The following is a 132,895-nucleotide window of genomic DNA, read 5'->3' on the forward strand; positions in this document are numbered from 1 at the left end:
TATGTGAGCTGAGTGGGAAACTCTTCCCTCGCCCCTTGGGGCTGGGATGGTTGAGCAAGAGGGTGGACATTGGACACACAGAGATGAAAGTGGAAGTTGGGCTTGCAGACTTGGGAGTCTAGGCTTGGAAATCAACACAGGGATCTGACAGGAGGGAGAGTAAGTACCCCGTGGGCTAAGGAAAAGCACGACGTGGTGGAGGATTAGCCTGAAGGAGTTGGGGTGGGGGGGCAGAACGGGGATGGTAGATAGTGATGATGAGCAACAAGCTGATGAGAATGTGAATGCTTGAGTAAGGACAGGTGAGAACCAACAGTGTGGGGAGGCTCAGTGCCACCAAGGGCAAGGTAAGAAGCAGCATCAAAGGGCCCAGGATAAAAGTAACTGCTAATACGTAAAGCAGAACTGTGAATTGTGCTTGAGGTCAAATATCATATCACTGAGCAGGTTCTTGGGGAGTATCATATACCCTGTGTGTGAAATGAGGCCACCTCTGTTTTGGGACAGAAAAAGTGCAGTCACCAAAAGGAGACTTAGCATCAGTGAACACATGTCATTCAGACCTTCCCACTGACGTTTGGTTCTGCAAGCCGCGTAGCCTTGTGCTCATGAATACTCTCACTGAAAAGATCCCTGGCAGGCTCAAACATGTCCAGGCATCATGGACATGGCGGTGGCAGGAGCAGCTCTTCCCATTAAGAAAAGAAGTGGCATGCTGAGAAGAGTGTGCAAGATGAAGGACAGTGCTGAGTGAGCAGCAGTTTTGCTGGCATGAGACATTTGGCCATCTGGTTGTTGGGACAAGGAGGCAGGGAGCTGGGTCTGCCTGTGAGGAGGCTTCACTTCAAGCTCACAGCCCTGAAGCGGCTATGGGGATGTTCCTGCCTGCAAGTCAACAGCAGCAGCAGGAACTGGGCTGTGTCTCCTTAGGTGAAGGTAGAATCATTTGGAGAAGACGGAAGCTGGAAGACCTTGTTAACAAAACTCGCCCAGCTGGTCATTTGTAGGGAAGCTAGGAAGGGGAGCTAGGAACAGCTTGGAAAGGCAATACAATGTGAGCACACACACAATGAAAGTTGTTTAAAAAAAAATTAAACAGGTTCAGGCATGTATTTTTCCAAGTAGGCAGGCATTCTTTAAAGGGAACAACTGGAGTGTGATTTAGCAAGTAATTTTCAACAGCAGCATTTTGTTTGAGGCAATAAAAGGGCTCTGATCTCTCTATCACGTTGCTTGCCTCCAGTGCTGCGTGTTCACCTCTTGCTGTTACCACCTCCCACACACTCCTATTTATCATCGCATCCAGCAAAGGTCTCATTTGTAATTGCTGGTCAGAGATCCTCTGCCCATTTGTGTGGATCTTCCAGTTTCATTTAACCACAGGGAAGGCTAAGATTTCAGATGTCATGCTGGTGGTAAACCACTCATAGCAAAGCCCAGGCTTTGCTCTCAGGCTGGAACAAAAGCACATGTGCAGTACTGAAAATGATGGGCGTGCCAGAACAAAGTTTCTTAGAACAGAGAAACAACCCAGGCTATGAAAAATTCAACACTTCATACAGAGAGGCAGATATATGGCCTATTCAACTTTAAAAGCAGCATCTGTGAAGCCTGACCAAAAACTCAAACCATTTTATAGTATGAGGATTACTCATGCAGTGTTGAACACACCAGAGATGCTCAGAAAACATCCCTGTTTACTTTCCAACTTGCACTTCCAGTAAAAAGCTAAATTTAATGTTAGCTACTCCAGTAAAATTATTGTTGAATGTGGAGGCATTTACAAATTTCTGTTTCCAAAAGTCATTATATCTGTCTGGCTACAGACACCGATAGAACTGTGTAAGCTTCTGCGCCTGTTACTGTCTGTATCACACTGTCTCTGCAGACATCACTGTCCCTTGTTCCCCATTCACCCATTCTTGTACACTTTATCTCCACCACTAGGGAATAAAAAATCAGCAGGATTAATATCAGCAGGATAGCTGAATATTAAGTAAGAGTGTCAGAAGCTACCAGGGGAAGGAGCAGAAAAAGAGTCAAGATGTAAAAACACAAAATCACTGTTTACAATTACAAAAGGGCAGGTACTTTCTAACAGCATCACTAGGCAGTCATAGGACAGCTGGCTAAGAAATGATGGAAGCCTATGGCACTTCAGAGCTCAGCTCTGGATAATCTGCATGCAATTCCATCAGACCTTGGGGACAGACAGCTCTGTTGTACCTAAGTACTAATTCAAGCTTCTCAAAGCTTTCTCCATGCAAATGTTATTGCAGACAAGGTACAAAGAGAACGCTACCAATGTGCATTAGCGGCTGTATATCAAATGGATAATTTTGAAAGTCATACATGCTTTTCATAATCACATTCTTCCATCATGACCAATTAATTAGGTGTACTTCTAAAAGCAGGGAAAAAATGGAGGTTTATGTTGATGCTGGTGAGCAGTTCTGAAGCATTTATGTGTGTTCTAGATTTGGCTTGACATAGACATAGAGTTGGATGGATTTTAGGACTACTAGAGTGTAGAGATTAGTGTCAAGCATTTGAACAAGTGCCTCTACTGAATCAGAGACATGAAAATGGACATCTGGCTTTAAGTGGATGTTTTAAGGCTGTGCAGAAAAGCATTGGGCTTTTGTAAGTGCCTTGTTAAATTGCCTTAATTTATAAACCACAGTTAAAAAAAAATAATATACCATCAATGGCTTTCTGAATCAAGACATTTCTTTGGCTGAAACCTCGAACAGCGAGGAAAATCTAAGATAAATCAGAGTTCTGCCACATCTGAAGTAATAAGTCCAGAGGCATACTTGAAAGATAACATCTATTTCAGGAGGAGATAGCAATTCATCTTAATGAGTAATAGTTTGGAAAAAAGCCATTTAAATAAAAGATGGATTCTCAGAACAACAGTCCATATACCAATGCCCACACAAACACTAAGGCTACAAACTCCCCGTTAAACTAACCCCATATGGGTGGAAAAGTGGTGGAAACAGGTCCCCAGTGGCTTCTCCATTTCTGCAGGCAGAGTTATCACAGAGGCTGTGCACTACCCACATCTCATTTCAGCCCTGGAAGCAGACTCATAATGATTGTGTTCCAGAGGCTCTACCTTGACGTTTGTTAAACAAACTGCCACCAATTTGATTGAAGACCAAGTTGTAGCTCCCAGGTTCCCAGCACCTTCCTAGCTGCCAGGAAAATAAAAGGAAAATGGCTATGGGTACAGTTTTACGATCCATCCTGAATTCACCGTCTCAGCCCAGGTAATTTGAGAAGGAAACCCTTAGTTACTGAGAAGCTTAGCCCACCTCATTCACAGCTTCCCATTTCCTTCGATAAAGGTGTTTGAAAACACCCTCAAGGTCACAGTATCGACTCTTTTAAACTCATTGTAGTCAAACATTAACCTCTTAAATAGACCATGTCTAACTACCACTAAGAAACAGAACTAGGTAACCTCTTGGCCTTCCCTCTTCTCAGGGGCAGGAGGGAGGCACACAGCTCAGAACAGCCATGCCCAAAGCAAGACTAGATAGGAGCAAAGGTCCCCAGGAAGTCTAGAGCACCATGTGTGATGTCCTGGTCCACCTGTCCTGTGTGCTTGATACGGCACAGCCTGATTCCTTAACTTCCATCTGAAAAATCAGTGCCATCCCAAGTACCACCGTTTCCAGTACAGAAACAGATTAGTGTTTATGAACTGCTTCAGTACTACACTGAAGAAGTTATGTGTACCAGAGAAGGAGAAGTCTTGAAATACTCACCCACCGCTTTTACATTGGCCTTGCCATCAGGAGTATTACACCCTTACAGTGGCAACTCCCTTTAATTTAGGTTTATTTAAAATTTTCTTTCATTCCAAAAGGGATCCCACTGGTAGCACAATGCCAATGAAAACTGTAAATTACTGTTTTAAGGGCATCCATGTTAAACCTAAAAGGTAGCTGCTACTGCAAAAGCATGAGACTCCTGGTGGCAGACACAATGCAAGAGCTCTGGGTGATTATTTTGAGACAGCATGAATAGATCTACCAACATCATCAAATGAGGTACAAGCACGGGGTCCAACTCCTCACTCCTGCTGGCTCCACAGAAAACAATGTTTTTCAGCAAACCTCTGGGCAGCAAGAGACCCTTTCAGTGATGAGAACACCATCACACACAAGGGGCACTGCATACAGTCAGTCAGTGCCCCACACAGAATGCATCACGGTAATATGCAAAAGCTTTTCCCAAATAGCTGTGCAGTGGAGGAGTGATAACCACTAGTGACTCTCTGAACTGCTGTTCTGCACTGAAGATCCTGCTCAGTAGCAACCACTAACCAGATCATGCTGATAAGATGCTAAGCCTGTGATGATTAAGTTCATTTGCTTAACATGTTTCCAAAGCTAAATATTATTAAGGCAGAACGCTCCTATTTAATCAGATATGTGTTTTGACTTTGCTTGCACACATATTCAGAGGAAAAAATTTTGACAAATGTAAAGAACTGTATTTTCAGATGTAACAAGCAACAGAGTTACCCATCTCAGAAGCATCTTTCCAAACATACCTGCTTCTATCATCTGTATCCCAGGATTACCTGTTACTGTCTCCAACGTGGCATGATTTAGTTACCAGTGTAATTGAAAGAATACATTCAAAATAAAAATATTATTCAGAAGAGATCAGACTTCTCAGCAGAAATAGGCAGTAGTCCTTATGGCTTTGGGAGTCACAAACAGGTGAAAGTGACCCCCATAATTAAGAAGAGAAGGACAAGTGCCTGAACTGATTATTCAACTGGAGTAGGAGAAAATACAGGGTGCTGCTTCTTACTGGAAGCCACTAACAGCATTTCAGGGTCCAGGACTCTTTTCCTCCTTGCTTATATTTTATATATATACTTATATATTTTATAAATCTGTATTTAAAAGTAGGGTATTTTTAAAAGCATTTCAGAAGCCTACTAACCATAAATAACTTCAATTTACTTTCAGGATCAAGAAATCTTGGGTCTATGCTAGACATGTTCACAAACGTGGGTAGTGAGACAAGAATAAGTGGCACAAAAGCACAGCTCCGTGCCTAGTTTGCAGTATTTTAAACTATTATTCTCTGCTAAATATTTAATATACTAAGAACATGCATGTAAGCACAAGAGTGCAGACTTACAGAAGTAATCTCTCTAGTGGTGCAGAAAACACCAGGCTTTGGATACATTTCATCTCCATAAAAAGAGAGGGAAAACTGATACAGAAGTGTGCCAGAGACATACACCTCAACATATACTAGGCTGTCTGTTTTCTACATTGAAGATCCACATTCCAAAGAATTACTTCATTTTCTCTTTTGCATCTGAGACACAATTGGGAAGGCTGGTAGATAGCAGACTTTCCATCCTCCTCCTGGATCCAAAGGGAATTCCTCTCCACACAAGCCTAGGAAGATCGCAGCTAGCATCTTAACAAGGATGATCACTCCTGTTAGGAGTCTTTCCCCACAGGCCAGCACAGGATAGGACCTCTGTTCATATACACTGGCTCTTCTTGGATTTGACTCTCAGTTAAGAATATTTCTGGCAATGGCTATCTGGGCTGGGCACCTGTAGAACAAAGCTAGATAACATAAAATCACCCTTCTATTCCCAGCTAGAACAGTATTTAGTTTCTACAAGGTGCAATGTTTCTGAAGAGAACAAATTAAATGACAGACACTGAATTCTTGAAAAGCTTTACACTCGAACAAGCCACCCTAAATAAACCAGAATAACCAAAGCACTCCAGCATCTCAAAACTCTTTAAGTCAGTGGATTTCAGGCTTCTGAGTGAAGCATTGATCCTTGTGGAGAGAACACTCTGTCTTTGTGAAACCAAGATTACTGGAAGGACCACACGCCAAGATGTTTAAATACCTTTGCAGCCAATCCCTGTCCTCACACATGCTCTCAGCAACCTGCTGATTTCACAGATACCAGCATACACTTTCATCTCTTCCAGAAAACATTATGCATCCATCAGGTTCAATAGTTGTTTTGATTTCAGGGAACCACACAGAAGAGCAATATTTTTTAGATGAAATCCAGAGACAGAACAAGATGACAGCAACTGCATGAAATCTGTAATTTCATGCTGTGTTGAAGTCCCTGCCTGCTCTTACAGCACTTAACTTTCACAGAAATTATTTACTAGCAAATGTGGGTTTTTCTTTGTTGGACTTCAATAATATTTTGCATTTATAGGAGACATACAAAGAGGAATTAGAAGAAACAAAGGAACTGATAAGCACCAAATATATAGCTTACTTTGCACATTTATTTACATAAGATAGTATCAACAGTTTCTTGTCAAACATGAAGTATAATTCTAGAACCTGCAATTTATTCATGCAATGCAGTTATATAAGCACTTAAGTGACTAATCTCAAATCACTATCAAAAAACTGAAGTACCATGTGACAATTACAGTCAGTGAAAATAATGATGAAAGTTTCATTAAAAATAGCATCTTACAAATCTTTATTTTTAATCACTGCAATATTGTAGTTAGTATGCTGCCCAGCCCCAAGTAAAATATACAGAGGTAATTCTGATGATCACACGTTTAAGTTTACATTCTGAAAACTCCAAATTCTGTCTTCTTCGTGGGTGCATTTAGTGCTGCGCTGAGACTGAGGCCCAAAACCAGTCTTGTGTCAGCTGGATCAATAATTCCATCATCCCATAATCTAGAGAAAAACCAAAAACATAACAAACCAGAACTTTTAATAATTAAAAGAAATCAACATACATAGCTGGTATACTTTCAAATCCATGAAACTGGAAATGGTTTATATTAAAGAAAGAGGAGTAAAATAGCTAAATTATACTTAAAACAATGGAGTCAATTCATGCTGTTCATCAGTGCAATAGACTGGTGTGCATTACTCCATGGAATTGTCTTCTAGAACAAAGTATACATTTTAGATAAGTGAAGAACGTCAGATCTACATATTTTGAATAGATTCTTCATAATTAATCATCTCCTTAAAGAAAAAAGCCCTCTTTGCTTGTCAATGTTCACATGGAGAATGACCATCTGTCAATGACCTATTGACATTTAAGAATGCTTGCACTTTAAGGATTATGTCACATCATTATTTACACTATTCAGGTTAATTCAACTGCCAGGTGAGGATGATACAAGTGTTTACTCTTTCATCATTAAAAAGTCAGAATAAATTTCAAATATTTTCAGAATTTCTGTTGTGGGTTGACCTTTGTTGGATTCCAGGTGCCCTCTGGGCTGCTCTATCACTCGCCCTTCCCAGCTGGACAGAGGAGAGAAAATAAGATGGAAAACAACTCATAGGTTGAGATAAGGCAGTTTACTAAAGCATAAGTGAAAGTTTGCACGGGCACAAAGAGAAAAAAAACCTAACAACTTTATTCTCTACTTGCCATCAGCAGGGGATGTCCAGCTACTTCCCAGGAAAAAGGGCTTCAGCATGTGTGGCATTTGCTTGGGAAAGCAAACACTGTAAATAACCAATGCTCTCCTCCTTTCCTTAGCTTTTGGAACTGAGCTGAAGTCATATGCTACGGGATATCCCTTTGGTTAATTTGTGTCAGCAGGCCTAGTTGTGTCCACTCCTAGGATCCTGCCCACCCTAGAATACTGCTGGGGGAAAATGTTGGAGAGAGAGGCTTTCTAGCTACTAATGCAAAGCACAGGACTGTGAAGACTGCTGTGGGAAAATGAACTCCACCTCAACAAGACCCAATACAGTTTCTTTCATTTATTTTACCATTAAGTCCATTTCTGAATGACTGGAAGATACTACCCTCCTTAACCCAGGCTTGAAGGCAATTAAATTATAAATAAGCAACTGTCAAATTCCCAGGTCCCACACATAGCCAACACTTGTAAATGGTCTCTTTGATATTATCCAAAAATTAAGGTCTTTGTGGCATCAGTTCTCAATGATAGCTTCATCCCACCTAAATTAAAATCTGTGTTGAAATTCCCAGAAGGCCATGAAACTGTAAATATTGTTATTTCCCCAGCAAGATATTTAAGCAAGATACCACACTGCTCATTGAAACCCAATCTCACTTAAACGCATACTTTAATCACCATCTGCAGAACATATGCACACTATCTTTGGTTAAGACAGGGATGCTCCTCCTCCATCCCATCTTTCCCTAGAGAGACTTATTTTGAATTCTTTGTGAACTTAGTTCAGTGTTGGCTAATGCTTAGCTCTTTGTGGAAAACTTAAAAATACAAGAAACAGTCATTAATAGGGAGCCAAGACTGACTCTACCAAGAAAAGGCACAGCCTTTCCTTTCTAACTGAAGTTCCATCTGCAAATTTTATATTGTTTGGAGATTACTTAGCAAAATCTGTTAGACAGGAAACAATATATTTTGCACTCTTCTTTCAGTCCTAAATGTGCCAACCTCATCCCCAAGAAGACTGCAAACTTTACATAAATACATACTTATAAGCTCGAGGCAGCAGCAGACACTTCTGACTGTTTTCCGTATTTGCTTTATTTTGTCATTTGCTGAGAAAGTAATATTCATCAAATCAGATAAAAATATGAAGAGACTGACAATGTATGCTTTTTATTTTACAACATGTATCTATCCTAAGAAGCACAAAATGGAATTGCAGTAGAAGACACCTTTAACAACCTCAGGCACAAGGGCTCAGGCTCAGCTCTAGGAGCACGTTTTCCAACTATTAAAGAACTGTATTTCCAATTAGATAGAGAAAAAAAAGGATACCCAGCTCAGAAAGAATGCTCTACTATAAACAGATCTTATAATGGTGCAGCTTCCCAAGCAGGAAACCGTTAAACTAAATGGGGCACAAGAGCAAAACTGAAGAAAAGGAGAAGAAAGGGTTTGGAGAAGGGAAGACTTTGCTGCTAACTGGACAAAATCAGGCTTGCTTTCTTGGGAGTGAAAAATCAAATTTTGATTTAAGAAATCTTGCACCACAGTAGTTGTGGCCACAACTCACTGGCCAAGATGCTAGGTCCCACCCAGCAGAGAAAGAAGCCTGGAAAAATGATAGAATTCTAGAATGGTTTGAGTTGGAAGGGACCTTAAAGATCATCTAGTTCTAATCCCCCTCCCCATGGGCAGGGACACCTTCCACTAGACCAGAGGTTTCTAGAGCTCTGAGTTGCACAGAGCTCCAATCAAGCTGGCCTTGGAACACTTCCAGGGATGGGCCATCCACAGCTTCTCTGGGCAACCTGTTCCAGTGCCTCATCACGCTTGCAGTAAAGAATTTCCTCAAATGTAAAAAGGAGAAAAACTTCTGGCATGGCAAAAATACCCCCTGCTATAAACCCAAAATACAAATATAAGAAAACTGTAGCTCTATCTAATTTCTTCTCATTTTAGGATTCTCAGTCAGTACATCCCTTCTAGTGGGCTACTAACCCAAGCATTGGAATACTCTTAACAGCCACACCGTACCTGCAGGGAAGCGGTACTAACAGCAAATTCTGTTTCAGATGACACAAGAGCTGTCTGTATCATAACTTGGATAAAGTGCATGTTTTAAGCTCCTGCTGTCTGACTCCTGTGAGTAACTTCTTTCCTAACTGTATCTTTAAATTTTAAGTAGTAACTCAATTTTAAGTAGTAACTCATTAAAATATTTGGGCTTATTTGGGCTTATTTGGGCAATACTCTATTGAAAAGAGTAAGAGGAACTGCTTCTTACCATACAAAAGCAAAAGCAATTGCAGGCTTTTTTTTTGTTCAAAATAGCTGAAGAAAAGTGGTTTTACAGAGACTTACATAAGAGATGTTTGAATTTGCTTGATTTTTTTCCCAAGACAGTGGTTGTAGCTGTTGATATAATCTAGCATAACAAAATGGCCAAGACAGTACTTACTAAGCTTTCAACTTCATAGAGTGTGCATTACCAAAGTTTAATGCATATGCTTTTTTTTCTTCCCCTTGTACTTATATTTTGGTTTATTTATGATGAATATAGTCAGATTAATGTGCCAAAAGAAAGGAGAAGATCCTCCTTAATAGCAAAAATAAAAGTAGTTTTGTGAGGTCAAATAAATCTCAACTCTTCTGTTTTCTTAAGACTGTGAAAGAAATCCCAACTTTATGAACAATTTCAAATATAGTAATTTCTATTTTTAAGCAAATTTTGGATTTCTGAGTGATACAGGTTTGCTCTGCATATAAATTTTTTTTCCAATAAATACCGGCAATTAACTTTTTTATTTATGAAACACATTGAAACAGAATGAGGGAATTCATAATACTTAAAATGTTCAACACATCTGCTAAGGGCCTGGAAGGGCAAGGATGAACTGACTCCAAAAGAATCACCAACTTAGTGCAGTACCTTCCAAGCTGCAACTTCATAGTGATTACTGCTGTAATAACCACTTCCAAACATAAAGCACATTTTAATGGCAGATTTGTTTAGTTTTTTTCTTTTTTTGGTAACAACACAATTGACTTATATTGACAACCGTAGAGATTTGATGTTGCATGGAAGTCAAGCTGCTTTCGTATGGTCACCCCTGGCTTCTGCTTCTCTTTGTTTGAAGAAAACTGCATTCTCTGTTGGGATGTAACATTAATAATTAAACTATCTATTAAAACCCCATTGCTGGAACATGAGTCACACTACACTCATAAAATATCTGTAACTGAGATAGTGTGAGTAAAAGAAATGAAGTTGCCTGAAGTAAAATGCTTGTGTAATTTGTTAAGATGCAAATCACTGAAATCTTTTAAGAAACCTCTGAGCAGATTAATATAACTCATTAAAAAGGGTGCTGCCTAATGACCGCCATTAATTAAGACTGCTCATTGTGAAAGGTTCTAATCAAAAAATTGGTTAAAGTCTGATTAGAAAATACAGCTGGAGGGAACAGTATTGACATCCTGTACATATAGCAAGTTATCACTTAAAAGCAAAATGATTAAAGAATAAATAGGGATATTTGCTTGTCTTTTAAGATCACTAGGGCATTTTCCTTCTCCTTCCTTATTACTTCAAAAAGCTTGATTCAAAGCCTAATGAAGTCAAGTGGAAGGGTCACATCAATCTCAATGGCCATTAAGGGTGAGGCAGACATTAGGCAGGAGAACAACAGCATGAGCGAGCCTCCAAACCAGCTGCACATGAGCAGCAATCACACAACAGTCTTTGTGTTCATCTATCATTTTTGTTCTCTCAGAAATGCTAAGATGTTTGCTGGAGTTTCCTTGTTGACCTTTTTGGTGGAGGGATCTTACAAAACAAAGGCTGTCCAGATTCAGTTTCAATTACAGCACCCTGACATCTGGTTGACAATCAGCTGTGTTTCTACCATGCTTGAAGCCCAACAGGAAGCACCCTTTAGAGCAAAGGAGACTGGTTACTTCTCCCTGGATTATAGCAAATGCTTGCTAATAAGCAGCTGCTGATGTTGACTGAGGAAAGGGCTGTCTCCAAGGTGCAAGGTGAGTGGTACATCCTTCCCCTTAAGAACACTTGCTGCAAAGACTGTAATCCACTTCATCTCATTGTTTCTGCTTGGACAGCCTACTCCACAATAATGAAAACTTCTGAACTATTGATCTGAGATCTTGCTTAGGAATTAGATAATGCAAAGCATGAAAGGGCAGGAAACATGAGTATATCCACTGAAATACCCAATTAACTCTATGAGAGAGCAATTTAAAAGCTCCCAGACAATGCAGACTGCACCTACTTGAACTGAAAAGCAAGAGAAACCAGCCAGGACTGCTTGACCTGAGCCAGTCACACACTGTTGTCAAAAGCACTCCTTTGTGAAAAGAGGCATTTAACTTTCGTTGCTTATAGCCAGATAAGCCTCAGTGGGATTTCAGCTCTGACATTTGACTTCATGTCTCAGCTGGGCTTATTATCTTTAGTGCAGTGTCACATGAACCCAACCTCATGCAATCCAGACCCACGCTAGTTTTCAGCCAACTCACGTCTGTGCACGTCACACCGCCTTTCCAAGCACAAACAGTAAGAAATGCATAACTACCCTGCTTTTTCAAATAAATGACAGGTCACCTAGCACTAAAAGCACTTTCTAACACCTAGGCTGGGCAGATTTAAGCTATTTACTGGGGTGACTAGTAGATTTGCAACCTAACTTCACAAAATGGCCAGATATTCTGGAAACAAACTGGTAGAAGTTGTTCATTAGAGAGCACAAAGCTAGTACTAAACACTCAATTTTCACGTCTAAAGATCACTGGACATTATTAAAAATTTAAAATGCGGTATTTTTTAATGCTAGTCTTAACCCTACAGGTAAAACTGCTTTCTTACACATTAGTAACTTACTATTGCGAATACTGAGAAATACTGTAAATCATCTGTTGGTTTTTGGGAGATGGTAAGTTTTTATATTGCTATTATACCTAATATATTGAATGTTAAATAAATCATGAGTACAAAGAGTCTGAGTGTTTCCAGTGAATGTATAAAAAAAAAAAGTAAAAAAAAAAATCACATTATTCATCTTCTCTGGGGTAGGGATTAATTTTAAATACAGACAGTTTGACTCATTTTTTAAATGTTATTATATGAGTGGAAAATTCTTCTTCTTAAAATACAACTATAACAAATGGTAACTCATATTTTTTTCGTTTTTCCTTCTTGACTTAGAGCACAACGTCAGCTGTTAAAAACTTCTGTGACATTTCTTTTACAACCCATTAAAGATCAATCCTGATGCAGGTATTCATTTGATTAAACACTAAGATTAATGTAGATTTCCCAGGTATAAATATCTCAGTTAAGTTAAGATATAACTCAGTCATAAGTCAGTTATACATCAGATATTCCACTATCCCTACAGAAAAGAGTAAAAGTTAACAGTAATTTCATATCTTACTTCTGATCATGAAGAAGGAGCTCTTCCCGGGTTACCTGTCCCTGCTTCCAGTGGGTGTACATTTCCTTCTTACTCCACAGTTTGAGGAGCAAATCCTTGCTCAGCCATGCCAGTTTCCAGCCTGCCATGCTCTATTTCCTACACACTGGAATGAAGAGCTCTTGTGCTCTAAGAAAAGTGTCTTTAAAGAACTGCCAGCTCTAATCAGCTCCTCTGTCCTTAAGGAGTTTCCAAGGCCATCTCATCCACTAACCCTTTAAGTATCTGGAACTTTCACTCTTCCAAATTTTAGGGTCCAGAGTTTCTCTTTGCTGGCTTGCAATCCTTGAGATCCTGAACTCAGCCAGGGTGTGACCACTACATCCCCAGCTGCTTCCAACCACAATCCCTTTAATGAGCTCCTCTGCACTGGAACAGTGCACAGGACCAGGAACGCCTTACCTCTGGCTGGCTTGTCTGATACCTGGACCAGGAAGTTCTCTTCCATGTACTCCAGGAGTCTCCTGGGTGTTAACTGCCAGCTGTGCTGCTTTCACAGCTGACATCTGGGTCACTGAAATATGCTATCATCAGCAGCTGAGAGCCTGTGGAAAACAAGCTCTTGGATACCACAAGCAGAAATACGTGGAGGAACTTTAGCACTGACAGGATGAAACTAATGCAGAATAACAATCAAAGGCCAAGAAACCCTCCAAGCCACTTTCCACAAGTATCACTTCAGGGTGCCACCTTGGCTTCATTAGCCTAAATAGTTCCTGGGCATTTACTAATATTCCATTAGTCTGAGCATGAAATGCTACTGTAAAGGACTTCTCAGCAAACATGAATATGCTGCACCCATCAGCTAAAGCCCTACAAAAATTGCTATCATCCAATACAATCACCTACCATGACCATGGCTTCAGGTCTTCTCGAAACTGCTAGCTCCTTTTCCACTGGCCTCTTCTACTTGCAGGATCCCACTAAAATGAATTCCTCCCAACACACATGCAGCCACTCATTACATTGTTCAATAGGCTTTAGAAAGGTGACCAGATACTACACCGGGGAGAATGATATAAAACCTATGCAGAATAAAACACATAACATAGAAACTCCATGCTACCACATCATTACTTCTAGAACCAGCAAAGTAATTCCTGCAAGTGCATGCTGTCTTCTGAAACAGTTCATGGTACCAGGTCCCAGAGATAAGACAGACAAGACATTGGTTTCAATGCACATCAAACACAATCTTTGTTTTCGATTGTTCTGTTCTGCTGTTCTTTAATACCAAGAGCTAGATGTCAAGTCCCGTGATTACAATTAAGTTTTAGAATAGTTATTTATATGTTACCTTGCACTGGAATAATAAGGGTTTCCTTCCTCCTCGAACCTCCTAATGATTGGCTCCTTCAAAGCTGCTTCATCTGCCTCAGACAACTAAAAACCAGATAAAATATTCTTTAATATTTTCTTCTACAATGATAGCAGAGCTTTATATGCAGCATCAACCTGAAGATCATACCTACATGATTTCCCCAAAGTTTTTTTACTCTTCTAGCACACAATTATAAATTTTGCATGTTTGATAATAAAATTAAAATACCACTTTTCAAAACAAGTGAGTGGAAAAAGGAGAATAAACATACACTTAAGTGCAAGAGCAATTGGTGATTAGCACTTGAAAAATTACTGAAGCTATTGTACTGAGAAAAAAATTTGGGTTGCCTTTGGCAAGATTTTTTAATAAAGTAAGTCTGTGCTGTTTTAACACTGGGTTTCTCTATGATCCAGACCAGTCACTGTGTAATTGAGGAAACTTTCAAGTTTCTAACACATTTTACTGACATTTAACTACTACTAAGTATTTTTCTTGAACTTCTTTCTGGGTATCATGGATTTGGGAAAGTAAGACAGACAGACAGGGGGTGAATATGTTCTACCCACAGAAAGAACAAGTGAAGTGTTGAAAAGGAGTAACACTGAGATAACATGTTCATACTGCTTCACTGTTCTGATTAACTATTCATGATAAATATGAACAATTTTAAGACATCACAATAAAACCGCTTCTTATGGCATCAAGGCACTAATATAACCATAAACCTCATAATTAAAAAAACCCAACTCAGCAGAAAAGAGTGTGCAGAGAAACTGTAAAATATTACTAAACAATATACCTCTAATTTTCAATTAAAATGCTGAAATGAGCTAAAACCTTTCCAAACCTCTCCAGACTTCTGCTGTTACAAGCTTCATAATTCTCAATCACTGAATCATTCAAAGATCAACTTTCTCTAAAACTGCCACCTTCATAGTAATTGGAAAGACACTTTATCCTGACATATTCCTCTTCATACTCCTGAACCAAGGAGATTTCCTGGTTGCTCATCTGGGGCAGAACTAATAACTTGGTGCACAAAGTACAAAAATATGATGGCATATGAAATACTCCTCTTTTTAAGCAAGTTAAGAAATGTTATGAATGATCTTCACATTTCAAAGAGGTAAGCAGTAACATTTCACAAATGCTTCATGTTTGTTAGTGCACTAGGTGGCATTGGGGTAGTTCACTGATGTCTCACTCTTTGTACCCTCTCCTAGCTCACAAAATGACCAACTCCAGTGAAAGAATAAGTGAAAATGACTTTACTACAAACGAAGGAAGAAAGATGTACCTGTTTTCCCTCCCTTGCTTTTTGGTCCTTAGCTATTGTAGCTAGAACAGTTGCAGCTTGTTCCCCTCCCATCACTGATATGCGAGCATTTGGCCACATATATAGAAATCTTGGACTGAAAAAATGCATATTGAACATTAAGGTAAGACATTGCCATATTTCCTAATGCAGAACTAATTCTCACTCAACTACAAATTCATTTTTATGCATGACAGTATTACAACATATTAGGTTTTAAAAAAGGTACATTAACATACTTCAGTGCTTGCAGCATTGCATTCAAAAATTTAAAAATTCTGTTCATTTCCATTATTCAAACACCTTTTTTTAAATATTTCTCTTTCTTGAGCCTCTTCAGCTCACATCCCCAACCCACAGGAATTTTTCTCCTAAACATCCCAAATAACTTCAATAGTAACAGGAACCTTGAAAAATGAAATTAAAAAATCACATAAGCCATGTCCAAAGCATCAACAAAAAAATCTTCAGGGGTTCTAAAAACCTTACTCATAATAACAGGCTCATTGAAGTGAATAAGGAGTTTTTACACAAGCTGATATACTCTTCCTATGAATGCAGAATAAAGGACCAGCCTATACTGCCCAGTGATTGTTTAGGACTTCACAATTTTTTCACCAATAACTGAAATGGGAGCAAAAGATGTGAACAGGTTTACATGTTAGAAGGTCTCCTCTGTCACCTAACTCAAGGTGAATCATGAGCCTTATCAGTGTCTACAAATGTCAGGCTGCTATATTTACTTATGAACATACTCACTGAGAACTGTTTTATTTTCCAAACAGCATAATTTCTTCAAGAGTTCAGATGGTTTTTCAGAATGGTACTTCAAGGTTATGCTCTCTTAAATTATTTTTATCTGCTGTCATAATTCGAAGCAACACCTACCTATATGCTCTTCCACACATCCCATAGTTTCCAGCTCCATAAGAGCCACCAATAATGACGGTTATTTTAGGTACATTGGCACAAGCTACAGCAGTTACCATCTTGGCACCATCTTTTGCTATCCCTCCAGCCTCATATTCTCTGCCAACCATGAAACCTAATGAAATACATGAACAAAGGCTCATCAGCTTTATATTACAATACTGTGTCATATGTCATACTACGTGCTTCACAGCACATGCAGAAAGAACTGAGGAGCAAATCATAAGGCAAGGCCTTCACCAGCTGCTGACAGGCTGATTTCCAAACAGGCTGGAGATGTAGGTACTACAAAGCACACAAGAGACTGTGTAGAATGCAGCCTCAACAGCTAACAGTGAAGTTTACAACACAGTGAAACCTCAAAATACTGATCTTACTCACCTGTAATATTCTGCAAAAACACAATGGGAATATTTCTCTGACAACACAACTGGATAAAATGTGTACCCTGTGGAGAGGAAAAAAAGAAAAGAGTAAGCCATTAAAAGTTAGACAAGTGAAGCTATCACTACCAGCACTTTGAAGTCTGTGCTAAATCCTTCCACTAAAGTCCAGCAGAGTACTTCCATCAGGAAGTGCTATACTACTTCTCCTTCACCCAAAGCTAACTGCAAAACATGCACTCATGGTAGCAGAATTAAGAGATCTCCGAAAATGTGTGAGCCCATGGTAAAACAGAAATAATATCCTTAAAAAGCGTAACTACTAATACCAAAAAGCTCAACTGCTGTGACTCAGCCTAAATATGCAGTTAAACCACAGACAGCTTCAGTGTGGCATCTGACATCAAGTTTGGTAAGACTCTGTCAGAGAAATTAAGACAGTCAGAGAAACATATCTCCACATTTACTGTACAAAATAGAAGCAGTCTTTGAAAATGGGAAAGGCCACACACATTATTTACTCATGGCCCTGCCAACTGCTGTAATGTTTTCTCCTTTTCCTGACCGCAGATGCCCTCTCTCTATTTACTAGCAGAAGACCAATTTCCTAGCACAGTTACAAATAGTAGATTCCAAGCCTCTGTTTCAACTAATCTAAATCAATAAAGCTCCTCAGGTTATTTATCTGCTTGCTAGTGAACAAAACAAAACAAGGTTATGTAGCACAACTGAGAAAACATCTAACCTCTTCGTATATAAAACCTGCAAAGATTATAAAAAGAAAAAAGAGAGAACAATAATAAAGTATAATCAGAGAAGCACGTGAATAGCATAGTGATGATCACAGGAAAATGTACAACAATTCATTACAAAAATGCAAAGAAAGAAAAGGAGTATTGCTAGAGCATGTTCCTTATAGAAGCAACAGCATGGACAAAGGTTTCTCTAGAAGTGAATTTCCTTTTACAGTACTGATATGCCAGTAACAGTCAGAAAATGAAGAATCCTTACATTTCTTTTCATCGTTAGGAAAAGAAGTTGTAACACTAAATTGTTAGAAAAATACTGGAAGTATTAGAAATACTGCAAGAGTTATTTTCTACTCAGAAATAACTGTTAAAACAAATGTCAGATGAAAAAAAAGTCATTTACCACAGTGCTCCAAGTGGGAACTATTCCTTCAGCACATGAAACTCAATTTTGTGTATTCTTTTGTAACAGCAATAAATCCAGTAAAATTACTTCCTTTCTCCACTTTTCTCATCAATGCTTCCTTTTTCTGTATATTCAGACCCCCATTTCAAACAGCGATTTCCTCACCATTAGCTCAAGAAGCATGTTGGAACAAAACTAGCATATATAATTGCTATTACAAAAAATTCAACTGACAGTTGTTTCTTGAAAAAATAAAGAACTGAAGCAAACAACAGAGACCAAAGTAAGCACTTTGCCATACCCAGATACTCTTTATCACCATCATTCCCTGAAGTCCAAACTGTAAAGCACTGTTAACTGTAATAAAATCACAATATTCCTTCATAGATGGCCTTTCATTCACCAAACAGGTATTTTAGCTCACAGATTTTGAGAGAGTGCACAGGTTTTCACTCATTATTCTAAGACAGGAGACACTGCAGCAAAGTATAAAAATTAAAAGTCTGGTAAGCCGATGAACTGAGTGCTGGAATCCCGGCTTTAAATTTTCCAGTTATTACAAAAACAACAATGTAATTTTCTGTAGTAGTTCATGGTTTAGAGGTTAGGAATACTCAACAGGGTATTTGATGCAATCAGCATGGACTTGTAGCAGCTCTAAGTTTCAGGATATACTATTTCAACTATGCTGTATTCACACGAATCCAAATGCTGTTCTGCTATTGGTCTATCTTCTTCACATCAGAAAAATCTACCACTGTTTCTAAAATATGGTCCATTGTTTTTTACAGCTTATTAACAGCTTATAACTGTTTCCCATTTACAAGAAAAATGCGGTGCAGGTTCTCTTTCTCTATTTAAAAAGGTTCCTCATTTCAAGAGCAAGGTGTCCACCAGAAGTTTTGTTTCTCAGTGGCAAAGAAGCTAATAATCTATCTATTTACCTTTTTTGCTGACTCTGAGAAAAGAACTCCATTGTTTCCAATAATTCCTACTGGGTAACCAAAAATTCTTGCAAATCCTAAAGGAGAAAGATTAATTTGTAAATTTCCACACATATTTATTTTTCCATAGCATATAAACGTGACACTTTCTCCTGGTAACAGAAACTGCCATACTTCCGAAGATAAAGATAAACGTCATTAAAAATATCAGAGGGTGAGTCAGAATAAATCCAACTATAAAACTAGTGGGAACACACACAGAATAATTATAGTTCTACTTACCTGTAACTAAAGTATCCCCATACAAGGCTTTGAATTCATCAAATCTACTTCCGTCTACAATTCTAGCAATGACCTTAAGAAAAAAAAGGAAAAATAACATTAAATTCCTAATCCTTCAAGGTTTTTAATTTGTTCAGAGGAAAGACCATGGTAACATATAACTTGAAATCTTTACATTTACAGAACATCAAGCATCCCACCATATAAACAGTTTGGATGGCAGGCAAAGCCCATTTAGTTTTTTAAGTGTGATTCATTTACATGTTTGTAAAAAATGGAATTTCAAGATTAAGAATGGTCTAACCAAATAGTGAAATTATACACAGAACAACATTTTCCTGATTAGTTGAATTTCAAAGAAAAACCTCTGCTTATATTAAACATTAATCAATAGCCTCTCATTTGTAAAGAAAAAACCATATACACTCACGAGTCACTTTCTTAGAGATATGATTATTTTTAGGCTTGTTTGAGTTTGCAACACACAAAAATAATGAAGATCTGATTTGAGGTTTCTCTGTGATGCAGAGGAGCCATTTTTAATAAATACAGATCCACTGCTAGCAAGACATTTGTCAGAAGATATTTATTTCCACTTTAAAAGAACATAAATTGGAACTATTGCAACTTGTGAGAGTGAATATGAAACTCAACAAAACTGTTCATCTCTTTTTCCCCTTAATGCCAAGCAAATCCTAGTAATTTCTGCCAAACTTTTTAAGAGAGGTACATACTAAGACACTTCCTAAAATACATACTTGGTTAGTAGTGAAAAAGGCTCTGAATGTGGGATTTATGCAAAATATGAGGAAGGATGTTGGCTCAGACGAAGGTTCCAAGGCAGATAATTACACTAGACCAGCAGTACAGTACAATAGTATTTGTATGCAGATGGGAGAAGGCTCAATTGTTTGGTGTGCTTATACTCCATGAATCTTGAAACAATTCATCTTTCAAAGGGTCAACAGAAAAAGAAAACCATCATATCACTGGGCAAGTCTATAGAATGCTTTCCCAATGAGGAGTTCCCATTTCTGTCAGCTTTTTCAGAATGTTACCGAACTCTCATCCTTGCTCAACCTTCTTAAAAGTATAACCAAAAAGTACTATATTCTCAACAGTCACTGTTATCACAATAGATCTGCTGGACAAAGCTACAAAGAAATAACTACCCAGATCAGGTATTATCAATTATTAACAATTATAAAGAGTGATTTCCCGCAATAAAATGGGTGCATGTACGTATGGACATACGGATCTCGCATTAAGACTCATACCTCTTTGACATCAAAATTTCTCTTTAGCTGGTCACCGACTATTCCATATATTTCATCAGCTGGAAATAAAGGCTCTTCTGATGGTTCTACAGTCACCTATAGTAATTTAACAAAACAATTTACACAACAAAGGAACCATCAGCCCACATTATGAGTTAAAAATTCAAATAACAATTAATTTGTCACCTTCTTTGAGCACAGACTTCTCTTCACCAACCATATCAAAATGCCTGTACTGGCTTATCATTTTGTATAAAGACCAAGTTCCCCAAACTGAAGGTTGATAACAGCTTCTCACTTACTGTTACCTTTTTTCTACTCCTGCATATATCTCCACATATGCTCCACCTCTTCCATGTTATAAAAAAATTAGGCATGTCCTCCTATTTGCTTACTTTCCCCCTGCACCCTATAAGGCAGGCAGCATTCTGAAAAACTGGTAAAGATTTTTGTCACACAACTGAATACAACTTCTTGCCTTCCTTGAGCTTCCATTTACCCTCTCAGATCTCCTACTAAAATAAAATAAGGCAATTCCACCCCCATATGCTATCCATCCCATTTATTACAAGGAATTCTTAAATCAATACAATTCATTGACAAGATTCACATCTACACCCTCACAGTTTTCAACTTCTCATTAATAATCCCAGAAAATGTCTATTCAAAAAGATCCTTTAGCAGGTATCTAATTTTAAGTCCATGGAAATGATCATGTCAGTTTAAAATTAAATTAAATGTCTTGCAAGACTAGATTAATCTAAAAGTGTAATTCTACGACTCTGAAGCACTCTTCTAGTCACTCCACTCTTGCATTTGATCCCAGTAGTTTTATTCGGAATAATAAAGCGGGAATGTAATTGCAACATCAGAGAAATCTTTACGGATGAGAACCATCCATAACTTCCATTTTCAAACATGTAAAATCATAGACAAAATATGTATTATATAAAATAAGTGTTACAACAATCAGGCTAAGAAAAGCATTCCTAATTTCAGCAATGCAGTGTTTTCAGACTCCATAGACTTACATCTACTTTCTTCTGGAGATTCAAACTTCTTACAGCTTTCCTTGCCAGATGAAGTGCATGATTGTCGTCCAAAGCATAATGATCTGTTACACCAGATTTTCTGTATATAAATAACAATAGCAATATGACTAACTTAGGGGAAAAAACAATAAATCAGGCAATGAAAACTTAAAATTTTAAAGCTGCTAAGACCTTGAAAATACAGATGCAACAATTCAGCTCTCTGTGTTTTATTATTAAATTACCTAAAAAAACCCCTATGCCTGACCTTTTCTTCAAAATAGTATATTCAAGTTATCAGACATGAAATAAAATAGCAACTGCAGGAAATAAAAAAATCTAAATGATGATATAAAATATAACAAGCATTGTTCAAATGCACCAAAAATTCATTTCAATTATAAAGAAAAACATGTTTACAAAAACGGCATGAACTGCCCTTCAAAACAATTTTTTATTCACTTCAGCAAACTGAAGTAACAAATAAGCATTTATTATACAGCAATACGTAACTTACTGTGCAGTAATACCTAATTTTTTGTTTATTATTAATTGCAGAGCTTGAAAGTGCATTGATTTTTCTGGTTTGATAACAAGTATTCTTTTACAAAAAGCACAAGCTATTTTGATCTTGCTTGTAGTGAATTCTATGTGGCAGTAAGAAAGATAAAATCTGCAAAATGCATTATCTTTCTCAATAGATATTATTCTATTAACACTCAGTATTAAAACCCTCCACATTATGCATGATGCTGCAGTATACTAGACATGTATTTTAAAGCAGTAAATGAAGGAAGCAATCCTAACTAGAGTAACACAATGTAACTGTGACATTCTAACAATGAAATGATCTGTCAGCACCAGATAATAACACACAAATAATTTTAAAAATGTAAATACAGCTTAAGAAAGATCTAAAACAAAATACAATAAAATAAGGGAAAGGCAGGGGAAGGGGAAGGGCAAAGGGAAGTCCAAAATATGGAAGAAATTAACTCTGTGAAAATATTTCTTTAAACCTGCAGTGAAGATCTGCCCCTCCAAGATCCTCTGCTGATACCTGTTCACCTGTTGCTGCTTTAACCTACCACAAGAAAAGGAAAATGAGCTTCATAGTTGACACCTGTCTTGCATTAATATTTATACTATCTTAGGTACAGCAATAACGGAGATCTTTGCAAATGCTTCTTCATTAATCATATTTCCCTGTTTACTCTCCCTCAGAGCATCAAAATGTGACAACACGGAATCTTGTCAAAATTACTTTTTTTGTTTGACTTTGCATCCTTACTCTAATGTTAATATGTAGTTTTTATTGACACAGACACTCCCTGCTGTTCTATTTACTGCTGTGTCCCTCATTAATGTGAATATACTTACGCATCCTTTAGATTCATAAACATGCTTTTTCACAAAAATTTTCTCAGCACTTACCATGGAATTTCAAATGGGATATTTCCATGCATTGTTTCAAGCAAACAATACCCCAGCTGAAATGTAGCATTTTTCAATTTTGTTTTCTCTACACAAACTCTTAATGAGTTTTAACTTACTCATTTTAAATATTAGCCATAAAACAACCATTAGAAGTTGTCCATTTTCTAAACCTTCCAGCAAACACACAGTAATTTATTAATAACAATTTTCTTTAAAAGAGCATAACAGTGGCATGTAACTGTTTGGATCAAGTATGATGTGTCCATAAAAGTACCTGGACTGCAAATCCAAAGCCTAGATCTGTGTAATCTTAGACCTGAAAGGGTAGTTTTAAGAGTGAATGGTCTCCTTCTTAGCACAAAGCAGTATAATTTACTACTGGGGTTAAAAAAAACCCCAGAAGACTTCTTGAGGCATTTGCACTCTACAGTAAGTGCTTTGAAAAGGATTCCTTGAAAGCTAGTGAAACCATTATTCATCATCCACAGAGAGTACAGAGGTAGAGCACAAGCAATGGAAGGGAGAACTATCATTTCCAGACCAGATTTCAGTTTCATGTCTAAAATCAAAGCACACTAATTATATAAATATGTATATATTCTCACACACACACTTCCAAACTGTCAAGTTTGCAAATTTAAGTATAGATATTTCTTCAACAGTAGGAGTTTTGCTTTGAAATTTGAATTACTCATGGAATATGAAGGTGTGGCACACTAATTAATGGAAAGTTTCTGTCAGAGACATAATTAACTTTAGTCTTCATTAAACACTGAACATAAGAACATACTTTTAAAAGAAGTCAGGAAGATTTCTTCACTGAAAGGGTTATGCAGCACTGGAACATGCTGTCCAGGGTAGTGGTTGAGTCACCATCCCTGGAAGTATTTAAATGCATATAGATTTGACATTTAAGGGGCATGGTTTAGTGGTGCATTTGGCAGTGTGAGGTTAATGGCCAGACTCAGTGATCTTTAGGGTGTATTATAACATAAGTGATCCTACCATTTGATTTTATGATTTTATGATTGTATGAAGTAATTACATAAATCTCTCTTTACACAACCAGTTATATTGTTAACTACTCCAGAACTTGGCACAAAGCTGAATAGCACAATGACTTACATTAGCACAGAAATCCAGAGACTAATTTTAAGATATTTTACAAAAATGGCTTTTTTATTTTTTCCACAGAGATGAAGTTTTCCTTCTCCAAATCACAGTATCGGAGCTGTGGGCTCTGTCTGCCACCATGAGAGATTGCAAAGTTTAACTCCTCTGCTCAACGCAGGGTCAGCCAGAGAAGGCTGTTAATGACCATGTAATGACCATGACTTTTGAATATCTCAAGGATGGAGACTCCACAACTCTCTGGACAGAGAGACTAATTATGAGTAACACTAGGGATTTTTCTTTTTTCACTTCCTCAGGATGTTTTGTTTTAGGCAGATAAGCAGTAACATCCAATCCAATTTTCTTCATATAGGAAAGACGTTTTGGAGAACAGAGCTTACACAGTAACGGCTACAATATCTGCTACAGCATGGAATGGCAGTTTCTATGGGAGCCTGAAGTAGTTTTGATGCTTAGAAGAAGGCAAATAGAATATTTTCAGTAAGAGTATCAAAAACTCTACAGAACAGAAAGGCTGACAGTAGAGATAATAAAGTTTGATCTATACACATAAAGGTAAGGATCATTACATCTGCAGGTTGCTAAGAAACAAATTAAATTGGAGGATAGCTGTGAAATCTTCCTCTGAAAATGGGGGAAGATTTTAAAACTTTCTAACTTCATGACATCCTTGCAGTCACCAACTTGCCTAGTCAAGCCTTCCCCTTGAGTTCTGACTTGGGTCCCTCTTTTCCAGGTGCCTATCCTGGCAAAAGTCTCATGTGCTACAGATCAGTGACACACATGTATGATCTGAATTGCCTCATGATGTCAAATGATTACCATTCCCAGAGAACAAGAGGCTGGCTCTCTGTTTTCATCTTCCAAGCCAGCTTTCTGGGTTGTACTGGGTATTACATGTCTTACCGAAAACCTTTTGAAAAGGTTTGTACTTGGACGCTCAGGTGTTCCTGCAACCAGGGTAGTTATTCTTAGTTATAGTAACGAACCTACTAAAAGTCTGATGTACAAAGTTCATGTCTTTCACCACACTAATTTTCTTATCTCAAGGAACAGATGTATGAATCACAAAGTGTTACTCAACTAATATTATTCTCAGATAGTATCTTCATCCATGTTTACGCAACTTTTCAACAAGAAACTCCAAATATCTAAATTACAGTGATAAATCTACAAAGAATTACTTAATTTTGAGGAGCATTTGTCTCTGTTTACATATAAACAAGCTGAAAAACACTAATACAAGATAAAAAGGAGCAGAAACCTAGGTAAGACATTTGAAACAATTACTGTCAATGAAATTCTAACAACCAAATTCTAATGAGCAGTAAATAAATTAGCCTGACATTACATAGTTGCTTTTCATTACTTTATCTGCTTCTCCTGCTTACTTTGTTCTTCTTATCAACTTGAAAAGGCTCCACCAAAATAATAAATTTCTTCAAACTAAATGCCTTGTTTTATTAAGGTACACAACAAAGTATCCCTGTACTTTCAGATATATGTCCCATGCCCCTGCTTTCCATATGCCAGTTAAATTCTGAATTTATTTAAGACGTACAAATGTAAGACTTCTTTTTTTTTCTTTTTTTTTCTTTTTTCTTCCTTTTTTTTTTTTAACTGCATAAGAATTTAAAAGCCATCTATACACTGAACTTTGAAAAAGGCACAAAATGACAAATCCACTTTTACCAACAAGATGATACAGTGGGGAAAAAATTCACTCTAAAGGAAAAGAATGCAATATAAAAATATGCTGTGGAAATGAGAGCAAAGCTATACAAGTAAACACTAAATCACAGTAAAGGATGAGCCCGCCATACTTTTAATGAGAGTAACACAATCATGCCTTAGGAACTAGTCAACAAACAAATCTGTCAGTGCCTGTTCTCCCGTAGTTTAATGGGACATGCCACATTTTCCCAGTATCTTAACTGAAGGAAGAGACTTCCAAGAGACTTTGCCTCCTCTGTTACTAGAGGAATCAATGGAGCAGTATCTTCATTAACAATGCTGTTACAAAACAATTTCTCCGTTTCAGCATGCTCAAGTTGGAAGGACTCTTGAGAGACATTTGATGTACGTTTGGCTTTGTCACTGGAAGCACACCTAAAAGTTCCCAAAAGACTGTAACCAAAACAGAGCTATCGTGCTGCCTCAGACCAGTTTGTACAATAAATTTGACAAGCATTTGACTATTTCAAAAGAGCAAGTTTATCCAGCCATGTTTCACCAAGACTTAATAGTTGTGATGAGTGATGCTGTTAGTTCTAGCACTAACATTTATTACTGAAAATACATTTTTTTCTCATAAAGCTTGTGTTAAGTAGAATAATCTTTGTCGGCAAAAGACTGACGTTATTGTATTATCATTTGTATTGGTATAGAATTGAGCATACACCAGAACATACAGTTATTTCTAAAATAGTAAACCATATTCAAGCACTCCTTTTGTTGTGCCAAGCTACTGTAATTTTAAAGCTCTCTTATACTGCAGTATTTTGCAGTCACAAATTCCACTATGAGTTCCACAACAAAGCAAGTTTTAATTCACAGGAATTCTTCAGGCCAGTTTCCTTAGAAACAATTTCCTTACAAAGACAGAAAGAAAGACAGAAAGAAAGACAAAGGTGAAAAGACAGAAAGAGAGAAAGACAAAGTACTGTGACAAACTCCATCATAAGTGTGTCTCCTTTGTCAGCAAACTGACATAAAAATATAGCAGATCAGTCCTGCTTCAGATGTTCTTTGATCTTGACTTTGAGATACAATAGAGATGGTTGTGATTTTTTCAAATTTCATGTCAAACCTAGAGAGTACATAACGGAATATAGAAACAATTTTTATAATTTAAATTGTGCACAGCAATCTAAAAGCAGTACTATAAAAACACCTTAACACAGTCCAGTTTATAAATATACACCTCTAATGAACAGAAGAGATTTGACTTAGGATAGAAACATTCAGACATACTTAAAAATACAAACTAATCTACAGAATATCTAGAAATATCTCACCAAGAAATGTCTCAATTGTTTAAGGTAGACAATTATTGCAGCATGATTTGGGAGGAGTGGGAGGAACGGGGCCATGTCACTAGAAACTTCTGTATCCTTACCAGTGGTGGCCCTCCCAGGAATATTGTTCCCTGTTTGCCAACAATAATACTTTCATCAGCCATTGCAGGTACATATGCTCCTCCTGCTGTACAAGATCCCATGACTACTGCTATCTGTTGGAAAACAAAAAGCACAAGTTAATGAACTGTTCAACCCTTAAAAATAGCAAAGGCACAAGATATTACGTATTTTAATACAGGTCATTCGACAGCATTGCAAGATTATTTTTGCCTAAGAGAGCAAACATTTTTATGTTTTAGCATTTCTTTAAAAAATAAGGAATCTTCCATTTTCAACAGTCTTTCGAACTATGATCTTCAGACTACCCTGCTGGAAAATTCACGTATGAAGTACCATCAGCTACTTATGTGGTATGTTTGAAGAGACACACATTCTACCATGGAATTTGGTTTTACTGATCAACATTAAAGGTTAAAACATAGAGGTTTCTCCTAGTATTTACACTAAAGTCAGGACTTCAGTTACTGATTATTGGCATAATTTCACCAGTGTTAACATCCTTTTAAGGAAATTTTCTCCCATCTCCTAGTATGCTACTTCAGGTCTTCAGTGGATCAACTAATTAATTTTGCCCTTTTGAGGTGTGTTGAGCATCTCATTATAGGCTTCAACAAGAATAATCTCTGCTTCATCCTTTTGCCTAATTTTGAGATGAACACCTATCCAGTGAACATTTTCTACCAGTAATATTTTGGTGATACTTTTATAAAACTGATTTGACCCCAGATATGATGAATACTGTAACTGTAGACAATCATGGAAATGAAGTTTCTCAATTTCTCCTTCACAGGAGCATCTTCAAAGACCCTTTCAAGACACTTGTAGAGCAGAAGAAAAGGAATACTCATATGGAAAAGGCAAACACTTTCTTTCACAACCATACATAAACACAAAAACACCCTAAAAAAACCCCAGGAAACAATGTTATTTAAGGTTAAGCTTGTTTCAAGATATTTCTAAGGATAATTTAGAAGAAGAAAACAGCACATAGAAAAACAAAACTTCCAAATCACATTATGCTTATCTAAAGCAGGAGTAGATGAACTATGTCAATCTGCTATCATCAAATCAAACTGCCTTTTCAGCAAACAGTTTTCAGTATTGCAAACTATATTCAGAGTCACATGATTAATCTACAGTATTCTGTTGTGCATTTAATAAATGACTCCTGGTGAATTAAAAAATAACATAAACCTCTAGAAATGGGAGAAACTTGGGGTAAATATTTCATTTTTTCCTCCAGGATTTGTGCTTTTTTCCTATTCTTAATTTCACCATGCTCACATGTGAAATGTGCCTGCATTTAAACTTTAACTCAGGTGTTAATTTTTTCCAACTGGAATATGTATCTACTGGAAAAAAAAAACCTACCTGTCAAGTTCCCAAATAATGTCCCACATCCTGACTTAATTTTCTAAATTGCTGCAAAGAAATTCTTCATGTGTTCAACAAAAATCAACAGTCCTGAGTGCATATACACTATTTCATATCCGCTGATCCATCCCCCATCGTTATCCATGCAGCGTATGAATGTGACAGAGCTCAGGAAGCAGCTAATGAGGAGCTAATCACATCTTTCTGATTCACACCCATATGGGCAACAATATAATTTAAGCTGTAGTGGGTGTAAAATAAATTAGTCACAGGTAAAAGTGGAGGGGGAAATTAAAAGCACTATCAGCAACCAGAAAATTAAAATGGGAAAAAAAAGCAAGCACTTCAAGGGCCAAACTGAGAAGAACTAATGAACTGATGAACAGACCTTCAGGCAGGCCACAGCACAGAACATCAGGTAGCAAAACTAACAATATCCAGACTCCCATGTCAGAAGAATTGACCAGAGTGGAGATCAGAGAGAGCATAATTTCTTAATTCCATTTTCTAATAAAACATGCTCTCAGACAGGGAAGATGGTTTGATGGTTCTAGCTACCACTATCTGTTAGCACAGGACCAATAATAGATTTACAAAAATAACAGTGCCTCCTTGAAATAATAAAAGGATAGATACATCTCCCAAACAAAATGCACCCTTATTACATTCTTTAAATAAAGGAAATACTTCAGTAAAACATTTCTCCCAGTCTTCCACAAATATTTAAAGAAAGTGTCATACTGGGAAAATTTAACTTTCATCAGTGTCATAACAAACAGAAATGTGTTTTAATAAAAGACAAATCTTTCTTACATTTAGTTTTTATGGTATATGAATACAACTACTCCTAATACAACACCATATGGTAATTGAAAGAAAAACAAATTCAACTTTTTAATGCAACTTTACAAATATGTTAAATACGTTTCAAGATATGCTGGAAACATGATCATGACTGTAAGATCAGGCATTTTTAGAAAGGTCCTGCCCAACATCAGCAATTTCAACCTTGCAAGCCGGGTATACATATTCATCTTCAACATAACATCTAAAAATCATTACTCCCATAGCAGATCATGATTGAAGTCTCTAGCAAAAATAAGGTTTTCCAAAAATTCTCCAAAAAAGATAACTCAGCAAAACATCACTCCTTTAACACTTGCTGTTCCACAAAAACACTAGGTCCAACCTAGACCTATGAGGGAGCCTGCATGATGACCAGCTTACAAACTGTCTTTTTCTCCCATGTATTTTTGTTCTAACTAAACACTGCTTTTCTCTGGAAATCACTACAATTGGTCCACCTCTACTATTGGAAAGAACTGCAGAAGGTAAATTATGTCATACTTCCTAAAGAGACCTACTGTGTTGTTGGAATCTTCAGCCTTGGATTTTTAAGGAAGCAATGGATTTCAGGATTCTTTGGAAAAGATGACTGAAGATTTGAACTCTGACTTGCTTCCAAAATGTGCCAAAAAGTTATCAAGGTAACACAGGCCGTTTCCTCAAAAATCCTGCAAAACCAGTATCTGTCATGTAAGGAGTGAGATGGAATACTGTATCCTTGACTGGTCAATCTGCTTCGCCCTGAAAGTATTGGCTTCTACTACCTCCTTCCCCCAGAAAAAAAAAACATGTCCAATGCCCCAGTGGAATCTGTTGTGTGAGTGATTGCAATCGTGTCCCCGCAAGCCCCAGGGCAGGAGAATCCAGTGAGAATAGTCTCTCAACGGTTTCATTCCTGGTGAAAAAGAACACTAGACAGTAGTATTATGGTGGGATTCATGTCATAGCACTGCCACAGGCTCTGGTTGTGTGACAGCCCAGCCTCAGACAACGTGAGGTGAAATAACTGCTATGACATATCACTTGGGAAAACCTCAGCGCACACTGCAGGCACCCACAAATTAAACTGTATTCCAGCCCTTTGCCAGGATAACGACTAGCTTTTTCAGGCTTTCAAAGTGTGGTAGAGAACGTCTCTTCTTGAAAATAAATATTGTCATCACAAGTTCCACAGTACGTGCGACCTATGTCTCACTCAGAATAGATTTTGCTGTTCTCATTATATAGAAAACAGAGGTTGGATAATTTTTTAATGTTCTACATTCCTCAGCTCTTACTGTAATCAGCTGTAGATAAATCTGTCAGGATTGTACATATCACAGACCTAAAAGAGAACCTGGGTTTATGATCATAACTTCTTTTTTGCTCTGACCACTTCCAGATGCCAATGAAGAATGCCAGTTTCAAACAACGTCTTTATTCTTTTATTAATTTATTGTTTTATTGGAAGGTTTTATATATTTTCCCCAGTAAACCGAAAGAGTTCTGCAGGATCAAATGAACTTTGCTGTGCCTCAGTGCTAAATGAGGAAGCTGACTGCTCTCCCTTGGGACCAAAAGGAAAAAGACTGGTTCTGAGAACTGGTGCTCAAAACTGGTAGTTTTAAGAAGTTCCTCACAATTTGCCTTTTTTGACTTGTTTTAAGGACTGTTGGTGCAGTCTGTCTCCTTCATGTTAAAAAAGGCACAGTAAGATCTGGAAAAGAAAATGAACTAGGACATCAAAGGTGTGGAACAATGTCCAGGAAGAAGTGCAGAACTTGAATTTTTGGTCTGCAAAAAATAAGGCAGGTACAAGAGGGGGCTACAAAACCATACAAAGAAGTGGGAGTTGACTGAGTAGACAGCAACTCTGTAGGAACTACCCGGTCGTTTGCTTTCCTATAGTGTTCCTTCATCTGCAGGAGGTTATCTTCAAAGACCATGGACTTCTTCACCCTCTGTGGCAGCTTCTCACTGCTAACAATTAGGTCCCTGCTAACAATTCCCTTCAAGTCTTTATCCTGTCACCTGGCTTTCTTTACTCCACTAGGACTGTACATCCTGCCCTTCACTTTCACTGCAGCCATAGTTGCCCATCAGCAATCCTCAGTCATTTCACATTCTTCATGAGTAATAGATCCAGAAGTGCACCTTCCCTAGCACACCACCTGCATCAAAAAAATTATCCCTATGTACTCCTCAGCGAGCCATGACACAAAACCACTTCTAAATCCAGGAACTGTGACTAACAGTAATTATATGCATCATTAATGCACTAGAAAATAACCTCATAATTAGAGCAGTTTTATCATAAAGCACGTAAGGGTATCAAATGCATTTATCAATATACACATGCCCCTGTTAGTGGAAGGTATGTCTCATTTACTAACCATCATCAGGGGAGTCCTCACCTTTGCAGTGCTGATGCAGAATAATCAACTGTTCCAAGAAATTTCCTAGTGCTTTCTCAAATGGCCCTACATACCATGTTCCCAAGTTCATTTCTCTCCTACTCCCAGACAGGAGCAGGTAAGTCAAATCATTAGCATGAACACTAAGAAAGAAGACTGTTTCTTCAAAACTATAATGAATTCTTGTGGACAATTACTGTGTTTACAGTGCTTCCAACCCCAGACTGGGCCATCAGGTTAGCACAACACAGTGCTGTCAGGAACAAAACATGGGCACAAGCCTTGAAAAGAGGTAATGGCAGCAAGCATAAAAACTACTTAGTACATTTAATTCTTAGATAAAAGCAAATTACCTGTGGAATTCCTTGTGAGGACATGACTGCTTGATTATAGAAAATACGGCCAAAATGATCTCGATCTGGAAATACTTCTGCTTGCCGAGGTAAATTTGCTCCTCCTGAATCAACTAGAATGAATTAAATTATATTAACATGTTTTGAACAGTGTTATATACTTCTTGGTAAAGTATCTGCATGTTACTTAAAATATACAGCAATTACTAATACTGTATATATTTCTATGAATCTAGGTATAATAGGACCTTCTTTTTGAAAAAATAAAGAAGGAAAATAGTAAACACGCCTCTCCAAAATAACATCCATTATTAACATAATTTTCATGGAAAATAAACTCAGACATGTAAAGGCACAACCATACCTCCCTAAACAAACTTCTAAACTCATCTTGCTGCAAAATATTTAAACTAAAAATGCTTTTAATGTACAATTTAAACTCAACTATTCCATTGCAATTCTGTCACAAGCTCCAGGAACAGGCAGAGCTAACCACCATTGAGTTCAAAAGGTGCTGCCCGTGTACTTTCATACCTTGATTAAACTTCACAAAAACATTAAACTATCTTTATGAAGATTCATTTATTTTGTGCCCTTGCTTCAGGATACACCCTCCAGAGATTACAGGTCTCCAATAGGAGCTACGTGTCTGCTCCCAATTAATGAAAATACAACCTGTCATGAGGAAGTATCCAAAGGATAGGACACTATGAGGAAATGCACAGGGAGGTAAAGCATCCCTGAGAGCTCTGGCTCCAAGTAATTAATTTTTACTTGCAACCACCAGTCTGTATGCACATTCTCATCTTACCTGACTGCAGCCAAAAGAAAATGCCTACACCAGTGACTGACTCAGTGACAAATGGCACCAGGTGTCTATGTGAGAATTAGCACCTAGGCAGTTGTTATCACTGATGAAAAGGCAGTTCAAACAACATGAAAATTACACAGTCAGCACAGTGCTGACCGCCTACGAAGCACTCCCTCTTATCACACAGCCCAAACGAACCGGAACAAGCCCAAGTACAGAAACTGCAAAGGTAAAATAACTCACCAGGTATGAATGACAGTGTACATTCAAGGACTATACATCTCAAAGATGGAATAAAACTCTAAACTTTTATTTCAAAAGCATAGCAGTGTCCCACAGTTCCTCATTCCATAAGATCTTAAAATAGTAGAATCACCCACAGTTGCTCACTGATAACTCATTAAAAAATAAGAGTTCTCTAAACAGACAGAATTTGCTGATAATTCAGACCAAAAAAAATCGTAACAGCTGTTTTGCAAACAGCAAAGCTAAGTTTCTTCTGGTTTTTTAACATGTAAGATAAAATATAGCCTGCCCTTCCCTCCAGGACTCTTTCTATGGCAGTCCCACAAAATCTACACCCACACTGTCTCTGCATCCACCTCACCAACAGTTTCAAGTTCCCACTTCTCCTAATCCTTCTATTGGTATTATTCACGTGATTGGCCTACCAGCAGGGCAAGAAACTTCAAACATTTGTACTGGCCAGGACCTGTATTTATGCGGACTATTCAACTAGTACAAGCATCCAGACTGGCAAACCAATGAATGCCCCTCAGCTGATACTTAAGTTCCTAAACTAAGCTGAACAGACAAGAAATAACCTGCCCTATTTCTTAAAATGGGAGTAGAAAGCCCTTCTCCTCTGATGCTGACATACACAACACCCACAGGAATATAAACTTTCTTACAACTCTCTGTCAAATCTGACTGAAACTGGCTAATAGGTTCAAAAGTCATTATACTGGGAATTCAGGCTGAAAGGAAGACACTGGCAGAAACCTCTTGTATTTGTATAAAACCAGGCTAAGAAGACTACCAGTCATATATTACAGATACCTGTCACTCTGTTCTTCATCTTTTATAATAAAAGTATATGTAAGTAAAACTTACATGAAGGTTTGCCCAAATAGACTGAAGTTAATAGACTAAACTCAAAATGTAAAATAAAATACAACTAAATTTCTGCTTCAGAAAAATTAATCCCAAATCCTAAAAATATATTGATCCAAACTATTACTGACAATTTTGGCACTCTTATTATTTTTATTTCCTTGGGATGTTTTCTCGTACAGATACATCCTCCATCAGAACGTACTTTTTTTTTCTAAAATGTAATTTGAATTGACCAGATGAAAGTACCAGAAAGATTGCTCATCCATGACAGAAAGAAGTGATACAGTGTTAACAGCTGCAACTGTATTTTTTGAACCCACCCCTACAGCAGTACAGTAGATAGTGCTGAGAACCTGTACACACCCTCCAGTTAAGGTGTGCCACCAATCTGTAGAGATAATACAGTATTAATGAAAATGTATGTGAATAGGTGTGCTTTAAATACATTCCTGGTTAGTCCGATCTGTGGACACATGAGCTGTCCTTCACACAGGACCTTGGTTATTTCTGCAATGGGACTTACCCAAATAAAGGCAAGGGAGATGATTTTGCATTGCAATTTCTTGAGCACGTATATGTTTCTTAACAGTGATGGGATAATAGGTACCACCTTTGACAGTTGCATCATTAGCAACAATCAAGCATTCCACCCTAAAAATAAAACAAGTTTATGAGAGAGAAAACCATTTCTGATGAATAAGTATGTATGATGGTTAAGAGCTGCAACATGCCAAGGACTCCTGAAGCCCTGATGTTCTACAAGAGCTCTTCTCACCTGCACTCTCTCAAGTGCACACTGTAACAGCAGCCTCAGCACTACAATGTCCTGTCCATTATTTTAGGGAGTAAAATAATGCTATATAGCACCACAATTAATTTCAAGAATAGTCTTGGAGGTATTTTGAGTAAGCAAAACTAATTTTCAGTTTAAACTGAGTTTAAGAAATTTGAGTTTAAAATACCACCCTATTCTTTGAAAATTGCTGTCCAGATACACTGATCTCCTTCCTTCACGAGACACCAGAAATTCCATGTGTGTTTTGTTTAGTTAGTGGGATACACTAATTAATAAAACCTCAACAAACAAAAAAAATCAAAACCAAAAAACTCACTTCCTCTTAGCTATGACTAAAGAAATTGAGATACTAACTTCATTGATTTTTTGAGTGTCAGAAATGAAACACTAAAAACGCTAACAGGCATTTTTAACTGGAAACCAAATAAAATGACACCTTCTTCCTTTTCATATCATTAGTAATGAGATGACTAGAATCTCTCACCCAGATACTCGTCCAATGCCTGTGATAATGCCTCCTGCAGGTACCTCTTCATTACCATACAACTGGTAACCGGCAAACTGGGAAAACTCCAAGAATGGAGACCTGAATGACAAATGAAACAAAACTGTAAAAAATTACTGACTATATCTGCCACTGAATCTCACTTAAAAGGTTAAATCTAGGAAAAAAAAAATTTTAGGAGATCAGTATTTCAGAGAATGCTTCTGTAAAATTTCAATGATGTTATCTGCCAGTCTTTACGGAAGCTAAAGAGAAAAAAGGCTGTTGCAATATTAACCCGCAAAAGACAACCTGAAATGTTTAAAAAAAGAAGGAAGTACTTACCCAGGATCAATAAGTTTGTCAATTCTCTCTCTGGGTAACAGCTTTCCTCTTGATGTGTGAAGCTTCCGAGCTTTTTCTCCACCTCCTGTGATACAACAGTAAATTGTCACATTTTCTATGGATGCAGGTAAGATAAATCACCTGCTATATTAAAACTTAGAATGGAAACACTGATGAGTTCCCAGTTTTTGAAGTATGGACCTTAATAATAAATTTAATAAATAATAGTTTCCACTTCAAACAGATTTCAGGTATTGATAAAAATGCTTGGTTTTTAGAACCTATTTTATTTCCCCCCTCATTTTTTACAGTTAGTCTTGAGGTAAAGATTTTAATAAACATAGTTGTCTGAAACTTTCCCCCACTGCTTGGCAACAAACATAAGGGGAGAAACCACAAATATATAGAAAGCACAGCTGTAGAAATACAGGAAATACTGGTCCCTAGAACTGATTCAGAAGAGCCATGCTGTATGCAATCCTGAATGACTCAGCACCATCGCATTAATTACCTTAGATCATGCCATAACTATAACCAGAATTCAGACACACAGCATTTAATATCAAGTTTATATTTGTTTCATTTCAACCCTTCACTAAAGGTCATCCTAAATCATATCTTCTGCTCTCTAGAGCTTTGTATCATTCAATACTTCAAGATTTGTTGACATGCCTCAGCCACTTGTAACAATAGCTTATTACAAAAATTGTCTCTCTGTGTAGACAGATCACTGATCCACCTCATCGCTCTAAAATTGTCTCCCTGTCCAAATTAAAGAAGGTGCTGTTTTGCTAGCATTTCTCCTGAGACTCCAGGATTTCTCTGTCAGCTAGGCATCACTGAAACAGAGCTTCTAAGCCTACCTTTGAATTCCTTTCTCCCACCTCCTTCCTTGATCACTACACACATCGTTTCCTACCTGTTAGGCATGCCAGAAAGCCCACAATTTATTTTCAGTTCAGCCAGTTCATTAGGTCTATATATCCAGCCTAAGCCCAAACCTAACTTCTGTAGAAGTTTCTCAAGAAACAACCTCTCATATCCACCCATAGATACTACTCTCATCCATGTTCTCAACATCCCACATAACTACATTTTCTCTGACCTCTGGAGTCTTTCACTTACACTGAGCGATGCTGCAAAAATAATTTCCATCCTGTGACTTTTGTCATCTTTGTGCTCCTCCTCTTCACACACTAATCATAAATGCTTGCTTCCCAGGCCCTGTAGCCATTCTACTGAACATTGCTCTTCCAACATCAAGACACTCTACCCTGCACTAATCTCCATTCTGTAGACTGAGAAGCAGTGTCCTTGACGATGAAACAAACCTGGCGGCATTTAATTAGAAATCTCTTCTTAATTTCTGCTTTACAACAATGCCTACACCACTGTGACTGCAATGTGCAAGGATCAGTCATGGGGATTAAATGTATCTCACATGCTTCTTGTGCTTCCTATCAGAAAACCATCTGTTGTAAAGGGGCAGGAACCACTTCCTGTTGCAAAGCTGGGGATTACTCAGTAGAGTGGGACATGGGTTCACAAAAACCCTACACACTGAAGTAACAGCTAGCATATGAAGCATTCATTACAAAGACCTCAAACAAAATCTCATCCTCTGACAGACAGCTTTTACAGCGAAATCGAAAGATGCTGCACATACCCTTCAGACGCATTCAACATAGATACCTAATTCTTCTCATATACTTAAATAATAGGTAAAGCAATTTCAATCAATGCCACTCAAAACTGTACATTAACATCCTAGTAGAGCTTGCAAAGATGAAGGAAAAACAAGCACTATGGTCTTGTCCTGTCATTGTGTAACAAGCAGGAACAGGCAAGCGAGCAGCAATGAAGAAGGCCATGATCATTAGTTCATGAGCTACGCATCATTAGTTCATGAATTGCTTAACAGTCTCTACACCATAAAAGACAGAGGCAGTCCACGGGTTTTAACATCAGGAAACTCCAGAAATCTGTTTCACAGCAAGCAAGAAAAAGCACCGAGCACGAAATCTTAACTGCGCTCTGTTCCAAAGTTGTAGAAGAAATTGCATTATATAAGAAACAGTGTGTAAAATGAGGAAACCAGTATCATGATAGTCACAAGAAGGTGAGAATTAAAGCTGCTCAGCCTCTGGCAGCATAATTAAGCATTTATTACATGTTTTCCTTTTATTGTCTCCATTAACTGTGGTCAACTGCAATTCATTCGGGTCGTCTTACAAGTCAAAAAGAAGAAACACAGACTGCAAGCTTTTAAACTACTACCTACCTGCTTTCTCTTTGCCAACACAACCACAGCTAGGAACTTGGAAAAGATCCACCAACAAAAAGGGGGCAAAGGAGAATCCCCATCCTTTATTGGATGTATGGGGAAACATAGTGACAGAGGATGAGGAAAAGTACTTAATACCTTCTTTGATTCAGTCTTTAACTGGATATGCAGCTCACTGAGAAGACAGGGACAGGAAGCAAACTGAAGCCCCCATAAACCAAGGGGAACCGGTTAGTGACCTACTATACCACTTAGACCCACACAAATTTATGGGGGGAGATGAGATCCACCCAAGGGCAGTGAGGGTGATTTACCAAAATATGAGTATCGATCTAGTATCGATATCCAACTGAGATGGACAAAAACTCTCTCACAGTTTAACGTTAGAAAGTGCATGTTTATTGGCGCCAGACAGCTGCGTGGAATAGCTTCCTAATATGCAGTGTCAAAGTATGGACGGTTACAGAGTCCATTTATCCACAAAAGTTATGAATATCCAAAATACAAATATATATTTATAACAATGACCCCTCCTATTCTCTGCTTCATATGGAAATCAGCGTAGTATAGTTTCTAAATTCGGTCAGTGGTCATTATTAATTGAGGAGTGGTCTTGAAGATGAAGGAATAATACTCTTCCTCACTTGAACTTTCCACCTCTCTGGGTTTTGACAATACAAATAGCCTCTTGGGGAACACCCAGTTTCTTCCTTACAACTTCTGAACAGCATCCAGATGGGAAAAATCAGCAACTGTTTTAAATTTCTTTAGATCTATCTATCAATGTTTCCTGGTTCTCGTTATAAACACAGCTAAGCAAATATAGAAAGACAGATAATTAATTATCTGCAACTTAAAAGCTTGTTTCTAACTTAACTCTTATTAACTCTTAATTAGTCTCAGGTGGACCTACACCTTCACCTTCCTCTAACTAATTCTAGCAAAACTTATCTTTAACTAAAATCTTAGAATCTTAATGTTTCCTTCAAAATCTGTGTTTCAAGGGAACTGGTGGAAGAGCTCACAGAGGCACTTTGCATCATTTACCAGCAGTCCTGGCTAACCTGGGGTCCCAGGTGACTGGAGGCTGGCCAGTGTGACCACATATCCACAAGAAGGGCTGGAGAGACAATCCAGGGAGCTACAGGCCTGTCAGTCTGACAGTGGTGCCAGGGAAGGACAGGGAGCAGATCTTGTTGACTGCCATTATGCAGCACATACAGGACAACCAGGGCATCAGACCCAGCCAGCAAAGGTTTAGGAAAGGCAGGTCCTGCTTGACCAACCTGATCTCCTTCTACAACAGCATGACTCACTTAGGGGATGAGGGAAAAGCTGTGGATGCTGTCTGTGTGAACTTTGGCAAAGCCCTTGACACTGTCTCCCACAGCTTTCTCCTGGAGAAACTGGCTGTTCATGGCTTGGATGGGTGCACTCTTGGCTGGGTAAAACGTTGCATCTGGACAGCTGGGCCCAGAGAGTGGAGGTGGCTGGAGTTACATCCAGCTCATGGCTGGCCACTAGTGGGGTTCCCCAGGGCTTGATTTTGGGGCCCATCCTGTTTAGTAAGTCTAAAAACAATCTGGACAAGAGGATCAAGTGCACCCTCAGTAAATTCACTGATGACAGCAAGCTGTGTGGGAGTGTTGATCTGCTGAAGGGCAGAAAGGCTCTGCAGAAAATCTAGACTATCATACTTACCTAATCTGATTTTTTCTGCTTGTTCTTGTAGTTCAGTTACCAGTGCTTTCATTCGTTCATAGTTTTCCTAAGTGGGGAACAAAACAGAATTTTAACTTCAACCAAGAGTGACTATATTAATTTTTATTAAACAAATGTAAGAAGTACAAGACTAATTTCTCTTCAAAATCTAATTTTACCTTACTATATACTATCTCTGTATTGTCTTTAAAGTAGTAACATTTCTAGCTCTGTACTGGCTTTCCTCAAGCATCCCAAAGCATTTAATAAAAAGGCTTCATAAAAATTCTTATTGTGTTAGGATAGCAAAAGACTAATTCTGAATTTAATAAACTAAAATAGAACTATTCACTACAAAGCTGAATTGTTGTTTCTCAGATTTTGTTTATTTTTGGCATAGTTTTGTTTGCCTTTTAAATCTAATCTTGTAAAAAACGCAGATTCAAATTAAGTGCTCTTATGACTTCAATCAAAGGATGAATGACCTAAGTCAAATAGATTTTGGTAAACACTTTTTAGATTCTTGCTGTTTAAGTTGAACAAAAAGATACAGCAAAAGTTGATTTTGATTTGTCTTGGTTTTGGGGTTTTTTTGGGGTTTTGTTGCTTTGGTTTGGGTTTTTTTTGCTGGGCTTCTTGCCATTATACCTCTAGAAAAACAAAGACTCATATTCTGATACGAGTGAACCAGTACTGAGCTCACCATTTTTATCAGAATTATACAAAACTCTGCACGCACATTACAGCAGGTTGGGGTTTTTTTTTCAATTTCTTAGGAATTGAAAGGTATTAGTCAAACATAATTTATTGGGAGTTTTTTTTGCAGACACATGAAGAAGTTTTACCTTTTTGAAAAGTGCAACTGCCATAAAAGAACATGCTGCACATCAAGGTCTTATTGCCTTGTCTAAATCTCATTTATATGACATTTGAGTCTACTTCGACAGAAAAAACCAGCTGGTAACTCTATGTTCATACATACTTGAACACTCAGACCTAAGGTTTCCCTTAAGAAGAAACTGCAAATGTTGCAGTTGAGTTTGTTCACTTAGGCACTGAAAGGCAAAGATGCAAAGCAGAAGGAAAATTAGAATGTGTAGAGGCAGCTCACATTTGCTTTGAGTGCGTAGTAACTTTCAAAAGACTGCATTTTTCTGCCTCTGTAATTGCTACAAATAGATTAAAGACGCTCTCTTGAAAGGTAAAAACGTACCCTATAATTCCATACTTTTAAAAGTCTGCAGTTTTCACAACACCCAGTATTACTCTGTATCAGTGTTCAGCTTGTCTGGCTGGTTCATTTTGCACCATTACACATCAAAAATTTTCCCCGTTTCTCCTTGTTCAGTCAGTCTGTTTCCTCTAAATACACTCACCTTTTGGACACAGTACTGAGCTTAAAAACTCACCTTTAACATGGGAAAAAAATAAAAAAGCAGCTAAAAAGGCAGAGGATATTAATAGAGAAATAGTAGTCACAATCATAGGCTTCTTCTTTAGATTTTGACGTACCGTAGCTACTTTAGCTACTCTACGTGAAAAATATGAAAGGACTTTTTAGATAAACTATAAAAAATACTGTACACAAACACCTGAGTTTCTTAAATTCACTTAACTTCTATCATGATCTTTCATGCCTTAAACCAGAATACAACACCATTACACTCTACTAAAGAGAAGTAAGGATGTTTTGAAATAATTCTGAATATGCAAAGAAAAGACTAGTCTCAGAAACAAATGTGCTAGTTCTACCATGCATTTGTGGGCTCTTCATTATTATCATTAAATGACAAAAAGGCCAGTGAACTGGCACCAAGTTCTTTCTGGAAACTGGTCCTTGCACCAGCAAGGTGTGTAAAATTGTGCAGTTAATATGTGGGTTTCTACAAATTTTAAAGCAAAATTCAGAGGCAAAACCTACATACTAATCCTACAGTTACTGCACAAGCTAAATGAATTACTGCTACATCACCAAAGTGGATGTAAGAGCTAGTCCCTAGAATCTTCAAATAGACTTTCTTTCGTTTTCCAGAATTTAGACTCACTTTTAAATTACCTTTCTGCCTACCTGGTTTGAGAAACAGTTTACATTATAAAGGCCAGCCTGCCTAGTTGAATTCACAGCCAGAAAGGTAAACATTGACCAAAGAAGGCAAGACCTTCATCACGTATCATAATGTCTTCTTGTGTTTGCACTATTATTCCCTGTATTATTTTATTTCAGACAGTTAAGTGCCGCAAAGCAGGGACCTCAGCTCCTTCTGTCTGTAAAGCAGTACTTGCACTTGGAGTGTTGTTCCATAATTTTTTTTTTTACCAAATACTAACACTATTAGCTATTTTACCAAGCCTTGCTTTTCTTTTGAGGTTGAAAGGTACCCAGACACAACTGCGAATCTGCGGAGAGCTTATATGAGTGAACACCTTTATTAAAATACTACCGTTTTTGGTACACAAAGTATGAACGTGTACACATATATACACACATGTCACATACATAAGCTCTGCACGTGTGTGTGTATATATATATATATATATATATATATACACATACACACACACACACACACACACACGGACAAATACTAAAATTTCACAGAAGCTTCAGTCACCTAATTTGTCCAAAATTTTGTTTCTGCAAAACAAAGCACAGAACCCAACACAGAACCAAGGAACCTATCTCAGTAAGAATATATGCTGCTGCTTCACGTGCTGTTTGATATTTTACATGAACAAATATGAAAACAAACGTTTAGCCTCCTATGCCCTTGATCCACACCTAAAGCCATGTTTTTCTCAGCTTGTTAACAGGATTTTTTTAATATGATGACGTTAACAATGCCCCAATTAAATTAAATCAATTTACACCAGATGGAAGTACTGCTCTCTCTTCGTAAAGACAACTGGAATTACACCTAGCTCTCCTCCTCAAAAGATGATGTTTTTGGAGGCATGCCCATGACTCTGTACAGCTATGCCACCTGTTTTCAACTCGGGAATCAATTTGCAAACACAAGGAAACATCCAACTTTGAAATCATCAGGCTCCATCTTCCACCGCCTACGAACCCCGCCTCCACCTCATTAGCACGGTATCGATCAGCTTCAAATGCAGCAGGAAGAGGCATCCTTAGAAGTGCAAAAATATCCGTGACGATGCAGACTACGCACCAACCCCCGTTGTTTTTACAGGGCATCTGTAGGCCCAGCTCGCACAAATGGGCAGGACCGGGCGCTCGGCGAGCGGGGCCAGGGCGGGACCGGGCCCGGGCACGTGCTCGCCACGTCCCGCGCGCCCCGCAGCGCCGGCTCCTCCATGGCGCCGCTGCTGCCCGGCCCGGCCGCCCCCCCTACCTGGTAGAGGGCGGAGCCCGCGTCGGGGCGCGACCCCACGGGCGCCACCGCCTCCCCACGATACCCGCGGGCGAGCAGCGGGCGCAGCAGCCCCAGGCAGCGGCCCGGGAGCCGCGGGGCGCCCAGCAGCATGGCCTGGCCGGGCCGGGCCGAGCCGAGCGGAGCTGAGGAAGCGGAGCCGAGGCGGCCTTCCCAGGCCGCAACCGCCGCCACTCCCCCCGGCGCAGCCAATGGGCACAGCGGGGCCGGGCCGGGCCGCGGAGCTCTGGCCCGGTCCCCCGAACAAGGTAACGTCGTAGATCGCCCTTTAGAAGAATTGTGTTGGAACGCCCCACTTTCCACGCAAGATTACATGCTCACTTATACAGTAACAGGGACAGATCTTTTTAAAACCCAAACCTCTCTGGTCGAGTTTCTTCCTTGCTTGAAAGCTTTGCTATTCCTTCAGCATTCAGTTTTACTTTGTTTGAAGTCAAGGCCCTTGTCTTTAGAGAGAGGTACACCGGGGAGTCTGATACCAAGTAAATTAAGCTCTATTCTAGAACAAAATCAGGGAACAATGACAAGGCCCCTGTTAAACCACACTCAGCCTACCGCTGTACCAGCAGGTTTGTGTGCACCCCAGTGGTGCAGCCCAAACTTCAGCCTTTCCTCTAGTTCACACTTCCGTTAGCTAAGTGTACCTGCAAGTATTTAAAAACTACAATTGATACTTTAAGAAATGGAAACACAGGTAATAGAAAATAATTTATTCACATAATATACATACAGAATAGGACTACTTCCTTTGACACAGAAAGCTTACATATGATGATATAAGGTGTCAGACAACTCTTAAGGAAAGCAGTTTTATGCCACATCTTTGTAAAAATGCTGTTTGTAAGTGTTGAGATTTCAACGATATTTTCTTAGATCCTTCATCATTATAAAACTTTCATACACAAAACAACACAAAATCATCTTCTTTCTATTCAAATTAAATTTGTTCTTTTAAAAAAAATCCTCTAACAAAGTGCATGTTATTTGCTGCAAGGAAAAAGAAAGCATAGCCTCAATTAACAATGCAGGTAAGGCACCATAAATCTTAGTAATGAAGTAGTTGTTTTTTTCCCCCTTGTAACATGAATGAAAGCTAAAATGTATGCAACTACATGTAGAATGATTATCCCCTCAGAACTCACACAGAAGGTACTCACGGCAATTATTTCATAGCCACTCCCCAAGAATCTATTTTTAGGCTCTATGAGTGCAAGTGATATAAACATGCCACACGTATCAGGAAGTAAACACTTGCATACTTAATATCTACAAGATATACAACACACAGAGTTACATGTATACATTAATCTCTTTCATGTTTACAGTAAAACACTATTTAAACATTTCAAGTTAAATGGATTAGGCAAAGCACAACGTACCATCTGAACAGAAAGTGTTGTTGGTGTTTTTGGAGGGGTTTTTGGTGGGTGAGGTGGGTTGATCAGACACTTTCAAGTAAGTTACTCTACACTGGGACCACTAGCCCCTTTTCCATCACCTCAAGGAATACTGCTGCTAGCGACATTTCATTGGCAGAAGCCTGCTAACATATCAATTTGCAGTAATAGTAGCTTTTTTCTGTATTTCTCCTCACTGACAAAATTTTTAAGGTTCCTTCAGAAGCCTTGCCAATAACTTCTGAAAAGAAAAACATTCTCAAACTTCATCAACTATTTCAAAATTAACTACATATTTATATTATTTACCAGCCAGTAAATGGTTACCCAGTCCAAAGCTGATGATAGGTTTCTTGAGAGCATTAACAATACCATTTAAACATCAGTTTCACCTTCATAATAAATCATTTTGCAAAAGCACCTCCTAGTATTAAGTAACAGGAAAAATTTTAAGACTACTCAAATCTACACACTCATTTTTGTGCAAGCAGGAGTTTCAGACTAAATATTGAATCTTTCAGTGACCACCTGACTTAAAGAGTGCATAAACCTAACTACCTCATCAAGACAAATCTCTTGCTGAGGTAAGTAAAAACTTAGACTAAAATCTAAAGCTACACCAGAATTTTATACCAAGTTACAGTACAAGCAGACATGCAACATGAGAAAACCTTTCTAATTCAACTGCTTCAAAGCAGCAAATCGTCAAAACAGCGACATTGTATAGTCATGGTTTAAATCCAATCTCTTTGTGCTACTTTGCACAGGGGAAACCGAGGAAGTCAGCAAATATACAAACACCTACATGTAAAAACAAGGAAAAGAAATCTATAGCTTTGTTTTCCAATCTAGAAGAAAATTAGCATTTATACTAGGAAACATCAATCTCTTCCTCCCAGTGATAAACAAGGTTGCAAACATTAACCTTGTGCTATCATCTCCTAGTAAACTGTGTTTTTAAGTTTTCAACACATTTTTAAAGAACTAATCCTGTTGGGTTTTTCAGGTTAGGATCTTTTAAATTACATGGTTTAAAAATTCTTACAAAAATACGTAATTTGGAGATTCTAATAAAAATACCTGCAGTACTTAACATATGTATGTATGTATTTACTACACTACTTCCAGTATTTGCATTCTGATCTTCAGAGATTACATTATATCCAAAAAGTTCATTCCTCCTTCTGACGTAACATACTTCGCAAAAAGAAGTAAAGAACTTGGAACGGTCAATACCAAAAGCTTCAGCATTAAAATGGAAAAGGATACTTGTTGCAAGATTAAACATTATTTCATTGCACTTTTCTGTATGACAGTCATGCACTCATTATCAGTGTCTAAACAAGTGAAACCATAAGCCAGCAGTCATTAGTCTGGTCCAATGACACACCATTGTAGTGGTTTAGACTATGTCAGCATTTTGAAAGTGCCCAGGTTGCTTCAGGAGGAATCCATTTCACCTTCATGGCATTAATTGACAAGAGTACTGTTATTACTAGCTGACAGTAAGCGTGACATAATGAATATCAGAACCAACTGTAACTTCTGAAACACTCTTTTCTTGTTGCAGTATATTTTGTGGTCCTAGGTTTTTATAAAACCCATTTGCTATTCTGAATCATCCACTTCCATAAAGATGTCACTGAAAAAGTACTCAGAGATTTTGGTTGGCTCTCCTTCCTTCTCTTGATCTTTAGCACAGAGAGGTGGCTTCTCAGATGAGTTTTTACTTGGAACCTGATAAAACAAGAAAAGGTTGCTCTTAACAGTCTTCATTGGTGGGTATGTGTAAATATTTTCACATATATATCCACTTGAGCTTTTTGTAGGGGTATTTTATTTATGTAGGAAGTTTTGACCAAAGAAAGAAACATCAGCTTACTGAAAATGAGAAGCAAATAGATATCCATGCAGAGAAAAATCATCCTAGTTCCCTTACAAGTTTCCTACACATGCACAAGTCAGAATTTGTTGACCAGAGCAGATACCACTCTCAAAACATGAATGCTGCAAGACCATCTACCCACTCCTAAAACAACTAATTCTCTGTTCTTCACACCTCAGAAATGCATGGGTGTTCAAAATTAAACTCATACCGTAACTGCAGCATCAGCAGCTACATGCTCATGTTCCGCAGATGATGAAGTAGACGGAGAGGAAGAAGATTCCCTATTATCCTTAGTAGATGGAGTAGGCTTCTTTAGACTTCGTTTTGGAGTCACAATTCGAGGCTTTTGGATCTTCCCTCTATTCCCTTTGGCATCTTCTGCAGATTCAGAATTACTTTTTTTGCAAATTAAAGATAAAAATCCCAACGGTTTTCGTCCACCCCTGTTCAAAACAAATAGTCAGGATGTCACAGGATTGCTCCATAAAAGGAAGATGAAGATGTAAATGGTATTGCAGGAGTCCAACTTATTACACAGGAAACAAACATACACCTACAGGACATACGAAAATTCTAAGGAAAAAACCAAAATGTCATTCTGAGAAAGGCTTTCATATTGCCGGATATGCTGGTAAAAAGAGTTTTTATGAACAGTCACAGAGACTCTTGACAATTTTTAACCCTGAGAACAGGAACCTACTATTTGCTGCTAATGCACAGCCCATAACAAGCTACCAGACTTTCAGAGAGTGGTTCCAAGAAGGATGGAGACAAACTCCTGAAGAATACACTGAAAATTCTGAACGTCCTTCATGTAATCAATAGGAAAAGAAACCTGATCCCCAAGGACGGGGCTACAGCAGACTATCTGCTGCAGGGTTTTTAGCCTCCTTACAGCATCAAACCCAGACCAGTGAGTGTACGGAACTCATGGCAGCAAGGAACGTACACAAAGCATTAACTTTTCATGTTGTTAAGAGTTTACAAATTAGAAAGTAAGCTTTAAGGCAAGGATTCTGATATTTATGCATCACTATCCAATTGCTGTGGATGTCCCAAGTACAAATAGCCAGTATTGGTACTCACACAAGCATAAGGAAAAAATAAATGACAGATTAGAAGAGGCCAGCAGAGCATTACAATCAAAATAATTGAGCACAGGAGCAACAGAGAGCAGGGACTCAAAACATTTAAACAAACAGTACAGAAAGGTGTACTTAAAAAATCAAGTCAACAGATAGATAAGAAGAATATCCTCTGAGCTGCCAAGATTGAAACTCCTTAGGGGAAATGACTTAAATTAGTCCTAAAAATCCAGCATGCTCAGTACTGCACCAGTAACACATCTTACTGGCAGGACGAACACCAAAACAAGTGAATGGGTATATATCTCACAACATGAGACTCACCCATGGAAAACAACAATTCTCTTAAGCTCCTATCACAGGCAATGGATGTCTGCCTAACAAGAGGCATCTATCAATATCTAAATAGACACACTACATCAGTAGTGCCCCCCAGTTGATCTACTGAGTAAGCTGATGCAAATTTCAACGTGGACAGTTTGATCCTTCCTAATTTGCAGGAGAGTATAGAAACTGTAACTCTTAGCCATGCAGGCCACAAACAACGGTACTGAAAAAATGTCAACATAGAAACAAGATCTTTTTTTACAGAACAAGCTGACATAACATTATTGCAACTATTGCATACCTGAGTAATGGAGTTTTTGAAGATGATGCTGTGCTTCCAGTATGTTCCAACTGTGCAGATTCATGCACATTCTCCTGCTTTCCTTGTCTGCTTATTTCTGCTTCTGTGTTAGAGGTTAACCTACACATAACCTCCTCTTCATTTTTGGATGCTGGATTCTCAAGTGGTGCTTTCCCTAAGCTCTCCAAAGTCTCAAGATGGCTTCTCTCAGCCAGTTGTGACACAGACTCAGACACCAACACAGAAGTAAGTACTTTTTCCTTTGCTGAAGACTCTGTTTTTTGAGAAGGATTCCCTGTAAAAGAAATTGAGAGTCAAAAACTTCAGTGATAACACAAGAGCCCAAAAAATGCCTGTGACATTAAGATGGCTTGCACCATTACAACAGAAGGGCTGAATTTTTGTTTAGTCTTATTTGTCCATTTATAAGTCACCACTACAAATTAAAAGTTCATGGTCTACTTTTAAAACCTGTAAGATTATACAGATGTTATGAGGAAAAGCTGGTAGAAGTGTGGTTTTAAATTTTACAGCACAGTCTTCCCCCTCTCATCCTTTACAGCACACTATAGACCTTAGTCTAGTCATCTAGCTTCTACAACTTCCCTTAAAAGTCTTTTTCAGAGCCAAAATTGTAGGCTCAGGTCACTGAAGACTGCATTGTCAGCAATTCTGCTTTTTCTCTGTTTCTTCAGAGGCAGACTAAGCTCCCAAACAATTACATACCTTTTTAGTAGAAATGCAAAACAAAATAAATTATTTTGGCATAGTATGGTTAAATGCCAGGTAACACTTTTGATTATTAGTGCTCTTTAACAGGTGGAAATATTTGCTTAAGAGAAGATAACATGTTTAGACAAAAAACCCTCTCAAATTTCACCAATAAACTAGCTACACCAGTGCTTTCAGAACTGTTATTAAATTAACAACATTTATGTACGGCAGACCTAGTTTATGGCAGAAAACATGGAATGGTGGTATTAGTGTAGTACCAGGAAAATCTGTTTCTACTTTTATATTAGATGACCTCAGAGAGAACTATTTAGCATGACACCCAGTGTTAAGTTGTGATTTACATTCAATTAAGTTGAATTTACATTCATTATACTTTGGCTTACAAGTTTAAGTGTACCTACCAGAAGTTATCACTGGCACATCTGTGGATTTAATCGAATAACCCTGTATTTAAAAAAGAAAAAAAAAAGGTTTTTTATTGCTCACAATACAGAAGAGACAATGAAGTTGATAGACTCATATCACACATGCACAGTTCTAAGAGCAGGACTGATACAGAAGACAGTGCAGCATCATTCATCACTCAACTCATTTCCTGAGCAGGCTTTTCAAGGTGTTCTTATGACAAATGACTCAAGACAAGGATATTGAGATAAGAGATCAAAGAGGGAAGAAGACTGTTATCCAGCCCTTCACAGAAAAGCTCTCTGGATCATGTGGAGCATTACCATCCATTCCTACATCAAGGTACACTGTACAATCTTAGCCCACTTACAAAGATCAATGGTAGTCACTGCCCCAAGCTTGGTCATACTGTAAAAAAGCACAGAAGGAAGCTGGAAAGATGGTGGCTTGTTTTCACTGGCAGCTTGCTCTTTTAAACTAGTACCTGCTATGTTAAAAATCGATAGGAACATATCTATCTAACAGATTCTTCATGTAACAGACACAATGCAGATTCAAAACATCATTCAGTGAACCTAGACAGTCTGCCAGTCATCCAACATATATCCAGAGTTTCCCCTCCTGCAATGTCATTGTCTAAAGGGTGATGCAGAATGAACCAAAAAAGACATATTACCAGTCTGTCTACTAGGAAGTCAAATTAAAAAAACCCGAGAGCCTGCAGATTCTCAAAAAACCCTAATACTAAATAATGAATATCCAAAACCCGTTGTAGATTTCAAAATTAAAAGGAATCTATAGGTGTTGATTTTCCTTTTAAGTTTTACAGGCAGTACATATTTAAGCAAGTAACACCATTAAAAAATAAACATAATTAAAATGCTCTATTATGTGTTATGCATCTACCCCATGCATGAAAACTCACCAAATTATGATCTCACCTTATAAGTGGTTTCCAGGTTATCCTCCACTGCAACAGTAGACGGAGTTTTCTTGGAAGGAGGAAAATCATTCTTTTCAAGCTCTGCAGCCAACCGTTTTTGAGCTCTCTGCAACTTTGCAACAGGGCCTACTGATGCACTCTCTAGTTGTTTGGTTTCCATACTGCTGTTTAAAGGTGCAGCAACTTCACCAGCTGCAGTTGTCAAGGATCTGATAGTGTTTACATATAAAGTCATTAATGTGACTGTACAAGAAGCCAAAATTTACTTTGTATAAGGTTTCTGTATGGAAATTACACATGGATCTATGGTGATACTCTTTCTTGCTTTATATCAATATTAACTTCAAATGTACCATTTACTACCGATAAACATTTTGTTGTGCTATGTGGAGTTAGTTTTTCTAGCCATAATTGAATCTAGTTACTTTAGCTCTTCTATTTGAACTCCACTTGGTCTTTTCATATGAAGTAAAAATATGGCAACTTACTAACTGCCCTAGAAAATGCTAAAATACAGTATTATTTATCTGCACAGTTGAATTCCCCCACACTGAATGATCTCAAAAGACATACAGACATATATAAGACATACAGAGAAGCAGCAGAGACTAGGAAAATAGGGTAAAGCAGTATGGGAACAGCGAGACAGATCATGTACTCTAACTCTGCCTGTCAGCTATTCTGTTTATCATCAGTAGTTCCACAGGAGTTAGAATTCTTACACTGTATAGCCAACATTCGCTCAAAGACCTATCCTTTCAATAAAGGAATGATACTAGCATCTGATATCCCAGAGCAAGACTCTCCACAATTATGTAGAATTGCATCACATCTCTAGTTATGATCTGAGAACTTACATTAGTAGAGTATTAGGGTTTGGGGGTTTTTTATTACTTTGCAACGATTCCATCCTTCAGAATGTCTTTTTCCTTTGATTTTTTTTTTCTCCCAAGCTGACTAGATTTAGTGCAACTGTAATGTTGACATAACAATTTTGTTACACTGCATTGAAAGGTACTCTTTGTAAAAGAAATTCAAACCCTTTTGGATTGCAGTAGACAAACCAGCTATTATTCTTTTGAGTAATTAATTAGTGTTTTCATCTTGTCTGCCTTTTGAACATAGCACAAACTCAAGAGAATGATATAAGAATTTATATCTAGTTTTATCATGTTTTCCAGAAACATTCCACATTTTCTACATGAAAAATCTGGAAGAGCAGTTAATAAACAGCCACTCTACAAAAATGTTAAAGTACTGTAAAAATGTAAACATGCTTAGATTTTTTAATTTCAATTGCTTTGCACTGTAAGGATTCATGGCAAAATAAGGCACAAGCTGGACAAATGATTTCTACTAAAAAGCAAGACTTACTCTAAAGGATAAATCAGAATTAAAGTGACACCACAATCCCAGCTAACTAAAACACTAACTTTAAAACACCTATGTAATCTTCCTCAAATCTGATTAGAGCCCTTTTTACTTTCTTAATTCTCTAACCAGTCCGTCAAAACTACCTCCTCTTGCATTTCTTCTTTTAAGAAGTTCTAATCTGTACTGCACATTCAGAGAACAATCAAGGTACACAAAAAGTGTTTCACTTTGATAAAAAATAAAGCATTTACCTCTCCACTGCAGTCCCAGTTGTTTCACTTGTACTTATTGGGCTGATAAGTATTGGTGCTGGTAGTACTGGTTCTGAAGTTTGTTCCAGCATAACAGGTGCATCAAACTCTTTTGAGTCAGCTGGGATTTCCACCAGTGTTAAAATGAATGTCTGTTCTTCCTCTGGACATCTATGATCATCATTCACTACTATAATTTTTCCAGGGAAATAAAGAAAAAATGGAAAATTATTAATCAAATGCGAAATTACACTGTTCTCTTCATGTCCTCCCTACATGGAGTACTGAAATTTTAGGCACTCATTTCTCCACAGAAAAAGGCACTGGGTTTATTCTTGAGACAATAAGCTTCCTGTCTTCTTAGATGAGATACACGTCATCATCTCCTGGTGCCTATTCACTGCAGTGGAATCATGATTACCGTTCAGAATGAGGAACGTTAAAAATGCCTAGTAATGATGAAGATTTTTAAATAGGTGCTCTAGCATTAAAGAGTAATTTCAAGTTTTATTAAACTTGTGTTATGGTGGTCAAATGGCCCTCTGTCTTTAATTGCAACTCTCAGCTATTAAGAGTTACTTCCTTTAATGGCAGATATCTGCTGTTTTGAAGGTAAACACAGGATTTTTCCCCTCACTGAGGACTGGCAGAAGAGAAGCACAGTCTTGAATTTAATAGATGAAAAACATAAATAATTTAGTCAACAAACAGACATTAACAGATAACTGCCAAATGTCATCCGTTAGAACTTAAGGAACAAACATTTGTAAAGTTTTCAAAAGGTGGAAAACAACAATGGCACTCCCTTATTTAAGACAGCTCTCAATTACGTAAAACTCTTATTCCAACCACAACTTGCTTGGGTTCTTTATCTAATTAAATATGACTTAAGATGCTTCAGCCCAAGATTCTTGCAAAAACAGAGCATAGCAACAGATGTCTAAGAAGTATTAGCCTGATCTTTTGCACAAGCTCATGAGTTACAGCTTTGGACTGCAGTTTCCATGTAAAGTTAAGTATTCTGGGCTTCTGACACTGTGACTATCCCATATGTTAGACAAGTAGCGGTTCCAAACCAACTGCATTTCAATTTGTTCTAGGGAAAAGCAGACATCACCTTCATAACTTTCATAACATATCAGTTAGGCATTAATCTGTTGACTCAGTACAGCTAAAGAAGGAAATTTGATTGTCTTACTTACACTTCTCCTCTTCTTCTTTCTCTCCTGCTCCACACTGGCACAGTACAGCCCTCCTACTCACACAACTCTGACAACGGCATTCACTTGATAACTTCATGAGCAACTATAGCTCACTAAGCCAGTGGAAAACTACAGAGTTTCTCTCCCTCTGTCATGTTCAGTTTTCGATGGGTGAGTCAGAGGTGCATAAAGGGCTCTAAAACCTGCTATACCTACCACAAGGAAAGCAGCAGGAGCTCACAACAGGGAAAAGAGAACAAGTTTCCCTTCTACTGATATTTAAACTTAATGAAGGGCCATTCAAAAAGTTCCCAAATCTAGTTTCTGTTTACAAAAGAAGCTAGGAAGGGGAATGTCACAGTGCTGTGGATCATTATCTGTGTTAATGGAATAGACTGATTAATCATGTCAATGAAAATTCTTTTTTTTTAATGAAAAGTTTAGGTTTTTTACTCTTTTAGTAACTGCAAAATACACAAATGTGGGCTTTTGCTAAACTTTGAATATTAGGACATTATACCTGAAGTTTCTTCTGTGCTGCTTACGCAATGTTGTTGAGCATCCTGAGTACAAGCTTCATTCTAGAAACAACACAGTTGAAATAAAACAACTTAATAAATCTGGGAAATAACTGTAGGAAACAGGAAGAAACAAAGAATGTCAAATGCTGAAGAGCTAAAAAATCTAATCACATCATCATTATTGCATGTGTCAGTTTTCACTTCTAGCTGTTCTAGGTTGAATAGTACTAGCCTGACAAGGACAAGAGACACTGGGGAAATATAAAACTCATATGCAGCTCGTTGTAAACTCATATGCAGCTCATTGTCTGTATTGATGGTTTGTCAAAATAAATTTATACTTCCTACAGGACAACGCTGTCAAAGATGACTCATACAATAAACTGTTCAGTGGCACTAAGAAAGCAGCTTTCTATAACCCTTAACAAACCACTGAGTGCCAAAGAAAAACACCCAGCTCTGCAGCTCATCTATCCCTTCCCTTTTATTGTTTGCCCCTTTCCCCAAACCAGGAATAATCTACTGCAAGTTGCCTTTTCTCATACTCTCTGCCAGGCCTGTAAGAGAAACATCATTCTTGCACATTGCTCCTAACATGAAATCAGCCTTGACACATCTGTGCCAAACAAGCTTCTGTGCATCAGCTGTTCCACCATAACTACGTGCTCACTGATCTCAGCCAACACTAGAAGGAAGCCCTGAGGAAACTGCAAATGAACCTTTCTCTCATGAAGAAATAAGGTAACTCTCATTTATACTAGAATACAGACACACAAACCACTGCAAAGAAATGGATTTGAAAGACGTAGTGCTTGGCCATGACATACATGATGATGATATAAAGGATATAGAAGTATGTAAAAATATGCAAAATTTGTATATGTCATATAATAATATGCCTATAAAGCTCTTAATTGCTTTTTTAAATAAATGAGAAAGAGCATGACAGTTTGCTTTAAACAAAGCAAATGAGAGTGACAACAAACATGCTCCATCCAAGCAGTAATGTTTTAACTTCAGTTTAATATAAACAAATGTAACAGTAAGAGGTCACACTAAATGGACACAAGAATCCTAGGTAATTTCTTCTATCAAGACTCCTTCAAAATTCCTCACAATTTTGCTAATGCGTATCACTTATTGCTGAAATGTTCTAAACAGAGTCTGCAAAGATTAAGTTTGTCTGAAAGATTGTTTGGATATACTCCTGCAAAAAATCAAGTTTCATTTACCAGCTGAAGTATCTTTAGAACTGGTCAGCACATTTGCACTGAAAACCTCTTTCTTCACAGAATTTCAAAAACTGGACACTTCTGGACTGTAATTAAGTTCTTTACCTGAGTCAAGTTAACTGGACATATATTGTCCTCAAGAGGACAAGGACTTCGGTCGGGAATTTCATCCATGGAACTTGGATTTGGATAGTCCTCCAGTCCAAGGTGTGATTTTTCAGGTTTCAGTGATGCAGTTAGAGGTCTTAAATATCCTGAATTTCCACAAGCATCTCTTATCGGCTTTTCTGTTCTGCAAGGTATGTATCTAGTTAATTTGAAACCAAATGAAGATACCCTGTGCATATGCTAAATTCGGTATTATGATTTGTTTAATATGAAGCATATGTAATTACACAGAAACAAAGCACCTGTTTAAAAACTACATCATTCTACTAAATAAAATGCATAATCTTTGAACAGGTCTACATGAAGACTTTCAGGGAAAAGCCTCTGTAACTCCATTAATGGAGGCATTTCTACTGAAAGAACAACCAAGCAGGAAGCCTTTTAAGCTCCTTAACATTTCTAAATCAATCAACTCCTTAACATTTCCTTGCAGTTTCATGAAAGACAGTTAAGTAGTAAGGTAATTACTAAGTTCTGAAATAGCAAACATAAGTTAATGTTCTACCTCCAAAAGCTGTAGCACAATATGCAAGGGAGAAAAACCTAAAGTCTAAACTGTACACTATCTGTATAAACATACACAGTGTCCATGAGCACACTGTTTCCATTACAGTCGCATACTACACTTGAACTTCAGCTGCATATTTTAAGAGACAGCAGGAATAAAGTCAGTTATTAAGTGATGAGTCTTCCTACCTCTCAGTTTTGTCTATTTGCTTGCTAAGTTCCATACTTCCAGTTGCAAAGTCATGAAGAACTGAAGAATCATTTGCAGCTAGTCTGATTGGTTCTAGTTCCACCATCTGCATTTCTGCAGTACCCTTCAGGGCTGTAGGATCTAAGTTTTATAAGAATAAAAATTAAAATAATGTCTTTTCAATCTGCAGGTGTATATACATATTCATATTACCTTTAACATATAACCTTGTATATATTAAAATTTTGTAGTATGTTTATATAGACACATATACATAAATGTGCACATGTATACTTGTGTCTTATGTAAGTAAGGCACATACACATATCTCATTTTGCCTTTCGTATCTTGTGCATTTTGCCAGTGATATGAAGATAATTAAGAGTTTGAAGACTAACTTTTTTCCAACTGCTTTAAGAATAGAAAACCAGTTCTTTCTATCTCCTCTTCTACTTTTAATGGAAGGAAAAGACAGTAATAAACAGAAAAAAAGTACACTGTATTGGACTGTATTTCTGGAATTGGCAGTTCAGTAATTTAAGTGCTTTCCAGGTAACTTAATACCTGCAGGAAAAAACTGCTACTCAAATTTAATTCAATTTTATGCCAAAAGGTATACTTATGTATAAAACTATACCAAATGAGTACCCTATGTTACAATGGTGATGTATCATCTGTGAACATGAAAGTGAAGACTTTCAGGTTTGTTTCATTTCATGAATAGATGTGAATCTATCTGAATAACCATTTTCAGAGCTCTAGGATAAGAAACAGGCTTACCAGTTGGAATTTGTTCTAGCTGTTCCACAAGTACATTTGCATTCAGTAACTCCTGCAGTATGTTTTCGTTGGACCTCAGTATTCCAGAGGTTGGCTCAGGCTCCAGGTGTCCACCTCCTGTCAGTCTCATACTATTTGCCACAGGCAAAGAGCTATCACTGAAAGTAAAAGGAAAAATGTCATCAATAGAGTTTTTTATTTTTGATGGTTAGTGAAGATACAAGAGATATGGGGTAGATCAGACAATGAAGACTTGAAATGCAGGCTGCAACTGGCAGAGAAGACAGAAAGCTATTTGGCAGAATAAAAAAAATAAAAATCATCTGCGAATTGAAACAGATAGGTATGCTGCAAACTAGTATGTTTCCAACGTAAAGGAAGAAAATAAAAGAATATTTGAAATGTTTAAATAACAGGAGAAGATCAGAAATCTAATACATACCATATGGTATAAGTTCTGGTTTAATGATACAATTAAACTGGATGCAAAATGAAGGATCTTTGATTATGATTTTTCAAAGAGTATAATCTCATAGTTTATTCAAGCAATCAACAAGTTAAACAGTCTTTCAAATAATACATGGTCACCAGTAGATGTTTGAGGGGTATGCATACAGGGGATGGGTAAAGGCCAACAGGTTACATAGGGTCTCCTAAAGGATTGTGGGTCTGTCTTTTCTCGCCGTGACTAAAGAAGTGGTTGCCTTTCCAGGGAGTCTTGCTGGGCGATTACGCAATCTCCTTATCTCAGCAGACATCCCTCCAGGGCAGGGGCTGGGCATACCCCACAGATGTTTTCTCTGGAAAAGTGTCCGATTAAGCTGTCTCGTAATTCACAAATGCAGAATTATAAAAAATCAATCACTAAAAACCATAATGATAGAAGATCAACTGGTTTCTTGCCATCTCTTTGCTCTGAATCTTTGATCTACACCCCACAGCAGCAGCGATACTTAAGCTATTTGTCTTGGTCTGATTAGCTGTAGAGAACTATAGGAAAAAGAGCTTGGTAATTAACAGGGATGCAGTACAATGTAGTCTGCATATTTTATTCTCCCCCCCGCCTCCTCAGGTAAACTTAATTTCATGAGACAAAAACTAGTTGTAGATCCCCAAAATTACATACAAACACCTCATGGAAGTCATAAGAAGGAGACAAGAGGAGTTTTTGCAGATTACATAGCAAATTAAATAAACTGAGAAACCTTTACTAAAGCAAGACTGCTTGCAAATCAGTAAAAAGGCCAGAAAGAACCTAGCAAAAGTAAGCAGTGTCAGAGGATCTCTCTCACTAAAGAAAATGAAGTGGTAATTTAACCTGGTATTGGTAGCATCCTTCTCTGAATACTCTTCTACACCTATTCCTGTGCCAGTGATTTGATTCTCTACATTGATGTTTCCATCCTCAGAAGGCAGTAATTCCTTGATAGAAGTGTCTGAAGCAAGCAAATACTGACTAGAAGTTCTGTTTTCTTTGGAGTAGGTGTGAGTTACAAGGCTATCAGCCATGTCCAAGTCATCTTGAGCAGGTGCCATGTGTGTTCGTTCTAGTTGTAACAATAAACAGAATGGGAAAACTTCATTCAAAACACTCAGGTTTGGCACGTATATAAAGCTATATAACTTCAAGCTGCATTTAACACAGTTTGTATCCTCCAAAGACACAGATTCAAATCCCAGATAAATACAGTCCTTAGAGAACACTTCTGGTAGTAAGAACACAAAAACTAACATTCAACCAATGAAAGCAGATAATAAATGCTACACAAAATCTGTAAAACCCAGGTAATTTCACATTTCATCTAGTTAGGGTGAAACTGCTATGCTTCACATTAAAGGTCTGAAAGATCACCGACAGTTACAGTCATTTAAGCTTGATCCCTTTCTTTCGTCCAGTTTACGTGACCAGATCAATTCAAACATGTGCTTCCTGAAACAAGTTCCACAAACAACTTTCTAGCACTGACGCAGTTGGCAGTATTCAGTAGGGTGCCTGCCCTTTTCCAGCCACCCTGCATTGGCTAGACTTACGATATGTTACAGTGCAGCAGGACTAAAAGCATAAAAGATTCTTGACCTCCTGCTATGCAGCAGCAAGTGGAAGAGCTTTGCAGCCACTCCTCCATCCCTCCTTAGGTGGACCCAGAAAGCACGAGAGCAAGGCTTTGTCTCATAAATCAGATCATACCTTCAGAGCTTGTTTTCAACTGGAAATTTGGATCACCCATTGCAAGTAAAGTCATAGCAGCTTCAGTGCTTCCATCGTTAATTCCTATGAAGTTGTACACACACATTAAAAATCACAAGCGCATTAACCAGAAATCCATTTACCCATATTCAAAAGTATTTGACACTACCACAAATACAGTGAAGTACATATTTTTTAAATTGACCTTACTTATGGATGAAAATGCTTGTAGACAAGCAGCCATTCTCATTCAGCAAATTCAAACTACTGTTAAAACACTGAGCAGCAACATGACTCCCTTTAATGGTGTACTGGATACAGGTGGCAAGGTGTTGGCAGCAGGGGGGCTGCCCTGGACACAGACAGTTCCAGCTGATCCACTGCAGGACACAGCTGAGCCTGAGAGTCAAGATGGTGACACCTTTGGGAAATGTATTTTAAGAAAGAGGAAAATGTGTATATTGGTAGCAAGTTAACAAGAAATACATGAGCAAGATTGTTTCATATCTACCTTTGTCCACATCTGGATTCTCATGTATGGCTGTTTCCTTAAATACAAAGAAAAACAGTATCAAAGTTCTACATAAAATGACTCCATAATTTTTATTTAACGCTTACACATAAATTCTGTGCCCACAGGTTACCCCGGTTTTAAGGCTAACAATATTTACTTACACAATTTTCCCATAGCTGTGCCTCATACTTGTGTGGGACAGGTAGCAGTCTAATAAGCTACAGTTACATTCAGACAGGCAACAAGAGACTGCTGAGATAGCTTTGTATGAACTATGAAACAAACAAAAGACATTCTAACAGCTGTTGAGGTGCTTACTTTTTCTTCCCTCTGTACTACTGGTTGGATAGATGCACAAGAAAGACTTTCAGCATCAGTAGCCACCTGCACATCTGGGATATTCACAGATATTTCCAGCTGTAAAAATAATTTTACAGGTATTTCAGTTCATCAGATGCAAAAGAAGATCTGTCAAATGCAAATTTTTATAAATCTCACATATTTAACAGATGTTCGCCATCTAGAGGGATCCTTTGCAAAAATCATACCTTCTGATTTGAGAAGGAAGCAGTGGTATGAACAGGAGGCTGGCAGTGCTATCTGTAGCTAAGTGGAAGCATCAGACACCCTAAGGCCTTGTTTCTAGTCACTCACTTCTCCACCAAATTAAGTTATGCAGCTGAGATCTTTTATGGTGACTGTTTACCTCAAATGGGTTTTGTTAGTTTTCACTCTTTTTCTGCTTTTTAAGTCTTCTGGAAGGAAAAACAGTTCACACTTATTTCCAAAGCAAGATAGGGAATAGACATACAGACACATAGAAACACACCCACTCACCATTTTACCTATTTTTGTTTCTTCAGCTCTGTGTTTTCACTGAGAACTTCAGACATTTGACATTTTCAGAAATGAGGACTTGAAATTTGACAGAAAGATTATGATATTTCCAGGGAAGTTCTCATAAAAAACACTGCTCAATCTGGGCTGCTCTCAAAGGCTTGCGCTTTTTACAGATACTTTTGACTGACCTATTTAAATTTTACAACAGCTGGGTCCTCAGGTCCTCTGACCACATCCCTCACTAGTACTACTGTCTCCTAAGTGTTAAACCAGGCAACTTGCTTGTCATTCCCCCACATAATATATATTCCACATCTCTGAAATCAAAGGTTCAGCAAAAGTTTCTATGCAGCAGCTTTGCTGCCCATTATTACTCTAGAGACCACTTGGTGTTTTGACAGAGCTTTAAATTATTCTGCAGTTTCACCTGGAGAAAGAAACAGTGTGATTAATTCAGAAGACAATAAAAAGCAGGATTTCAGTGGGCAAAGAGAGGAAGAGGACTAGCAGTAGCAGTAAGCAAAAAAGCACCAGAAAGCAAAAATCACTGAAGTGAATGGAAAGTAGCGATGACAAGGAAAAAAAATAGAAAAATGTCTAATTCTTTGAACACAATCCCTTCCAAGGCCTTGAACAGAGGCCACTGTTCCCAAACCTGCACAGTTCCCTGGCGCCAAAAAATGTATGCCATTTCCCCTCTGGTGATTGGTCTAAGTAGATACAATACCATGTGTTGCTGCAGTGTTACATGCTCAAGTTCAATTACAGTCTAAGGGTGCACATGAAATATAGGCCTGCACTCCAGGTGTGTAAGTTTACAACTCTACAAATCATCTATGAAAGAGTAAAAATGCACAGTATTAACAAAGATATAGATGGTCTCTCACTGAGAGCATCAGGGACTGTTGATCTACCCCTGCCAGACAGAGCAAGAACATCCTTAAGTGGACTGCATCCCATGGAGAACCCACACTGGAGCATGGAAAAGGAAGGAGTGGATTCCACCACACCACCAAACTCTACTGCAGGAACCAAAGCAACAAGGGCTGGAGATTTTAATGGATATACATTTAAATTTTTTAACCCATCATCTGAGTTGTACATGACAGTAAGAAGAACATGAATCAAGGGAAAGCAGGTCTCACAAGAAACCAGGCAAGCACAGCTGTCACTGACCTGAGCTGGCTTTGGTACCCAAAAACTCAACACAGCATGCCACCTCTCCTGAGCAACCATGTAATACATGGAGCCCAAGGCATGGCTTAAATAACTAAAAAGGCCATTTGATGGACATTATAAGGTGGGGGGCAGGGCACTGACCAAGGGAATGATAGCCATATATTTTTCAAAGAACAGAGAGAGAAGCTGTGGTTAATAAGGATGTACTGGATAGTGTAAGACCTGGGCATGATACAAATGATATGAAATTAAGAGTGAAGACTGTACTGGGCATGGCTGGGATGTATATGCTGTCTTTTGGATTGTGTGGTAACACACCGGTGTTTTTTGCTGTTCCTGCACAATGTCAAAGCTTTTTTTCTATTTTTTTACCCAGCAAGAAGTGAGCAAGGGGGGTAAGCAAGAGATCAGGAGAGCATACACCTAGTACAGCTGACCCAAAATGAGCAAAGGGAAATTCTGTATCCTGTGATAATGTGCTCAGCAATAAAAGCTCAGGGAAAGGAGGGAGAAGAGGAGGCCATTTGTGGTTATGGCATTTGTCTTCCAAAGTTACTCTTAAAAAGATTGAGGCCCTGCTTTCCAGGAAGTAACCTGACAATGGAAAGTAGTAAATAAATTCCTTATTTTGCTTTTTATTTACATGCTACTTTTCCTTCATGCATGTAACTGTCTTTATATCAATAGAGAAATCTTCCGACCCTCCTTCCTAATTTCTCCTAGTCCCACAGGAAAAGGGAGTGAGCATGCAGATGTGTGTGTCTGGCTGCTGCTCAGGTCAGCCTACCTGACAGTTAAAAGTTTCTTGGCAAGGGGGACATGACCTACAGGAACATTTTTGTCATACCCTCATTTCCTAACATTCAAATATGAAATCGAAGTGCTCCATTTGATCCATCTTGGGCCTCAAAACACATGGATAAGGATTGAGCCTGGACCTATATTCAATCCCAGTAAACAAACCGATGAGTACCTTGCAGACCTATATATAGTTGTAAACATAATTACATAACTGGATTTTAGGCTGATGCAGTATTAAGTTCAAAACCAAGTGTATGTGCCAAGTAACATCCCTGCTACTCTCAACACCATTCTTGAACTCAGATAAAACCCAAATACTCAAGAGATACAAATAGAATAAAATCTTTTAAAACAATCAGAACAAAATTACATATGCAGAACCCAGCAACACAATACCTCCTCCATGGTTTCCTGTATCTGCACAGGAATTGGTTTTGGAGATCGAAGACCTATAGGAACGAACACTGGAGCCTTGTTTACTTCCTCTGGTGCAAAGCATTCATCTTCATCATAAAGCTCAAAGTCATCTGCCTTGGCATCCTCCTCCTCTTGAGAAGCCCGAAGGGTGACAAAGGTTATCTTTGAACTTCTGGGTTCCTTCCCAGATTTTCTTCTCTGTGTAGTTTTCAAACTTTTGCCTCTGGTAACACTCACTGTAGCACCTTCCCTTTGATTCCCCTTCTCACTGCAATCAGCTTCGCATTCAGAGGCAGAAGAAGTAGCAGCTTTTGGCTCCAACACATGTTCTGGCAGTGCTGTCCACTTTGATGATCTCCTGAACTGCCCTCTAAAGTACAGAACAAAAACAGTGAAGTCCAAGACATTCCAAAAAGTGGGATACTACAAATCAAAACAAACTCAATTAAAAAAAAAAAGTTATCATGACCAACAATGCAAACTATTTACTTCTTTATAGTGACAAATAAGCATTTAATCAGAAATTTAATTTCTTCCTGTATACATAAAGTACTGATTGTCAATATGTATTAAGCAGTTTCAGAATGCTAGAAATCTTCACAATTAAGCTTGCAAAGATACATAATTCCTTGATGAGAAAAGTATGAAATAATTTTAATCTTGAGGGATGTGGAAGTCACTTGCTTTTTAAGTCATGTTTTAAGACAACTTCAGTTGTTTTTCGCTAAAGCTACACTTGAAGCCCCAAACTATGATACTTTAGTTGATCAGACTATTGTTTACAAACTTAGATAATAACTACTTATCTCCTTTGGTTTCTCAGACAGCATTCTCTTCAATAATCAGTTGATTCTGTTTCCTTCCTCAAAATCATGGGCACAACCACTTTCAGTATCAAAAGTAATTAAAAACATCCCCCCCAAAACATCCTCCCTGGTAAACTGATGGGGAGTGGAAACAAATGTCAGCAGAGGATATTTTTAGCACAAAGTTTCTCTTTAGGTTAATCCCACAATCCTTGTGCCCCCAAATACTCTCAAGTCCTCCCCTGTAAAATCAGGAATTTCTGTTGAAACCATGGGATGGACTGGTGAGAGTGCTGGCTGTGTTCATTTCATCAGAATACAGGCAGGGTAAGAGACATAGGGATATCTGCATGCATCTGCTAAGTTCAGATGGAAGACACAAGAACTGACATGATGCACTCACGTAACATACGGCAGAACTATGGCCAATAATTATCAATCAGTTGAGTTTACAAACCAAAACAGTTATCTTACCTCATGAGATTGTCTGAATGTTTTTCCTGAGAGGCAGAAAGCTGAGAATCATCATCTTGTTCTACTTGACTCTCACTCTCTGATGATACCCCTGGAGGCTGGAGTATAATGTCCTGCCTGATTCTCTTACAATATGGTTCTTCAACATTCTCTGCAAAATTGTGTTTCCTTGTAGCTTCTGAGAAGGATCCAGCTTCCACTATATTGCTGAAATTTTGCTGAACAGAGGAAATAATTATGACCATATTAAGTGCCAAACATTTATAACTGGTTTTGGTGACTTAAAGAACTTAGTTTGAAGATCTTGAGAATGTGCCCAGCTGTCATCTCTGATAACTTAGAACATTTTTACTCATTGTCTTTAATTTTGGGCTCTATAGCAGAAGTGTCATTAACTGGCATTATCTATGATGCCTGAATTCCCAGTGATGCTGGTCGTTAATAGACCAAGACCACGCTCAATTCAGCAAGAGTACCAACTCTTTAGAAGCTGGAAAGATGAATCATTTTCTAAAATTACCTATAAATTTAAAGAACAATTTGCAGGAAGGAATTTTTTTTTTCTGCCTTGGGAACAAACTAGGAAGAAAAAACTATCATACTTTATATAAAAGCATTTAAATATTGTTCAACGTATACACAGACAAACATCAGCAACCACAGTTCATCAATTATGGATACTTGGCAAAAATAGTATGTTAACTAGAAGATTTTAGTCATCCATGTAGAAAATAGGGAACACCAGATAAACTTGACTCAGTTATCACTGCATTAGACAGAGATGGAACTAGTCTGGGCTAAGTTAAGCCTGCTGAGCAAATTTAAGGTCTGAACTTTGTTCATACTCATTTTTATTTCTAAGTATACTAATACAGATTTTAGGTAGTATCTGAAGTTAGTTAATGGCCTTATTTTCCATTGTTCAGTGAATAACAAACAGTAAATTATTTTTTAACAGTGTTAGCATGTGTTTATTATAATGCAAATTTCTGACCATATAAACCATGGAACTTAAGACAACAGTGTGTATTGAATATTTCCACAGATCTTAGATTCTAAGTCCATTTATTCAACATAATTTCCAACAGTAAATTAAAAAAAAATTTTAAATAATCACATAACCTTTTCCAGCCATATACTGGATTTCTGTGCCAGCTATGGTTCTAAGAACTTGGGCAAAAGGATTGAAGTATAACTGGCTCAAAATACATGATCAGCACTTACCACTGATACACCTGTTTTTAATAATACTGAACACTCTTCTTCACTTCTGCTCTCAGTGATGTCCTCTTCTCTGTTTTCACCTTCTTCAGGATAATCCCTTTTCCTAATAAGTCTCTTTAGGTCTCTCCTTGGGTTCCAATGGGGTTCCCTTGCTCTCTGTTCACTTTCCTCTCCAGAACTTAATTTATCATTGGACCTATAAAAACATGTTTCAACTTTTACTTCTGCAAAGTACACTCTATAAGCTTGGCTTACTATCAGATATTTAATACTTCCAGCAAGAAATGAACTTGTGTTTTGAATTTTTATTTGCTTAGTTGGTTACATGCAAAAAAACATAAGGAAGGAAAAAAGCACTGCAAAAAGGAGGTAATTTGTCTGCAGCAGTAGACCTTCCTGATTACTTTTGGGAAAAATTTTTGGAAGGAAAACAAAAGTCAGAGAGGGTAGAAAGCGTCAGCTATACCAACACAGTACTCCAAAATTAAGCAGCCATAGGAACATTATATTCACTAATTCCAGTGCTCAAGGTTTTAATACTTTCAAAAAGGATACAATTCTTACATCTGTTCAAACATACTCAGATCAGGAAGACAGAAATCTTGGCCTTCTAAATTCATGACTTGAGAAAAAGAGACTAAGAGTAATCCAGAAATTACAGTTTAGTCAACCTCATCTCAGTCCCTGGGAAAGTGATGGAACAAACCAACCTGGAAACTACTTCCAGACACATAAAAAACAACCTAACTTGGAGTAGTCAGCATGGATTTGTAATGAGGAAGCTATGCTTGACCAACTTGATAACCTCTTTCAATGAAAGACTGACCTGATAAATGAAGGGAGAGCAGTAAATAATGTCTGCCTTGACTCCAGTAAGGCTTGTAACACTGTTGAATACTGTCTCTTCTAACAGGCATGTAAGGGAGGTGATGAAGTACAGACTGAAAGTGGACTAAAAATGGAGCTGTCTGGTTCCGAGGTCTGTGATCAGTGACACAAAGTCCAGTTGGAGACCAATAACCAACAGTGCACCCTGTGGGTCAATACCGCGTCAAATCCTGTCCAGTATCTCCACAAATGATCTGGATGATGGGATAAGCTGTAACCTCAGCAAGTTTACACATTAGGCAGATCTGGAAGGAGTTGCTTCCCAAAGACAGAGACACCCAAAGGTTGTACTGGCCTCCAGAGGGACCTGGAGAGGCTGGAGAAATGGGCTGACAGGAATCTCAGGAAGTTCAGCAAGGGGAGAGGCAAAGTCCTGTGTCGGGGGAGGAACAACCCAAGGCACCAGCACACGCTGCAAGCCACCCAGATGGAAAGCAGCTTTGCAGAAAAGAACCCGGCTGTCCTGGTGGTCTCCGAGTTGAACATGAACCAGGAAGGTGCTGTGGCTGCACAACCAGCTAATGGTGACCTGGGCTGCAGCAGCAGCAGAAGCACTGCCAGCAGGCTGAGGGAGGTGATCCTTGCCCCTCATTCAGCACTGATGAAGCCACCTGGAGGACTGACCAGTTCTGAACTCCCTGGTAGGAGAGACCTGGACACACTGGAGACAGCCCCTCAAGGGCTCACACAGATGGCAAAGGGGTGGAAGCATCTCTCCTACAACAAAAGGCTGAAGGAGCAGGAACTGTTCAACCTGGAGAGAAGGCTCAGGGGGATCTCTTCAACAGTTACACAAAAACCCAGGGGGAGGGTGCAAACAGGACGGAGCCAGGCTCTTTCCAGGGGTGCCCATTGACAGGACAGGAGACAATGGGCAAACAATGCAAGACAGGAGGTTCCTTCTGAACACCAGGAAATCCTGTTTCATTGTGAGGGTTACCAAGCGCTGGCACAGGCTGCCCGGAGAGACTGCGGAGTCTCCATCCTTGGCAAGATTCAAAAGCTGTCTGGACACAGTATTGGGCAACCAGCTCCAGGTGCTTGACTGGGGGGTTGGACCAGAAGACTTTTAACAGACCCTTCTACCTTCAACCATTCCGCGAGTCTGTGAAAGTCCACCATCGTGGAAGACAAGAAGACTGTGAAGTAAGGCCCTTGTCTTGTTAGCACAAAGGCTAACATTACACTGACATGATTTCAATGTAATTTATGGAAGAGATTTTAAGCAGAGTTTCAGAGACAGATGCAAAGCAGAAGATAACTTCAGAGAACAGCAAAAGTAAATTGAGACTGCTCTGTATTAATTAAGACTAAGCAAAAGGTAGCTTATATCATAACCCAGAGCTGTCACATGTAAATGGCGCTATCTGCCTCATACAGCACACACATAAAAAGCATCATCACAGTAAGTTCTCCTACTGGAAAGAAAAATTTAAGAGACTCAGAATATATCTTACAGAAACATAAAAAGAGCTTGCTGTCTACTTGCCACTTCTCGTTTATAAGGGAATGCAAATGGCACTGCTCAGTCTTTGGTCCACATTCATGGTGCGCCATACCCCAAGAATTTATTACTGAGAAATTCAGACAGCCAAATCCTGATTACTTTATTATACTCTCACCCATGAAGTACCTTCTAAATAGGAAAACAGCCTTGAAAAAATCCTGTAATCCTTTTAAAAACTTACATTACTTAAGAATGCCACCTAGTGACTTTCACAGCACACAGTAGAGAACAACTAGTACAGCTCAGAGCCTGTGCTTCCAAAAGCAAGTGCTGTATGAAAACAACTGGACAAACGCACAAAGTTTTTAAAGTACTGTTGTGTCTTAACCCCAGCTGATAAGTAAGTGCCATGCAGTCAGTCAGTCCCCAAACCACAGGGAGGAGGAGAATTGGAAAGAAAAGGTAAACTGTGTGGGTTTAGATAAGAACAGTGTAATAATCAAAACAAAGTAAAATATAAAATAATGAAAAGGAGAGGCAGACACACAGACAGAGGGGAATGAAATGCAAGGGAAATAAGTAATGCACAATTGCTCACTGCTTGCTAACTGATGCCCCGCCCATCCCCAAGCAGTGTTTAGCAGCCCCTGGCCAATTCCCTCCATTACTGAGCGCCATGTTCCATTGTATGGAATATCCCTTCGGCCAGTTCAGGTCAGCTGTCCTGGCTGTGCTCCCTCCCAGCTGCTTGTGCGCCTGCTCACTGGCAGACCGTGAGACACTGAAAAGTCTTCAACTCAGGGTAAGCACTGCTCAGCAACAACTAAAATGTCAGTGTGTTATCAATGCTATTCTCATACTGAATCCAAAATACAGCACCGTACCAGCTACTCAGAAGAAAATAAACTCTACTCCAGCTGAAACTAATATAAGAGTTTACTTTGTCAACAGGTAACTCTACCTTTCTGTGGTATCCTGAATGCTTCCTATGGCATCTGTAGATAGACATTCTTCTTGCTCTCCATTGCTATGGCAATTTGGTGATTTTTTAGAAGAACAAAGCGTTTCTGATGTCATGCTTCTCAAATTTATGTCTAGATTGTCATTCCTGGCTGTATTTCCCACAAGCAACAATACCTCCATGTCATCCTTTGATTTGAGAAAAAAACCAACAACAGAATTAGCATAAAATATATCACGTGTAAAAAAAGTATTGGAGATTATGATCAAGCTGTTAATCTGAGGCAAAACTTCATTTAAAAACTTCCAAGTATGGCACCATCACTGTTCCTTGTTCCTCTAGGAAAGCATTTAGCTAATTAAGAAAGATACTACAACCAATATAGTCCTTCAGGAGAAGCCTCCAAGGAGCTCAGAAGAAACCCAGCAACAGAAATACAGCATGCAGGTAGCTACTCATATATTATGATTATGGATGGAATGTCAAAGTTCAAGTGAAGTCTTTAGATGTCCTATCAATGTGTCACTAACAGAATTTTGGAAAACCCTATAATAGCATGCAAATACTGAACAAGAATTCTTACTAGGCTGAAATTAATGAATGCATTTACAGCAACTTACTTAGATGTCTTAAAAACAGCTAGTGTGAACCAAGCATCAGAAAGTATAGTCAGAAATACGTGAACAGAATTCTCACTTTTGAGGAGAGAGGGTTTTCAGATTCTTCTGCCAAAGGCAGATTCTGTCCTTGATCCATTTCTTCCTCATCTGGGGCAGCAAGTTTTTGTACTACTGGAGATTCTTTTTCACTGTCTGTTCTTTCTAGGTTTGGTCTAGTTCTTGAAGACTCGATCTTTCCCAATTGTCCTGATTTCAGAGCACTCAGCTTACCTTCTTGGGAGGTAAATTTTTCAGCACTGGTGAATTTAAAGCAAACAAACAAAAACAAAAACAGATAAAACCACATTTGACTTCGGCTGGGAGGGAAAATAAGCACTTCTGCATTTAAGTTTTGAATCAACACTCATACATGAGACTAACAGATTGTTTTGTTTAAGATCAATAGAATTTTATTTTAAAATACATTTCTCATTTATGGTTAACTTCGGAGCAGGAATAACAAATGTCTTTGTCAAGACATTTTTAACATAAAAAACAAGTTGGGTTGCTAACCATACCAACATCAAAGTATTGGCAGTCTAACACACACTTAAGATCTTATTTTAAGAAGAGCAGCAGTAAAATAGAAGAGCACATAGGGGGATCAATGAAAGTCAAGTCTCTTACATTTCGCAAAATTTATATGTTACATATGTTACATGTGTGATTGCTACTTAAGCAAATACAGACCCAGTAATAAAAAACCTTGGTCAAGAAGAGCTATGAGCTCATACAGATCAAGTATGTACCAGATAAACAATGGCAAGGAGTGCAGCTAAAAAAAATGTGCTCTGAAAACACTGGAAGAAGCTGTTTGGAGGCACTGGAAATGAAATACTGTAGAAAGACAAAAGACAAGGAGCAGAGGAATTGACATTTGCAAAAGTGTCTCATTATGCACAGACAAAAGCTTTTCAAATGTAATTTTGCTAAACTCAAACCTCACCTGCTTTGTTCAGACAATAAATTTTCAGAAATAGAGGGCACCTGAGGCACCTCTTGCTGTTCCTGTTCCTCTTTGCTCAACACATCTGCTTGACACAATACAGCTTCATTTTCACCCTTAAATTTACAGCAAAAGAAGCATGAAGAAAAATAGAAGTATGTAAGCTTCTAAAACAGACATGTATTTTACATACAAAAATAGAAACTATGCTATTTTCCCAATTGGAATAAAAGTAGGAATCATGTTATCATAGGTCAATTTATATGCAAAAAGGAACAGAAGTCTTCATAGTCCTGGGATACCTAGAGTTAAGCTCTTCAATACTGCATGCACCCAAACACTATGGGAAACACTTGTCTATTTAACATTCAATCAACTCCCTAATACATCAAGCACTGTGGAAACAAAATACTTCAGCAAACGGAAAACCTTTGAAAACTGGACACCGCAGAGGGCAGCACAGACACACCCAAGCCACAATAACATAGCCTCAAGATCCAGAAGGCCTAATAAGCTTTACATCTGTATTTGCCACATTGGTTCCACACAGAAGCCACTCAAACATATCCTTCACCACTTCAGGCCTGTGACAGCTTTATTAGTAAAGAGGAGCATCAGACTGGATGATGAAAATCTTCTACAGATTCGCCCAGTACAGAGCAGATGCCTGTGCATGGTTCACAGGCCACAGGTCTAGAGCAGCCAAAGCTGAACCGCAAGGTACTATCTCAGCTAGGAGTGAGCTGATTGTGACACTGAAGGGAGATGAGAGATGAATGCACAACACAAGTACTTTACACAGGCTAAAGAATAAAACCAGCTATAACCATTCCAACATGAGTCACTCCTGCAAAGTTTACCTGTACTCCAAATCTAAGGCAAGTCAATGCAGACATCCCTACATCCATGATATGATTCATGTACAACCCACAAAAAGGTTACAGAGAACGCATCACACTGTAAACGGCTTTTGAGGATTTTCACAACTTTTACAGTCCCTAGTAAAGTATCTGTGGGGATACACAGTATCAGTTACTTGTATGAAGTAGAGAAGTACGAGGTACTGTAGTGATGAAGCCAGTTAAAGCTTATCAAATTAAAAAACCCTTTTTTTCATAAAAATGGCTGTCCTCTGCCTTCACTTGAGACATTATACTATATTGGTCAACACAGACTTGATTAATCCAGTCAGGAAAGGTGAAATGAGCAAAAAAAGCTAATTTTTATGCATTTTTATTCTTGAGTTTATTTTAAATGTGCATAATTTTTTCCTATCTTGCAATCCAATCAAAATCAGATCCTTTGTAAAAAAAAAAATGAATACTTTAAGTTGTAGACCTCACTGATTTCATACCTATAATACCTCAGCTTACCAAGGTTTGGGAATTTTTTTCATCTAATATATTGTCTCAGCCTCAGGCAATGCAACTTCCATGTTTTCATTTAACTTCATAAAACTGAGCACGCACTTTGAACTAACTTTGAAGGCAAAGCCTTACTCTTATTAAAGCTTACCATGACAGCATTGTCAAACTCATCTTTTTGCTCTGCTTCAGGCTTTTTCTTCCTCTCATTTTCTGATATTTGTAACTCCTTCTTTCCAATAGCTCTTACCAAGTTTGGTTTGTACCTCTTTTTCCGTGCCAGCTGGATAGGTGGAAGAGGTGCTTGTTGACATTCTTCTTGAGTGCTGTTTTTGCTATCAAGGCAAAGTTAAGACAGAAAAAATAATCCAAAACTTAATACAAATGCATAGTACAAAAACAAACACAGGTCCATTAGTATTACATGCAAAAAACACTTGAGTTTTTAAGCGAAATCTTGTAAACAAAAAGCTCTGCTGAGTTTAAGTTACAAACAACAATTTGTTCCAGCAAAAATTTCAAACTAACAGTCTTTTGAATATTTCACAATAGAATTAACTAATTCACTAAAGTTAGCTTATTGACTACCTACTGCTATAAAACTGAAGCAATTTTCACATTGTTTCTCTGATAAGCAAACTAGTATTTCCCTGCTTACATGAAATGAATCCAGTCTTTCAGATGATAAAACAGTTGTAAAGAGAATGCTCATTAATTTCATTCTTAGCATAGAAGCTACCGAAATTTTAGTCTCACTAGTGTTGGAACTATGAGAATGGAAATTTTGTGCAGTATTTTCACTAGAGTATATTTACCAGATGGCAATCCACTAGCACGAGGACTTCCTTGTAAAACACTTTCATTGTTACAGTCAAGAATAAAAAGTAGCTAAGCCCTTACACTGCATTAGTACTTGAGATGTCATCTTGGTTAATTTCAGGTAGACTGAACTGCATTCCACCATCCTCCGATCTTGAAAATGTTTTTGGGGACTTAGAACTTGGCCTCTCAGAAACCTCCTGAGAGAAAAACGACTTCTCCTTTCCCAAGGATTCTAGTGGGTTTAAGACTTCACATTTTCCTGCTTTCTGAAAAATGTAAACACAAGAACCAGAACAAGTTGTAATAATAAACCAAAATGAGACTTTATTATGTCTATGAAGTTTGGTACTTACCACTCTCTGAAAAACTCAAAATTGAGTTTTTTGCGCTCTCCTACAAAACTCCTAAGTAACTGCTCACTAATGATTTCCTAGTCTTTCAAGGACAAATACACACTTTTTTAGTTAAGACAAAATAGCTCGAAATCGGTATTTCTTCTGTGCCATCTTCTATTAATACTTCTTCTTTCTTCACTGTCAACTATAATGCCACTTTGGGTCAGAAAGACATCTGGACACATAGCAAGAGATACAGTCATCTTTTTCTCCTCACATACGACCAAGTGAAAAGTACACAAGTTTTAATACAGAAAATTTCAGCTTTTGAAAAAATTATTTCAAGAAGTTATTAACTTCATATTTTTTTTTAATCATCAGTATTTCATTTTACAAAACCAAAAGCTCAAATATAACTAAAGTTAAAAAAAAAAAAGCCTTACATCTGCGTCAGGAGGGATGCTACATTCACTGTCACACTGCGTCAAACTTTCTTCCTTGTTGGTATCTTTCTGCAATGCACCTTTATTATTTACATCCAGCACTTCCTTTCTAGTAGTTGTTGTTCTTACATTTGGCTTTGGTCTCTGGAATCGACTCCTCAGTAGCCCAGCTGATGATACAACAGTTTTCTCCTCTTCCTTCTGAGGATGAGATTCCCTACAAAAACAAACAAAAGCACAGTCAAAGGCATGGGACAATATGGCATACTTGTATGCAGCTCTCAGAGCAATAACAATGTTAGTGACAGGAAAAAAGATCCAATAAAAACACAGTGATCATCACCAAAAGCCTGTGTATCTTTTAAGTAGGTAAGCAAAGGTAAGTTAACTGCAGCTTCCAGTTGAGGCCTGCAAGGCAAGTTGAGACATTTTAACATGATATATACATTTTACAAATGCCTTTGTCTAATCACGTTTAAAGCTACCCAGTAGACTTACAGAACACCTGTGGTTGACTACTTTTTTTAAGAGACACTTGAATTGAAAACCAGACCCTGTACTCAAGGATTTATATAAGCACACTGGGATGCACTGTGGAGACCAACATGGAGAAGACAATCATAGGGACCAAGCATTAGAAAAACGCATTTATTTGAAAATTAGGCCCATAGTCCAAAGATCAAATTAACATCCAACAGCATGTAAATTTAATGCTTTCAAGCCCTTGGGGGTTTTGTTAGTTAAAGTCTAGTATTGTCTTGATTAAACATCTCTTTATATATATAAAACTTGTTTGTAATGCTGGAGTTGAATGTAAAATGGTAAAATACCTAGAGATACTGATGGCTTTGAACCATTCCTTCTCTCCATTTAAGTAGAATAACCTTACCCTGCATTGGAATCTGAAACCTCTTTCAAGACATCTGACAATCCCTTTTCACTTCCATAGCTTTCTGCTTCTGAGGACTTTTCTTGGAAACACTGTCTTGTATTTATTGAGTTCATCTTAGAATCTGTAGAAACATCTTCTAATGTCACACTGGATGGCTGAGTGTCTTCATGAACTGTTAAATCCTAAAACAAATAAAAGTTCCACTCTGTTAAGATGAAATACTTGCTCAATCTCTCTTTCAGAAGAGCAGAAGGAACATGAGAAATTTTTTATGTTTCCTACAGAAACACTAAAATTTCTCTTGCTTCTTTTGCATCCAACTAATATCAGTGTCTACTATAAAGTAAGTTATTTCTCTTTATACTTTATTTTTTAAGTGGTTCATCTTCCAAGACATTTTTTCTTTGCATTTCTCTTTTCAGATCTGGTATCATAATATGACAAAGTGAGATATATTCAATTTTCATGTATGCTCATTTTGACTAGGGTAGAGTTAGCTTTCTTCACAGTGTCATGTATGGGGCTGTGTTTTGGGTTTGTGCTGCACACAGGATTGATAATATAGAGATGTTTTAGTTATTGCTGAGCAGGGCTTACACAGAGCCAAGGCCTTTTCTGTTTTTCATACTGACAAACTGGAGAAGAAACTGGGGGGGCACAGAAGGATGGGAAGAGACACAGTCAGGACAGGAGACCTCAACTGACCAAAAGGATATTCCATACAACACACGGCTTAGTATATAAAGTGGGGGGAAATGGCTTTTGTCTTCCTAAGTAACCATTATGTGTGATGAAGCCCAGCTTTCCTGGGGATGGCTGAACACCTGCCTGTTCATGGGAAGTAGTAAAAGAATTTCTGCTGATGCTCTGCACATGAGTATAGCTTCTGCTTTCCCTATTAAATCTTACATCCAGCACTCAGGGGTTTATCTCAGCCCGTTTTCTGGCTTTTACCCTTCCAATTCTGTCCCCAGTGCTGCTAGTGGGGCAGTGAGCAAGAGAGTTGGTACTTGGTTGCTGACTGGGGTTAAACCTGACACCATGGAAAATAGAACCCAAGTGCAAAAATGAGGAAATTTTATGACAATGAAGATTATTCTGAAATAATAAATAAAGCATGCAAAGCCTATCCTTACAAATTATGTGGTATGTACCTAGGCTTTGTTACCAAGGCTTCTACTAAGGACCCAGCAAAACAGTGTGCATAAGCAACTGCTCAAGAAACTTACACTTTTGAGGGAGGGATCATTGTTTTCATCTTGATGATGTATCACACCTTTTTCTGCTTCTCCACCTTCAGCTGTCTCCTCTTCAGGATCTTTTTCATCTATCAGTTCTTTTTGCCTTGCAACAGTTCTTCCCAGATTTGGTTTTGGTCTCTGTATTCTACCTCTCTTTAGAGGTGTTGGATTCAACATGCTCTGTTTGCCATCTTCTTTTAAACCAGCTGTTTCGTTAGACCTGGAAAAACATACATACATGAAGTAGATACCACATCTGAAAGTGGGAGAAGATTTGGAGAAGTGATTTTTTTTCCCCATTTTTTTAAACAGTTAGTAACACTTACCTAAATGGTATTACTAGCGTCTTGAAAGAATAAAATTAGAAGTGTATCTACTAGGGACTGAGAGTTTAAACATATGTTTGCCCTGTTATTTTTCTCTTTCCATTGGTGACAGGGTACCGCACTAGAGAGACCTTCTTTTGGCCCATAATGGACCTCTCTATATTGCTATCTAGTCTAGAGGCAGACAGACCTAATTAATAAAGAGTTTTAAAAAATTTGCAAATGTTCAGACTTTTTCTTCAGTGTATTCAGAAAATACATAAATAACTTTGTTATCTTACTAAGGTAAAAATACCAGTAGTGCACTACTAGAACTGTCAGATTCTTCTATGCCTTTTTACACTGAGAATCAAGTTACAGAGCAGATTAATGAAAGAAATAACTGAAAATATTTTTCTGGCAGATTGTCAAACCCAGTTTATCTCCATCCATCCTCTTAACTATCTCCCTTTAAAAACAAAAGTTTGAGGCTTTGATTTTTTTATTTCTGTTCTTGGTTGAGGTTGGTTGGGGGATTTTTTGGGGAGGTATTTGGGGGACAGTTGGCTTTTTTTAGTATTTTTTTTTTACAATCTCTTCTGTAAAACATGTTATTCCTTTTACACTACAGCTGCCACTTCTGTAGTGGCACGTTGAAGAAAAATGCAACACGTAATAAATATGTGCATTAAATGGCCCACATATTGGATTTTTTTCTTCCTTTTATTTGATGCCTAACACTTAACTACACCTTAAGAACACTTACTCCTGTTTAAATACTTAAGCACTGAAAAGGATGCATTTTAGTATTAAAAGCCAGTAGCTAAGGCTTGTTTTAGTTTTCAAGGGACTAAGCTTTCAGGGTTTTTTGCATTTACCATGACTGACTTATAATTTAAAAGCACCACTTTAAAACCAGAAGTGTTTAATTTATGTTTCCTAAGTGAAGATTCCTATTTTGCCCTCAATTTCTGTCTCACTGCAGAAGTTTCTGCAAAAACTTCTCCAACTACCACACTGTAAAATACCACCAGAAGTGACAGGAATGGTAAATTGCAAGACAGCAGCACTTATCTTCTTACTTATCTCATACTTACTGAGACATTGTCTCCAGGACTTTGTCATCTTTTTCTGCAGCATCTTCACTGGTAACATCAGATCTATTACCTTGGTCATTATTCTGAATAGAAACAGAACATTATGACATGAACTACCTTAGGTTTATAAAATACAGCATCACCTAACTGACCAAGTAACTGTTCATAAGAGGAGACAAAATAGATTGCTTATGACACATATACAATTACAGGGTACATTTCACAGTCAGACAGGTGCAGTAAAAGCTAGATCAAACACCTGAAGTTGTATTTGCTGCAGGACATGAAAGATTATTGGTATCTACTGTGTGTTTAACAACCTCTCAGCATAGCTGAGGTTACCACACTGTCACTCAAAGCAAGTTAAGTAAGTGGCTAATTCCTGATTATATTCAGGAGCAAAAAAGTAAAGAAAAAAACCAAAAAGATAACATTACTGCTGCATCCAGAAGCTTTTCAGCTAACACATTATCTTCAGTTACATTACTTTATTAAATACCTTCTCAGTTTCCCCCTTAGGCTGTAGATGGGACATTTTATCATTTCCTGCATCTTTTTCAGGCTCTTCTTTCCTTCCAGATGCTCTTGTGACATTAGGTTTAAATCTCTGTCGATATCCTCTAACTATTGGCTTTGCAATGGAAGTTTTTTCAGGTTCTCTGCACAAAGGATCCACAACAGTGACATTCATTCCATAATATTCAAGCCTATCTAATATACAATATCTTGCACAGATTTTTTTACTGGAATTGTGTTGTCTTCAGAAAGATTTGGCCAAACTTAGGCAAGTTGCTTCGCACAAGAAACAAGATTTGTTTAGTCTTACAACATGTGAAAATTCAATTTATCTATGTGTTAAAAAGATATTAATTTATCACACAGGGGAGGAACCTAGACTACATGCCATAGCTGCTTCTGCAAGCATCAGAAGCAGAGCCATTACCTGATAACTGAGGCTGGGAGGAAAGCAAAGCCATAGTTATCACTTTTCCTCTCTCAAATTACAGGCATTGTTGGTACTTCATAAAGCAGTGCTTTCCTCAACTTTCCACAAAAGATGTACATATTTTCTACCAAAGTACCATCTGGTATCATCAAAACAAAAATGCTCAAGTCAATTTTGAGATTTATATTAAAGCTTCACAGTCATTGCTATCTTTTATTAAGAGAACTATACGGAACAAGTTAACAATTACAGTCAGTTAATTCCAGGAAAGTGGAAAAATTATCTCAATACTTACTCAGATGCAGTATCCAAATCCCTGTTCTCTACTTCTGTGGCTTCATTTCTCTTTCTCCTACTGTCCTCTTCAGAGCACTGGAATCGAGGCAAGAATATTACTCTTTGACAAGTGCAGACATCACAGTAGCAGTTCTCAAAATGTTACTTAGAAGACTGTCGCTGGTCCATAGTATCAACATTGAGCAAAACAGATGCAGCATCAAGAACAACATACTAAGTAACATTCCTCTTTCTGACCTTTTCACCTGCATTTGCAAGGGTTGGAGGGGAAGTTTTCGCTTCTGTTTTGTCTTGTGTTGCTGTGTCCCTCCTTCCAGATGATCTCACTAAATTGGGTTTAGGTCTTTGCAAGCGCCTTCTGTCTGCTGACTTCTCAGTTTTCCTTAAGATATAAAAGAATGTGGTATGCATTATTACCAACAAGAGACTTAAAGTCTTACATGGTTCAAGATGTACTTGAAGAGCATCACAGACTGCATGGGTCAAGACACTGCATGCAGCAAGATAATTGACAGAAAAAAACCCATTGCATGTTTCTGATATTAAAAGACATGCTACAGTGTTATGAAAACAGCATCAAAAAAGCTTTAGCAACTTTGCTGGCTTTCAGTGGAATCTACTTAAAAACAGTTGAAGGAAGCATTTCCTGCTGTTAAATAAATAGGAATATTTCTTCTCCTAGGGATTCACGATTCACGTGAATTCCCTTTTATATAGAAACAACATAAATCTGCCCTATATACAATGTTTCGCATCTGCCTCTCCTGTTCCCCCATCCCCTTTCAAAGCTATCTCAGTCATGGAAAAACAAACTTCTTTCAAATACCTTGTCCTACAGACAACATCCACATGTTACTGAAGAATGGAGTACATACATCACTCTCTGTGTCCTTAACCATTGCAATGGATTGTCCTGGGATTCACACACTGACACAGCCCTGTATCTTATCAACAATCCTCAGATTGCGAACTACTACCTTTTCTTATATTCTCCCCAGAACAGGACAAATAAAGCTTTTGACAGTCCTCATCGTAAGAATGAGCTGCCATGCCAAAAAGGAAAGACGGAAGCATGAAAATCAACTCAGCGTTAACTAGTATCCCATCTCTAAATCACCCTCAAAAAACTCTATCATGAAATAAGAAGTCAATGATCATGCAAAAATGGAAACTTTAGGCACAGACTTCTTTAAACACCATTTCTCACCATAAGAAACAGTCACCAAAATCAACTTCATAAAGGAGTACAGACAAGACAGAGACATTCTGGAGTATTTTGTATCTTAGAGGCTTGCACCAAGTTTTGAAGAGGAACAGTTTCCAAATAAGAAAGAATTACACTACACACATAAGATCTGAAGTACAACTTATTAATGTACAGCTAATAAGCTCTGATGGACAACTACAAATGTCAGAGAATTCAGTGAGCCCCTTCTATTAAAAAAAACAAAAATCAAATTTCACAGCCAAGCTGTAGATTTTCACATTTACCCACAATGTGACAGGATTTCTTCATTCTCTTGCTCTTGCTGGTTGTAGTAAGACTAGTTTGTTTTTTTTCAAAGTTTAGCTAAGTCTTTATCCCTGTTCCTATCTACCATTTAGATCATAGCTAATGCACTGCTACTCAGTAATCAAAAACTTCACTGAATATGGAAAACAAATTATCATGATCCCCTGACTGATTCAACCTGCTATGGTCAATTGGAATTATATCCAAATTGAGTAGATACAGGTTTAGTTCAAGTGCCACTGCAAAGTAAAATAATTCTACTTACATGATTTCAGACCGTGAACCACCCTCTGATGCACTCTGCTTTTCATCTGTTTTTTGTGAGTGATGTGTACCTTCGTCCTGAGGAAGAAAAGAAATGTAGAAAAGAAACAATAAATACAGATGATCTTTTACTGTAATGTAAAGAAAAGCAAAAACAAGATTCCCACAATGGCTGAGGGTGGAAGCGTCTGCTAGAGGGCTCCTAGTCCAATCCCTTGATCAAGTGTAGTGGGTTAACCTGGGCCAGATGCCAGGTACTTATCAAAACTGCTCACTCACTCCTCTCTGCAGCTGGACAGAGGAGAGAAAATTTAACACAGGGTTCATAGCTTGAGATAAGGACCAGGAGAGAGATCACTCACTAAATACCATCATGGGTAAAACAGGCTCAGCTTAGAGATATGAAGTGAATTTATTGCTAACAAAATCAGAACAAGATAATGAGAAGTAAAATAACCGTAAAAACACCTTCCCCACACCTCTCCCTCCTTCCAGTCTACCTCCTACCTCAGCAGTGCAAGGAGACAGGGAATGGGGGCTATGGTCAGTTCATCCTACTGCTCAGGGAGAGGAGTCGTTCTCCTGCTGCACCCTGGGGTTCTTCCTATGAGAGACAGTTCTCCATGAACTTCTCCAACGTGGCTCCATCTCATGGGCACCAGTCCCCCTCAAACTGCTGCAGCATGGGTCACTCTTCCACGGGCTGCAGTTCTCCAAGGACAGGCTGTTCCAGCCTGGGAGCAGGGCCCCTCTCTCCATGGGTCTCCCATGGGATCACAGCCTCCTCTCCACCTGCTCCAATGTGGGGCTCCTCCATGGGGTGCAGGTGGATCTCTGCATCCCCATGGATCCCCATGGGCTGCAGGGCCAGAGCTGCCTCACCACAGCCTGCAGAGGAATCTCGGCTCCAGTGCCCAAAGCAACCACTGACCTTGGTGTCTTCAGAGTTGTTCTCCTCACATGTTCTCACTCCACTCTTCTCTGGCTGTAATTACTACTGCAAAACCCTTTTTTGTTTTGAATTCTTCTTAAATCTGTTATCACAGAGGCGTTAACATAATTTCTAATTGGCCCAGCCTTGGCCAGCAACACGTTCATCTCTGGAGCCACTAGGGATTGGCTCTGCCAGGCATGGAAGAAGCTTCCAGCAGCTTCTCAAAGAAGCCACCCCTGTAGCCCCTTGTTAACAAAATCAGGCCATGCAAAAACAATACATCAAGCCACCTGGAGCTGGTTGCCCAATACTGTGTCCAGACAGCTTTTGAATCTTGCCAAGGATGGAGACTCCGCAGTCTCTCCGGGCAGCCTGTGCCAGCGCTTGGTAACCCTCACAATGAAACAGGATTTCCTGGTGTTCAGAAGGAACCTCCTGTCTTGCATTGTTTGCCCATTGTCTCCTGTCCTGTCAATGGGCACCCCTGGAAAGAGCCTGGCTCCGTCCTGTTTGCACCCTCCCCCGGGTTTTTGTGTAACTGTTGAAGAGATCCCCCTGAGCCTTCTCTCCAGGTTGAACAGTTCCTGCTCCTTCAGCCTTTTGTTGTAGGAGAGATGCTTCCACCCCTTTGCCATCTGTGTGAGCCCTTGAGGGGCTGTCTCCAGTGTGTCCAGGTCTCTCCTACCAGGGAGTTCAGAACTGGTCAGTCCTCCAGGTGGCTTCATCAGTGCTGAATGAGGGGCAAGGATCACCTCCCTCAGCCTGCTGGCAGTGCTTCTGCTGCTGCTGCAGCCCAGGTCACCATTAGCTGGTTGTGCAGCCACAGCACCTTCCTGGTTCATGTTCAACTCGGAGACCACCAGGACAGCCGGGTTCTTTTCTGCAAAGCTGCTTTCCATCTGGGTGGCTTGCAGCGTGTGCTGGTGCCTTGGGTTGTTCCTCCCCCGACACAGGACTTTGCCTCTCCCCTTGCTGAACTTCCTGAGATTCCTGTCAGCCCATTTCTCCAGCCTCTCCAGGTCCCTCTGGAGGCCAGTACAACCTTTGGGTGTCTCTGTCTTTGGGAAGCAACTCCTTCCAGATCTGCCTAATGTGTAAACTTGCTGAGGTTACAGCTTATCCCATCATCCAGATCATTTGTTGAGCAGCACAAACAACTCAATGCACATTCCACTCAAATCAGATTCCAACACCGTGCCAGTAAGCATATGCCAATAAAATCCTGCACCAAGGCCCAGCTGTTCATATTGCAGTCCTTCACTTTTGAATAATTAAACTGTTTGGCTGTTTAAATTGTCTATGAGAAGTCAGGCATGCACACTATACTTTCTGAATAAATTTAGGTTAACAGACAACTCATTAAACCCAGGAAAACTGATAGTATTTAAATTTTGGTCATGTTCTTAGGCCTGTTGATTGTTTTCCACCTGGTGGTGAAAATGACACAAAAACAACCAAAAAATGACTTTGATTTACAAACCACTTCTAATGATCATGGGCAAGATCTCGAGAAGAACTACATTAAAAAATAACAATACCTTTGTTTCTGTAGTTTCTACAGATTGTCCTTCCTTGCTTCTAATATTTGCAACTGGTAACTCTGGACTCTGGCTTTCCTGTGATGTGTCATCTCTAATATCTCTGGTCCTCAATTTAGCAGATTCTGCTTCTAGTGTAACATCATTGCTATCTCCAAGGCTGAAATAAATAAAAACATACAGGAACATTAGTGTATTTGTATGAAAAAAGCTATTTCTGCTTACAGATAGATCAAGTTGCACAGAAAAACAATGCAATTTTGACGCAAAATAACTACCCGTGTTTCAGAGAATCTCACAAAGTTTTAGTAATATTTGCAGAAAATGAGCTTTAAAACAACTTTAGTATTTTTGCACTGCAATTTTAAGATGATGTTAAAATCTCACCTCATTATTCTAGACTGATTGCTTTTAAAAAAATAAACTTTAACATGAACAACTATATGCAGATGCTTTTTGCCTCTGATCTTTTGTAACAGTCTAGGTTGAGTCCAAAGGCAAATAGCTGTTCCTGCATATGCTTCTAATGGACTACTAAAGAAAATAAAAGTTTCTGGGAATCTGTATAAAATAACAAACAATTACAATGCAGCTAAATACAACAAATCAACACACAAAATTCTAAAGTAGCACTCACAGTGTCATAATGAACTTTCAGATTACCACTTTCACATATAACAAGTTTAATAAACAAGCATTCACTTTCTTTCTAGTAAAAGTATGCCCAAAACTGAAACCAAAAGCTTTCCTTTCACCCAGACTCTGCATAAATAAAATCTAAGCAACATTCCTTTTCCACAAGAACCATTTTATTACAGATAAAAATTCCAAGCATTTAGTAACTCAACTTAGCAACATTGTCAAGCAGTACTTCAAGAGAAATATTAGAAGTTAGGATAAACAATGGCCTTCCTAAACACTCTTAAAAAATGAAATAACTTTTGGAAGTGACTTTAGTAATTATGTACGTTAATTTTGCAAGAGCGGCCATTAGGACAGAGAATATTTTGGTGTGTAAATCATAAACAGCTTATTACACCCCAGGACAGCTCTCAGAAACCAGAAATCTGCACATTATGTGGCAGTTAAATGGTGGTAAATATGAAAAAATAAAACCAATATTAAAACTTTAAAGTATTTTTTGTTTTGCCTAAGTGTTCCATTATAAACATTACCTGCCTAAATTGATGGCACCTTCTCTCTCCATTTGGTTATTCACTGGTAAACAGGACTCTGACCTCTCTTCCTCTGTTACAGCAGTCTCATTTTGTTTTCCTTCAATAGCACAATCCGCTTCTTCTCCACAGGCAGTATGACCATCATTGCTTGCATCATGCATCACTTTTTTCCCTGATAATTAATAAGAACTAAATCAGTTTGGACATTCTGGGAAATATCTTAGAATTCCAGTAATCAAATCCTAGCTACAGTGAAAAAGAGTTCATATAAGACTAAAAATCCCAGTAGAAAAAGTCTAAGTACTAAGATTTAAGAGAACTGTTCTCGTCTAAAAAAAAGTATGTTTCAATTTAGAATGAAAGCTGATTTTGAAAGGCATTGTTCCACAACCTCCCACAAGGCAGATCAGCAGTACAAACCAAAGACCAAATTCTGACTTTTAAGCTTGCAATGACTTTATATAAAATCTCTATTTGAATGTTTGAAAGTGAGCATTTTTGCCTCTTACTTTTATTAGAGGATATCCCTTCTTCAGCAGTTTTTGAAGGAACAGACATTTCTTCTGGAATATTCTCTACTTCCTGTTCAAGATCCTCTTTTCTCTTCTTCTTTCTCTTCTTTTTTGCTAATGCTGGCTCTAAGGCAACCTGTTCCTCTGCCTGTTCAGAAATGCCCAAAGACTCCTCATTTTCTTTCTCAGCCGTCACACCATCTGCTTCTGTTTCTGCATCAGAAATTTCAGCTTCCTGAAGATCATCTTGATCATTAGCAGCTTCTGTGCTGGCAGCTTTTGCTATTGAGACAATATGGTTCTCGGTTAACAGACTGGTGGAGTATTAGGAGTCATAAATAGCAAAGGCATTTCTACTAAAAACATTTGTGTACTCATATATCACTGCCAGTACACTGCCAGGTGTATGAGCAGGACTGGGGAAAGTCAGTCATTGACTTGCCAGAAAAGCTTCATCATAGAATAACTTCAGCATTTAATACAAAACATATTCTGTACACGGGAGAACACTTCACCAGGGGAAAGTCAATATGGGATGTAAAGCCAATTTAGTAAATGTTATTGTGCCTATGCTTTTTCACAGTTTACACAGACACATTTGGATTCAGGGAAAATAGACATCGCTATTCCTATAAAGAATTCCTGTATCTCTGCAGAAATAGGTGATGAAAGTTACAGAATGTACGCCATAAAAAAGTAATTTTTTATCAAGAAATCTATTACAGTTGATCATTCTAACTTACATAAGAAAGCTGAAATATTATCTAGCTAATAATTTGCAAATTATTTTCTGGGTTTAATGAGTTTCTAAAATTTTACTCCCTGCTGTTTTAAAGGAAATTTTGTCTTGATCCTGTATTTAACCACCAAGAACCTTTCCTTTCCTTTTTATTACTCTTAAATGAATTTGTTTCCCTGTAATTAAGAAGTCCAAAATGCAAGAGAAGTAGAAAAGCATACTCGCATTGCTTTACACACAAAGTACCTTTAATCTATCACTAAAGTGTAGAAACAGAATTTCTCTATGTGGTTTTAAGTCCTAGTACATGGGATATTTTACTTAATCAAATCCAAAACCAAGGCTATAGAAAAGCAGCAACTATTTCAGTTTTAAGAGATGTTGCTTCCTAGCTGGCATCCCCTTTAAAAAGATGTTCACTTGTTTGTTTCACAATGCCGTCTACAAAAGAATGGGTCCTTGTGGAGCAAACAAGTGAACAATACCAAAGAACTAGCAAGAAATTTATGAAACGGTCAGTATAACTATTTTAATTAAAGCACATCTGTGAAAAGTCCTTTCCCAGGTACTAAGATAGTAAGACACAGTGGTGATCAACAGTAATTAATCACAATCTTTATTTTGAACAGACCAGAAAGATAACACAACTTTTACATGATTCTGTGAAAAGAATCATACACCTCAAACTTAGGAAGATAAACTACTATTAAAGGAGAAACAGAACCCTTAAAAGAGGAGGCTTTTACATGCAAGAAAACTTTCAACACAGAAGAGTTTGCCAAAAATATGATTTTGGCCCAAAAATTCTACAAGTGAATTCATTAGCAGCTCAGGGAGATCCTTTGAACTGGTGAACTAGAACATCAGTGCTTCAGATTGTGGAAGAGCACTATTTTCCCTGTGGTAACCTGTTTCAGCTCTGTTACTAATTATTACCATCCTGCACATCAGTAAACTACACCTGAAAAAGCTACACTATGAAGCTAAGATCTTGCCCTCTGCACAACAGGGAAGGAAAAGATTCCATATGTGATTTTTCCTCTGCTAGATTACTGACCACTGCTCTGTAATGCCATCTCAAGCACTCTTTTAAAGTACCTTTTGACTTCTTCTGTGGCCTTGGAGACTTCTTTTTCTTTGGTTTCTGGCTTTTAACAGTCTTTTGCTTCCTCTTTTCCTCATCTGCTAAGACCTTCTCAAGCAACTGGGCAAAGAATTCAAAATCAAAGGGTCGTTTTTCTTCTATCAGATTAAAGCAAAGACATAGAACAGATTTCGAAGTTGATTATTTTTTTGAGTTTCAGCTTTGTAAAATAATCAGTGATACACAACATGATACTAAAAAGCAAACATTACGTACATTTAAAAGAGAATTCTTCTTGAAAATATTTTCTGTATCACTTGAGCAGGGGCTGAAGTTGACATAAAGGTGACTGGATTATGGTATATTAGTTTTAAAAAACAAGTTATAAATCTAAGTAGTTCAGAAAACTTAAGAACTGACAAATACATTAACTGTATCATAGTACCAAATAATGTATTACCATGCTGCTGTAGGACATATGTACCTCATTCAACTAACAAAGAAAGTCTTTAAGGACTCTTAAAGCAGTTTACAATAAATAACTGTTAGAAATTCCCACAAGTCAGAAGAATTATCTTCAACTAATATATACAGAAGAAAGTTTATATTAACCTCATTTAGCAGACATCTAGAAAAGAAAGAAAATAAACCTAAAGATTGTTATTGTGAACTATGCTTGTTATAAAAACCTAAGACTCCACAGCTTCTGGACTCATCTACGAGCAAAAACTCTCTTGTAAGTAATTCAAACATGGCAAAGCACAGAAATTACCATGAAAAGAGATGACTACCATTTAATGACTCATTTTAGGGTGGGGAATATTTACTTACTGAAAGCTTTGTCTATTCTCCATCCATTAGCTTTTTCCTCACGTTTGAACTTGTTCTAAAAGCAAATGCACAGTTGTGTTTATCGTTAAGCAAAAAATGCAACAATATGTTGTACAAAATGGCAGCTCAAGATAAGCCTTCAGTGCAACAAACCAAGTAAAGTGGTTGAAATTTTCATGCACATTCACAGAACACAAGTTTGTAATTAATTTTTAAATATAAAATCTGTTACCATAGCTATCCCAGTTACACTCTTTTTATTATTTTCTACACCTTTTCCTGACTTTTAATCTAAGCAAGGTTTGAAATAGTGAAGACTTTCCCAGCTGTGTACAACAAAAGAGACAACACTGAAGCCCCTTACCAAACAGCCATTTAGGATTACCAGGATTCTTCAACTAAAACAAAGTGTGTCTAAGTATGCTAGATTTACTAGATACATTCACTGAAATTCAATGAGCATTTTAATGTTTCAGATACTTACAACCTCTTGAAACAGGTATTAAAAAAAAGCATTACTATGGAAAAAATTAGCACCACAATTATCACACAATAAAGGAAGCATGGGAATGTAAATAAGAAAAAGAGAAGTGAAACCAGATGCTTAATTGCTCTGTTGAGTACTTTAATTTTTACCTTAATTTCTGCTCTGGCTCTGTGAGGAAACAGCCGTCCAATCAAGGAGAAGTCTGTTCCTACCATACTGATAGCTAGAAAGAACATATCTGTTTCTAGAAGGGAAAAGAAAGAAAAAATTATACACGCTTAAGTATTTACTAAACCATCTTTCTTGCTATCAGAAATAAAAACACCTTGCAAACTTACTGTCATAAGATCAGTAACTTTGAGGCTGTCTACTGTAGCTGCAAGTTCAGATGAGTATATGTGGAGTATGTTTGTTATTTTACCTAGGTCACTATAGTAAACGTTTATTGAATCTATCAACAGAACTACCAACTATCAACAGAAGGAATTGTCTAATCTATTAGAAAACTGCAAAATGTGAAGTATGTTTTCTAAAGCCAGTAAATCAAAGCTAACCAACCCAAAATTGCCCCTGTCCATTTTCATTACGAACACAAGCACAAACAGAATTCAGAAAAACACCACGTAAAGTCTACCGTCTCCATTATTATTTAACAGGAAGAGTGCATTCCAAAAAGAGCACAGTGAATTCTGAAGCTATTTTTTCCATCTACAGCTGTAAAAAGTAACTTCCAATTGTAAAAAGTCCTGCAGTGTTGTAAGGCTAGAGACAATAGTCAATTGACAGCAGGAGTAATGAAGAACCCAACCCACCCACTCATCAAAACACAGCTGTCCATCTGCACTGGAATTAGTCCACACAGAGATACCTTCTACAATCTCTTCTTACCTATGCTGGAGGAACTTAGTTAAGAAATACCATACAGAGCTCAAATATCTGTAAGCCAGAATCCAAAACTATGCTTTTGATAAAGCAAACTAGCATTTCCTCAACATTTAAACATCCGTGGCAGAAAAAAGCACAGGTAGCCTACATATAAAAAGGCACTTGATTTTTTAAAAATGCCATTTTTCACAGTAAATACCACAGCTCTGTCTGTTGTAAGAGTTTGGAGGGTTGAGATGACATGGCATGTGAGTAGATTCATTTACTCCACTGGGAATAAAAACTGCCAAGTATAAAGCATAGGAAGAAAACTAGGACTTTTCTGCAGACTCAAAACTTGAAATCAAAAATATACTCACCTTTATTTGACCACGGTTTTGTGTAAAAGCTTTTCCTGAAGCTAGAATACGTTGTTGTAGAGCCACGCTCAAAGATGGGATCATTTTCTTCTACAACACATGGACCTTTTGTTCTTAGAACTTCTACAGTTAAGCTGGGAAAGTAAACACACAAAAAGACTCACCTCAAAATATTGCTAAGAAAACATGTAGTAGATGTTTACAAGACAGATGTTCAAATTTTTTGTCACAAGTGAGCACTTCTACTGTGTAATTAATTTTAATAATTACACTAACGTGTACTTTCATGGGAGAATGCAGCAAGAAATCACTACCCTACTTACCCTGTGTAAGTAAATTTGTTTTTTCTGTTTTATAAGATTTAATACAGACAGACATAATTAAGTAGCTTAAAAAAAAAAAAAAAGACCTTTTAACATTTGAGAAATCTAGTTTGCAAAACCACAACAGCCTCTCAATATCCTTCAAGAAAACTTTCAAATTCTTTTACCAGGTCCTCTTTATCCTTAAACCTTGGCCTAAACTTCATGTTAGATACATCTTTGGGGAACTCAGAAATTTGATAATCTACTTTTTGAAAGTCATATTCTGAGCAAAGTTACTGAAAACACTGACAGAAGAATAAAGCAGCAACATGCAAGATGCAAAACTGGAGCAAATCGTACTGAAAACCAAATAATTGTAAGCAGATACATGTTAACTGTGAGAAGCAATGAAGTCAGCTAAACAGAAGACATTTGGAAGTTTGGCAAATCTTCAGTTCACTCACTGTAATAAAATATGTCATCTTCCTCTCTACCTCCTTCCCCAAAAGCATTTCTGATAAAGTATGCCATAACAGAGATGCAGATTACTGCTGCTCATATTTTGCCACATACTTAAGCTGTTTCCCAAGTTAGCGCAAACTCTCAAACATAAATACACTCAGACTTGTCCCAGTCCAAAGTAGTCCTCTATTTACAAACTAAGCTGCAATGCAATACTGTCCATGAGTCAGGCACAGAATTTACCTTTCTTCATCCAGAATGATTGAACCATCTTCTGCTACTTTCACACGAGGAACAAGAAGTGGGCCATCCTGACTCTCTTCCCCATTCTCTTCTTCTTCCTCCTCCTCTTCTTCATGTTCAGGACCACTTTTCTCTTCCTGTCTACAATTTTTAAGACAGTAAGCAAAAATACTGTTCAGTGTTTTGAATCGCTACTCAGTATGCCAGACATTCAACAATTTGATGAACTACCCAGCAATGCAACACATCAAGAAATTAGTTAATACATGAACTTTGAAACCTGCTTTTCATTCTGCTTTAAAATGGAAATATGCAAAAACTTAACACTGAAAGGAAAATGTTCTTTAGCCACCCTACCTGCCAAATCACAATTTTTGTAAACTAGGCTGTGATATTGAAACAGTAGAAAAATACACCTACACTGTTAGTATTATCACAGAAATGCAGTTTTTTTACACCAGAAAATTTTTTGACTATACTTCACCATCAAGACTTACTCTTTCATTTGATTCAGCGCAGAACTTTTTTCTGTTCTCTTTTCTTCCACCAATGAAGACCTAGAATTTCACAAAAAGTTAGAGATGACTGCTTGTAGAGATACATTTCTGCTTTATTCCACAAAATTGGCTTTTAGTGGACAATGAACAAAGAAACACAAAGCTTTTTCTTTTTTCAATTCTTTGTATCACATTATTTACACATTTGTATCACACAGATTTAAGTCTAACTACACAACCACCACTGCTTAATGAATTTTGCCCTTTTTTTGTACAAGCAGGGACAAAAAAAGATATTTGAAGCAGAAATCCAGTGTAGGGATAAAGGGAATGTGAGAGCATTTTGCTTGTTACCTCCTTAGGGACTATTCAGTGTAGAAGAAAAAACAAGGAAAGTGATAAATAAAACACACAAGCACACAAACATTAACAAGCAGGTGATAACAGCCAATACCAGAAAACTCATCTGCTACTGAAAGAACAAGGACTTGGATACATGTACTTCTGTTCACGTGATTGCTTTTGGTAGTTGCAAGAAAAAGGCCCTGCTTTGCTCTGTCTGTGGCAGTCTGTGCAGCCAGCTGCATTAGTAGTCCCTGTATGCACCTCAGCCTCGACACTGGTGAAACATGTCAGTGGAACAGCAACAGCTACACCCATCCAGTTGGAATGTCAAGACCTCAAGGGTCTTGCAGTGCCTTTTGTACTTCAGCACTTAGAAGGAGAAATGCTTAGCTTCCCGAGTCCACTAGGTCTGGTAGGCAATTATAACATCCCTAACAGCCACAACTAAAAATTTCACAGCAGGCAGCTGAAAAAAAAATCTACTATCTTTCTACAGAGATAGATCAACACTAGGGACAGGTTCATGATTGTGTATTTCAACAAATACACTAAGCTCCATTCTTGCTTCTGTGCTAGAATTATGCAGATGTGAAAACTGTAAGCTAGTCTAGAAGCTTTTGTTACCATTGCAACAATACTGTATCTGTGCTAATACTCCATATTTAAGTAATATAGAAGTCAAGAAGTAATTTAACCTAAGGACAGAGAAAAGAAGTCATACTTACTTCATCGGATTGTTTTCTGGCAGATAGTATATTAAGTCTCTCATGGTCATTTTAGAACGATCTGGTGGAGAACGTCCCTCAATTACTGGAGGCCTGTGTTTCAATTTCTTCCATACAAAACAAAATGAAACAAAAGAAAACAACAAACACTTAGATTCACCCTAAAAGTATTTTATATTTCACTAACTATTATTAGTTTGTTTACAAAGTACCTCATTCATGGAATTCTGTTGTTCACACACACACACAGCACTTCCAAGAACTAAAACAAGATTATCTTAAAATTTTTAATTCTCAGAAATGGCATTACAGACCCTTATGTCACTTACCCTTTCAGAGGCATTCAATACCTGGCACAAATAAGTTAAGTTATTCAAAATTACAGAACTCTGACAAAGATCAACTTGAAAAAATATGAGACATCCTAAATCCAAGCTTCTTGCAGCACACTTCCCTGCTGTATTACCAACCGTGAAACTTTCAAAATTGGAATGCTGACTATAAAGTAATACCAGGTGTCATGTCAAAAAGACTTGGGGTCTATCAAATAAAAAGATATACAATTCCTTGTGAAATCTGTATTATTAGGGAACAAAGTGCTGCTAGTGCTTATAAACAGAATAAACACATAGAGAGTTACGAGGTACGACAGACTACTAGCAGTAAGCAGCTCACGATCATCAGAAAACACTACTGCAGAGATAATGTATGAAAGGTGAATCAGGTCTTGCCCTTCACAGATAAGCACTGCTAAACACAGAGGCCTTACCATCCGCTCTTTCTTCAGCTCTTCTTTAAGCATCTCTCTTAACTTTCGAGCTTTAAGGATCCTTTCACGGTCAGAACAGGTTCCTTTGACTTTTTCAGGAGAAGACTTTGCAGGCAGATTTTCCTCCTGTGTTTGTGATCTTTCCTGTGCTGGTCTCTCCTTGAGGGGAGAGGGTACATTCTTCTGCAAGCTATCATCACTTTTCTGAGCAGCTACACCAACAGTTTGCTCTTTGTTCACAGATTTTTTTAGCGGCGAAAACTGTGGCACTTGTGGCACAGGTGTTTTCTTCTCAGGAAGCATGGGAGACTTTACAGAGCTTTCAACATTATTCTTTTCTGATGGGGAGGGATCTTTCTGAAGGGAAGCACTGCCATCAGAAGCCTGTGATGTTCGCCTCTGAGGTTTTGGTGTGGAACGATGAGCAGATGATGGTCCAGCTCTTGGTTTGACAAGATTTGGCATGGTGGAGATACGTTTTCTTCTCTGTGTAAGCATCTCTGCAGGTTTACTAGCTTCCCCAGTGTCACTTGTATTATCAGCCTTGTCATTGCTGGAAAATTTAAGAGAGTATTCTGAAGTACTTTACAGTGACAGCTTTGTTACTCTTAAGATGTGTTTATGGGCCAATCAGTATAAACACCATGCTACAGGAAAGCAGTTATACACAAGAAGCGATGCCAGGACCAACCTTTAGCTGGTACTTCCTAATAAAATAATCAGCTATAAGAACTGGCATATTAGTTTCTAATACAAATTACTGATTAACAAGCTTGCAACAGTAACATGTTCCCACACCCCGAAGACTGTCTCCTTTCAGCTGAAAATACCAGCACCATAAAGATTTATAAAAAATTACCCACATAATATAGGTGACATATTAAAAACATTTTAACAAAGCTATATGTAACAAGTAGTTTGATGACTTTCCTTACAATAAATGTGAACATTCCTCTTACACATTTGCAAGTAGATGACATGTAAACTCTGACTTCCAGAAAAACTTCGGCAGTCAAACCCTTACTCACTCTTAACACATCAAAAATCCTTAGCTTCCCTGGAAAAAATTGTTATATAAGTACTTTTTCTATCACACATGCAGAAATAATTTTCAAAGTCCAAGTAAAATTGCCAACCATTATGATCATCTCAAATCTGCTGACTCCACCAGTGTTCGCCTTCATGGCTGTTACTCACAGTAAGACTAGTATAATTATAACTGAGTCATAAAGAGGTTTTTTTTTAATTTTATGTTGGAACTATGCCTCGTTTCTGTACATAAGGACAACCACACCCATGGTTCACTTAAACATTTTTAAAAATGGTCAGAAGCAAATGCTTTCCAAGGAATATAAACAAGTATAAACATTCAGTGAAACTTTTTAAAATTCTCTCTGGCTACTGTCTGTGATTCAGGCAAATGCTGCAGATGATGTGTTTGCATTTAGCAGCCTCTGGTAAATGGCTGAATCAATTTGTCCCACACTGTGAGTTCATACACATTTTTAGTACAGAACAAATGCCCTGGGCAAAGTGTTTAGAGGGCTTATTACATGGTGCCTATTTGTGTGTTTTGAATGAGATCCTTGCAAGTTCCACTCAACACCCACTATTCTTAGTACAGCAGGAGACAGTAGAAAATAATTCTTCATTCACCTTTTCCATACCACCTGTGTTATGTGGAGTTTTTAATCAGAGTACAATACTGGACTTCTGAACAGTTAAATACAATTTAACAGAAAGTATATTAAAAATTTAGAATTATCTTATGCTTATAAAATTTTCACTTCCCTGATAATTAACAAAACTTATTCAGTATATAGAAAACAAACCAGCGTAAAGTGACTGATGCTACAGATGCAGAGTTGAGCAGCTGTGAGTGAAGAGATCAGTGTCTGCCCCTCCACTTCTCCTCATGAAGAAGTTGTAACTGCAATGAGGTCTCCCCTCAGTCTTCTCTTCTCCAGGCTGAACAGACCAAGTGTTCTGTTCAGCTGTTCCTCGTACGGCTTCCCCTCAAGGCCCTTCACCATTTTCATTGCCCTCCTCTGGACACTCTCTAATAGTTTAATGTCTTTCCTATATTGTGGCACCCAGACCTTACCCCAGCACTCGAGGTGAGGCCGCCCCAGTACAGAGCAGAGCAGGACAATCCCCTCCCTTACCCTCCTGGCAGTGCTGGGCCTGATGCACCCCAGGACATGGATGGTCCTCCTGGCTGCCAGGGCACTGCTGATTCATTGAGCTTGCCACTGACCAGAACCCCCAGGTCCTTTCCATGGAGCTGCTCTCCAGCCTCTCACTCCCCAGTCTGTCCCTACATTGAGGGCTGCCCTATCCCATGTGCAGAATCTGGCACTTTCCCTTTTTGAACTTCATACGGCTGGTGTTAGCCCAGCCATCTAATTTGTTGAGGTCTCTCTGCAGGGCCTCCCTGTCCTTGAGGGAGTCAAGAGGTCCTCCCATTTTGTATCAACTGCAAACATACTTAATATATCTTTCAATCCTGTGTCCAGGTCATTTATGAAGATGTTGAAGAGCACAGGGCTGAGGATGGAGCCCTGTGAAGCCCCAGCAGGGACAGGTCACCAGTCTGATGTCACCCCATTCACTGTAACCCTCTGCACCTGACCCATGAGCCAGTTGCTCACCCATCCCATGATGTGTTTATCCAGCCATATGCTGGATGTTTTGTCCAGAGCCAGTCTCGAAAGCTTTACTGAAATCCAAAAAGATTACATGAACTGGCTTCCCTTGGTCAGCTAGGTAGGCTACCCTGTCAGAAGGTTATATGGCAAAGGCCTATTTTTTAGGCCATGAAAATAGATCAGAGTGCTTTTCAGAATTGCACTGGTATCTAGTTTTGAAACTTAAAATTATATTACACTGGCACACCTGTTATACTGCAAACACAAAAGTCTTTAACAAATCTGCTGAATCAGCAACAGTACCACCTAAGTGAAAAATAGTAAAACTGTCTTCATTAAAAAAAAAAAAAATCAGATACCAAAGGATCCAGTAAGGTGCTCCCTGTAACATAAAAATTTTATAAATAAAACTCGAAAAAATGACATCCTTAAAACACAATGGAAAACAAGTAAAGATGTAAGATACAAGTTCTGTAAAAAGTAGCACAGGTTTCCTAAAGACATGCCATGCCAACTGGTCTGATACCTGAATTTCTAGCCACTGAAACAGAAGACTCTAACACTGTTTCATCATACTGTCATAAGGGACAAGCTACAATTTAAAGAATAGAGGTATTCATGAAAGATGCAAACCCAACTGTACAAAAGACGTGTGAATGTCGTTCTGAAGAACAATTACCAGACACAGGAAATGTCCTGAAATACTGATCTGTACTGCTTTTGTTGGTTCCCAGTAGCTCCCATGGTGCTGTTTGAGATTTGTGACACAACAGCGTTGATAGCACACCCATGTTTTCAGCTAATGCTGAACAAGGACTGTGTAGCACCAGGGTCCTTTCTCACCCTGCCCCTTGACTGAACACACTGGGGATGGGCAAGAAGCTGGGAGGGGACGAAGCCAGGACAGCTGATCTCAAACAACTTAAAGGATATCCCACACCATGTGGCATCATGCTCCTCAGTAAAAGCTGGGGGAAGAAGAAAGTAGGACATTAGGAGTTACAGCATTTGTCTTCCCAAGGAACTGTTGTGAGTGAGCGATGGATCCCCTCCTTCCTGGAGAGAGTAAAACACCTGCGGGTAGTGGTGAATGAATTTACAAGTTCGTTTTGCTTATGTGCACTATCAAGTTATTTCTTAATCTACTGAACTGTCTTTATCTTGACATATCTTTTCTTGCACTTTTGCCGTTTTGATTTTCTGCCCATCCCGCGAGGCTGGGAGGGGCACGGACGTGGGGAAGCAAGCAAAAAACTGTGTGGGTTTAGCAACCAGCTGGGCTTAACCCACAACAGGCAGGTCCTCAGGGGGGACCAGTCCTAAGGCCAACTTTACCATGTGCTTCCATCACAATAAAAAGCACTTAAAAAAACAAAACAGGCAAAAAAACTCACACAAAGACAGAAAGTCCTCCCTTGCCAGTTCATGAAGAAATGAACACAAAAGAGAAAATGCTGTAGGAATGCAAAATCAATCTCATCTGGTTACAGAGCACAAAGAATTTTTGCTGCACACAGCAAACCAGGGCTCCTGGCTGCTGTGGAGCCAGAAAAAACGAGTGTCAGACCATACTGGGCCACCCACTCCTTTGCAGTCTTAACTTACAGAATCACAGAATCAATCAGGCTGGAAAAGACCTCGAGATCATCGAGCCCAACCTATGACCTAACACCACCTTGTCAACCAGACCGTGGCACTAAATGCCATGTCCAGTCTTTCCTTAAATACCTCCATGGACGGTTACTCCACCACCTCCCTTGGCAGCCCATTCCAATGTTATTCCAAGCACCTGCTGCACAACCGCAGTGAAGAAACGCGGGTTCAGCTTAGGCTGCGAACGCGTCGAACATCCACAAGGCCTTGTCTGACAACCACGGACGCGCTGTCAGCGAGCACCGACCGCATGCGTGTTTCAGAAGGTCTTCAGAACGAGCCAGCCTCCTACCATAGCACTGACAACTAGAGGGTGACAGGCCACGACAACCAACGCTACGGAAAGACATCACTACCTCCCCGGATCCGCCGGGTCCCGCCCTGCACAGGCCCGCCCCGCTCCCGGGGGTCCGCGGCCCGGTGCTGGCGGCGGCCCGACATTGCCCGGCCAGGGCGAGCTTGGCGGTACTCACCTCTCTGCCCGCCGCGCGTCCGCCGATACGGCCACGGTCCCGGTTCTGTCCGCCACCGGGGTGTCCGAACCTGGGAGTTCCGGCGGCTCCGGGTCCGCTCCGCCAGTGGCAGTGCCGGTGGCGGCGGCCCTGGCCGGTGGCCGCACATTGGGCCGCACGGTGAGACGGGCCCGCCGGAACATGGCGGCGGAGCCGGGAAAGGCGCGCGCCGGGCACTCCCGGGAGAGGCGCGCGCCCGCCCGCCGGCCCACGAGCTCGGCGGCGTCAGCAGCGCGCGGCGGCGGCCCGGTGAGGCCGCGAGCCCGGCCGGCTCCCGGCGTGCCGCCCCCGCGCCGCGCCCCGCGACGTCATCAGCGTGCGTCAGACGGGAGAGGAGGGGCAGGATGGGGAGCCAAGGCAACCAATAACGGCGCCGGAGCCGCCTGTAACGCCCCAGCAACTTCTCGGCCCCTTAGCCCTCAGCTCAGCCGGCTCTAAGCAGCTCTCCTGGCGCCCGCTTTGGCCCCGAGTCCAGGCTATTACACCAACACCCTCCCCATCTCTCCCTCACACCCAGGCCCGGGAAGATACATGGCAGCAACCTCCTAGGGATCCCACCCACGGGGGCGGAGGCAGCCGCGCGCATCCCGCTGATTGGGCTGGGGCTGCGCGGCGCCGTGACGTCAGCGGCCAGGAGGACCCATAGGGGGCAGCGGCGAGGGGTAGCGCTTCAGGCGGCTCCGGCGGTGGCAGCGGTTCCGTGCGCTTCTGGGCAGGTGGCGGCCGTAGCGGTGCTGCGCGGCCTGAGCGTCTCGCCATGACTCGTGAGCACCGGGGGTGCTTCTTGGGGCCTGTTGGGTAGCGAAGTGGGCGGCGGAACTTGGGCTGCCCTTCTGGTCGGCTCCAGGCATGGGCGCAACACTGAGGGCAGCTCGGCTGGGAGTCATGCCGGGTCCGGGAGTCGGCGTCTGGGTCTTTGTGGACTTGGCGTCCCACTGGCAAAATCTCGGCAGCAGTGAGTGCGTGGGGATGAGGCTTTTTCCCATAGCCTGCCGCCGTCCGAAGCAGGAGGCGAAAACATCCTTCTCCGCCTTCTGATGTAGCAGCGCTGGGGGGATGGGGGCGAGAAATACAGGTGATGATGGGCTGCAACAACAGCCAGTCCCGGGTGCCGCCCAGACTGAAAATAAAGGACTTTTGTTTCAGTGCCGAGCACTGAATATTATGCTGCTTAACTTGTGGCTGTTGAGAGTGTTGTTGAAAGGGCAAGAGCACTTGGTAAATCATCACTGTGTTCAGTGCTGGCGAACGGCAATGTTCGTATACCCGCTCTAAAATGGCGGAGAACTGTGGACCGGACCCAGGGTGCTCTGGCTCTCCTGACTGCTGGGATTGCTCCTGTGCCTTCTGCATGTTATGTTTGGCAGTACAGAAGCTCCTTGTGTTTAGTTGAGGTCGTGCTTTCACATTCAGCTCGAAAATGTGTAGTAATGAGGGCACACTGCTGCAGAAGTGTAGCTGAAGACTTGGAATGTAAACAGTTTGTGCACAGAACGTTATAAAGAGGCACGTTTAGGATTTTTGTTTGTATTTTCCTTCTTCTGGAGTTGGAAGAGCAAGGACAGGTTGAACTAAGGTATATGTCTTGCACAAATAGGCCAAGATGGGGATGCTTGAGGAGGAATGTATAAAGATGTAGAAGCAGGAAGGGTGTACTGGTCTTTTTGTGGCAGTTCATGCTTGAATTTCAGGAAGCTGAATTGTCTTCTGTTGGGACAATTTCATGGAAGATTTGAGTTGATATTACAGAATGTAGAAAACACCGCTGGCTCCCTTGAAGGTAGGGATACTCATTCAGTATCCCAGGTGAAGTAGTGGGGCCAAATAGTCCTTGGCAATATTTACTTGGAAGCAGGGATGGTACAAGTAAGTTTCTCTTTAGATAGTTGTTTAGTACTCTGTGTTGTGTGCATTCTGTATTGCTCAGCTTTTCTATGTGCTCTGCTTTGCTCTGCCAGCTGCTTTTCAGTGATGCAACTGAGTTTTGTTCCTAAATTCAAAACCGTACTGTGTGTATGGAAAAACTCTGCAAGGCCCATGCCCAGTGTTTGCTCGGAAAACAAGGAAGAACTGGAGGTTAAGGGTGGAGAGTAACCGCTCTTAAGGAAGTGCATGAGGTTTGGGGTGGAGTGTCATTCTGGCTTTAGCAGTGTGTTTTGACTTCCTCTCTGTTTTCTTCATGATAAAAGAAGATACTACTTTTTTTTTTTTTTTTTTAAAGTACCATAGAAGAGTGCTTTTGTTGCTGCCCAGTCGTTCATATAATGTTCTTGCCTCCTGAGCACCACAAGTCAGGAACCATTTATGGCCTGGAATGTGTCATCTGCTCATGAGTCATCAAGTTCTAATCAACACTAGTACTGCCAGACACAGTTTGGTTTCCTTCAGTTCTGAAGAAACAGCTGTCCTTCGTCTAGATGGACTTTGGGGACAGGATGCTAGTGAGGAGGGTGAATAGAAGTTCTGCTAGCTTTTTCAAAAAAAAAAAAATTTTTTTTTCACTTAATGTCCTGTCAAAAAAATATTTTCCAGGGCAGGAGCAGCCCTTGGGAAGCAGCAGTCATACAGGGCTGTTTTCACTTGAGCTTCTGGCATCTCTTACCAGGCAGTCCATGGGCTGTTGTGAAGAATGCACAAACCCCTGCTTCTGCAGGGTTGCTTTTGTCTACTTGTTGATGTGGCAGGTACCTGTGTCTGCTCAGAAGTGGTGTGGGTACAAGGTGGTGGATCATATCAGCAGGTTGTTGTTTAAAAGTGACCTAGTCCTAAGATGCTTTCGTAGACCAGAAGTTACACTTCAAGATTGAGATCTCTGGCTTTGAGACTGAAAGATAGCATAGGCAGTCTTAAGACTGTAGAGGGACTGAAAAGAGACACAACAGAAATTATGGAGAGATGCAATTGTCATTTTTGAGCATAAAAGAATGTTATCATGTTCGTTCAACAGCACAAATGATTATGCCTAGCATATCTGAAACATTCTCAGTCCGAAAGAAGTAGAGCAGGAAGTACCAAGCCAGTGAACCAGTTCTGGCAGGTTGGAGCAAACTAGAACTAAGGAAGAGAATACTGAGTGAAGATTACCAGCTAATGCAGAAGAGTTTGTAGCTGTGATGTCTGTGGCCGTTGCCTGGAAGACCCTGAGTATTTAGATGGGGAGTTGAAAATTTTGATGCCATGCCCTCAGGAACTTTGTGTGAGCAAAGAGATTGCATTCCTAACTTGTGGCAGTTTGTGTGGTTGGTAGTCCTGGGGAAAGCTGTCTCTTCCCTGAAGAAGTGTCATCTATACTGACAGTGATACGGGTTTTGTGTCTATATATATATATATATATATATAAAAGAAATGTTATTCTTCTCACTTTCCTTGGTAGTAAGGCCAACCAATTGCTAAGGCCCGTGCTTAAGTTCTGCTCTTGATTTCAAATTAAAAAAAACCTTTTGAGGTCACCTCTTCAATAGTATTTGAGTGTAATCAATTTTAATGCTGTTCTTTCAGTCTAAAATTAATTTGTAAGCTATATTGAATGCTAGAATCTGTTTGAGAGTGGATGACTCCTCTTTGGATGAGTTACTGACATTACTGACATTATTCTGCCCAGCCTATTGGTGCAATGGTTTTCCTTCAGTCTTTTATAGCAAACTACATTTTGTTTCTGTAAGGAGTATTAGAATTTTGGTGATCTCTTGAACATGACATACAGAATTGTAAATGTGACAGCTATGAGCCTTTAATTTCTCCTGTTGTGCACTAGAAGAGGACACTGAGATAGAAGATATGACCATACTAGCTCTACGCATTGTCCCAAACTGTACCACCTTTATAATACTTTTGCACAGGCAGACTGTGTGGAAAAAAACAAGTGGTAGTACTTGTTTAACTGTATATTATCTTGCAGGTGGGAACCAGCGTGAACTTGCCCGCCAAAAGAACCTGAAGAAAACTCAGGAGATCCACAAAGGCAAAAGGAAAGAAGATAGCCTATCTGCTTCTCAGAGGAAACAGAGGTAAGATATAGTACAGTTGAGTAAATGTTTAGGCAGAAAAGGAGGGGGAAATGGGTCAGAAAGAATCCATTGTCTTAGCTGACACAGCATTTAAATACTTTGTTTTGATTCATTGTCCAGTCATGTGCCAGAGCATAAACCATGGATGAAATTTTGCTTTATCTGCTGTTAAACAGATCTGGTTTTTTCTAAGTCCTGTAAAGCTGCTTTTTTTTTTTTTTTTTTTTTTTTAGCAGCTTTTTGCCTACTACAAAGAGGAAACGATTGTGTAATGCTTTCTTGAAGATGTTTGATCCATTATGTCCTTTACTTCTAAAACTGAAAGAATTATGAGGTCTACTAATCAAGTAAATTGTCTGCCTCATGGGGTAATGCATGCACTGAAAAAACACAGGGTAACAAAAACAGTGCTCATGGCTAACTGAGAAATTTTATACTGATCTTTTTAACTTCTTCAAGTGGGGGTTACTAAAGGGCAAAAGCAAGCTGGAGGGAACTCTGCTTAGAAAAATTGTGAGCCAGTATCCAACTCTTTTTTTTTTTTTTTTTTTCCCTTCTCAGAGACTCTGAAATCATGCAGCAAAAGCAAAAAGCAGCTAATGAAAGGAAGTCTCTGCAGGCAGGAACAAACTGAGCTGGCACTATGGAGAAGATAAAGTGCACCAATGAAGCAGAAGGACCTAGAAGATCATTTATAAAAGTGTCAAACCATTAAATGATTAAATGTTTATTGTGCAGAGTTGTTCAACTAGCATTAGTTAGAGTATTTTTCTGGTTACTATAGGCCTAGTTGTCTGGAGTGCTCTTTCAAAAACTGACTACACTCTTCTGCATGTGTATGAATAAAAGTACCAAGCAATAGCTTTATTCTAGCTTTTGCTGCATTTGTTAGTTTTACTTAGTGGTTCTAGAAACAGAATTTCTGAATCTACAGTTAGACCAGATTTGGTTGTCTGAATTCTCAGAAGTACAGCTTCATTCAGAATGGAACACACTTGTAAAATGTGCTTAACCTTGCAGAGGTGTGAACTGTAAATCTCACCTTAAAATATTTTTACAATAAAATGTTGCATGAAGTACTGTCTAATTTGAAATGGTTATGGTTAATAATCAGTTGATTTCTAAAAAGTTACCAAGAAGACAAGAAATGGATTATGGAGACATGCAATATAAGAATGTAAGTGTAACATAAAGTGTAAGTAATGTTTATAAGAAATGCATATTGTAAGCACTATCACATGCAGTGTAAGTCTGCCTTACAGGAAAACATGCCTCTTGAGTTGCAGACTTTGTTGGTGTACAAAATGGACTCAATCTAGTCCAGATACTTAGAGAAGCTGCAGGCTTGGTGTTAATGAGCTGCAATGTCAGCAGATGTTGACATTGTCATGCCACTAAAATGATTTGAAATTACTGCTTAAGCTTGCCTCAGGAATAAAAGGTAGTGTGACAAATTCAGCCCTTGCTTCACAGGCAGGCTGGAGAATGTTGTGTTCTTACCAGCGGAAAACTGTTGAGGAAACTTCCCTGTCTGACCATCCAGAAGCCACTCTGGCAGCCACATTCACACCACCTGAGCTGGAACTGAAGCCCCTTCACAGCTACACCTCCCACACTCACAGTCTGACCAGGACTCCTTACCAGCTCAACCCCACATTTCCCACAGCAGAGTGTCGTACATCCTGATATTTAATATTATTCAATCTTGGTGCAATAACTTAAAAAGTAACAGCTCCAGCTTGTACCTCTGAGGAGGGAATCCCTGGGCTTTTATATCCTCACAGTCTAAAGGTGGGTCCTTTGCTCCTGCTGTGTCAGTGTCCAATTCCCTGGCTGATGCCACAGGTCCCTGTGCCCTTTGTTTTGCAAAGGGTTTGCAGTTCATGGCCTCTTGCCTTGGGCTCCCACTGCAGCTGCACCCAGAGCTGCCTGCACTGAATGTATTCCTCAGTAACTGCTTTCAATCTCTCGAGACAAGCTCTGAAGCCTTTGCTTTTGTAAGCTCTGTTCCATCTAACTGCATTCATTTAGTGGTAACAGGCCCCTGGCACAGCTTGAGGAGAACTGGAAGAAAAATGTATCTGGTGCTGGCACCATAACACCTGCAGTTGGTGAGAAATTAAGCAAATTCACAGAATTGTTAGGGTTGGAAGGGACCTGTGGAGATCATCCAGTCCAACCCCCCTGGCAAGGCAGGCTCACCTAGAGGAATGCACCTAGGTGCAGTTTGAATGTCTCCAGAGAGGGGGAGGCTCCATGACTGCTCTGGGCAGCCTGTTTCAGTGCTCTGCCACCCTCAACGCAAAGAAGTCATACTGAGGTGGAACTTCTTGTGTTTTAGTTTATGGCCGGTACTGCTTGTCCTGTTGCTGAGCACCACTGAAAAGAGTAGTGCCATCCTCTGGGTACCTGCCTTTGAGATATTAGTATGTATTGATCCCCCCTCAGTCTTCTCCGGCCTGAACCGGCCCAGCTCCCGCAGTCTCCCCTCATAAGAGAGATGCTTCAAGACCCCTCATCATCTTTGTGACCCTTTGCTGGACCCTTTCCAGTAGCTCCTTGTCTTTCCTGTACTGAGGAGCCCAGCACTCAACACAGCAGCAATTCCTTTGCTCGCCTGTCGTTGGCTCGGTCGTGGTTGCCGCTCCGCACCTCGCTAGGGCGGGGTTCCCAGGAGCGTCCGCCCAGGGAATTGCGCGGAGCGCGACGGCGGCGCACCCGGCGGGCCCCGGCAGGGCCGCTCCCTCTTCCGGCAGCGGGGCGGGCCCGGGGCTCGGCGCATGCGCGGCGGGCGCGCGGCCATGGCGGACGCGGTGCTGTTCCGGCGCGGCACCGGGCAGGTGGGAACGGCGGGGTGGGAGCGGGAGCGGGGCCGGGAGCGGGGCCGGGAGCGGGGCCTTGCCGTGGCGCTAAAGGGTGTATGGCCTCCGCAGAGCGACGACTCGGACATCTGGGACGACACGGCCCTCATCAAGGCGTACGACAAGGCGGTGGCCTCCTTCAAGGTAAGGGGTCGGCGCTGCCGTGGCCGGATCGTGGGGCTGAGGCCGCTGGATTGGCATTTATTGGTTTTCTCCTTTCTCTTCCCGAAGAATGCCTTAAAGAATGGGGAGTGCTCGGAGCCTTCAGACAAGCAGGAGCAGCGCCTGGTGATAAAGAGAAAAAACCATAAAAAGATCAGAAATAGAAAGAAGAGCAATACAGCGCCTTTGAAACAGGTCGCCTCACTTGTAAATGCCAGTGGTGCTCGTACTGCATGTTGTACTTCGGTACTCAAAAGTAGCTGCATCTTGACATTAACCTTTTGGGGTGGTGGTGTGGGGAGTGATAGCGTTATAAACCTTATTTTTAGGTTACACAGAGGAATTTTAGTAAATACAAAGAAAACACTGTAGGTGGGATCCATCATTTTGGACAAAAAGTAGTTTAGGAAAAGGCACCTTCTGTCCAACCATTGGTGTAGGTATTTACACGCTTCTCTTGCTTCTGTTGCAGTGGAAGGTTGGTGATAGCTGCAATGCGGTTTGGTCTGAGGATGGTAATTTATATCTAGCAACTATTGCCTCCATCAACCAGAAGAGAGGCACATGTGTTGTCACTTACACAGGATATGGAAATCAGGAGGAGCAGAACCTGTCTGATCTACTTCCTCCACCCAGTGATGAAACAGTAAATGGGATGGGACATTCTGGGGAGGTGAGGGACTTTTTCATTCTCTTGTAAAGAAATGGGAAAGTGGGAGAATCTACTTCTTTTAGTATGTCTGGTGGCACTGCTGGTATTCAGAGTGAGAAACGATGCACAATTCTGTTGTAAACAGACACAAGCTGATGGAGGGAATGAAAGCATCCCTTTACTTCTTGAACTCAGCATGGGAGGAAGGGAGGGGACAACAAGAAATTCACCAGTGAAAGATAACATAGCTAAACTAGTGAGCAGGTGAAGTTATTCCTGGGTAGAACTGGGAGGGCTGGAGAGAGGGAGGATGTGAATGGGACTTTCCAAGCTTTTTCACTCTAAAATTGCTTGTCGTAAGCTCCTCTTTAGTGCATTTCATAAAACTGTCTTTGTCTTCTAGAATGAAAACGAGACTCCATATTCAACAGATGAAAGTGAAAAATCTTCCCAGTCACCTCAAAACAAAAACAACTGCACAAAAGGAAGATTTTCGCCTCAAAACTTGCAATTTCCCACACCACCAGCCCCAGGCCTAGGAAGGGTAAGCTCAACCTTAATTGAAATAATTCATGTACCATCGTTAAGCCTGTTATTATTCTGAATCCTGAGACAATATGATGATATTTATCATTGTCTAGGTTCAATTAACATTTTGAGAATGGATGTACAGATATGCATGTTAAATATCTGTTGGTCTGTCATTTTGTAATAATCTGGCCACAGCATAGTCCTCCTGCAGTGCTGCTGTCTAATGAGGAGAGCCTTCTGCTCCTTAGGTAACACTTGCTTTCCAATTGTCTTGTAACTTAAAAGAGGGGTATTGTTCCCTGGATTCTGGTGCTGTTGTTAATTGACAGTGCTGTTGATGTTTTAAAATTTCACTTTTTCTAGCCAATTGATGTGTTTCACTTCACAGGACATTGAAGGCATTAAAAGTGATGTCCACATGTCGTAGAGCCTCTCAGTTGTAGCTCCTCTCTTGAATTAGGAATGAATGGGGTATTGATACACCCTTCAGTTTTCCTGTTGTGTAGGAGTCTAAGTAACAGTGCAGTGAACTCAGCAGTATGTTTTCTAAATATTACTGTTTGTGCAAGATTTCTTTATAAGATTTTATTTTACCTTTTTCCTTTCGTATCAGTAGATTTGTATCTAAGATCTTTATTTAAAGACATTCACCAGCATAATAGAATTTAGTCAGCTTTTGTCCCATCTGCACAGGATTAGAGAAATTATCTTTTTGCCTGTGTGAATATTTGATCTGTTTCTTCCTGTTGAGAGTGTAACCACTGACTTCCACTTAGGAAAACCCTTTAAAAATAAACCAGAACCCTGTTTCAGCAGCGTTTACCTCAGTGAGATGAGTAATCTTGAGTGGTACTTCTCAAGTTATGGAATGTGCCTCAGAAATAGCTACTGTCTGTATTTTCATTAAATTGTTGGGGTGTGTTTTCTGTTGTTTAAGACACATGAATTGTTTCATGTAATTCTCCTAAGTAAAATCCTAATACCCCATATTGCCTTTTCATTTGTACTGTTCCACTTTTTCCATGTAGCCTGGATCAAAATTCAAGGCACCTCCATCATTTTTATCTTGCTGGCCCCCACCCTTCCCAGGAGGACCACCAGTAAGTGATGAGAGAATGGGGACGATGTCAGAGATGTCAGAGATGAGTATTGGTGATCTCAGGTTTTCTCACTGAATGTACTCACTGCCTTTGTTTTTAGAACATGTTTGTACTGTTTGCCTATTTTTTTCACATATTTGTTAACACATTCAGTTCCAAATATCATAGTAATCTAATGTATGAGGTCTGATTTGTACTCATTTCTGTGACAGTGAAGCTGTTGGTAAGAATAACAAGGGGAAAATTATTTAAAGAAACTACACTTTCTAGCAACAGCATTTCACTGAAGAAGATAGTATTTCCCCCTAGTAGCACTTTTTGTGTACAGTTAAGCTACAGGAGTCTTGTTTCTTTCTAGGCTTTGGAAATTACATGTGTTCAGAAAACATCATCTTTGACTCCAGAGTACAAATTGAGGATACATTCCTATTTTTCAGTTTCATGCTCTAATCTTGTAGAATCAGGTGCTCTCTGATCTGGGACATACTATTGAAACACAGACATTTCCTTTGTGATTTCTTAGTTGATTCCTCCTCCACCACCCATGCGGCCAGACTCTGCTGAGGACGATGAAGCGTTGGGGAGCATGCTGATAGCCTGGTACATGAGTGGTTACCACACTGGATATTACCTGGTACGTGCCGCTTTGGTTTTGAAGTGTCTTGGTAATTTTGCTCTGCTGTTGGTGCTCCTGTTTGCAGCAAGAAGTTAGACAGGGAGGGCTGCTTTTTAGGTCTCTTATTCTAAATTGCAATTGCTACATTTAAGGGTGTTTTGTATTGTATAAGTATTGTCATTGAGTAGAATTCACATAAGCCAGCATATACATACATGTATATTTAGTTGATGTTCTGATACTTTGTTCTACTGGAGGGGTCCTATCAGGTACTTTTATAGCCATTTTAAAACTACCAATTCTGTGTTTGTAGACAGGTGGAGTAAATGTTTACTTTTCAATAGTCTTCTATGTGTTTTCTTTCCGTATTAGTGGTAGTATCACATTTAAGAGCAGATTTGGCACGTTTGCAGAGATTATTCATCAGTAATGGTTTCATGTCATTATGAAGGTCCAGTAGAAGCTGTCAGCATAGTTGTGAAAATCTGTGACTTGTATTATTGGTTCATATTTTCATCTCTACACTCCTGAAGAAAGAAAATGACACAATGAACTCTTTGCACTGAGGAAGTTGGAAAAGGAGGATTTGGTGCTTCAGATTATATATAATTGTGCATTGCTTTAATTTACTTCCAATTGCACAAGAAGTATATAGTTGAAATTATTCTTCATAGCCTCTGATTATAAAGAAGACATGTAGTTTGGCTTTTATCCTTTTTAAACTGCCCATTCTGATTTCCAAAGAAAGTTAAAAACTATTCATGATTTGTAGAGGACTGAAAAAGATTGTCCAGAAATGTTTTTGTTCTGTGACTAAAGCTTTCCATGTTGCAAAACCAAGATTTTTCTAAATTGTATCCTGTAGGGTTTAAAACAAAGCCGAATGGAAGCAGCACTGGAGAGACAAACACATGAAAAATAACTGAATATCCACCATTGTTCTGAAGGATTGTAAGTATTGCAGCTTTGTGGTAAATTAAGATACAGTCAAGTTTTGAACTCCCTTCAAAAACCTCTTGGCTTTGGGACTTCCATCCACTCTTACGGCTCTCTGTAAAGACTACTTCTGCCAGTAGTAATCCCTTCTTTGCTTAGCAGCTGTGGAATTGTATTTTCGTAGCTAGAGTGAAGGAAGGTATTCATTGCTCTGATGAGAGTTGTAACTACAGCATCTGTCTACATCAGGATGAACAGTGCAGCTTATTTGAATTATTAATGGTTTGTTGTGGGCTGTTTTGGGAACAAAAGGTTGTAAGCGAAATGCAGTTTTTTCATCTGTGTTTCCTTACACAGATGGGATGGTAGGTTGTAGCTAAACTCTGTTTTCAGGACAAGTCCAGTTTCGTAATGTTGAGCAATTCTGTTCTCAGTACTTCAGTACCCATGCTTTTATTTGAAATGCTTTGTTCAGAATTCTCCAATATATTGTTCACTTCCTTATAAAACAAAACTATATTCTCATGGGGAATTGTTTTCTGATTTTCTGTGACAACATGTAATTTTTGTGTAGTTAAGTAATTCTTTGTGTGTTTGAAAACAAAAAGCTCTTTTATACTAATTTTTGCTTCTTTTTTAAAGCCAGGTACAAATCTTTTCCACTGAGAAGTGTTTATCACTTATGCATTGGTGGTTGATGGTGAAGAGCTGCATTTTTTAAGACAATTAGTCATAACATTTTCTTAATACTGAGCTGTCCCTGTTAACAAATAAATAACTTCAGACTGCTACTTAAATGTGCATTGAAATGAGCTATTTCTTAAAGACCTCTAGTCAAATGAATTTTGAAAGCGCTGCAGCAACAAAATACTTTCTACTTCCCTGAGGCAATTTCAAGTCTTCTCACCGCATGATAGATGTAATTCTTTTGACCCCATGTAATAGATTTCTTTTATGTCTCAAGATTTCTTGCATTCCTCAGAATTTTTGTGTGAATGACAGCACCAGAATTATTGATTATGGTATCCTCTTTTAGGAGAGAGCTATGTCAGCAATGTGTGTTACAGTGGCCACTGGCAGCACTGACATGGAAAACTCTACTGTTATAGTAGGAGGGACATCTTACTGGTCTGATCAGAATAATGAAATATGACAGCTGTTTTCAGGAAGGCTATTGTCTTGTTTCAAATGCGTGAATAAAGTTCTACTTTTTAAACTTTGAATTTAGGGATGTAGTTTGTTTTGGGGTAGTTTTTATTTTGAGCTTCCATAGACATCTCTTGGTTGGATGCATGGCTGAAATACAGCAGAAAGTCTTGCTGTGTTGCCATTTTCTGAGTACTATTACTGAAAGCAATTTAGGGAAAGCCCGTGGAAAGGTAAGTATGGACACAGCCCTTTAGGGCTGAATTTTACTTTACAGTTCTACTCTTAATAGAGGCTGTAGCCACAAAACTAGGCAGTAATTTAGTTAAAGCCAGTGGTTTGCTTTTCAGGGAAATACAGGCATGAACTTCACTGCATTCACTTCCTTTTCCAACTGTGGTCAAGTGTCAGAAAATCAGTTTTCCCACAAGTAATTGAGCAAAAAAAGACTTACTCATAACTTACCTAAGCTACTTTGAAGGCTTTTTTTTCTTTGTTGCTAATTGTCATGGGGAAGTAAATTAAGTTTGATTGCAGTGAGGCAAAGCTTCTAAATCATCTTTTCAGATTGGTGAAGAGGCAGAACTGCCCTCTGCTTCAATCAGCTGTGTTGGTGTCTGGTATTGTTACAAAAAGTGGCTTCCATCAGGTTTTAACACTAGTAAAATCTAGCATACACTAATTTTACTGCAGTTCTGACTTCAGTAAGGGGTTTATGGTTGTTATTTCACAAGTGATTCATATAACTGATTTAATTACAAGCAAAACAATGAATAGAATATTAATAAAAGGATGTACAAGAAAGAGGCAAACTATTCACACACGAGGGCTTGCCAGGCCAAGAACTCCCAACAACAACTGATCACTACCAGGATATGTGAGCTGGAATGGTCCCTTCTCCCATCCCCAGCAAAGATGTGAGGTGGTATAGAATCTCGGGATCCTAGTCATGCCCTCTCCTGGCTACTGCAAAAATTAACCCTCTCCTGGCTGCAACCAGGACAATGCTTATTTGCAATGGAGGTGTATAATTAATAACACAAGATGAGGGAAAAAACCCCAAACCCTAATTTTCAAACTTCTCTAGGCTTGAAAAATTGGTGAAAGGGGCAAAACCCATTGCCAAGGAATTTTGAACTCTTACACTAGGGGTGCTTCATCACGATACTAGACATTTTAAGGGCTTCTGTATCAAGGAGCCAACCCACCATTGCTATTGTCATGGGACCAGACAATTGAGAAACACAGTGATGAAAAGCCACTATTGCTGCTGCTCTGGCTGTGATCTGATGTGGATAACGGCCAGTTCTTTTTAAGCAGACACGTTATCAAGTATTATAAAGTTTCTGTAACATAATGATTTGCTAACAGGGCTTTCCAAGCCTCTGGAAACCTCCACAGTTTGCTACTTTCACTGCAAAAATAAACAGGCTTCAGTAAGGATTTAAAGATGCTCCAAAGCCATATGAAACATGAACAAATAAGCAGTGAAGCTGAGGTATGGTACATTAAAAATAAAACAAATTTGTTGCTGCTAGGTTGGAAAAAACAGTAGAACTTTGAACTCTACACATTTGAGCATTGTGATACTCAGACTGAGGAGACTGATAAAAGGATATTCTAGCAGGCATATTAATGCCTGGTAGAATAAGATACCAGTGTGTTTACAAGTGTTCATATACCACTCTTACAGAACAAAGCAAACACAACACCCACTTGTGCAGCCACTGGAGGTCAGACATCAGATCAGCTCTGCAGACATCAAGATACCGAGCATAACAATCTCTCTCAGGCCTGAGTGCCATCACATATACTCTCCAGCCTTGCCTTATGGTGAGCCTATTTACAAGATGTGACTCCTGTAATTAAGTCACTATATATACTGAAATGTATGTCAAAAATAAAGGAAGATAATATGACAGACTTCGCATTTCCTTAGAGAAAAAGACGTTTTCCCTGGCCTATGTATAACATGGTAAAGACTATACTAAAAAAGAATTACATTCAAGAATCATTTTGGAAATACACAGTTTTAACAGCTAGGGCATCTAAGCTTATATAACTAGCAACAAAGTTACAAAGCTCCATTTTAAGTCAGTTGATTTTTCCACTGCTTATTTTCCTTGTAATTTCCATTGCTTTGTAGAAGGGGAACTAAGAAGGCATTTCAATAGAGGTCTCAGCAAAGTTTAGTATATAAGCAGGCTGAACACACTTCAAGAAGCAAGACATATTTTGGGCTGTGTATAAAACAAACAGAAAGAAATAATACCCATTAAAAATGACAATTTGCAACTGAAAAAGTATACAAACAGAAGATTAATTTATCCTGAAGCAGGATTAAAGTCTTTTCTACTCAGACAATTTCATTTGAAATTCTCTCCTTTAAACTCACCTAACAGACTGTCATCCTGCAGTTATCCTACAGGATAAATGGGAAGTATCTGAAGTGCTGCAGGTGTAGACACTACTAAACAATGAGGCTGGCTGTAGACTTTTATTCTTTTACCCTGCAGGAAGGATGAGCACCTTCAGGTTAAGAAAAACAACTAAATTTTATGCCGCAGAGGGATGACCTCTCCTGTTAAAGATTAAACAAGTATATATTTCCTGAATATTGTGCCAATGAGTGATAGCAGCAGATCCAAGTAAAAAAATCCATTAAAATTTAGTTTCTGGGCAATAGGCTACTATCTGCTTTCCTTTCTCAGGTTTGCCCCTGCTGTTGTTCATTTTGTAACTCAATAGCTTATAAAGGTCATCAACAGAAAAGACAAAATACATGTCCAGAGAGCGTGTAGGTCTCATGAGTACTTTAGAGATAGAAGGAATTTTCTGTGTTGACAAACTCAAGGCACCCACAGGAAAGGAAGAGGGTGACGGGGTGGAAATAAACAGTAATCCTCCCTTCTCAAAATGCAATGCTTTTCAACCTTCCCCTGCTCCCTATAAACCTGTTTTTTGCAGGATGACAGTGTTTGGCTTTCAGTGGTGCTGAACACCTCTGATTCCATAGTTGAGGACAGCTATTCATCTCATTCGGCTCTTCCCTCTCAGAAGGACCTGAACACATGCCCTTCATCACAACTGCTTTGTGAGACCTGATTCAGTGTTAGTCTCCTAGTAACACCAGACAAATAAATGTACAAGTGTCTAGATAAATGCTTTCTCCTTTCCAAAAACATACCCTGCTTGCCACTCTTTGCTCTGGCTTTCACCTCATACAGGGCTAGGGCCATTTCATTTCAATTTCCTTGTTACAGCTTTTGCAAAAGCCATTCTCATTTTTCAGCTGTGTTTCTCTCCTAACTGAAAGCCAAGAGATTTTAACTAGGCACCAGGACTATCTTGAACCTCTGTCCCACCTGCACCGGAAAGTGAATCTTTTGCTTGTCCTGTGTTTATGTAACTAACCAGCTCAGTTCAAGCTTGTGTAAAACGCCTGGCTTTAGTAACAGCAGTGGCCTCCGCATGCGCTTCTGCAAGCCAGGTTTTAAAAGAGTCTGGTCAGACTCCTCCATCCTCAAAGATGCTCAAGGTGAGATCACCTTTGCAATCAAAGATACTTGATTAGTTGGGAAAGGTTTGGCCTGCTATCACATCCTCCAAAGCAGGGACAGAACTGGATTGCCAACATCTCAGGCTTACAAGAAAACAAAACAAAATCTGGGGCTGAGAATGGATACAGCCACATTTGAACTCCTCTCTCAGAAGGAGTTTAGAAGGTAAGGTCTTTTCTGCACCCCATGTCTCAGTGGGAGGGTCTCCCTAATAAACCTCATCTGAAGCTCCCATTCTGCCCATGACAGAAAGCACCATTCAAAAAACTGAAGCTTTTTTTACAAAGAAAACAAAAGGCTAAAAACCTCTGGCAAATGAAGTGGGTAAAAGAAAATCAGACAGGCTGGGTAAAAAAAAAAAGTCTGAGAATAGCTAAACTAATGTAAACCTTCTTCCAGTCAGCAGGAACAAAGAGCCAGTGAAGAGAGCTGGAAGAGCCAACTGCTAACCAGGTTGTAAAGGAACCTTTCAAAGGGGACAATACAGTTGCAGAGGACTTGGAAGTGACACTCACTGGAATAATTTTATTAATGTCTCCTGCAGACGAATTCAGGGAGATTTCCATTGTCTAAATCAGAAAAGGGGAGGGCATACATCAGAAAGTAGATCTTTCATGGCTCAGTGGGGAAAACATACTGCCAATTTTTAAAGAGCAGTCTGCACCTCTGGGGTAAAGGAAGAGACATCAGATCTGTAAGCCTGGCATCTGTTACAGACAAATAAGCAGAAAATATATAATTATGTCACTGTAAAAACCCATGGCTGATCCACATCTTAAACAGTGCATTTGAAAGAAGTCCCCTCAGCTCAAAAAAATGCTGTATTAGAACAGAAAAAGGTGCAGGGAACTGCAACAAGAATGATAAAAAATGTAGAACAGTTTTTGCCTGAGGACCAATTGAGTTGCCTTTATTCTTCATTCGGAAGAGAGCATTTATGAAGGATACAGTGCAATGCAAAATGATGAGCAGCATGAAAATAAAATGTATACTCAAGTATCTTGTATACATGAATATACATCAGTAAAATGTATATTCAAGTACTGTAAGTAAACTTGTGCCATTTTATAAATCAAACCAACAATCCCTCCCAGTTTTGCTTTCAATTACCTGTAAAGAAAAATCCAGCTCTGGCAGGTAAATCAGGATTGGTTCCTCTGGCACAGAACAGCCATCTACCAAAGGACTGCATCCTGCACGCTCTACCTGTACGTGTACTCTGCTGGGTTTTTCTGAACACATATGCCATACTTTGAAATACTACCCGCACTTTTACCCAGAACAAATTCACAAGGGGAACAGAATTTCTTGTGCTGTTCGCATGGGGTACATCTAACCATCATGGTAAATAAAACTAACCCACAGCAAAAACACTGCATACTGGATTGAATAAGAGTGTGAGAAAAAAGGCAGCTGTTGCCATTTCTGTCAAAGACCATGATGAATCATGTATAGGACAAAAAGGACTTTAATCTATTGTACTTATTTCTTATGGTAGGGTTTTAACTCTTCTGCAGTTGTTCATGGACTTCCTGGAATTCTGTCTCCATGTATTTGACAAACTTGTGAAAATCAAAGATTACGTGTGGGAATCAGTGCAAAACAGAAACATTCAGCTCACCTAGTTGTCATTTGTCTCTGCTACAAATCTTCTTTCACATTTTTTTGAAAAAACAAGGAAGACTACTAAATTATATTTTACACATCTTTTAGCTAACATTCATCATCACCTCTCTTTCCTTAATAACATGGTTTCTACAGGTTATAAGAACTTGATTTAGCTAAGAAGAGAGAAGGTAACTGTAGAGATGGTATAAACAGGTGTTTATTATTAAATGTGACTAGCCAAATTGAAATTCTGTGAACTCCAATTGACTAGTGCCTTTACAATGACAATAGCAAGTATTCAGAAGGCATTCTGGATCCAGGATCTCCACTCTGGTTTTTTTTTGGTTGGGCTTTTTTTTTTTTCTGGCTAAAAAAGTCACCTTCCTCTCTCATCCAAATCCCAAGCCAAAAAGTGCTATGATAGTTACAAAAGTCTTCTAGTCCTACTGTATTCTGAAAAATTACTGTGGTGGGTTGACCCTGGCTGGACGATAGGTGCCCACCAAAGCTGCTCTATCACTGCCCTCCTCAGCTGCGCAGGGGAGAGAAAACACAATGAAAGGTTTGTGGGTCAAGGTAAGGACAGGGAAATAATTTGTTGGGGTCCCTCCCCTGCCGTGTAGCCCTGGGAGAGGGGCCCTGAGGGCACAGGCACGGGGTTTCCTGTCCCTGCTCAGCCTCGTTCCCATTGGTTGGTTTGTGTTCCCTGCGCGGGCAGAAGGACCCTTGGGCCCGTGACTGGAACAGTTCCTCGGCAGAGCCCCGGCCATGCGGCTGGAGAAATAAACATCTCTGAAACAGCTATCAAGAATCTGTCTGTCCATATATATATTTCCTTTCCACGGGACTCCTGGTTTGATATATGCGTGTTGCAGGATCCCCACTGCAACAAATGGTGGAGATTTGAGAGCAGAACGATCCCCGATCCCTAAGCGACTGATTTGTGTGAGTAAACCCTGGAAACTTTGGATTCCTCTTCTTGGTTTTGCTTTGCTATTCCATATCTAAACTATGGAGGAACCGTGGGAAGACTCTTGGCTCTCAGAGCCGCATATGGACATTTATCTTAAAATGATTCTTGAACAACGATTTGTAAATTTTAGCTTGATTCAAGCTCAAAAAGAACTGAAACACTTCCTGGCATGGTTGTTTAAGAACTTTTTCTATGTTTCTTGGGATTTAATTATTACCAAGGGCTTTTGGAAAACCGTTTGGACACAGTTAATACTGGAGTCAAAATATATGCCGATGGAAGAATATTTTCGTGAATATTATTTAGTTACCGAGACTGTTGAGCAATGTCAGCTGTGTCCTGGCGAAGGGAAGCGTGGCGCAGGGACCGTGCGGCCCAGGCCACGTGCACCGAGCGCTCTGAGAGCAGCAGCGAGGCAGTTCCCGCGCGCGGGCGGAGCCACGCGAGCCGCAGTGTCGGTGGCGGAGCGAGGAGCGGCGGGACCCGGCGGTGCCCGCCCGGTCCTGTGCAGTGCGTGGTGGAGCGAGCCCCGTGAACGCCCGACCGAGAGGGGCGGCACGCGGGCGGCGGCTGGCGGCGATGGCGGTGGAACGGAGCCGCGCCCGGCCGAGACGCGCGCTGGAGCGGGGCGCGGGGGAGTCGTCGCTCGGGGGCCCGGCCGAGACGTGGGTGCAGCGCCCGGCAGCGGCAGCGAAGCTGCGACCAGAGGAGGCGACGCACGGAGAACTGAGCGGCGTGGCCCGGCCCGGCCCGCGCGGCCCCGAACGCGACCCCGGGAAGAGCGCGCAGGCACCAGCAGCCCCGAGAATTCCAACACGGGAGCGACCGAAGGAGAGAGCAAAGACGCAGCGAGACAGAAAACAGCAGCCACTCGAAAAAAGGAAAAGATCATAGCAACTAAGACCTTAGGGATAGTAAAATGGTATAATGTTAAGCAAAATTATGGTTTTATAACAAGGTATGACAACCAGCAAGACATATTCGTGCATAGAACTGCTATTAAAAAGAATAACCCTGAAAAATGCATCCCAAGCTTGGGAGATGGAGAGGTGGTGCAATTCAAAATTATACAAGGTAGAAAAGGGTTACAAGCATCGCAGGTCACTGGGCCTGATGGTGTTCCTGTAAAAGGCAGTATATATGCAAAAAATCGTAGTCATGTTAGACAGTATCTCCATTGTAAGCCCCCCCTACAGTTTCCCTTTCCTAATCCCACCTTTCCCTTTTACCCTATGTCCTATTACCCCCAGTGTATTCCCAATCCGTTTTTTCATCCATGGTTTCCCTCACAAAACCATGCTTTTGCCAATTGTTTCCCCAAAAATCCCTTTCCAATGCCGAGTGGGGGATGAAAAAGGGGGAGGGAAGAAGTTAAACCCTCTCCTGCCTCAGTTTCCCCACAAAGCATGCTCAGAGAATTCTGTCTCCCTTCTGTCAGCCCTAAGATGTTCCAGAGAATCTGTTTGGACATTTAAAGACTCAGGAGGGTGGCTTGTTTTGTTTTGAAACTGTTCTTGTTATGTTTATCCAGTTGTTTTCATTCTCCTTTTATTAAAATAAAACGGGTGAGGTGTTGGGGTCCCTCCCCTGCCGTGTAGCCCTGGGAGAGGGGCCCTGAGGGCACAGACACGGGGCTACCCTGTCCCTGCTCAGCCTCGTTCCCATTGGTTGGTTTGTGTTCCCTGCGCGGGGAGAAGGACCCTTGGTCCCGTGACTGGAACAGTTCCTCGGCAGAGCTCCGGCCATGCGGCTGGAGAAATAAACATCTCTGAAACAGCTAGCAAGAATCTGTCTGTCCATATATATATTTCCTTTCCACGGGACTCCTGGTTTGATATATGCGTGTTGCAGGATCCCCACTGCAACAATAATTCTTTACCTATTACTGTTGGGCTAAACAGACTTGAACAGGGGAAATTAATGTGCTACCAAATTAAAGTAGGTTAATGAGAAATAAAACCAAATCTTAAAACATCTTCCTCCCACCCCTCCCTTCTGTATGGACTTCACTTAAAATTTTCTCTACCTTCATCCTTGCAGCAATGCAGAGAAAAGGGAGCTGTGGTCAATTAATCACACAACCCTGCCGCTTCTGCCCCATCAGGGGAAGGATTCCTCACACTTTTCCCTTACTCCAGTGAGGTGGCTGGTGTGGGGTCTGTAGCTCAGACCCAGGAAGCTGTGACCGGTCTGGAGAGATGGTCCTGTGAGGAACTGTCTTCCCGGGACCCTGTGTCTTCCCTCAGCTGTAGCCAGAGTGCCTTTGCAGAGAAGCTATCAGCTCTTCAGTGATTCTCAGCTTGTGATTTCAGCTCTTGCTCTGCAGGGCAATCTCCAGGCCAGACCAGGAGGAGAGAGACGAGAGACCCATGTAGCAGTTCCGCATGGGGCAGCTTTATTAGTCTGTGCCCCGTGAAGGGGAGGCAAGGGACGAGCTCTCTCTGGTCTCATAGGGGCAGAGGGCTAGATCTTATAGGGATACAGTGGCTGGGTGTCAGAGGGTAAAAGCCAATGGGTTAAAAGATCTGCATAGGGTCTCCTAGAGGATTCTGGGTCTGTCTTCTCACCGTAACTGAAAGGTGGTTGTCTTTCCCGGGGAGTTCTGCTGGGAGGTATGCAATCTCCTTATCTCAGCAGACCTCCCTCCGGGGCAGAAGCTGGGCATACCCCACACTCCAGCGTGGGGTCCCTAGCATGGGAGACAGTCCTCCATGAACTTCTCCAATGTGGGTCCATCCCAAGGATGGCAGTTCTTAAAGAGCTGCTCCGGAGTGGGTCCTGTCCACAGGGTGCAGTCCTTCAGGATCAGGCTGCTCCAGCATGAGCTCCCCACAGGGTTACAAGTGCTGCCAGCACACCAGCTCAGAATGGACTCCTCTCTCCGTGGGGCCACAGGGCCTGCTGCAGTGTGGACTTTCCACAGGGTCACAGCCTCCTTCAGGCATCCACCTGTTCCAATGTGGGGTCCTCTTTTACTCGTATTTTAATGTCTATATTTTCAGCATTTCCACTCCTGGAAATTAGCTATGAGTGTTATTACAGATGGCAACTTTTAGTCCTACAAAGAAAATGTAAACTGGAAGGAAAGCAAGGGCATTTGCCTTTCTGAAATCCAATCCCTTCCACATGGCAGCACTGTATAGTCTCAAACTTCTTGCCACTGTTGCGTCCTCAACCCCACCACTGGGTGTTTTGGTCTTTTTCTCCCTTCCTTCAGCACTTTAAGTCTGGAACCTTTTATGCAACATCTTCAAGAACTACAAGATTTCTCACAGGCCTCCTAATAACGTCATTGATTGACTGATCTTGTGGCAGATGTAGTAAATAAGGAAATAAACAAGAATTAAGAAGGTTTGAGCTTCCCACAAGCAAGGGAGAGCTAGTGAATCCTGTCAAAGAGAACAGGTGGAAGAAAAACTTCCTCCATGCTGCTTTAAATACACAGGACACAGATTAAAGTCTTTATACACCAGAGAAATAGTAGTGATTTTTCAGGAGCTAGTTTAAACTGTTCTTCCAATGAGAAGGGTAGGAAAGTACAAACTAAATTATTGCTGTGACCACAAGCTGATAATGGAGTATATGGCTGCAACTTCTACACAGTTTTTACTTCCAGAAATAGAGGCTGTGTAGGAGTATGTTATTTTGGTATCTAGCAAGAGAAGAAGGAGGATTTGGAGTGTTCTGACAACCCCCTTTTTCTTCCATTAGAAAATACTGACTGCAAAGATGAAAATATTACCAGAAAACACTGTCTCAAGAGGCTGTCATCAGCATCAGAATATCTAAGAGCCAGATGCTCAGTGCATTAGTTTGGCTTGGAATGGCCTGCTAGACCACAACACTCTATGTCCTTTTTCAGCTAGTTTTTAGGACACCCTTACAGTAATAGGCACTGCAACCAGCTGACAGCACAAAGGATTTATAGGGATTGTTTGACTTGGCACAAAACGAGACGCAGATGCTCAACATTGTCGTTTTTCTGCCAACACAAGAGAATGACTGCACTCTATCCAGCCTGGGGGGCACAAACAGTAGAAAAAGCACGGAAAGAGCTATACTAACAATTGAATGAAAACTGCCTGTAAGAACTGATAAGTAGCATGTATTGTTTATATGTGGTGAGCATGAAAAATGGAACTAATGCAAGAGGAGGGGTTTGGGTTTTTTGCTTGTTTCTGTGTTAAGATTCAGTTGTTATATTGTCATTTCTAATCTGACAAAAAACAAAGCTCAAAAATTAAGTCATATACACCCAGAGCGACTCAGACACTGATGTATTTACAATCATCACAAGGTGACTCTAGAAAACCCAATGTTATGTACTGCTTCAGACACTGCACCTGTAACCTCCTCTTACTGAGGTGTACATTACAATTCTCACAGGTTCAAGCTGCAAACACACTTTGAACAGACACTGAAAAATGGCAGTCTTGCATTTGTCTCAACTTCTATTCTTCAAAGTTCAGGTAAGGATAGACACTTCCCCTTCTGCAGCCACCGTACTGTCTGTTGCTCTAAGGGTTTAGCCAAGGGGAGAAGATGATGTGCAGTTCTGTCAATTCAATGTTGCCTAAGAACCAAACAGCAGCTTTTTGTCTTCAACACTAAGTCCATCAAACAATAGTTTGTATTAACTCAGGTCTTGCCCTTTTGCAAGTTCATTGCCTTTCAGCAACCTTACCCTCCTGTAAGAAATTAAAACTTCAACCAGGCAGCTGCAGATACAGCAGTAATAGAATTCAGTTAGCTTTGAGTTGCACCATTAAAACCTAAAATGTGTTTTCAGCACATTTGTAACAGCTGTATTTGAGCTGCCTTACTGAACGCCAAGGTGAATACCCATAGTACTTGAAATTAATACATGAAATGTCCAATTAATTGCTCAAAAACATCTTTGCTAAATTCTTAGAAAAGAGTATTTTGATCTACAGAAATCCACCATCCAGCAAAACCAAAAGTTTGTAAAAACAGATGTGTAAAATGTATTTTCAGGGCTTCTTGTTGAACAAATAATGAAACCAAGACAAAACATCAGATTATCATAAAAACCAGTTTTATCACTTTCACATTTACAAATATACACGTTATTATAGTAACAGCTGGAAAAAGCTGTAGGTCTTTAGACAAGAACAAAGAAAATAGATACAGATAATTCAAGTATATATTAACAGTAATAAAATCATTAAAACATTAAAGTTTGCACCTACTCCACTGTTCATCCCGCTGTAATCATCTTCTTGTTCAGAGATTGTTAGTTAAAGCGATGGCTGAATAAACAAATGAGATTCATGCAAGAATGACAGAGATACAGCAATTTTTAAAAAGAGATGAGATCATACAGATACAGGAGCAGGGTGCTCGTGAATACAGCCAGGACAGCAGTGCAGCGAATCATGAACAAACAGATCACACTCCACACAAAATGCATTCTGACACACTTTGCATATGTACACCTGTGTAGGAAGGATAGAAAGGCAAGTCAAATTAGCAGAAATTATCATCATCATAACACTACAGTAGGGCAACAGTTATGTCATCAAGAGAATGTAAATAGACTATACTGCTAGCATCACAGAAACTCAGTGGAATTAAAGCTTCTGACAGCAAGTATATCCACAGGGTTGAGCTCAGGTCACTGTAGATGCTTCCAAATGGCTCAGAGTGGAAGCTTTTTTATGCAGCTCACTAGGAGGTTCCTTCCCACACTTCTACAGACTTTGAAGTCTAGAAAGCGTGACTGTTTAACACAGAACTCTACCATGACATTAACTTTCACAAATATTTTTCTGGTCTTTAGGAGACAACACTAAAGGATCATCTCTATTTCTCACACCCCTCAACACACATTACAATGCCATTCAACATACTTACATTTTGATCTTTTATTTCTCCCTGGCAGCCTTGACAATACCTAAAAGCAAAATTGTATTATTTTAACTGGAAAAAAGAGTCAAGACTGTGTAAATCAGTGTTTAAAAAAGATCTCATACACAGTAACAATTTCTGGCAATTATTTCAGCTATTCAACTGAACTCACAGATCATGGAAACTACAAGTATTTCTTAATGCTAGAGGTGCCCCACACCACCCAAACACTCAGGAACTCCAGTAGCAAGGAAGCTGTTACCAGCTGTTCTTATTTTTGTGACAAAAAAATTACAGGATCCACAAGTACACTCATTATCACAATATGATTTGCATACCGTTCCCCCTTGTATTCTTCCAGTGGAACTTCCTGAAAGGCATCTAAAGGAAACAAGTGATGGTAAGACCGAGCCAGGTGAGGTGCAGACACTAACGTAAGACCTGCAAATAAAGAGACACCAAAATTGTTACAAGGGAGGATTTACTGAAAAACTTTTCTGTATCAAATAAAGTAAAAAGGAAAAATAATATTTTTAATTACTCAGTGGTTGAGAGCTTCTAAGAATTTAAAAAAATAGAATTATTTGTTCCATTAGCCAAACCTGTAATCCTGTCCAGTTTTAAATCCAAATATATATAAAGAACAAGCAAATTGCTCACATTTCTACTGGAAAAGTTTAACTCGGTCTTTGGAAATACATTTACAACACACAGTGGTGAAGTTAGGAAGCTCCTTTTGGCAATGATAGTTCTGCTATATCACACCACCAGTTACAATGATGCCCCATTACAAACCTCTACTACAGCCTGCTACACAACTGCCAAAACCATGTCATAGCCCCATTTCAGCTAACACAGGTCTGCTGGTTTTAAAACAGTTAATTTTTGTCACACTAACTAGCATGTGGCTGTGCTTTGGATCTATGCTGAAAACAGGGTTGATAAGGCAGGAATATTTTCTTTAGTGCTGAACAGTGCTTACACACAATCAAGGCCCTTTCTGTTTCTTACTCCACCAGTGAGTAGGCTTGGGGGTGGACAAGGCATTGGGAGGGGATACAGTCAGGATTGCAGTCAACAATACACCAACAGAACAAAGGGATATCCCACACCATATGGCATCATGCTCAGCCTATAAAGCTGGGTGGAGAAGGTGGAAATGGGAGAATGTTCAGGGTGATGGCATTTACTTTCTCAAGTAACTTTTACTTGTGATGGAGTCCTCCTTTCTGGGAGATTCTGCTGATGGGAAGTGGTGAATGAATTACTTACTTTGCTTCGCTTGCGTGCACAGCTTTTGCCGTAACTATTAAATTGCCCTTAACGTCACCCATGAGTTTCCTCACTTTCACACTTCTGATTCTCTCCCCCATCTCACCAGTGGGGAGTGTGTGGGTGTCTGGGGCTGACTCGCCAGCTGGGGTTAGACCATGAGAACAAGTTAGCTGGGGCATGGACTGGCACAAACATCTCCATCGCTCACTCACATGCAGTGTAATTGTCCAAACTGTTGTTCTGCTGATCACTGCAGCTGTGGAGACCCCACTGCAGATACATAGGGTATCTCCAGTTTACACTATTCCCTTGCTGGAATGGAACTCATGCTGGTAGGAGAAACTTAAACTAGGCTAAAGTGACCCAAAACTATAATTATTTCATCCTCTTTCCAAATACATGCATCCTGGTAATACCTATCATGTTTTAGTCATATGCCTGTAGAAGCTAGGAGAACAGCATCCCCTCAACAATATTAATACTATAAACCATGCTAATCCTTTCTCCCACCCTCACTAAGAGCAATGGGCGGAGGCATCGTTTTGGTTGCACAGTCCATTAACATTTGCAAGGCTTCTGTTTACAACTTTACAACCTGTCATGTGTCACTATGCAGCCTGCCCTTGGGTTCAGCTTCGAAATCTCTCATCCATGTACTCCTGGAGGTGAGAGTACTTCTGTCCTCTTACTCCAAAGCACTCTATTTCCATGGCCTTGCACTGAGGAGTCTGAAATATGGGTGTGTCTAGTTAAATGAGGATTCTTGAGAAGTTACCACTCCCGCGTGCATCACCCCTCTTCCCCACTTTGCCATAGGTATATTCTTTATCCCAAGGAATATGATACAGCTTTACTGTTACAGGTATAGTCCTGAGAGACATTTGGATGGAGTTGACATCCCAGGTCACAAAAACGCAGGACCCTTAAAGCAGAGCTGGCTTTTAATTACTAAGTATAGCTGAATTTTTCTACCCCTTAATTCTCTTACCACAAACTCCTGATTCATGTGCTCACCTTTTCTTGCTACTTACCACAGATTTTGCATTCCACAGGAAGCTCACAGTATTTGGCTCTGCACTGAGGACAAAAATATCCACCCAGTGTGAGACCTGGGTCACTGTTATTTTCCAATTGCCTACAGTAGAAAGAAACAACTCAGTACTTAAGAGATAATACCATGCTACCACGTAACTACAAATCGTGTTATTTACACAACATATCATTTTAAAAGTTTCACTAGATTGCATACAACAGTTTAATGTGCAAGTGTCAGAAAACAATCGATACGGTGAGGTACCAGTAACCACATTTTCTCACAGGAACAGAACAAAGACCAAGTATTTCCATATAAAGGAGCCAATCTTTAAAAATAAAAATATGAACAATAACTGCATGGTTGTTTCTTTTTAGACACAAAAATATTCTGTATTGACTTTAAAATGCACGTAGTACTTATTCTTACAAATAGCACGTGCTGTTAGACACTGTTTCCTTCTGAAATTCAGACTCCTCTACCACCCTGGCAAACAATTATTTTTTTCATTGAGAAGTGCACTAGTACAGTCATCAAATGAAGCCTCTATTTCAAACTTCCCTTTAAAGTCATGTTAAGAAATACATAAAAAGTACTTTATTCAGATAACATCCCTCCATCTTCAAAATTATCTTTTATAATGATAATAATAATTAAATAATTAAATCAAGAACTGCAAGTAAAATTGGCAGTAATTACTTTTATACCTTGTACCACCTCTGTGTCCCAATCACTGTGTAACAGAACTAAGTACCAGTTACTACCTTCAAAAAGCTTAAATGCAAATTTTAAAACACGTATTTAACAGAGGTAACTATGGCCACATATTGGAGCTACCAATGGAAATAAAATTTCTACTGAGAAGTCTTTTTTCCATATTATTTTGCAATACTTTCACTGTCAAGCAGATTTTCTAAATATTGAATAATTAATACTGAATTCTTATCAGCTCATTGAATTCTAATCAATGTTACTTACGCCATGCTAAAGGAGGGCTTTGCATCTTGATCAGATAGAGAAGCAATAGTATGCTGAGGAAAACCTGAAAAGAAAAACATCCCATATTAACAATTTTAAACATGCAAGTCAAGTGTCAGCTTCTTACTTCAATGAGGAAGTTCAAAAATTATTCTAGACATTCAGGCCTATCTCTTTCCCATTTGTTATTGTAGGAGAACTGATACACTCTTGCTAGGTACCAAATTCTTCTTTACCTACATCCGCACCTCCCTGACTTTACTTTACCCCCAGCTGAAAAAATGTCTTTGTCATAGACTTTGTGTTAACTGAAGCACACTGGAACCCCATTTTTGAAGAACAGTTAAAAAGAAAATTACGTGCAATAGTAGGAAAGCAGAATGAGCAGCATACAAATATCCACTTAAACTAGTTTAAACTTAAAATAGTTTCTAATTAAGGGGGCAATATTTTTATATGCATCCATCAAGCTTATATTCACCTTCCAAGTGCAGTATATGACAGATGAAACTACAGGACTTTTTGGAGACTGATACCTGTCTTTCTACCATTTATTTTTTACAGATCATGAGAGGTGAGAAGTTGTTTTTCCAACTGCTGCTCAGGCTTTACCTATGAGAAGTAAACCTCTTCAAGTATCTATATCTAGCCATAAAAATAAATACATTCTTTCTATGAAAAGGGTGGATGAAAGTGAGAACTCAATGCTCCACCTCCTCCTATCCTGGTTTAACTCCAAGCTTAAATTTATTAAGAAACACATCAGGAAAAGAAAAGGTACCTAATCTACTTGTTGAAAGAACACTACAGTAGTGCTCCTAATAAATGTCTACTACCTCTGGCTCTTAAAATCAATTAATACTTGTAACAGTTGCCTTCTTCAGGGAAAAAAGCAGAGGGAGAAACAAAATAGCTTTTCATAGTTCATTTCTAAATATTAAATTTATAACAATTACTGTGCAGTCAGTATTGTTCCACTTTATTGTTTCCAACTTCTGTTCAGTAATTTGTCTCACTTAATAAGGTTTATTTAATAGCTGAGTACTTTGCAGGAACAACATCATGAAAACTGATACTTATTTAGCAAAATAAAAGTTAAAATAAAAAAAAAAAATCCACAATGTCTTTATTACGCTTCTTACTACTTGTATAGCTTTAACCGAGGAGAGGCAAATAAAGGAAAAGACAAAGCAAATCTTGTGCTAGGAATTTGACAAAACCATATCCTACCCATTCGAATAAGGGAGCACTCAGAACTTGAACTGGCGGGTGGAGGACTAACATGGTGCATCAGCAGTTCCTTATAATGACTTTCGTCTAAAATAACGTGGTATGTTCCTGTGACAAATGAAGAAATGCCTTACTGTCAGGTTATGAGCAAAAAACAGTACAAACATATACGCCAAATGACAGAAAACAACTAGGTAGAAAACACAATTTATCCAATCCTGTTCCTAAAAAGCAGCCCTATTAATGCTACTGAAAACAGCAAGTTTTAAAATTAGGAATAACAGAATGTTAAATTAGATATGAAGGCACAAAGCTTTTTCTCCAACTTGACAGTGTAGTACTCACAGTGTAAGAGTTACCACTGCAGCAACTGATACTAGCATGTTACATTGATAAAGTTCCACATCACATAGCTTTATATGTGGAACACAAGGTTTGAAAATACATGTATTTCTTCTCTCTAGAGCTGTAGCTACCAGCTGATAATAATTTCACTTACTACTGTGTATTTTGTAGATTTAGGAAACCCTTTAATTTTCTGCCAGCACAATGTAAAATACTCATCCTTAAATATCAAAATGCAGTAATGAATATATAACAAATTACTTGATTTTGGTTTAAAATCTGTGTTAGTAATATAACTACTGAACTTCAGATACATACCACCAGTTTCTCGGGCAAGTACTGTACAAACTCGAACTTCAGCACTTAGGCCGATGACAGATACTCTGATCTTTACTGCTTTTAAACACTTCAAACAGAGAAAAAAACATACTCAAGTTCATGTGCAGAACAAGAAATAGTAAAAAGGTTTAAAGTCTTAAATGAAGATTAACTGGTGATGACACTGCAATGCCTGTTTTTCCTCCGGTAGCTTGAATGTTCAATGCAGTAGTCAAACTTCAATTCTGTACCTTAATTAGATCATAGATGTTGGCTGGATCACATGTTGTCAGACTGCTGAGGACTACCAAAACCTCTCTGCTTGTATGTCCTGGCATGTGCCTAAGGAAAGCACACAATTAATTTACTTCTGCACACTTAGCTATTTGTATGATAACATTTCCAAGGACCTTAATGTATCAAAGTCAGAAGATGACATGATATTAAGTCCTCTAGAAACTGTGACAAGATCCTTGTCTGAGCACCAGATTTTCACCTTCTGAAAGCCAAACCTTTCCAGTATCTAAAATACAGTATTTAATTGTGTAGTTGTTACCTAATTGTTTGCTGTAATGAATCCTTTGTACCTTACCCATACTCACAGGCAAAATTCACTTCAAACTAGAAACACTATAGTAAGTCTTCCTGACTTCTTAAAAACCTCTAATCAGTTTTTAAATGTAAATCCATTACTTTTAATTACCTCTAGTTCTCAGTTGAAAACTCTCTTCCAGCTAGTAATTAAAATAGCTTTTCATGACACTGATTATTAGTTTTGTTCTGTCAGTGTTTTTAGCTGTAATTCTTAATTCAGTCTTCCATGAACTGGGGTACATCTCAACACCACACGTAGCAGACAACTGTTCTGAATCTATCCTACCTGAAAATTGATCTTTCTAAATTTCTAGAAATTGATCTTTCTATGCCAAAACTCTCACAAGATTATTGTGACACAATGCTGTTTCTCTTCCTGTTCTCTTACATTATTAACCCCTAACTCTGTCCTCTCTCATACCTTAGCCTTTCAGTAAAAAACAATTGCAGTGTCTTTCATCACAATATCTACATACCATCAACTTGGTTTTCAAATTTCTTTTCTATAAGAAGCACACTACTAAATACAAGCATCTAGTGATAGAAAATAAACTTGTGCACTACTAGAGTATTTAACTTAATGATTTGTATTGTAAGAGGACATTAAGTCACCTTTTAAAGACTCAAGTCAGCATTATACAAGATGCTACTTAGAAAAAAATTCTATCCCTGCCTCTCAAAAAAGTCACAATCACGAAGAAAACAAAAAAACTCCCTGTATATACTAACTTTAAAGTCTGCATAGCCAGATTTAGGGAATTATATAGAGAAGGCTCTCCACTGCAGTTCATATCCACTGCTTTCTTCAGAGCAGTTACATGCTTTTTTGAGTTTCCTGTAAGTGAAAAAAATACAATCAATTTAAGTGATAGAACAAGTTAAAGAACTGAAATATTTAAACTGCATATGTAATAAGGTGTACTTGTATAACAACAGCTTTCGAAGTGTATCAGGGTCCCTCCCCCCGCCGTGTAGCCCTGGGAGAGGGGCCCTGAGGGCACAGACACGGGGTTTCCCTGCCCCTGCTCAGCCTCGTTCCCATTGGTTGGTTTGTGTTCCCTGCGCGGGCAGAAGGACCCTTGGTCCCGTGACTGGAACAGTTCCTGGGCAGAGCTCCGGCCGTGCGGCTGGAGAAATAAACATCTCTGAAACATCTACCACGAATCTGTCCATATATATTTCTTTTCCACAGCCTCCTTGTTTGATACATCGTGTTGCAGTATCCCCGCTGTAACTGAAGTGGGGCTGGTCTGTATTTTTCCTTAGAAATTGGTATCTTGATCAGAACGCAGAAAACAGACATTTACTCTATAGGCACTCAGTTGCTAGAAAGTTTAGCAGCCAAAAAGAATAAGATCACTGTAGGGTATCATTAAGCCGTCAACATGAGTGTGACTTGTGTCACAAACAGAAAAAGAGTTTTATTTCCTCTGTTATCCTCAAAGTACGGTTGAAAGACTGATTGATCCCCAATTTCCTCAATGAAGCCTGCTGAAGTCAAAGAGATCGGTACAACAGCAGGCAGGAACCAAACAGACCTTGACTTCTTAGCATCTGATCAAATCTCACAAAACACACAGATATTGTAACACACAAAATTAACGAACAGGGTAGAAAATTAAATACAGGGGAAACAGAATATATCTGAGTTGCATTCTGGTCAAGACTTGATCACAAACAAGCACACAATGACAATTCTGGATCAAAACAGATCAAAATAAAGACTATGGTTTCGGACAACTTGCAATAATTTATCTTTTAAATTAAAATGAGTTATGATAACATAACTTCATGTTCAGCAGTATATCAGGTAGAACTTGTAAAATTAATGAAAAGGATAAAAACATCTTAAATTTAAGAAAAAATACGACCTCCCTACCTGAGAGTTCTGTCATTTTTTCCGCTCTCTTACTCTTGGTTACAATTAAGCCAATCTGAAAAAGGGGAAGAAAAAAAGACAAAACTTTTCTTAGGAAGTTTTAAAATGAGTTTATTTAGAATTTTACTATACTTTTTTTACTTCTTTATGGACCAGAACTATTTAACCATACAAGTCTATACAAGTTTTACTTTAAGTGTAAAAACAGCAGCACAACATGATGCATCAGTTAACAAACACTCCTGTATTTTCATTACTACTGTTAAAACGTACAAAAAGGAATATTCTAAAATTCTAAATGCCTGGCAGAAACAGGCAGAAACAAGAATTTCAATAGACTGATGAATAAGGGATGGGAAGGTACACATAAATTGAAAACATTTTACTAGGTTATAACCAAAACTACCTTTTAAAATAGTTTTCTGTTATTTGTTTCTTGCATGGTGGTACATACCTGACTAATAGGATTCTGGTCAAAGTACTCTTCAACAAAATATTCCAGTAACTATAAAGAAAAGTTAAGACAGTTAAAAACTAATTATATTTTTATTCCACATGCATTAAGTAGGTGATACTTGAAAAACATCTAGTATCACTAAAAAAAACAAAAGTTGGGTAACACAAACAGGTGGCCTGAGCCTTTCCTTTTCATCCTTCTTTCACCCTATCCCTCCTCCTTCATCCCATGTAACCAATGCAGTGTAGATTTCAGAAACTACTCCCCCCTTATTTTATTCACTCCCTGTGTTCAAGTTCTAGATTCCTGCCAGTTCAAATGGAGGTTTACAATACACCAAAAAGCACTGATCTGTACAAAACCATCAAAATCCAGGATTTCATGCTTTAGTACTGTTGGAGAAGACCATATAGAACACGATGTACATAGTTGAAGTCCTCCATGATCTACAACAGCAATCCAGTTCAACTCCCATCTAGCATCCTTTCAAATAAGAATTCATTAAAAAAACCCAACTGTAAGAAAAAGATATAAACCAATTCTAGATGCGTAATTAAAACATGTCATCCCCTTACTATAGGCAACACGTAGTTTCCAGTTTCCAAATGTGTCTTCCCATAATATGCCCTCGCAAAGTGTTTTTACTGTTCAGAAGTGCATGTGCAGGGCAAAATAAAGCCACACAGATTTTACTATTCAAAAAACAGGAAAGCGACAGACTAGCATCAGAAGCAAGGAGAAAAATGTAGGGATGAGAGATGAGGCTATGCACATACAGGAGATTGCAATTCTTTTAAATGCAAAATGCAACCAGCTCACAGAGAAAAGGTGGCTTAGTAAGAAAAAACTTTTGAGTGCATGAATACCTTCAGAGTGCAAGTAAGTCTGTTCGGTTTTAAGTCTTGGTCCTCCATTGTTCTTGATCCATCAACAACCACATAAAGGTGACGCATCTGCATTTCCACCATATGTGAAAATCACTCACAGAATACATTCATTGAAATGAATTCATTATTCCATTTACTTTAAAAAACCACTACTTCCTCCCTCCAACAGGGAAAGTTCAGTATACTGAGTGGTGCAATTAACATCAACTGAAAAGTAACGCATTTTTCCACTTCTCTCTTAAAATGAAAAAAGCCCCCTCTTGAAAAACGCACACTGTTCTTCTCCTCTCGTGACTAGCTACAAAACATGCATAGTTTGAACATTCACGTATTCATCTGAAGAGCTCAGCATTGTACAGAGCAATGTGGTTATTTACAACCCATTTCCATTATGCTCATTTTTCACACGAAGAGAAGTGGACAAGTCTGAGTGCATGTGATCTGACTGCTGCTGCCAAACACACCCTGTGTGTCAAACCTCCAACCCTAAATAGCCATGCTTCAGATCCACACTGCTAACGAACAAAGAATGTTCAAAAAGAAATAAAAATGGTGGAAACCACAAAGTTTGGTATGAAGTTTGTTAGGCCACCAGAACTGTATTTCAGATCCAGATGACCACCTCTAGCCAAGCAGTTTTGGACTAAGGACAGAAGAGGCTTAAGATATTAACATACCATTCCAAGACGAACTTGTCCATGGTGTTCAAAGAGTCTAACAAAACACAGAAGAATTTAAGTCAAATTCAAAAGAGTGAACAGCCCCTAAAAAAGAAGTCCAGAACAAATCCAATACTAGACTTCTGGCAAATACGTAGCAGTAACAAAATGCAGACTTACTCAAACTGAAAAACCCCGCAACTCAATCCCAGATTTCACACCTCTCAGAAAACAAATAAGAACTATTTCTTCCTGCCAGGTTTAATGAAACTTTAAAATTTTATCCAAATTTGACAAATCCAGTTTTAATGTAACTTGAAATAAAGCAAAACTTAGGGTTTTTTTCTAGCAATTTTTCTGAAATGTGAAACAGAAATCTGTAACCATGATACCAAAAGCCAGCTTCTGTTGTGATAGGACGAGGGACAATGTTTTTAACTAAAAGAGGATCAATTTGGATTAGAGGATAAACATGTTTTTACCATGAGGGTGGTGAGGAACTAGAACAGGTTGCCCTGAGAAGCTGTGGATGCCCCATCCCCGGGAGAGTTCAAGGCCAGGTTGGATGGAGCTCTGACCAACCTGGTCTAGTGGAAGGTGTCCCTGCTCATGGCACGTTGGACCAAGATGATCTTTAAGGTCCCTTCCAACCCAAACTATCCTGTGATTTCTGATTCGTATATGAAAAAAAAAAATGCTGGAAGATTTCTCTAAGCTACGCAGATTGCAACTGCAGTGCTCTGCACTGTTTCATCAGACCTGTAGCTTGCATACACATGGGATACCTAGCTTGTATACATTCGGTGTTTAGAGATAAAATTAATTTTTTACCATTTTATCTGGCATGCACCTGCCCCTCTGAAGGAGAAAGTACATAAACACATCCTGCAGGCATGCCTTATGCTTAACTCATCCCAGACGACCCAGTTTGAGGATGATCAAGCCCTTATAACCGACCAGGTCAGTACTGTTAGCAGACTCATGGCCATACCAAATACCTTTTCCTCTTTGCCTTGAAGAGAATGTCCTCGATGGTTGCTTTCAACGACCCGGATTCATCTTCTTTAAGAATTTCCCTACGCAAAACAGAATGTTACAGCGGGCAAAGGAGAGATTTCTCCTCCTCTTTCGCCAGAAAGAAGAGAAAGGTGAGCGGGGAAGTACATACCATGTTCTTTCGTAGCCTCCTTCCCAGCGCTTGGTCCGCTCGGGCTCGTCATCCATCTCCGCGGGCGCTGAGGGCGGCTGAGGGGGCGCAGAGGGAGCTAAGAGGGGTTGTGGGGGGCTGAGGGGAGATGCGGGGCGCTAAGGGAATATGAGGGGAGCTCAGCGGAGATGAGAGGGCTCCGGCGTGAAGAGGGGGACTGGGGGAAGAAGACGGGGGTGAGAGGGGGTCTGAGGGGAGCCGAGGGACACTGAGTGGGGCGAGAAGGGCCGAGGGGAATTAAGGGCAGCCCAGGGGGGCTAAGGAGAGCTGCAGGACACTGAGAGGAGCCCCGGCCCGGGCCCGCCGCTAAGCCCTGCCGCCCCGGACACGTCGGCGCCCGCCCTCTTCCGCCTCGGTGCGCCGCCAAACCGTCCCGGCCGCCGCCAGGACCGCGGAGCGACCGTTCCGGGAACGTTCCGCTGTGTTTTCCACAGCATCGTCGAAATACTTCAAGTACGGTCATGGAGAGGACGATGCTTAGGGAAGACGCCTCACGGAGACATCGCCCGTGCGGACGCGGAGCCCACGGTGGTGTCGCTCTGAGGTGGTCCCTCGCTCGTGTCTCCAGGCACAGCCCCCAGGGTCATGGCACTGTCTGGCACTTCTGCAGTTAACTGAAGCAATTTCAGCAATTAATAGAGGAACGCAGGAGCCTGGAAAAAACACTGGATTTTAACACATAATTATGCTCATAGGCCGGTTAATGAAGGCAGCCATCTATCACCCTGACAGCAAAAGCAAGAAGTTTCAGGTATTTTGATGTTATGTTATTATGATTTGCATCCACCTAAAATAATTTTCATCTCATGTCACCAAGAGTTTCCATTTCATAAGCACCACAGTGAGGATTAGATCAGAGTTAACTGCCGATTGCTCTGCAGAGCAATTAAAATTTTACTGGATACAGTGGAAGTGTGCCAAGACTGGGCTTCACCTCCTGAATTACAGGAAAGTTACTGAGCATCCGTTTCTAAGGAGTCGCACTCTGCATCCAAGTAAGACAATAAATGAGGAAGAAAACATGTAAACAGTAGTAACAATTCTTGAACCAGGAGTGGGGGAAAAACTAACCACTCTACCCTTCAGCTTGTTGCATTTATCAGGAGCAATGTATAATTATAATGGAAAGAGAGGAGAAATCAATTAGCTTTCAGTTAAACCATACCTGCGAAAAATCAATGATTTTTTTTGAAGGAAAGCAGTCTGAAGACAGGAAAACAGGAATCCTTTGAAAAGTCAGGATTTGCTTCCTGGAACTGATATAGTTGTAGTTTGATCAACTCCTACTAGGACGTACACCATCTTCTCTTTAGAAGGAAAAGGTCCAATCTATAAAACACTGAAATGAAAAATGGCTGCAAGCTGATGGTTTTAATACAAGAAGTGAGAAATGAGACTTCTTTCAGAACAAGAGTATTTTTATTGTCAGGGCCTAGAATTTCAGTGCTGGATTGGAATACAGGATATACAGTAATTTTGTAAAACTTGATTGTACAAGTGCTTGATATCCCACCACAATTTTGAAATTAATAAATTACATACTGGATACCTTCTTTCACAATTTCTAAACAATTAGGTTTTTCATTGCCATGAGTATTTGTACTCAATATGCTGTCATGAAAGCTAGTCAGACTGTTGTGCAAGACAAACTTTTGGGTACATTTTTAGGCACCACTTTATCTGCCCTGAAAAAATGTACGGTTTAGTAAAAAGTATGCCAATCTTGCCAGAGTTGTTTTGATCGAGGATACCCAACTGCTTACACAGACAAGAAGAAACAAAAATCCAGTTTAGAAACTATTATATTTGTAGAAATGCTAAAAATCTTCAGCATCTTGCTTTGCAGATCTATGGGGCCAGGCAAGCATTTTCTAACAGGAAGACTGAAGGATAAAACTTTTTGTTGTATACACTCCTGTTTGAGGACAAACTGTAACTAAAGGCATGCCCATTGATGTAGGGCAGTATT

At 39.3% G+C, this 132,895-nt stretch overlaps 5 protein-coding genes across 12 annotated transcripts; 2 read left to right on the forward strand and 3 right to left on the reverse strand.

Moving 5' to 3' along the window:
* Positions 1-6,288: 6,288 nt before the first annotated feature.
* Positions 6,289-43,311, reverse strand: MCCC2 (methylcrotonyl-CoA carboxylase subunit 2). The gene is made up of 17 exons (XM_048291188.1): positions 43,131-43,311; positions 39,778-39,844; positions 35,793-35,877; positions 35,448-35,549; positions 34,691-34,818; positions 32,241-32,353; positions 27,253-27,366; positions 22,583-22,647; positions 21,564-21,663; positions 20,533-20,628; positions 19,256-19,328; positions 18,974-19,050; positions 16,873-16,939; positions 16,450-16,606; positions 15,544-15,658; positions 14,220-14,305; positions 6,289-6,720 (listed from the first exon to the last, which is right to left on the reverse strand). The coding sequence occupies exons 1-17, from the start codon at positions 43,260-43,262 to the stop codon at positions 6,603-6,605; spliced, it is 1,695 nt and encodes a 564-aa protein (XP_048147145.1). The 5' UTR covers positions 43,263-43,311; the 3' UTR covers positions 6,289-6,602.
* A 553-nt stretch (positions 43,312-43,864) lies between these two features.
* On the reverse strand, positions 43,865-96,232 carry LOC125319706 (transcription factor TFIIIB component B'' homolog). Of its 4 annotated transcripts, none has more exons than XM_048291184.1 (42): positions 96,006-96,232; positions 91,232-91,784; positions 90,463-90,569; positions 89,393-89,452; positions 88,896-89,036; positions 87,886-88,019; positions 86,791-86,885; positions 86,155-86,209; positions 85,338-85,481; positions 83,498-83,782; positions 82,986-83,160; positions 81,811-81,970; positions 79,340-79,416; positions 77,799-77,943; positions 77,560-77,636; positions 76,818-76,977; positions 76,319-76,401; positions 74,905-75,136; positions 73,673-73,857; positions 72,784-73,000; positions 72,084-72,271; positions 71,335-71,518; positions 69,820-69,935; positions 68,911-69,130; positions 68,215-68,402; positions 64,919-65,114; positions 63,695-63,912; positions 62,394-62,784; positions 59,496-59,594; positions 59,175-59,211; positions 58,664-58,747; positions 57,794-58,022; positions 56,476-56,633; positions 55,695-55,836; positions 54,936-55,122; positions 53,598-53,658; positions 51,876-52,062; positions 50,249-50,459; positions 49,304-49,346; positions 48,168-48,462; positions 46,663-46,897; positions 43,865-46,303 (listed from the first exon to the last, which is right to left on the reverse strand). In XM_048291184.1, exons 1-42 carry the CDS (start codon positions 96,185-96,187, stop codon positions 46,175-46,177), a joined length of 7,065 nt encoding a protein of 2,354 aa, XP_048147141.1. In that variant the 5' UTR covers positions 96,188-96,232; the 3' UTR covers positions 43,865-46,174. The 4 variants fall into 4 exon arrangements, with proteins under 4 accessions (XP_048147141.1, XP_048147143.1, XP_048147140.1 ...); XM_048291186.1 differs by having other exon boundaries at positions 51,876-52,065; positions 72,913-73,000; positions 96,006-96,231; XM_048291183.1 differs by having other exon boundaries at positions 51,876-52,065; positions 96,006-96,231.
* A 400-nt stretch (positions 96,233-96,632) lies between these two features.
* On the forward strand, positions 96,633-101,127 carry LOC125319709 (small EDRK-rich factor 1-like). 2 transcript variants are annotated; one of them, XM_048291194.1, is made up of 3 exons: positions 96,633-96,808; positions 99,943-100,051; positions 100,613-101,127. In XM_048291194.1, exons 1-3 carry the CDS (start codon positions 96,802-96,804, stop codon positions 100,683-100,685), a joined length of 189 nt encoding a protein of 62 aa, XP_048147151.1. In that variant the 5' UTR covers positions 96,633-96,801; the 3' UTR covers positions 100,686-101,127. The 2 variants fall into 2 exon arrangements, with proteins under 2 accessions (XP_048147151.1, XP_048147150.1); XM_048291193.1 differs by lacking the exon at positions 96,633-96,808 and adding an exon at positions 96,835-96,999.
* A 1,683-nt stretch (positions 101,128-102,810) lies between these two features.
* LOC125319708 (survival motor neuron protein-like) lies at positions 102,811-108,132 on the forward strand. 4 transcript variants are annotated; one of them, XM_048291191.1, is made up of 9 exons: positions 102,811-102,891; positions 102,985-103,056; positions 103,144-103,269; positions 103,547-103,747; positions 104,130-104,270; positions 105,286-105,357; positions 105,881-105,991; positions 106,839-106,924; positions 107,552-108,132. In XM_048291191.1, the coding sequence occupies exons 1-8, from the start codon at positions 102,832-102,834 to the stop codon at positions 106,893-106,895; spliced, it is 840 nt and encodes a 279-aa protein (XP_048147148.1). In that variant the 5' UTR covers positions 102,811-102,831; the 3' UTR covers positions 106,896-106,924; positions 107,552-108,132. The 4 variants fall into 4 exon arrangements, with proteins under 4 accessions (XP_048147148.1, XP_048147149.1, XP_048147147.1 ...); XM_048291192.1 differs by having other exon boundaries at positions 107,946-108,132; XM_048291190.1 differs by having other exon boundaries at positions 106,839-108,132.
* Positions 108,133-119,237: 11,105 nt separating this feature from the next.
* LOC125319884 (general transcription factor IIH subunit 2) lies at positions 119,238-131,278 on the reverse strand. The gene is made up of 15 exons (XM_048291605.1): positions 130,888-131,278; positions 130,718-130,795; positions 129,738-129,774; positions 129,040-129,126; positions 128,171-128,221; positions 127,717-127,771; positions 126,567-126,672; positions 125,495-125,585; positions 125,244-125,331; positions 124,581-124,688; positions 123,351-123,414; positions 122,371-122,474; positions 120,403-120,505; positions 120,071-120,110; positions 119,238-119,652 (listed from the first exon to the last, which is right to left on the reverse strand). Exons 1-15 carry the CDS (start codon positions 130,941-130,943, stop codon positions 119,533-119,535), a joined length of 1,188 nt encoding a protein of 395 aa, XP_048147562.1. The 5' UTR covers positions 130,944-131,278; the 3' UTR covers positions 119,238-119,532.
* Positions 131,279-132,895: the final 1,617 nt, after the last annotated feature.

This window comes from Corvus hawaiiensis, chromosome Z, assembly GCF_020740725.1.
Source record: "Corvus hawaiiensis isolate bCorHaw1 chromosome Z, bCorHaw1.pri.cur, whole genome shotgun sequence".
In the NCBI taxonomy this organism is placed as follows: domain Eukaryota; kingdom Metazoa; phylum Chordata; class Aves; order Passeriformes; family Corvidae; genus Corvus; species Corvus hawaiiensis.

Bases quoted from the DNA above. Each gene is read 5' to 3' on its own strand.
- MCCC2 (XM_048291188.1), bottom strand. From the start codon at position 43,262: ATGCTGCTGGGCGCCCCGCGGCTCCCGGGCCGCTGCCTGGGGCTGCTG. The intron at 21,664-22,582 runs GTTTAAAGAAAT...ATTTATATACAG, and splicing joins GGGGCAGATCTTCACTGCAG to AAAATCTGGTGTAACAGATC. The intron at 19,329-20,532 runs GTATGAGTCTTA...TTTTTTCTTAAG, and splicing joins GAAATTTTGATGTCAAAGAG to GTCATTGCTAGAATTGTAGA.
- LOC125319706 (XM_048291183.1), bottom strand. From the start codon at position 96,187: ATGTTCCGGCGGGCCCGTCTCACCGTGCGGCCCAATGTGCGGCCACCG. The intron at 59,595-62,393 runs GTATTGTGTTGC...TTATTTTTACAG, and splicing joins TACAGGAAACCATGGAGGAG to CTGGAAATATCTGTGAATAT. The intron at 49,347-50,248 runs GTGAGATCATAA...TTTTAAATACAG, and splicing joins ACCTGGAAACCACTTATAAG to GGTTATTCGATTAAATCCAC.
- LOC125319709 (XM_048291193.1), top strand. From the start codon at position 96,894: ATGGGCGCAACACTGAGGGCAGCTCGGCTGGGAGTCATGCCGGGTCCG. The intron at 97,000-99,942 runs GTGAGTGCGTGG...ATTATCTTGCAG, and splicing joins CTGGCAAAATCTCGGCAGCA to GTGGGAACCAGCGTGAACTT. The intron at 100,052-100,612 runs GTAAGATATAGT...TTCCCTTCTCAG, and splicing joins GCTTCTCAGAGGAAACAGAG to AGACTCTGAAATCATGCAGC.
- LOC125319708 (XM_048291189.1), top strand. From the start codon at position 102,832: ATGCGCGGCGGGCGCGCGGCCATGGCGGACGCGGTGCTGTTCCGGCGC. The intron at 104,271-105,285 runs GTAAGCTCAACC...TTTTCCATGTAG, and splicing joins CAGCCCCAGGCCTAGGAAGG to CCTGGATCAAAATTCAAGGC. The intron at 105,358-105,880 runs GTAAGTGATGAG...GTGATTTCTTAG, and splicing joins CCTTCCCAGGAGGACCACCA to TTGATTCCTCCTCCACCACC.
- LOC125319884 (XM_048291605.1), bottom strand. From the start codon at position 130,943: ATGGATGACGAGCCCGAGCGGACCAAGCGCTGGGAAGGAGGCTACGAA. The intron at 125,586-126,566 runs GTTAGTATATAC...TGCTTTCCTTAG, and splicing joins CTGGCTATGCAGACTTTAAA to GCACATGCCAGGACATACAA. The intron at 125,332-125,494 runs GTACAGAATTGA...CTCTGTTTGAAG, and splicing joins ACATCTATGATCTAATTAAG to TGTTTAAAAGCAGTAAAGAT.